Here is a 144,179-nt window from a genome sequence, read left to right as displayed (position 1 = left end):
GCTTGAACGAAACCATTTGATCTAAACATTTATGAAATCTGCTAGGATGATTAAACTTTTTGCTGGTTTTTGTTGGATACCGGTTTTAATGCTTCAGTAACCAGTGGGTCAGAGAAGAGCACAGGGGAGAGCCAACACCAGCCACACCATGTCATAAAGCAGAACCGAAGCAACACTTACCTTCTGGCCATTTCTTCATCTGACACATCAAGCTCGATGGTTTCATCTTCTTCTTCCTCTTCTGCTTTGTTCTTAGCATTCATCTGAAGCATTAATTTCTGAAAAACACACCAATGCCAGCCATCAGGGTTAGAGAAGGCTTCCTGAAAAGAGCTGGTGTCAAACCTATTTAAAGGCAAAAAGCTTGTCAGAATTTCTCAGGGATTCCCTGTAATATATATATATATATATACTTTACTTTTATTTTTTAAAATTTATTTATTATTATTTTTTTTGCCAGTCCTGGGCCTTGGACTCAGGGGCCTGAGCACTGTCCCTGACTTCTTTTTGCTCAAGGCTAGCACTCTGCCACTTGAGCCACAGCGCCACTTCTGGCCGTTTTCTGTATATGTATGCTGGGGAATCGAACCCAGGGCTTCATGTATAGGAGGCAGGCACTCTTGCCACTAGGCCATATTCCCAGCCCTCTCTGTAATATTTTACATCACAGTGCTAACAGGGCTCAGCTCTGAATCAGAATAGGACAAAGCCCCAGTACACTTAGTTAACTGGTTCTCCAGAGGCTTCCTGGAGAAGTGGTTCCCTGCCAGGGATGGCTTTGCCCACTGGAGGATTATTTAGCAATGCTCAGAGACATTTTTGGTTGCTACAGCCATGAAGGGACTGTGTGCACAACTGGCTTTAGTGGGCCAAGGCCAGAGACCAGGGCTGCTGCTGACGAGCCTGACCATTTATTTGCTCAGGGCAACCAGTCTCAAAGAATGGCTAGCTCCAATGGCTGTACTACCAAGGGCAAGAAACCCTAGCACAAGTGAAGTCCATCTACAATGCCAATTCACCTGCTAATTACTCTGTGACATATGTCCCAGAGGTGTTAACTGCTTTCCTGTAAACCCAAGGCAAGGAATTCAGAGTTCAGTCACAAGGTGAATATTCATTTTCCAAACAGACTTTCAAAAAGGACTCACTTAAAAATCTATTTACAACCTTGGATAAAAGCCTGTTCATTTAAAAGTCAAATTATACAATTTTTAAGTAACGTTTTTCCATTAGAAAAGATACATTTATAAATTCCAGAAAAGAACTTTTCATAACAGCATCATGTGATTAAAATCTTGACATTCCTATAAAAGGCACAAGTTGCAATTCTAACTCAGTGGCACCGTCAGGGATTGTATGCTGCTATATTAAATTACCTACTCAATTCTTCTGTAAAACTAGACTGCAATGCCTGCAATTTCTTTAAATAGCTATGGCAATATTTCAAGACTTGTTATTTTCTGTATAATGAGGAGCAATGGTACCTGGTAGGGAGAAACTTAAGCTCAATTACTGGCTGAAAAAAAATCCAATTGGAAAATTTTTACATTTGAAGCATTTATATTCAATACCTCAACTTCAGGATTAAATCCTCTGAATGACATTCTTCCATAGAGAAGATCTTCACATGATGAGAAACTCTGCTCTTCTATTATGAAACTCCTAAGCAAGATAATAAACCTGTGTTAATAGCATGTCTACTTACCACAAAGCACAGTAAGTGAAAGTCCAGACTTTGAATGGAAAAATCAATCTGATGGCTGTCAGTAGAATCCAGTAAAAAAGAAAAAAATACAGGGCTTCGAATTCAGGGTTAGAAATAAAACATGATTAATTTGGCCAGCAAAGGGATCAAGAGACAAGAGCTAGAGGCCAGAGGGGCTGTCTCTTCTGAATACTATGCATTACGAATTCAGACCCTAAAAGGTTCCCTTGAAGCAATTTTTCTTTAATGTCTTTCACTTGCCACGGAATTTTTATTAACCATCCCTCCCCTAAAAAAAATCCTAAATATCCAGGGAGGCAGAGGGAGGCCGGAGGCCTGGGCGGCTTTCACATGTACTGTCAGGACTCTTAGCTATGAAACCGGTAGCTTACGCAGAGAAGGAGTTTGCTGTGAGAACACGGGGAAACTTGGGTGAGCAGAGCTGGAAAATGGGCAGACAGTGGATGGAGAGGCCACGAGACCCAAACCCAAACTGCTCTCCAGAGCCACGCTTGTGAAACACTGCTGCTAACAGTTCACATCCCCTCGATGGAAGACTGGATCGAGGAAATGTGGCAAACACACACAACGGAAATTGAGCCATTGGGAAGAACGTTTATTACACCATCTGCAACAAAATGGATAGACCTGGAAAAAATAACTCTCTCTCTCTCTCTAAACATAGTTCAACAGATACAAATGGCTAAACCTAATGTCAGCAAAACCAAGGGAAGTCACGCGACCATCTCAAGAAATACAGAAAAAAGCCTTTGGCAAATCCAACATTCCTTCATGATAAAATAGAAAGTTCATGCTTTTTTACTGAACACAATTTAACATATGCTAATAAAGTTTCTGAAGGACAAAAAACCAAGTAGAGAGATAGGTCGTGACAAGAGTCTTAAGCTGAGCTCTTTGTGTTCTTAGACAGCTATTACTTTTAATACGATTGATCCAGCAAGCACCTATCGAGTCTATAGTGTGTCCCAGGCTAAGCACTTCACATCTCTTAGTTAATGAAGCCTCATCGCCGTCCCAAGAGCTGCCCACGATCATGCTGCCCATTTTTGCACTTAAGGAACTGCATCTGGAGAGAAAGCAGTATGTGCAGTGCCACCCAGCTGATTAATGCCGAAGTCAAGATAAAGCACTCAGTTTCCCTTCTACCTCCCAGCTCGCTGGTACTTGAGAAGTGGTTCTGAAGAGAGTGATGAAATTCATATTGTCCATTTATCTAAGTCCTTCTGGAAGCTATTTGTCTGTTTTTCCTGATGTTTTCTTAGCGTAGTGAGCTCTATGATACATGATTTTACTTAAACTCTTGTCACGATTGTGTTTTTCTTTGTAGACAGGTCTTGTTATATATTGGAAGCTAACTTAGGACCTACTGTGTAGTGCAGGCTGGCCTCAAACTTGTGATCCTCTAGCCTCAGCCTCCTGAGTGGACAGGATTATATAGGTTTGCACTATTATGCCTGGCAGAATTGCTAAGCATGCCAAAAAAGTGAGGCCTAAGGTACACACTAATCTTCAGTCCATGTAGAATGTTTACTGGTTTAAGAGTTCTTAGAAAACTATTTGCAAGCCTAAACCAAGAAACTAATCAGAGACGTTTTTATGTTACTAGAGTGGTGGGTCTAATGATTTCCCTATCATTATCTTTTTTTTTTTTTTTTTCCAGTCCTGGGACTTGAACTCGGGGTCTGGGCACTGTCACTGAGCTTCTTTTGTTAAGGCTAGCACTCTACCACCTGAGCCACAGCACCACTTCTGGCCTTTTCTGTTTATGTGGTACTGAGGAATTGAACCCAGGGCTTCATGCATGGTAGACAAGCACTCTACCACTAAGCCACATTCCCGGCCCTCATTATCAATATTAATTCTACTAAACCTACTCTTTCTCTTTAAGCTCTGGCAAATCCAAATACCAGTGTTCTTCACTAATGATCTTCTTTTCTTCCTCTTCTAGTTGTTTCTTGGTTTCTGAGTCCAATCCCCTTTGCATGAACTGTCAAAACAAAACCAGTGTCAGCACTCTTGTTCAGCCTGCGTTATTGTTACCTAGGCTGCACCTGGTTCATAAGGAGAGTTTTTAAAAGAATGCTCTTCTGAACGCAAATGAATCTAGGCTCATTTTATCTTTCTGTATTCTTTCTTGGATGGTTCTAAATGCAGAGGCTTTGTCTCATCACTCATATACCTGGTGGGATTTGTTAGCCTGGGCTGGCTTCAGGAAATACAATCCTCAAATCCTCATCTCAGATTCCTGAGTAGCTAGGATTACAGGTGTCACTGGCACCTGGCAAAGGACTAGTTCTTATGGCCTATAAATACTCATATGGATCTATGTAATACAGTAAGGATAAAAAAAACCCGTTTGGATACGAATTATCACATTATCCCTAGTTACACTGTAGCTTAACTCCATCTGAATCTTGCACATGAAATGTCTAGTCTCTCATCTTCAAAAAACTTGACTTTTACTTTCTTTCCTTGGGAAATTCTGCCACTGTCCAAATGTGAGAGTTACAACTCCCTGTAAATACAGATGGGCCTCGACTTAAAATGGCTTAACTTTTGACCAATTTTCAATCTTATGGTGGTGAGAAGGCAATGTACCCTCACTGGAGATAGTTCAGCTGCACAGCTCCCAGACCGCCACACAACTCTACAGTGTGCATGCTCCTGCGTGTTTGGCGGGTGAGGTGTGTCAAAGGCACTTGCTCGTATTTCCAGTGGGTTTATGGGACGTAATCGTGGGTTAAGTCAAGAGCCAGCGGCTGTGCTCAGTGCCGGGCAGCAAGGGCTCAGGAGCCTGAGGGCCAGTCCTTACTCGCTGGGTAACTTCAGGAGCCACTTGTTTCAGTGGCAGCGTTATCACGTGAACTACAGGAGTTTTAAGGGGGCCCCCGGGGGGGGGGGGGCACGGCGGTAACGCCGGCCTCACGGCGGGCGGGAGATCTGAAGATCGCGGTTCACAGCCAGCCCCAGCCCCGGGCAGGCAAGCTCCCGGGACTCCCGCTCAACTGCACCGAAACCGGCAGAAAGGCTGGCAGGGAGGAAGGGCTGAGGGGGCGAGGCCCCGGGCTCACCAGTTCAAGCCCCGGGACAGGCACCCCAAAGAACGAGCCAGGCCGGGGATCCCCCGTCCCGCGAGCCCACTGGCCGTCCGCCTGCCAGGTTTCTCGGGAGCGGCCAGGCTCGCTCCTCCCCCCCCCCCCCCGCCGGAACACGGAGGAAGCCGTCGGGCCGCCCGGGCCCTCACCGCCGGCCTCCACGCACGGCGCGGTCCGCGGCCCCACCGGATGAGGAATGAATGGACGAGCGGGCGAGCGGGCGAGCGAGAGGGCGCCTTCCGCGGCTCCTCGGCCGCGGCCCCGCACAGGTCGGGGGCGCCGGGGCTCGGCCGCCCCGCCCAGCTCCCCGGAAGCCCCGCACCTTCATGCGCAGCAGGTTTTTGGACAACTTGGTCTTGCGCTCAGACGCCATGCTGGCTGTAGATCCGGCCACGAAACCCCCGGCGCGCAGGCGTGCGTGTGCGTGCGCGTGCGCGTGCGCCGGGCATGCGTCCTACGTCACGCGCGTCGCCCCGCCCCTCTCCGCGCCCCGCCCCTCCCCGCGCCCCGCCCCGCTCCCTGCGCTCGAGCGGCTCTAGGGGAGGGTGTTCTCCTCCCCTGGCTTCGACGGGCGCCGCCGACCCCGGTGAGGGCCGTGAACGAGGTGTGGACTCCGTTCCGAGTCGCTTTCCCTGGAACAGACGGTGAGGCCGGCTGTCATTAGTGTCGGCGGTCCTCTTCAGACGCAGCGCGAGCAGGGCCTGGACGCGCGGCCTGGGGCCTCAGCAGGGCCTGGGCCGGCCGGGCGCGGCCTGGGGCCTCAGCAGGGCCTGGATGCACGGCCTGGGGCCTCAGCAGGGCCTGGGCCGGCCGGGCGAGGCCTGGGGCCTCAGCAGGGCCTGGACTCTGGTGCGCTAAGCGCGGCCTCAGGCCTGGTCAGGGCCGGGACTCTGGTGCTATGAGCGCGGCCTCGGTCTTCAGCTATGGCTTGGACCCTGGGCCCTGGACTCGGCCTGGGGCCCCCAGCAGGGCCCGCTGTGCTTGGAACCTTCCCGAGGTTCTCGCCCTGTGGAACGAGAATGTCCCGAGCAGGTAAAGGCTGCCAGCCCGAAGAGCACCAGAAGACCTTGTGTTAACCTAGACTTGAGAGAGCACCGGAACGAGAGCAGCTTTAGATCTTCACTGTTCAGTGCTCGCCTTAACCACCTAAACACGTTTTTTGTTTGTTTTTCCCCTTTGTGCCGGCAGTTGGACTTGAACTCATGGCCTGAGTGCTGCCTCTGCAGCGTTTTTTGCCCAATGCTAGGACGTTTGCTCATTCGCAAATCTCGTGAATTCACCTGAGCCATGGCTCCACTTTTGGTTTTTGGGTGGTTTATTGGAGATAAATTCCACGGATTTTTCCTGCCCTGGCTGGCTTCAAACTGTGATCTTCAGAGCTCAGCCTCCTGAGGAGCTAGGATTGTGCCCTGCACATTTTTTTTTTTTTAAATACCATTTGCTTCCCCACATTTTGGAAAGCACCCAACCTAATGCATTTCAGGTCTTAGCACTCGCTGCTTGTCAGTTTTGACCTAAGGTTTCTTAGTCTTCCAGACTCCTGGTGCTGGTGGCTCACACCATAATCCCAGCTACTCAGAAGGCTGAGATTTGAGTTGAGGATCATGGTTGGAAGCCATCCCGGACAGGGAAGTCCACCGAGACTTTTCAATAAACAACGAAAAATAAAGCGAAAAGTAGAGCTGTGGATCAAGTGGTAAAGTGCTGCTAGCCTTGAGCAAAAGAAACTTATTAGGGACAAGGCCAAGACTCTGAGTTCAAGCCCAGACCAGCACAAAGCAAATATAACCACAACAAAAACCCCCACACAAACAAGTGAACAGTATTGCTGTCTAATACTAGGAATCCTGAGATCCAGAGGAGGAAAAGAATCTGCTGAATTTTGTGTTAATTTTCAAATTTTTGGCTGTTAAAAATTGTTGATTATCTCAGTGGAGTAAATAAAGACGATGTTCTAAGTGGTTAAAGAAGTTCATTCAGAATCAACTATGTGACACAATAGAATAAAACATGCATAAAAACATCACCACCCATTCTGATGTCCAATATATCACAACAAAAAACCCTGAAAAACCGAAACCCAAATAACTGGTGAGTGCCATGTAAGAAAGAAAGAGGTGTGATAGAGTGACCTTTAGAGTTACATTAAATATGAGGCCGGCTTGCAGGTTGAGAAGAATCCTAATCTATGAAGTTAGTTGAAAGTTTCTGAAATGAGAATAAGACAGAGTCCTTGTATGAAGCTCATGAATGGTAGTGCAGCAAGGTTACAAGCCACCCTGGCCTGGAAATGAGTCTCCTTGAATGGTGTGACATTGAAGCTGAGGTCTGAAGTAAATGGAGTCAAGCCTAGAGAAAGTCCTCCCAGTCTTTCTCAACTGCTGTGCCACCAACACAGCCAGTGACCCACTGCACTGTTCCTCTTACAGAACTGATACAGTAACTTTGAGCCCTTGAAACCACTATTCTCCCGTCTCTGAATTTATATTACTTGGGACTTTTAAAGAAGTACTGTGAGAGGGGAGGTGAAGCATATTCAGTCTGCATCCAGGAAACTAGAAACTCAATGAATTAGATCTTGAAGGATCTAAATCTTGTTAATTTATTTAGGAAGAGGAAAACAGTATTTGTGGAGGAAATAAGGGCCTATGTGTTTTCCTGAATGACTGCTGTTAACATGTCACTCTTTTTACTCTCCAGTTCACAATTGCTGTTATTGTTTGAGACATAAAGGCCAAATTCTTCAGCCTGTCACTCAAAATTTGGTATTTTTACTAAACAGTGAAAATTCTTGCAGTGAACCCCCTGAGTTTCTTTCTTCCTCTGTAATAAGTGAAAAGTGATTTAAGAAGTGTTAATAACTTTGGACTTAAAAGTTCCTTGACAGGTAGGATAAACTTAATTTTTTGATGCTTACTGAATTATAGGATACAAAATAGTTGTCATGCTTAATGCATTAGCCTGTCCTAGTTACAAAGCCAAGGAAACATTGTTTTTGAGGAAGGAATACTTTGAATACATCTTCATACAATGCTAATTTATTTCACAATAGAACTTACTAGAAATGTGAGAGCCTCCACTTCCTGTCAACTGCTGGATCCATCAAACATAAGTCTCCAACTCTACTCTTGTGGCAGCACACTGTGGTTGATGCTGGTCATAGGAAGCTGCTGAGCACATGAAATTTGACTAGTTCAGCTAAGAAAATGCCTATTTTAGTTTTGACCAAGTGAACATTTAAAAGTAAGCTTTTCTGTATTCACAGCTTTATTGTTTTGGAAGGACTACATTTCACTTTAATCTTTGAAAATTCAGCATCTGGATGTACTGTTCAGTGTCAAATGTGTACTATATCTCAAAGACTTAGTCCGAAAAAGCAGTGAAATAACTCCGCTTTTTCATATTGATTACATGTTGAAACAACATGAGTTTGGATATATTGGTTGAAATAAAACATTATGAAAATGTCATCTGTTCAGTTTTTTTTAATGTGTTTGCTAGAAAATTTTAAACGTGTTGCTTGCATTCCTTTCCTTTTCTTCCTAATATCACTGATTTAATAGCTGAAGTGGCTATGCCTGCGTTTGTAATACAGAAGCTAGAGTAGAAGAGTCTGGAGTGAGCAGAGGAATGAACACTTATGCATGAGACAGTGGTGCTGCTGTAATAGGCATCAGCTTTTGTTGACTTGTTTATTTGCAAGTACAGAGTGTTGAAATGACTTCCTAAACTATAGTAGAGGGAAGCTGGATAGTTTGTAGAATTGATGAGAAGGCTTGAGAATAAGGTTAAGTTAAAAAGACAAAAGCCAGGACAGCCCAGGGATCTAGGAAGCAGGAATGAACTTAATGCCATTGCCAGAATGGAGGAACACAAAGGTTTTCTCTGTTTTTAGGGCACTCGGGTTTTTAAAGTCAGGGGAGAGTATCTGTTTTACCTTAGAGCAAGACTTGTTTATAGTCCTAATATGTCTACGTAGTGGGGAAGTTAATTCTTTCAAGGGAAATCATGCTATTCCTCAAATAAGAGATGATCATTATAATAGACAATGCAGCCATACCAAGGACAGATAGACACAGAAGACAGGAAAGAAGCAAGTTGTGTTGAGGCAGTTCAAGGAGACTGAATTATTGGCATGTCATTTTGGAAACTCATCTAATATGAAATATTTTTTCTCCCTCTTCCTACTTCCCTGTTTTATTCATTAAGCATGTATTTAATACTTACTTGTACCTGGTCTACCCAAATTGTATTTCCAGCCTAAAACCTTAATACATCACTTTTGTTCCTAAGTTACTTAAGAAGTCTTGTCAATTACTTGTATATAGATCTCCTGGCTAAATCAGAGCATTGGTGCTAGAAATGACCTTATGTGTGAACTCAGAATTAAGGCTTGTTAACATTCCATTTAATTTCCTTTTTAATGTGTCCCAAATCATTTTTATTGTTTGTATCCCTGAATTTATGCCTAAATCGTTACTGTCTGCCAATTCCATCTTTTTTTCTGTCTTCTGACTTTTATTTTCTTTGCCAAATATATTTTAGTATTATATTCCTTGACTGTAGGTAAGTGTTGAGGAAACTACTCCCCGGAGTATATGCCATAGATAGGACTATAGCTCCTAAGAAGAGAGTTGTAGCAGGAAACCGAATCTATATTTTTAGAGCTTAGAGAGCTTTGCTTGAGGAAGTGACATGTAAGTGGAGACTTCAAGATGAGTTATGAGTTTGCCTGATAACAAAGAGAAGGAGCTGGAGGGAGTGAAGAATGTTTCAGATGCATGGAAAGGGGTTTCAATGATGCTTATTGTGTAAGTGACAAGTCTGGAGAGGCAAGGTAAGACCCTAGCCTAAAGGCAGTGAGTTAAGATTGCTAGGATTTTATTTGAAACTCACCGTGAAGCTATTGAGCTGTTGTAAACAGGAAAATGACAACATTTTAAAATTGTACAATTGAACTGTGTCATTTTAAAGATCACTGATTGAACGTAGAGTGGGAAAACAGAAGGAAAAACAACTGAAAGCAGGTATATTTTCTGACTCTCAAGCCATCTTAAGGATTGATATATTACTCTTCCCACTTTTTAAAATACTAACTTGTGTTTTAACTAGTCAGTCCTATCACCTATGAGATAAATTCCAAACCAAGGTCAAGGCTTGGTGGTCAAGGCTTTATTTCTCCCTTCTAGTCTTATCTTACAGTTTATAAGCCCTGTCTTCTATATCTTAATTTACTCTCCTCTAGCCAAACCAATCTACTCATTATTTCTCTAAGCATTCCAGATTTAACCTGTACATAAATATTCATACTTCTTTCTCTTTCTGGAATAATGCCTAGAGTAGTGTTTTCAATTCAGCTTTTCAAATCCTACCTACCTCTTAAGGTCCAATTCAAATTTCCTTCCTCTTACATCAACTGAAACTGATGATAGGGCTGTTCTTACAGTTTCAGTGTTTAATTGCACATCTATTGTTACCAACCATGATGGCAAGTGCAGGGGGCAATTTCAGAGTATGATACTTAATCTGAGTCAGAGCTTCAAACACCGTTCTGAATATTTATAATGAATGTGTGTTGAATAAGTGAAAAACTTACTTAAGATGGGTAGGAGTATGTTTTAGAATTATACACACCCTTTAATAACTTACAAGCCTCAATGACCCCAGCAGATTTGGTTCCAATTGGATTGACACTTTTTTTTTTCCTAAAGGAAAAAAGAAAAACCAAAGGGCCACTTTATTTTTCCTGCCCCAGTTCTGTTCAGAATGTTCTGTTCAGTCGAAAGAGATGTATCTTTGGATTTGTGAGTTTTTAAAGAAGCCAGTTGCTATAGAGATGATCAAGAATTAAAAAAAAAAATCACCAGTTCTTGCAAATGAAGCCACCAAGTGTAAACCTGGAAGACATTCGGGAGAGGAGCAAGTTCTTAGGAACAACACCTGGAAATGAAATGTTAAGGGGAGCATGTGGTGGTTGTAGAAATCAAGCCATAGCTGAGGTTGTTTGCTTTCTTCAAGAAGAAGGTATTTTTATGTTTACCAGTCCGAAGACTGGAGATACCAAACACTCCTCTTTTTATCTACTAGTTCTTGCTCACAGAAGAGGCCAGGGCAGGCTATTGAAGTCAAAGCCAGTGATCAAAAGGAGGGGGCAGAGGCTTTGTACCCAGTCAAGTGCAGTGGCCCTACCCACTTGTAGCCCTCCACTACTCCACAGGAATCTCACCACCTCAAAAACAAAAGTTCCATCTTTTACTTACAAGGACATTCATATATTTGAATTTATCATTTGTCGTTGGTTTTATACACATGCTTTAGCCTTTTGTAGATTCCCTCCCCCCCCGCCCCCCCCCCCCCGTGCTACAACTTTAAAATAGCTAGAAGCAAACCCCCACTCTCCCAGACTATATATATTACTCTCCTAGCTTAAACTCCTGGAGATCATACTATGCTGAGAATCTGAGGTGGGGGTGGGGTGGGGGGGAGGAAGGAAGGGAGGAAAGGAGAAAGGGAGAGGGAAAACACACAAAGGAGACAGCCAACTAGCCAGTAGGTATCTGCGAGAAAATCTAAGCCCAAGAGCCACGGAACCCTAGGAACCTCTAGGAAAATCAAATGAAATCACATGTGAAAACACTGTGTTAAATGTGTCAAGCTGTACAGATGTGGAACGTGGTTATTATAGCTGGAACTAGGTTGCTATTATAGCCACTTATTGGAATGGCTGATTCTTTTTTTTTTTTTTCCAAATTTTTATTATCAAACGGATGTACAGAAAGGTTACAGTTTCATACGTTAGGCACTGGATACATTTCTTGTACAGTTTGTTACCTTGTCCCTCATACCCCCTCCCTCCTCCCCCTTTCCCTCCCCCCCCCACGGAGGTGTTCAGTTCACTTACACCAAACATGAATGGCTGATTCTTAATGAGATAGCTTTGAATGAATTACCTACTACAAACTCAGCTCTATTACATATTTTCCTTTTCCTTAAATCCACTCAAACCCAAGTCTAAGACCTCATTGTATCTCTGGGCTAATAGAAACAAAATATGAACATTAGAGTTTTCCAATCCCAAACATTGTACAAAGGTTCAGGATCATGTGCCAAAGAATAGATGAAGATCCTTTTGGTCTTTGATGATTGGATCTCACAGGATAATACAGGGATATGTATTGTCCATCCATTCTGTTCCTTTTAGATCTTGCTCCTCTGCTACTTTCAGTCTGTTTGGATTCAGGAATTTCGAACGAGGGATTAGCATCTTGTATCTCTAGGTGTACCACTCATCCTCTCCTTTGCCTTTCAGATCTGTGTCTCACTGGACCTTCGTCTCTTCCATCTTTCTCTTACCTGAGGTAAGCAGGTTTTTTTTTTTTTTTTTTTTAACAACAACCAGGAAGAATTGTTGAAATCAGGCAGTTTTCCCTTAGTGCCCTAGACTCCTTCTCCACCCCAGTAGCAAGAGATATCAAAGGGATTGATCGCCTGCTTGCAACAGTTGAGGTATACATAGAACAAAACATAGAGACTCAAAAATGATTCCCAGTGACATAGCAAAGACTTTCTATTTGTTTAGGCATGGCATAGTTTTGGTCAGGGCTCTAGGTTATATGTGTCTATCTGGGTGAACAAAACACTCAACATTACCTTTATGATTTCTTGTATCCAGAATATTTTATTGCACTCTAAAGCAGGGATATGGGCATGGTTTTATTCATAGCTGCAGCTCCAGAAAATTCAGCAGTGACTGCCTAGTCAGAAATTCTGGTCAGCCCAAGAACCATCTATGAACTTGATAATACTTGTGAAGTCAATGACTGGATGCTCTCCCTTAGAAAGAAGGCTTGAGTTTAGCATAAAGAGAACTTGAGATGATTCTTAACTCTGGGCGAAGTTTGCATCCTTGCCATTCTTTAAAAAAACAAAACCTGGTAGAAAGAAGTACTCAATCTTGTAGCCAAAGTTAAAAACAACTTTAATAAACTTTTGTTCTATGATGACCTGTTAAAATTTCTTTCTACTTCCTTGGTGCACAGTATGTTTGTTGAATGAATACAGAACAAAAAAGATGTTCCTAGGTTACATTTTTATAGAGTACACTGCTTAAGAGGAGTAATACAAGAAGTTGTGTGATTAAAAAGGTTGGAAACAGGGAACTAACGATCCAAACAAGATCCCAATTCTAGCCAGGACTGAAACCCATGGTGAAATGTAGAGCCTCTGGGAACTGAAGTTGGGGGACTAGGACAACATTCTACCAGTTGAGCCACACCTCGATGCTTTGTGTGTTTGTATTTGTGTGTGTGTGTGTGTGTGTGTGTGTGTGTGTATGCATGCACGTGCCCGTGAGTGTGCATGTGCTGCCAAGCCTGTCCTTTATGATTATGATTTCTTGACCATACATAGACAAAGGAACTGCTAGACTGCTGTTTTCCAACAGCCACAATAATTCCAAATAGAAGGAGGAAACCATTTCTTCAGCAACTGAAAAGCAATAATTATAATAGTGTAGAATTTACACTTGTCAATAAACAGCTTGCATAACATTGGTGAACTTGTCTTCTGGGCTGGTTACTGTGTTTAGATTTTTAAGCATCATCTAAACTATAGGGAAGCTTAAGTTTTGTTTTTGTGTTTGTATTGCTTAGGGGAAAGGTGTCACAAATGATGTGTGTTGATGATTAAATTATTATCTAATCAGTCAGAAATTAATTGCTGTGATTTAGAGGTGTGATGGTATGGCATTCACTGGATACATTTTAAGAAGAGAAAAATGTTAATTTTTACTACAGAAAATTTGAAAGATAGCCAAAAGTAAATTGAAGAGAATAGTCTAATTAATCCCATTTTACTAATCAGGCAGCTTAATTATCAATCAGTGGCTAACCTTGTGTTATTTATGTCTCCTGGTTTCCTTTTCTCTGTCCCACTTCCTAGTTGAAGCTAATCCTTGGCAACATAGAATAGACCTGTAATATTTCTGAAAGGTTGTAACTGAAAAACATAATCACAATGCCATCATCGCACTTAGCAGCTCAATAGTGATAAAAGCATTTAATGTTCTCATTTGCTTTAGCTAATGCTTACCCCTTTATCAGTTAACATTTAATATTATATAAAAAGCATGATATATGTGTGTCTATATATATATGCTAACAGACCCTAAAGATATAAAGAATGTGTTAAATGGAAGAGCAACTAATAGAATAATTTTTATAAGGTTTAATTTTTATTTTAAAAATTCTTAATAACTACATCTCTGTTTAAAAGGGTTTAACAGGGTTAAAAGGGTTAACAGCATATACTTCAAACTAAAAACAGTGGTTACTTTAAAGCTAGGGATGATTATAATTGGTATTGGGAGGAGGCATGCCCTCACATACTTAGCCTGTTATTCAGTATTTTTTGTTTAAAAAATAATTAATTTTGGAGCTAACTTGTCTTCAAAGAGAATTCATGAAAGTAATACCGTAAATAAATTATATTACCATGTGGAATGAGACACATTCTCAGGTCAGCCAGGTGCTGTCCCAGGTGGGTGATCTTTCTGGGTTAATAAGTTCACCAGTTGGTACTCACCAAGTGTTGCTGTGTGCCAGGTGCTCTGATAAGTACTAGCAATGTGTTGATTTCTCACTGTGACTCCTTGAGGGGGTCGTTGTCATCATTCCCATTCAACGTATTAAGAAACTTGAACTAACATAGTTAAGTAGGTAGAAGTTTGAGAAGCGGATCCTGGCTTGGTCCTGATCTGGAGGACATCCCTGCTCAAGCTCCTCACCCTACTCACTAGTCATTCTCCCCATTGAGTTCCGAAGGTCTTTTTCAGTACAGAATGATTTCCATTGGTTCAGGCTTGTATGAGTCCTTGGTTGCTGGATTTCCATTTTGCTTTGGTTTGGTTTTAATATAAACTTAGTAGCTCAGGCAAGACAGAGTAATAATTCCTCCTATATTTCCCCCCTGCTCTAGAATATGACTGCTGTGAAGGAATAAAAGGAGAAATAACCTCAAAAGAATATGACTTTTCTGAATTAGGAAGCATTTAAATGACAGGCAGATGGTCCTTGTCATCAGTGGCTTTCTGTATTGTTCTCCAGATACTTAACCTTTTTTCTTGGTGGAAAATGTGATAAAGTTCTCTGTAATTTATCTATCCAGAAATACAAGACAAAGAAAGTATATGGGAATAGAAGTGCCCAGGATTTTCATTTGAAAGAAACTTGATGTTGTATCTTTCAACAAGTTGTTATGGGTTAGTGCAAACTATAGCACACTTCTTTTCCACTGGACCTTAGCAGCCAAAATACTGTGAGCTTTTTGGTGACATTTCATTATTTAGGAATAACAAATTAACTTTATTAGGTTATATAAGAAATCAAATTAATCTGTAAGACAATACACCCATGGACACATACTATAGCACATGAATTATTTTAGTATTCACAATGCTATTATTTTCCTTATCTATTGGAAAAATAATTGAGGTATTGCTATGGGCCCCCAAATAAAACTGTCTATACAGCAAAGAAAATACATTCTTACCAGAAATGTGCAGAAAGTATCTTTGTGATTACTTAAGAAGATATTTCTATCTTTGCATGCCACTGCTCTATCCATCTCACTGGTGGTTGTTAGAGCTGGGTGGAGAAAACTTTGCTCCATCAAAACAAGAATTTCTAAGCTGGGTGCTGGTAGCTCATCCCTGCCATCTTAACGACTCAGATCTGAGGATCACAGTTTGAAGCCAGCCCAGGCAGGAAAATCAGTGAGATGTTTATCTCCAATAAACCACTCAGAAAAACGGGAAATGGCCCAGAGGCTCAGGTACAGTGTTAGCCTTGAGCAAAAAGAAGCTCAGGGACAGTGACCAGGCCCAGAGTTCAAGCCCCAGGACTGACAAAACAAAATAGGACAGAACAAAACAAAACAAAACAAAAATCCTAAGAATTTGTAGAACTTAGACCACTTGATGTCCCTCTTTACACACAGTGAAAAAGTGCAGGAGGATGTACTGGTCCACTGACCTCAGAAAGGTACTGTACAGCCAAGCCTCCAGATTTAACCCCTTTAGATTTACAGTTTGTTCTTGAAGACAAGTCCAATGGTAAGCTACTGTAGTGGGGAGTTAGTTCACAGTGTCCATATACCACATACTGTTAATTCTTCTGCAAATGTATGTATCTGCTTTGTGTTACTATGATTGGTGACATCAAAGAGGATATATTGAGAAATCTTTCATGTATTTATGTGAGCTAGCTTAAAAATAATTCAATTCTAGGTCCTCTAGAGTTAGGAGGCCCTGATGGAGGAGAATCTTTTCTTGGAAGGAGAAAGAAATTCTTGCTGCTTTAAGGCATCTAGTATTGTAGCATGCTTTGAAAGATCTTTCATTAATTCAGGGGCTAGAGGAAATTCAACTCTGCCTTCTAGATAGGCCTCCTACCAGTGTCTGGGGGCACCTGGTGAATTTAGGTGTGATAAAGTAACTTTATTCCTCCAAGGAGATACATTTTTCTTGTGACTTACATGCTGTCTTGGGAATATAGTTATTCTGTCTTCTGGATCCCCTTGAAGAAGTTACTAGAAAGTCTAGATATGGGGTTTAGTAGTGTGATAAAAGTATATGTAGTATAATATGACACATTTGGCAGAGGAGAATGTCTGTAAGTGTCACAGATATCATGACACTGTACATGTTTGGGGTGGAAATATTCTTCACTACCTTTACTTAATTATTTACTTAACTTGTTAGGAAACTGAGGTCTCAACAAATGTAAATTATTAGTGACAATTGCAGTGCTAGAAGCAGTGTTGCATAATGGTTGAGTGCTTTGTTACAGTGTTTGAATCCTGCCCCTGCCACTTATTAACTGGATGACCTTGTAGAAGTTTTTTAACCTCTTTATGCTCCAGTTTCCAACTGAAAAAGGGGATAAACATAGTGTATAATTTACAGTTTACAGGTTTATTGTGAAGATTTAATAAATGAATTCTAGTGAGCCAGAATCCTGGTATATTGTGAATATTTACCAGATGTTACTGGAATTTATCTCCTATCTTTTAGTTATAGTTGTATCATAGTGACTTTCCTGACATCCCATAAACAGGGAGATGTTTCAGTGGCATTATTTCTCATTAGAATTGATTATATATTTTAGAAAAGAATGCACATTTACCCAATATAATATTAGCCATTATTTTATGTGGGAGATAGTCATGTAACAAAGTCACACCAAAGCTATCAGCTCAACCAAATTCATTGCAGCATTGTTTACCATAGCTAGGATATGGATAAAGAAAATGTGGTATATATACACAATGGAATTCTATGCTTCTATCAGAAAGAGTGATATTGCACCATTTGTAAGACTTGGAAAAATTATATTACGTGATGTAAGCCAGATCAAAGAAAATAAGTGGCATATTTTCTCTTATTTGTGGTAACTAGAATGTGCCTATAAATCTACAAGTAAATACACTGGATGGTAAAAGACAAAAGTTGGAAAAGACAATAGTTGCAAACGATAAATTATACAGGACTCTAAACGTTCACACAGTGAGACCAAAGTGGGGGGGGATATTTTTAGGAGAGGATCACAGATGCTCAATAGTTATGATCAAATAGTTATGCATATGATCAAATAAAATGATGCTTATTGAAATGGACTCCAATAAACTGAAATGAAGTTTTTTGCTACTTTGCCTTTTGTTTTCTCCTTTATCACTATTTTTGATTTCTGTACATTTTGTTTTGCATGTAAGTTTTTCTGTTTTGAGGAGGCTCAGGGGGAGCACAGAAATGCTGGGACGAAGAGTAAACAAACACAGCAGTGATACTCACTAGACACTAGGTTGGAAATGAAGTATACACTTTGTGGGGAAGGGGAGTCGGGAGGGAAAAACTGGGAGAAAGGATGGAAGAGGCGATACTGTTCATATAGATAGGAGTGCATTTATATATAAATGTATATATACACACAAATACATATACTGTGTATGTATGCACAGTATGTACATAAATATGTGCAATATATATGAAATGTACTCATTACTTAACTTATGTAACTGTAACCCCTCTGTATATTACCTTTACAATAACAACAAAAATATACTGAAAAAATAAATGAAGAATTACAGTGAGATGAAAAATGAAACCATTCATATGAATAGATGAAAAAGTAATATAGTATCTTAGCTAATACATTGCTTTTTAACATAGGCATGATTCTATTCCTAATTTTCATAAGCAGTGGACCATTTAAATAGCTTATTAGGTAAGTTTGTCCCAATTAACCAAATATAAACTATGACAAATGTACAACTGGAATGTGAAACTGTTCCTGGAAACCCAATGGAACTCAATTTTCCAGTAAAGAGAACCCTTGATTTTTCAATAAAACAGGAAATATCTATTCTGGGTCCATGTAGGTGATATGGATTTAATAATGATTTGTGCTTCAATTATAATCATGCACTACCTCTTAGAGAGAGATTCACAGCCTTTTGGGTCTCTATGAAGACACATTGCGATGTCAGCCGTGGCTAATGGCACTGCCCACCTGTTAAGCTGTTAGTGTCCGCTCTATGGATTGAGTCATGATCTAATGAGTTAAGCTTTATTTCTATTCTTATTAGGCATACATGGCAGACTCTTAAGTCTGCTTATTCCACCGGCACTCTCACCCATCTGGCTAGAATGTTAAATTTCTCAAATATTGGTCAGTTATATGTTTTAGGGGAAATAGGTATTTCCTTCAGTCTCAAATGTTAGCGAATACTGAATTGTCTAAGTCATGCATTCCAGATCTATAACCTTTCTAGTGATTGATTTAGACATGGGTTTGTGAGACAGTTTTTTTTGCCAGTCCTGGGGCTTGGACTCAGGGCCTGAGCACTGTCCCTGGCTTCTTTTTGCTCAAGGCTAGCACTCTACCACTTGAGCCACAGCGCCACTTCTGGCCATTTTCTGTATATGTGGTGCTGGGGAATCGAACCCAGGACCTCATGTATATGAGGCAGGCACTCTTGCCACTAGGCCATATCCCCAGCCCTGTGAGACAGTTTTGACCAAAGAGGTCATTAGTAGTGATGGGGAACATGGATGGGGAAAGGTTCTTTCATGTTAAGTTTACATCAGTAGGAAACACTTCTGCCATCTTTGTCATCTTCATGTGGTGCCTGGAATTGTAGAGTCTGTCTTTGGATGATGAAAAGAACTAGCTTCATACACGGGGATGAAACCTGAGATTCTGTTGTTTCTGGTGAATTATGAAGTAAGCTCACCCCTGGATCCACTGCATCTCTAGGCTTCCTGTTTGTGACATAACAAAAGTCATTGCTTAAGCTAATTTGAGTTGGTCTTTTCCTGTTCTTAACAGAAAACATGCTGATACGATCCAAAATCATTTAATCATGATTATTTCTTTGTTTTCCTAAAATCATAGTTGCTGGAATGAGCTGGTCTGAAAATCTCAGCTCTTTTACCACTCTCTTGAGATTTATAAGGATTTAAATTTGTATTAACCAGTTACAAATTCTTATTCTTGAGTTAACGTTTTGGGTACACTCTTGTACATATCAAATTATAAGATCTATAGTCCCGTAGGGTCCCTTTTCATTGCAGTAGCTTTTCCCAATCTTAAGCTCTTTGGTACTGTCACTATGGGGCAAAGGAGGTCAGCCCAAAGGAGGTCAACTCAAACAGGAGATTGCATCTGTCAGTGAAGGGACTGACCCTCACCATCTCCTCTGAGTTGGTGTTTTCCTAACAAATGTCAATTTTCTTTAATTTAGATGTCTTAAAATTAACTTTCCATTCTTTTTGAAGTCTTGAGCCTAGACTCATGCAATAGCAGCTGTAGATTAAGAAGACTGAACATATGTGCATGGAGATTGTTGTGTTAAATGAAACAAAAATTAATTTGACATATATTTAACATATGTTATATCTTTCTGCTGGATAATTATTAGACATAGATGTTAATTGATTTGTGTGAATCACCAGGGTAACAGTTTACAAGAGCTTTTAAATGTAAATGCAGTTGCATAATTATCGGATGTATAGGGAAGTCTTGCAGCCCTTAGAAAATGTTCTTCAGTTATTTTCATTCCTGATTAAGTCACTATGGCCACCATCCTTCACATGTCCTTGTCATATATGGTTAATAACAGAATAGTATCACTTTTTACTATGTAATTTTTCTTTACATGCTGTGATGTTAGGAAATGATTCATCCTCAGGCCTTAAGCTGGGTTGAGGTTTCACGTAAGGGTGACATGATGCAGTCCTGAATTTTTGTCAGGCAAAGCAAACAGGAGGTGAACTGAACAAATGAGGCCTGTTAAGAAAGACCTTTGGGGATCACAAGCAAGACCATACCATAAAGACCATAAAGCAACCAGCTACCACATTCATTGCTGCACTATTTACCATAGCTAAAATATGGAATCAACCCAGATGCCCCTCAGTAGATTAATGGAAATTGTGGTATATATACACAATGGAATTCTATACTTCTATCAGAAAGGAAATGGGAAGACTTGGAAAAAAATCATACTAAGTGAAGTAAGCCCGACCCAAAGAAGCATAGACTCTGGTTTTCCTCATTGGTAATAATTAGTAAATGCTTAGGAGAGCCCTAACAGATGATCACAATAGTTCAATAGCTGTGTACATATGATCACATAAGATGATGCTAAGCGAAATGAACTCCAAGTTATGGAAGTAACTGGTTCATCAGTGTTGTTATTTTCCATGTACTGTGTGAAATTATGCCTTTTTCTTTTGTTTTTCTTCCCTCAAGTTTAGCTCCTGTTGTTACTATATTTGATTTTGCTACCTTGGGTATTATATATACGTTTATCTGAATTAAGGAAGGGAAGGGGAACATCAAACTGGTGAGACAAAGGGTAAAAGGCGAACCAATACAACAGCAATGCTTACAAGACAATATGCTGAAAACCAACTGTACAACTTGGGGGGGGGTGGGGGAAGAGGGGAGGTGGGAGAAAAATGAAGGAAGAGGTAACAAGTTTCACAAGAAATGTACTCACGGGGCTGGGGATATAGCCTAGTGGCAAGAGTGCCTGCCTCGGATACACGAGGCCCTAGGTTCGATTCCCCAGTACCACATATACAGAAAACGGCCAGAAGCGGCGCTGTGGCTCAAGTGGCAGAGTGCTAGCCTTGAGCGGGAAGAAGCCAGGGACAGTGCTCAGGCCCTGAGTCCAAGGCCCAGGACTGGCCAAAAAAAAAAAAAAAGAAATGTACTCACTACCTAATGTATGTAACTGTAACCCCTCTGTAAATCACCTTGACAAAAAAAAAAAAAAAAGACTTTTGGGAAGTCCCCAGGTTGTGATTTTTTTTTTTTTCTGCCTCCTCCTTTTCCTCCTCTTCCTTCTCCTTATAGATTAGTAGAATGTGATTGTTGTTCTTTTTTTGGCCAGTCCTGGGCCTTGGACTCAGGGCCTGAGCACTGTCCCTGGCTTCTTCCCGCTCAAGGCTAGCACTCTGCCACTTGAGTCACAGCGCCGCTTCTGGCCGTTTTCTGTATATGTGGTGCTGGGGAATCGAACCTAGGGCCTCGTGTATCTGAGGCAGGCACTCTTGCCACTAGGCTATATTCCCAGCCCCGATTGTTGTTCTTTTTGTTGTTGTTGACTGTGGGCTTGAACTCAGGGCCTCGCACTGTGCCTGAGCTCTTTTGCTCAAGGCTAGAGCTCTACAACTTTGAGTCACTGCACCACTTTAAGGTTTCTGGTGGTTAATTGGAGATAAGTATCTCATGGACTTTCTTGCCCAGGCTGGCTTTGAACTGTGATCCTCAGATCTCAGCCTCCTGGTAGCTAGGATTACAGGTATGAGTCAGCGGCACCTGGCTCATAATTGTTGTTCTTAATCTAGGTACAAAACTATGCTCTTTCATGGTGGATACCCTGCTATATTTCTACATTGAGAAAGGAAACAGGAAATACTGACATACCACTGTCTGTGGATATGTATGGTGCACCTGTTTGTAAGATTACCTGCTTAAAGTGTGCTCATTTAGAATGCCTTCTTGCTAGCATTTTAAAATTTATTTATTTATTTATTTGCCAGTCCTGGGGCTTGGACTCAGGGCCTGAGCACTGTCCCTGGCTTCTTTTTGCTCAAGGCTAGCACTCTACCACTTGAGCCACAGCACCACTTCTAGATTTTTCTGTGTATATGTGGTGCTGAGTAATCGAACCCAGGGCTTCATGCACGCAAGGCAAGCACTCTACCACTAAGCCACATTCCCAGCCCTAGCATTTTTTTTTAAATAGAAGAGACTGGGGAGAAAGTAAGTTGCTTTCCTGTCTTGTGTAAGGTGCGACTGCATGTTACTATGTGTTTTCAGTTTCTGCCCATAGAAATATAAAACCTTCCTCTGGACTACTTACTGGGGAATCCTTCTCTAACTAGTTCTGAGTAGGAACTTACCATTAGAAAATTCCCTCCTCTCTCTGTTTTACTCTCTAACTGAGCAATACTAGCTTTGGATGACTAAAATTCCCTGCCTTCTGGCAGAATATTTGAAGCAGCATGAATAAAATTAGGCTGTTGTTTAGCATTGCATTTGATAAATAAGAAGCATGCCAGTCCTTTTATGGGTACTTTTTGACATACTGAAATTTCTCCATCATGATATAAGGAAGGAATTAGAATTTATGCTGTAGAGGAGAGGTATTTTGGAAAATCCTAGAACAGGTGGTAACATTCTGTCTTTACTGGTATCCATGAAGCCACAGCCTGAGATTTGAATTACTAGCACCTTTGGGAGATAAGAATAATGAATATTCACAGGAGAACGGTTAGTTATCATTATTGAGCTCCATAAGCTTATTTGCTCCTGTATATTTTGCAGAGGTAAAGTCTTTTTGAAAATTTGTCTACCGTATTTGTGTTAAGGAGGACCATGAAAATTGTGTAAATTGTGTGTGTGTGTGAGAGAGAGAAATGGAAGGGCTGTGCTCAATTGGTCAGTCCTCCATATTAATCTCTTTAAAAAATTATTATAGCAAAACCGCCAGAGACAGGCTAAGTTTGTAAAGCAAAAGGCCTTCATTCAAATTCTAGTTCTGTTGATTCAAAGGTATAGATGTAGCACAAGATCTGTTCTGGCAAGGATCCCATGGTGAATGATGTCACAGGGGTAGGAACATTGCTGGGAAGAAGAGGTCACATTGCCAGACAGGAATCCCGAGCAATGCTGAGGTTTGACTTACGCTCTTAAGAACCTACTGTCAGGAGCTCAGAGAGCTACTCTGAGCCCTTTGGTAGGGAGGCGGGATAGGCCCCCAATGACCTAAGAGCTTCTCACTAGGCTCTGTATCGTACAGGGTCCACCACCTGTCAACATCACTACAGTAGGGGTCACTATCTGAACCCCTAGGGGACACACTCAACCCCTAGCCTCCTCTATCTTCTCAGAGAAGCCCTTCCATTGTGAGACACATTCCAATTTTGCTTCATTCTATTAAGAGGTATAATTCCAATGTAGTGACACATACGGCCCCATCTAATTATATAACACACCACATCAGAGTATTCTTTAAATATGTTTCAAGTGTTTTTGTCTAGATTCTTCCACAACTTGTAACCTCGTTGAGCTAACAGATCTATATTCTAATTCTTTTAGTATCTTGCACATGACATACACTGCAAACTCCCAGAATTCTATAAATTCTGGCAAGTACCCAGTTTTAACTAGTAGATATGACAGTTTTTTTTTTTAAAGGCTAAAAGAACCAAGAGTAGGCATAGTCTGAGGCTGTTTCATTAAGGAAGGATACATCAACATTTTAGTTGTGTTGGTAGTATTCTTCCTATGATTTCACTCAAAGAATGTTACCCTAGACATGATCTAAGCACTTTAGCTTCTATAAATCCAATCTGTTAAGTACATAATCCTATACATACTTTCTTTTTGTACATTCCTTGTGAGCCACAGGCACTGCTTCCTGTTTTGCTTTTCAGCTTTTTTTCTTTTCCATTTTTAGTTCATCTGCAAGTTTCCTGCTCAAGTAAAGTGCAAAGCATAGGAGGGAGGTAGAGTCTTTGGGTGTCAAGACTTCTCCTTCTCATGGGCTCCTGCTCTTTGCATATCTCTTTGTCTTCTTTCTCTAGAGTGCACACCTGTTTCCAGAGAGCACTTCATGGCAGCTTTGAGCTCCATGGTGTCAGAGTTATGCAAGGACTCAAGGCTGTAGCTGGAGGGAGAAACAAAAGAGCCCAAATAGATAGTTCTGCCTTAGTTAATGAAGATCACAGATGGAAATACAGTTTTTTCCCTCTCCCTGTGGACATGCTGGGATTTTAGAACTGATGCTATTAATCAATCTGTCCTGAAACAGAAACAGTTGCAAATATGTTATGTAGAGTATCAGTGGAACAGAAAACAAACCTTTAACTAAGTCTGATTTTTTTTTTGAAGTTGGAAATGTTACCAGCCTGTTTTTGATGTAATTGAAAATGTTTAGAAGCTTTCCTGAAGAGTTGATTAATATATCAAAATCAAAAAAGGCAATTTTGAGTCTAATTTTGTTTGTTTACTGTGTAATACATGATTCTTGGCTTTGAAATTCTGCCCTGCAGGGTGAAAAATGACTGTCAGTGTGAAACAAAGTAGTCTATTGAAAAGAACATTGAGCCTAATAGGAAACAGATGATACCAGCCCAATGCATGATACTAGAATTACAATATCTTAATCATTCGGATTGCTTCTTTGTGAGTAGTGGACGGAGTCCAGATTTGGCCAAGGGGTAGTCTTTCTCCCACCTACCTCTGTATATGGAAACTTTGAAGTGGAAGAGGTGGGGAGCACTCGGGGTCCGTGCAGGAGGAAGTGGATAGTTTGGGATACCAGTGGGATGTGTAGGGTAGAGCAAGGTCCTAGGTGCACATGGAAGCTGTGCCACGGAGCTAGTGTGAGGTGGAGAGGTTTGCGTAGCTCCTGCAGGGGGAAGGGACATGGAGTTCTTGATTAGGCCCCAAGACATATTCAAGTTACTTTTTGATTTTCTAAATCCAACTAAATTGAAATTGGTAATTATATCTCAGCACTCAGGTTTTAAAAAATATAATTTATTGTTATTATTAAGGTAGCACTTAGCTTTTTGAGGAAAAAAATGAAGAAAAATTGACATGTAAGAAAAACAAGTGAGTAAACGCGTATCAAAGTTTCCACCCACTTGGTTGAAAGATGAGAACTCAAAGGGATAGTTGCTTTCCCTAAAGTGATTTTATATCATCCTTTTTTTTAAAATAGGAAAGTCCAACTTCCTATATTTTCTTGACTTTTTCAGTTGTTGACTTTTTTGGAGCTATAATGTTATGGTAGTTTCATCTACTAGCCTTTCAAACTCAGACACAACACACAGGTTTTTTTTTTTTTTTTTTTTAATAAAGTCATATTACAAGACTTTCATAGATGCTCCACAAAAGAATTTTATAGTACTACAAACCACGTCTTGGGTTAGTTCAGTCAATAAGATCTCTCTATATAGAGGGGAGATTGGACTGAAAAAAAAACATCAAGTTAACCGAATTTCCTTCTTCTTTGTTAGTCACTGAAACATTGGGACCAGGTGATTGTCATGTTGTCTTGGATTGTATGTCTTCTGGATGAATTAGTAGTTTCTACCTTGGAAGATAGCTAGTACTTAGTGAGCTTTGTATATTTATGTGTTTTTTTTTTTTTTTTTTTGGCCAGTCCTGGGGCTTGGACTCAGGGCCTGAGCACTGTCCCTGGCTTCTTTTTGCTCAAGGCTAGCACTCTGCCACTTGAGCCACAGCGCCCCCTCTGGCCATTTTCTGTATATGTGGTGCTGGGGAATCGAACCCAGGGCCTCATGTATAGGAGGCAGGCACTCTTGCCACTAGGCCATATCCCCAGCCCCGAGCTTTGTATATTTAGGTAAACCTGCTTCGCATAGCCTCCTTCATTAGGAGAAAACCTCTTCTTGTTTTATGGTGGTGATCATTCAGATGTGAAGATGAATATTTGAGTTTTTTTCTCTGTCAGGCCAACGGTCAACAGTCCTTTTAAGTATATTGTTCATAACAGGCTTTCCACCATTCTAGATGTTCTAATTTGACTTTGGTTTTCTTGGTCTAGCGTCTGCAGAGTAAAACTAGAACTTCCTTTGCTTTGAAGTGTCTTTGACAGTGCAGTGAAAGATTATTTTAGTTTATTTGAGAGATGCTTCTTATTGTTAGTACAGATTGACCTTATGGTCAATTGGTGCCTCTTGGTCTATTTCAAATAAATGACTGTTTCCTTCTGCCACATACCTGTGCATTTGCTTCTTAAAATTGCTATGTTGGACTTTACCTTTATACCTAATATATGTATTTTCTGAATTTTGGCCTGTCATTCAAATCTGTCAAACTCTTATAAAAGCTTGTTTATTTCATCTAATGCACTAGATTTGTCAACTGTAAAGTTAAATAGGTTTTCTATATTTTTGTAATGGTTATTGTAGTCTTATAAAGAAAAAAGGATGTATACTCTTGGGTTTTAATCTGAGCTTTATTGTGTATTTGCTGACATACTGGGCATCTCCTTTAAATTCTGTGAGCTTTGTTTGCTGATCTATAAATGAAGATAATGATAATTTCTATCTCTTAGATTTCTTGTGTTTGTAACAACAAAAGAGCCTATTACAGTACTTATCACATAGCAGGTAATAATAACTTTTAGGTAATGATGATGATAACAATAACTCTCTTTTGACAGGACTCACTTAAATCAGATTATGTATGTATGTATGTATGTATTTAGTATCAATACTGAGTCTTGAACTCAGAGCTTGGCACTACTCCTTAGCTTTTTCGATCAAGGCTCGCATTCTACAACCTGTGTCACACCTCTACTTCTGGCTTGGTGAGTTAGAGATAAGAGTCTTGCAGACTTCCCTGCTTAGGTTGGCTTGAACCTCAATTCTCAGATCTTAGTCTCTGTGTAGTCAGGATCACAGGCATGAGCCAGTGGCACCTGGCAGACTTTTTATTTCTTATCTGGGTCAGTTAATACTTTGGATAGAACCAATGACAGGTCTAGGTAGCCAGTAGGCAGCATTCTTTAGATCAGCATCCGTTAACTTAGATAAATATGATTGAGCAATAAATATGTAGTCAGCATCCTTTGTTCTGGCACTCTTCTAGTGAATAGAGACATACGATAAGACAGCAAGGCCTTGTCTCCACGGAGCTGCCATTGCAAAGGGCAGGACTGCCGTATGACATAGGAACATTGATCACAGAATTTGTTGACTTTGCAAGAACAGGAGATGGACATTGTTTCTATAACACATGCACACATCTGTTGCATATTACAATGTTTTTGTGTAGATGTGTGTATGTGTACATGTGATATTAGGCATAATTTTATAGGTACTACAATGTCAAATAGTGCGAAGAGTTAGAGTAGACATTGTCAGGTAATGGCAAGAACTATGCAGGAGAAAAAAAATAAGGGTTAAGAGTGTTATGGGAGCTACACCTTATGGTTAAAGATCTCTCTAAGGAGGCAATAGTGGGCTGCATCCTTCTGGAGAGAGGATAGGGACTCATAAATTCAAGTTTTTGTGTGTGTGTTTGTTTTACAAATGGTGGGTCAGAGGGTTAGAGGCATGGCTAGCTAGTCAGCAGAAGGATCAAGTATGGAGGTCAATTCCTGGTCTTGAACCAAAATAAAAGGTCAATCAGGTATTTATTTTCTTACCACTATTGTCATACTCATGAGATACATCCTAAGAACATTACGGGGCTTTATGAATTATGCTTTCCGTCATTATTTAAGCTGCGGATGGCTTTGAGCTTGTCTGGGGGATCTGAGGAAGCCTAGGCGTGGCAGTCCCTCATCCCCGTAAAGGTCTTTCTTTCTGTGAGCTAGTGTGCTGTTTCATGGAGCTTAACATCGACAAGAGGACTCCTAATCCATCCAGGTCACTTGATTCCACCCTGATGACGCGTCGGGTAACGGGAGCACTCCGGGCTGCGCTCACATCCTGCCCGTGCGTGCTAGCTTCGCTTGCACCACCGGGAATCTTTGCTCTTCTCCCCAGGGAATCGGTCACCACGTCCTTTCCAAGCACTCACGTGCCTAAAATGCTCATTTAAAAACAGTACCAGGTTTCAAAATCAAGCTTGCAGAGAGCTGAAGGTTATAGGATACGTTTCTCCCCACCCCCCGCTCATGTTGGAGAGTGAGATGCTATTTTTCTAGCTCCATTGCCCCAGCACCTTCTATGTTTTCTATGATTCCTTGAAGATAACTGACAGTCACTCTTAGATTACATCTGTAAAGTCTCTCAGCACTTTGGGATGTAATTTGTTTAGGCCTGGAGACTTGAACTAATTTAAAACAGCAAGATGGTCTCCTGCTATCACCTTACCTATCTCATTCTTCATTTTCTTCTAAACTATATTTTTTCAATTCTCCTGAGCTTAGAGATCTTTCTCCTTGATAAAGAAGATGGAAATACAACAGGAGTTGAGATAGATGACTTTCTCTTTGTTGTTTGTTAATGTTATATCATCGCCCCAAGCGTGAATCTATGTTTTCTCAGTTTATCTTTTTACTTTGATTGTAGCTCCTAAGGTGTATGTATGTATGTATGTGTGTGCATGTGTATATATGTATATGTGTAGGTGTATGTATCTGTGTGTATGTGTGTATGCATGTATGTGTGTGTATTTCTGAATTTATGAAGGTTTAAGCATATTTCACATCAACTTATGGGGGGGGATTAGTTCTCCTGTCATGCTTGCTCGATACTCTTATGGACATTTTCCTTTGTTTTAGAGTGTGGCTTATTGAATGAGGATCTGGAACACCACCAGCCAGGATCAAGTCCTAGCTGTCTGACTTCCTATGGTAGTGATGGCCATAGGCAAATTAGTTAACCCCTCTGAACATATGTGTGTGTGTGTGTGTGTGTGTGTGTGTGTGTGTGTGTACGATGGACATTAATACTTATTTTCTAGAACTTGAGAGTAAATAGTTTAATACTCATAGGGGCCTTACAGTAGTGTGTAGCACACAGTAGGTACTCATCGCTACTTCCAGCATCATTATTTCTAATATTTTACTCTTTTGTGTGTGTGTACGTGCTGGTCCTGGAGCTTTCACTTAGGGCCTGGGCACTGTCCCTGAGCTTTTTTTGCTCAAGGGCAGTGCTCTATCACTTGAACGACAGTTCCGCCTCCAGCTTTATGGCGGCTGGTTGGAGGTGAGAGTCTCATCGGCTTTCCTGCTCACCTGGCTTTGAATCATAATCCTCAGATCTCAGCCTCCTGAAGAGCTAGGATGACAGGCCTGAGCCACTGGCCTCATGCATTATCTATCTTTCATGTATATTTTAAACTGTCTGACTTTTGTCTTATGGTTGGGGTCTATTGAGTCCTATTATAATTATAATAATTATTATTGTTATTTTGCAGTGCTGGGAATTGAACCCAGGACACTGGGCCCGGGGTTTACAGGTTAAGCAAGAACTCTATTACATGAGCCATGCTCCACAGTCCTAGTCCACTCTGCTGTGTCTTTTCTTTGTGTATCTAGCCATAAGAAGAATTGATAGGAAAGATGATGGCCATAATCACCAAAAAAAGGGCAAAATTACATATAGTGTGCTCATGATAGCGGCTCAGCTGAGTCTGTTTTACGTGGACATAGGAAATGACTGTGTTTTAAATGTGAGAATCAAAGTTGTCAATATTTTTTTTTATATCTAAGCCTTCTGGTTTAGTTTGAACGTCAAGGGGAAAAACTTACTTTGGTTCTAGATCAGGGCAAACAAATTCATAATACCGCATGGGAATTCTTGAACTTGAAATTACTAAGGGAACCCTGAGCCTGTCAAGTCTTTGGACGTGTTAAAGATGTCTGTGGAACCTTCCACAGAATTTGATTCTGCTGTGTGTAGATTCCATCCTCTGCATTTCTGTTTCCACAATGCGTTTCCTGTGGCATGACCTTCATCACATCCTTGGCCTTCTCTGATTGGAAAAAGAAATAAACTTGAACTCAGGCCTTCTTCCTTTTCTCGGAGCTCTCCCATTTTTCTGTTGGAAACTTGTAGAAGCAGGGATACCTGGGTGAGGAGCCCAAAGTAATGAACTATTGATTCATTGATGGCTGTATGTCTATGGCTGTGCTTGATATTGGACATAGAATGGTAAGACAACATCACTTACCTGCTGCCCCACCCCCTGGGATTATAATCCAGTAGAAGGTTGATTAAATTCACAAGAAAAAGCAAGTGCTAAAGTGGTATGAGATTCTGTATGGCCCATATAGGCTGCACCTTACCCATGAAAATATTTCTCGATGATGTTATGCATAGTTTGAGATTTGAAGGACAAACTGGAGTTCGGCAAGCAAGGAATGAGGAAGACCAACCCAGGCAAAGTGAATAGAATATGAAAGGCCTAGTGGGCAGGTGGAAAAGATCTCAGAGTTAGGAATTCACAAGCCTGTAAGTAGGTCAACACCACATGCCAGGTACTTTTTTTACAGGAAGTGGTAATTTCCTGAAGATAGAATCTATTTTAAAAAAAAGAAGAAAAGAAGAGAAAAATGGTCTTGGTTAAGGTCTCCAGGCAGGAGTTTGGTGTTTGTTGTATGGAATGCAAAGGTTGGCACAGTAAAAATGGTATTCATGGTGGGTCCCCAGAACTCTAATGGAGAGCCTAGGGGACTTGCTAATCAAGGAGGTCAGCAGGATAGTGTGGGTAGGTTTTGTGAAATTGAATTTTGGGGCACTGGGCAGAAGGACAACTGTGCTGCTAAGTCCACAAGAAAGAATAATACCACATAGGAAAGTGAGTAAAATTTGTGCCACAGCCAGGGAAAAAAGACAGTTTAGTTTTATATGTTACATTTTAATAATAGTCATTTGTAACTGCATAATGAAATTTGTGAACAAAAGTTCATTTCCAGAAGAATAATCTCTAACTGATATGCAATGCCTCAGTAGGATTTGGCCAGGTTTTAATTTCAGTTTGAATAAATAATGTAAGATACTAGGCTGGGTAAGATAAAAGGAAATCTCTGTACTTTCATCTCTTCATGATGGAAATAATAACTACTTTATTTCAAAACAAGTTTCCAATTAGTTTCTGTGAAATATTATTATCCACCATTCCCAGATACTGTAGCTCATTTTGAAACTTAATTTTGATAATATATAAACATTTCTGAAACTTATGCTATAGGAGTGACAGTTACATTTGGAGAGAGAAATGCTGCTGGGCTGTAACTATATTATTTGGGACTGTTCTAACTAATAGTAAAAGTAATGAAAGAGAATCGATCAAAATGTCATCTCATTTACTCTTTGTGACCTTGTGTGGACTCATCTCCACCCAAGAGCACAAATCAATGCTACTTTCTGTTTTTTTCTTTAAAGGTGACTTGCACTTCACATACCATCTTGAGTCTGTGTAAGGAATTAATATTATTTAAAGAATTTATTATTTTTTCAGTACAGTTACTGAGAATCAACTGTGTTCTGGACACTGGGCCTGGGGTTTACAGGTGAATTACTCAGAGATGATCTCTTCTTTTGAGAGATTTTCAGTCAAGAAGGGGAGGGCAGACATTAAAAAACATTCTCTCTTTCTGTCTCTGTCTCTCTGTCTCTCTGTCTCTCTGTCTCTCTCTGTCTCTGTCTCTGTCTCTGTCTCTCTCTCTCTCTCTCTCTCTCTCTCTCTCTCTCTCTCTCTCTCTCTCTCTCCCAGTCGGCCTACATTCCAATCGAAATACAAGGCCTGCAGTGATTCTAGATCACATATAATAGGAATATAAGGATTGGCTTACATTGGACAGGGGAAGACTTGTGATAAGAAGCTGTTTGATGCTAAAGATTCAGGCGCAGATACACGATCTAGCTGTTTGGGAGCTCACAGCACACTTCAAGTAAGGTAGAAGATAATCTGGACTTCAGTAGGAATGTAGACAATGTAGTGAAGGAACTTGGACAAAGCATGTGGCAAGGGCTCCTCTCCCCAATTACCTTCCTAGGTCCTACAGAATTAAAGAACACATCTTTTAATTTGTATTTTAAATTAAATTAAACGGCCTGACCCTTATCTGTGAGTTATTGCAGATGGGTAAACTGAGGTACAGAGGACTCAGTCTCAAACCACTAGCAATGGAGAGGTGAGGTGCGTGGAAAGCCGGTCCCCCGAGGCTCTTCCCACTCGCTTCCCTCATAAGCTCACACGTCTACAATGGTGGTGTACAGTTCTCTCAGTTTTCCTCCCTCAGTGCAGAAAGGTAGACTGGTGATTTCTGTTTTTCAGATGAAGAAAACAGGGCAGGGGGAGTTTACCCAAGGCCACTTATCACTTTTACGGAGGCGCGCTCCTACTCTTCGGGTTTCTAGCCCGTTGCCTAGCTACCAAACCTCCACCGTACAGCTACTGAACAGGCACTTAATAATCATAATTGATGGTTCTGGTCAGAACGGAAAGCTCAGAGTGATTCTGGGGACTTTGTTTTCACATACCAGTGAATTTTATTCTTCCCATGGTCAATAACCTATACCTATTTGTTTTGGATAGCATCACTATTTTAGTTCACAATGAGGGTTTCTTATCTGTACTGACAATTTCTCTTTTTTCTTTTCTCTCAACTGTTCTTTCTGGAGGAATCTAGTTGCTGTTTACAGATATTACACATTTTAAAAAAAGACAGTGTTTGTCCTTTGACAGCCTTTCTTCCAACAGAAGTGTCTCACTACAGTAATCTTAGAAATAGTGAGATTCAGTGAGAATTAAATTCCTCCAGGAAGTAATATATCTACTTCTTAAAGTATTAGCTTCACTCATTAAATGATTAATTGTGTTAAACATATTTGAGTACTTATATCTCCCAGCTACTAGTAGGAATAAGATAAGAAGATAATTTTGTTTATGCTTTCAATGATGATTTATTGAATGCCTTTGTATGTGCCAGTGCTGGAGATTCTATGGTTTCCCTAGTGTTGCCTAGTGTATTCTAGTAGGCCTCAGAAACCACTACGATCACACAAAAAGTCAACTCAGAATTCAGATGTGTCTCAAAGGAAAAACACATATAGCTCAGAGGGCCTGTTGTGGGTGTATTTGACACCAGAAAGCCTTCCCAGGGGAAGTGAAGCTTGAGTTGAAGTCTGATGAATGAACAGAGGGATCTAGATGAAAACGGACAGAAACATGGTTCTAGGCAGAGGAAATAACATGTTCAAACATCCATGGTAGGTAGTAATATTGGGTTTTTATTTCCCCAGTCCTGGGGCTTGGACTCAGGGCCTGAGCAGTGTCCCTGGCTTTTTTGCTCAAGGCTAGCACTCTACCACTTGAGCCACAGCGCCATTTCCAGCCTTTTCTGTTTATGTGGTGCTGAGGAATCGAACCCAGGGCTTCATGCATGCAAGACGAGCACTCTACCTCTAAGCTATATTCCCAGTCCCCGGTAGTAATATTGGTAACATGCAGAATCTAGGATGTTTAAGATTATCATGGGTGAAGTAAAGTTAGTGAATGAGAAGATGTTGAAGAGGTAGGTAGAGGCCAGACCATGCATTTATCAGGTAACTGTGTTGTACCACATCACTCTCTAATTCCAGCCCAGGCAATGGTGACCAGTGAATCACACCAGCTCCCGCTGATTTCATCACAGGTATGTCTAGGATGTCTCCAGGGCTCAGACCTGGAGCACCAGCAGAAGATCATGCATAGTGATATGGGAGGAAACTGTGCTGTAAGTACCCAGAGAGTCAGTGTCCATGGGAGCAGCTCTCCACCTCTGGTGGATGAAAGTCAGTGGGTAAATGTGTCTCTCCTTTGCCCGTGGTTTTCTCAGTTATAACGCCCAGGTTCTCTAAGAAGTTCCTCACAGGATAACTTACAGTTACTCACAGTGGTGGCCACCTTGCTCATTCATTCCCTCCTTCTCTGCTTTACTCACTTTACTCAGCCCTGACCCAGGCCCCCTGGGGTCACATGTTAAATAAAAACCACCACAGGCAAGTGTTTGTGTCATGTTGTTTGGAGGGAAATCAGGAAAGAGACATGATAGGAAGGGATTTTGTTGGAGTCTTAAAAGCAATGGGAAATGCTTATTTTCAATGACATGGTGAAATCAATACTTTGGCATTTCAAAGACATCATTTTAGTCACAATGTGGCTAGATTGGAGGAGGACAGTGACAAATCAGGATAGAATAGTGAGCTTTCCTAGTTCAGACAAATATTATGAGAGCTGAGATAGAGTGGACCAAAAAAGATGGAGACTAATAGATTTGGGAAATATTTAGTGTATCTAACTGGCACAACCTGGTGACAGATATGGAAGGCAAAGCAGAAGGCCCTTCAAGTGAGTCCTAAGCATCCAACTTTGTAGCTGGATTGATGGTGAGTTGAAGGTCTCGGAGACCAGGTATAGGTCAGCTAAAGTTGTATAATCCAAGATAGGCAACGTGGCACAAACTGTAATAAGAAGAGAATTAGTGGGCTAATGTAACTTAAATATAGGCGAATTGCCTTTAGGTATGGCATAACTTATCTAGGGATCAAACACCATGGCAAAGATCAATCAGCTCTGCCTCCCTTGGGAACCTTCAGCCACATTGGGATGCAAGATACCCACTATACACTTACACCACCAAGTACATAGGAAAGGCCAGCACTTTTCTCTCAAGGAGATACCACTGTGATTCATTTGCTTTTGTTCATTTATAGGGCTCAGTCCAAGCATCTCTGTGGCAAGAGTTGTAGATGAGGGTAGGAGAAACTTCCTGGAGACCAGTGGCATCCAAGAATGGAGAGACGAAGGAACTGACACAGGAAGAAATAAGGAAATGGATGGCAGGAAGGACCATGCTAAATTACTATTAATTTTTCCCTTCAAGTTTTGGACTGCATTCGTTTTTGTGGCTACAGTTAAAATCATTCATGTTAGTTCAGTATTTGGAATGATAAATAAACTCAACTCAGAATCCTGATCACATTTAGTTTTCTGCTTGTCCCTCCAGTTCTACCAAAGAAAAGGCAAAACAAACAAATTGAAAGCACTTACTACAAAACAATCTGTTTCATTGTTATGCTCCATACAAGATATGTTACGAAAATTTCTCTATATTAGAGAGAGAGAGAGAGAGAAAGAGAGAGAGAGAGAGAGAGAAGGCAGGTGGGAGGGAGGGAGGGAGAAAGAACAAGAATGTTGCAATTGCTTTTTATGTACTACCTAAATTTTTCATGAGTTTTATCTAAGGTGATATAGGATCTCTCCTGGGGGCCAAACAATACCATGAATTATTGGTTCGAGTTTAGTGGAGACAATTCAAGAAAAAGACATTTTTGAGTGAATAAAAAGTAAATTTGTCATGTTCACATGAGCCAAGGACAGACATCTATCTTGACTTGAGCATTCATTTTTCACCACAAGTGGATGTACTCAGATATCTTCCTATATCATCTGATGAGAGCCTATGATGTTTTTGAGCTCATTTTCCATAAGAGGATGTGAACTTCCTACCCTGGAAATCTATCATTTATGAAATCTATGAAAGTTATTGAAATAACTTTCCATCTATCTCAAATACAATCTATGCCATAGGAAGAATGAATTTAGCTTTACCTTTTGACCACAGGACTCTGAGGGCTCCCAAGTAGAGGTGGAGCTATGCTTCTCTAGTTCTTCCTACATAGACTCAGGTGTAAGCAGAAACTTTTGGTTTGAATTTGGAAAAGTGAAGACATTGGCGTTCTGTTGGACAGTAGGAGAAAATGAATCAGAAACCCACAGGGTCTTCTCAATATTGGAAACAGACTCAAAGGTCCATCTCAAAGTCTAGAGTCAACAGTCATAGATGATGGATCATATTTAGAACCCTAGAGCTTTTTGAACATTAAGTAGTCTTAGCAATTATCTGGTCCAACTCATTTTGGTAAAGTAACTTGTATAACCTTGAAAAATTATTACTGGACAAGTAGATTTTTAAAATTTGTGTTTGTGAGAGCTCTTTGAATTTCTCTTTGCCGACTTTAGAAAACCTGACTTTAAAGTTAAGTACATGTATATAAATTTATCTGAGATATGTGGCAGTGAAAGGGAATCACAGAAACAGCAGGACAAAGGATGAACTAATGCAACAATGATACTCAATAGACGCTATGAACTTTATGGAATGAACTTTACAACTTTGGGGGGAGGGAGGGAGTTGGGAGGGGAAAGCGAGAGAAAACAGGGGAGGGGAGGTAAGAGGGTTCAAAAAGAAATGTACTCATCACCTTACTAATGTAACTGTAACCCCCTGTCAACACCTTTACAATAAAATAAATTTAAAAATAAAGTTAAGTGCAACTGTGACAATCACAGATTGTCATCAAATTTTGCTTTACCCATCTGAAAAAAGTGCAAGCATATGGAACTAGGTGGTAGTGGATGAAATGTATGTGCGATTCCCCTTTGAACAAAAAAGCACATGCAGAAGTTAATAGAACTGGGTCTGATCGAATCCACTGACATCTCCAGGAAACTTCATAGTAGATCAAATCATTCTTTTTCCTCCAAACTTTGTGGGTGGCCTCAAATCCCATTAATATCTTGCACAATAAGGCATTGTGATTTGGACAGTCACAGTAGAATAAAATCATCCTTAAGGGCTCAGGTGTAGACTGTCTGAAAGGACTCTGAAATTTGGAAGTTGCCATCAGAACCATGTAGGTTTCCCTTAGCATTTTCTTTGTACCACTGGTGCTACCAAAAATAGCTAATAAATTTCACTAATGTGCATAGGGGTGTTCACCAGGGATCTTCAGAAGAAGTAATTTTCACATTTAGAAGTATTTTCTCATAATGGGTAATGGAATGATGAAATGAAAAATGATCTTGGCTACTTATGAGTCTAAAAAGCCTTCAGACTGAATAATCTATGGAGAATTAGACATAATGGTGGCAAGGAAATAACTCATTTACTGCAAGGTCCACTTAGTTATTTAATCACTTTTACTTTCATACAAATACATGTTCCTATGCAAAGTGGTAAAAAGTTAGTAATGGCATAAATTGTAATGTGTAATGACAGCCTATTGAATACTGTAATGGGAGAACTTTGTTCCAGACAATTCAGTGATTGAGCCAGTACTCCAGCTGGAACATCGAACAAGAGTGGTGAATGTTTCACTTGGTCACTAGGTTATTGGGCACTACGGAACAGGGATATGGGAAACTGGCAAGTCAGACTTGGATCCTGATTGAACTTAAATGAGACCATTGAAGTGAACATACTTTGGGAGAACACTGGTAGGATTCAAGTGACCATGCTGTAATTTAAAATTTTACATAATGTAGGCAAAAAAAATGGAATAGACATTGATAGCCAGGTATGCTAAACACATCTAATGCTAGAAAAGAAGTCATGGAGATAAGGCAGGGGTGTATTCAAATGTCCCATTTGGATTCTGATGTCAATTAAAATAATTAGCAAAGAGCACACTTGCCAAATCATGTTGTCAGTACCAAGAGCCACAGGGACATAAAGCATGTGACTCTCAGTAAGGGTTAGAACAATTAGAAGGAGCTTTAGGAAAACGTTGAAATGGGAGGAATGTAGATAGGGGAAGTAGGAATGCAACTGTAGGCCCGTTTGTGTTCTGACAAATGTGTGGAAGACAGAGTTAGAAATGTAAGGTTCTAAAAGGTGTATTGGTGCTAATGTTGAATACTTACCCTTCTGAGCCCTTAAGAAGTGTTGAAAAATGAATCAATTTGGGATCTTGCTCTAAGGTAAGTGTGTGCATATATGTATGGTCTTGTCAAAGAAGATTCCAGTATTGGCTGATAAAACTTTTCTCCTCTCTGTCTCACTAAACTGGGGAGTAAATATTCTCTCCATTAAGGGAGCTGAAGACATTACCATCACCCTTTGAACTGGCTCTATTTTCTTTGTTTTCATATATTTTTTATTGTCACTTGAGCCGTGCCCCAAGTCTTTTTGTTTGTGTTTTGTGTTAGAGATAGGGTCTTGCTAATGTTAGCCCCAGGAACTTCTTGCCACTGCCTCCCAACTAGCTGGGTTACAGGCATGCAACACCATGCCGGGCTCAGTTCTAATCGTTACCAAGAGCTAAGGCAGCAGGCTAGACATCTGTGAGACCAGAAATCTGACGTAAGCCACCAACACAACAAAAGTTGTGAAAAAAGCCATATGAAAAAAGCAAAAAAAAAAAAACATTTGAGCATGTTTTGCTTGACAAAATATATGTAATCAATGTAAAATTATTAATACAGTACTTTACATTCTCTTTTGTATCTATCATACTCTTAGAAATCAGATGTCAATTTAAACTTTTTAGCCTATCTCGACTTGGACTATTTGTATTTTAAAAGCTTTGTAGCCATAGTGGCTTACAACTACTGTATTGGACCCCACATAAGTTTCTTTCCTAACAACACTGCCTAAGCTTGAGTCTGTATTTGTGAAGATTTAGTCCCAAAGTGTTCAGGCAGGGTAGGGGGCTTCTGCCCATTCCTAATGACCCATCCAATATAAATTCCTTATTATCTAAAGAAATTAAAATAGTTACCAGAAAAACTTTAATGGGTCATGGTTTTCTGAGTTTTGGAAAGAAAATAACAGAAAGGAAAAATGTTGTTAGATTTATTGTTACAAAATCTAACACTTTTGGATGATGAAAAAAGCCCAAATTTTCATTAAAAGGCACTCAGCAGATTGGGGGAAATACTTGCCTCCATTCATAAGTTTCAATGAATAATTATACTATATTAAAATGTATTCAAATACAAGGATTAAAATTCACACCTTATTTGATTTATGAGATATTTAACAATTTATATAAAAGGAAAGCAAATAACTAAGATAACATTCTTTCTAGGTACTCTTTAAAGACATTAAAATTGAACTATCATTAAAGCAAGGTATTTTAAACATTAATGGAGCCAAGGTGATAATACTGGTAATATTGTGCCAAAAGAGAAGATTAGCGAAATTGTTTGGAAGAGCAAACAATGCAATAGCATGGGAGCCTCCAAACGCTTCTTGTTTTCTCACCTCCTCCTAGGTGCGTATCCTAAGGCTATAACCTATTAGAAGAGAAAGTAAATGTGAAAATATTTATTCCACTTGCCTGGAATAGTGAAAAATTGTGAAGTTGTTAGGCAGTTGATACTAGATCACCTTAATGTACAATTATGCTATCAGAGTGGCAATTATGAGAATTACATGCAAAAATGTTTATGGTGTGTTAAATGGAAAGGAAAAATGCAAACTTTTATGTTCATATTGATTACAACCATAAGAATCTATGTATCTGGGGAAAAGCCAGAAAAGGATTATATAAAATAAAAAAAAAATCGAAAGGTAGAGGGATTGTGGATGAGTTGGTTTCTTTGTTTTTGCAAAATCCAAAACACCAGATAAAAATGTTAGGAAGAGAGCATAGGCTCCCATCTTCCTTCTCATCTAAAAATCTCATAAATATAAGAAGTTATATGAGAAGCGAAATCTATAACTATACTGGTAACATGAATGCGTGCAATCAGGGATGCCTTAAAAAATGCAGATGTTCTTATGGAAGAACATAGAGCCCATAGGTAAGGAATTGGACAGAGGAGGTATCATCCCTGGAGAGCCTCTAACCCTAGAAGCAGTGCACCCAAGAAGCCCGAGGAGCAGCAGGGCATTTATTTGGTCTTACGGGAAGCAGCAGTGATATATGTGAATGTGGAGACCAGATGGGGCAGATAACTACTGATTCTTAGGGGCTAAAGAGCTCTGATAGGAACTTTCTGAAGATGAGTTACCCATATACTCTGTTCCTCTCATTATTATCAAATATGGTAGGCTATAGGGGATAAAAGAAATGTTTCACTTCCTATTGGTTTAAACCAATGTCCACCTATCCCCTTGCCCTAACAATGGGGATGAATTGAGTCATAGATTCTTCGTTCAGTGCTGGCCACCAAGAGCCAAGCTCAAGACCTTTGCTTACCTCTTGAGGAGAAAAGCTTCTGCTCTCTGTTTAGGAGTAAAGGTAAAAGACCGCGCAGTTACAGTGTGTCCATGAAATAATTCTTTAAGTTTTTGAAATTCATGGAGAAATAGAACCCAATCCAGCGTAGGCATGGTAACCTAAGATTCCATTGTTTTGGTGTTGAGGGTAGGTGTGGAGAGGGTGCCTTCCTATCGAAAGCCTGCCTATGGGCCAGCCTCAGTCTCCTTTCTGTTGTTCTCTTTCTTACATAGAAGTATCTAAGGAAAAGCAAGGAGCACTGTTCCTTTGAATACAGCCTGAGCAGGCCAGAGAAAAAGCCAATAAGAAAGACCTGATGGAAACATTGACTCCATGAAGTGACTGGATACAAGATTCGTAATCACAGACTACTCAACCTGTAGAAATAGAGGCAGATTGTTAGGGATAAAGTATAGTCCACGCTGCGTGTGCTATACATTCTGTTAAGTTATAATATTTCAAACGAATGCAAATCACTCATAGCTGATTGCCCATGCAGAGGATATAGCGTGGAGTTGTTGCTAAATTAGATTAAGTGAAACATAAAAGAACAAAAATAATTAATTAATTATTTGCTAACACATATTAAAGAGCAGCTACCATGATCACTCTCTGGAGATAGAGCGAACAAGCTCTTTGAAACACGCCCTCTAGTGGTGTGGCGATGACACTGAAAAGAGTGCAGGAGAGAAATACCAGGTATCAGAGCAGTCGAGAAAGATTCTCAAAGGCAGAACGAAGATCGACAATACTGGTACCACCTGGGAACTTGCTGGAGACTCTTCCCCAAACCCACTGGGTCAGAAATTCTTGAGGGTGAGCACAGGAATCTGGTTACATTTGGTGGTACTGGAGTTTGAATTCAGAGCCTTATGCTTGGTAGTCAAGTATTCTATCACCTGAGCCATGCCTCCAGCCTATTTTGTTTTAGTTCATCTTTCAGGTATTTTCTCACTATGTTTGCCTGGGCTGACCTTAGACTGTCATCCTTTTACTTATTCCTCCCTCACGTAGCTGGGGTTATAGATGTGAACCATTACACCAGCTTATTTGTTGAGAGAGGATCTGGTTAACTTTTTGTCGGGGCTGGCCTGGAACCTAATTTTTGCCTTGAGAGTAGTTGAGATTAAAGGTATGAGCCATCATGCCCAGCTTTGAATCTGCATTTAGTAAGTTCTCCAGGTGGTTATGATACCTGTGCAAGGATAGAACCATTGCACAATGAGTGCATCCAAGTAAAATTGCCACATCTAATTCAGAGTGCTCCAAAATTTCATTTGGACTGAGCATGAAGGGAAGGCTTCTATGAAGAGATAACTTTTAAATCAATAGTGAATATTAAGAAAATCCTTTCATGGTTCCCCCACAGACGGAGCAAGGAGGAGAGCTGGGAATAGATCCTAAGTTGGGTTGAGCATGCGTAGTGGAAGACCTGAAAGTTGGAGTCTGGAGCATAGTCATCAAAGTCGTTGGAGGGCGTTTTAAGTGGTGGTCAGAGATGTAGGCAGGACATGAAACACTTAGAGATTTTGTTAAAATGCAGTTTTGAATACAGCTGATCAAGCAGAGGGGGTGAGAGTAGGCATTTTTTTTTTTTTTTTTTTTTGGCCAGTCCTGGGTCTTGGACTCCGGGCCTGAGCACTGTCCCTGGCTTCTTCCCGCTCAAGGCTAGTACTCCACCACTTGAGCCACAGCGCCGCTTCTGGCCGTTTTCTGTATATGTGGTGGTGGGGAATCGAACCTAGGGCCTCGTGTATCCGAGGCAGGCACTCTTGCCACTAGGCTATATCCCCAGCCCCAGAGTAGGCATTTTTAACACTTTCTCAGTAATGATGCTGCCCCAGCCCTGCGATCTGCAATTTTAGCTGTCAGAGTGCAGACTCTGCCCTCCTAAGACACAATCCAAATCTCTCTGGATGTGTTATGTGTGGTTTGAGTTTGTTTCCAACTCCTGGCCCTGACTTACTGAGCTTTGATCTCACCAGAACCTTGTTCAGCGAGGGGTCATTGATTGAATGATGTAGCCATTGGGATAGTTGAAAGTCATCTGCAATTACTGAGATTTGAAAGGGAAGCATGTATTTAGTACTGAGGGGCAATATCTGGCTGGGTATGGCTTGTCTGGGCCTAGTAACGTTAAAGAGAGAGACTTGATTATTTCAAAGCATAGCTCTTTCACTTGGGTCCTGTGCTCTTGGGACTCCTGAGCTGACCAGAGAACCTACTCTTGTTGCTGTCTTTTGTTCAGGATTTCTCTTCTTGTTGAACTCCTGTCTTAGTGACATTTCATATTTAGTCCTGTCTAAAGTCCTAAGCTTCCTGTTAGTGACACTCGTGTGTGTGTGTGTGGGGGGGGGTTGGGTTTACTCTTCACCCATATTTTCCCTGTAATAGTAAGACCTTGGGGTGAGTTGAGGAACATTCCATGCTGCGGACTTTTAGATGGGGCTCTGTCCCACAAACCACAATTTGAACGGGTTCAAAATAATTGGAACTTTTGTTTCTTAGTGTCCTCATTCATTTCTACCAGGTTCAGTGCCTCCTTGTCATCTTATAACCGTGTGCCCTGACTTTTGGTATCATTGAGTTTGTCCTTCCCACCTGTTGTATAGTCTTTTCCATTCATCATCTCAGGAAAACCCCATTCTTAGAAGCTGGTCCTCCTGCTGAAGTTTCTGCTCGTGACCTCTCTGCTGCCCTCAGCTGGGCTTCTGGAGCCTAAGCTCTTTGTCCTGTTTTATAGTGGACTTCCTCAGCAAGCACTCGCCAAGGTGTGCTCTTCTTCCCATCTTCCTTCTTTCTTTTTTTTCCCCCATTCATCAGACACCTGTTGACAATGGTGCATGTGCTAAGAACTGCACAGTGCTCTTGGGGACAGAGGCGAGTGAACTTAGTCCCCACCTCATTGTCTAAGGGAAACTTAAAACCTATTAAGACAGGGATTGGACAGCACCCTGTGAGAGGAAAGCAGAAGATGGATGGCCATTGGGGAAAAAAGAAAGGCTACCATTGCTAGTAAGAGGGAAAAACAAAGGCTTCAATTGAGTTTTGGCATTTGAACTTTTTAAGGGTAGCCAAAGAGAGAAAGCAAATTGCTGGAGTCAGGTTTATATGCAAGGGAGTATGGGAAGAATACCAGAAATTACACTGTGGTTGACTTATTAATGAGTTATCCAGTGTGAGAGAAGACAGTATTATAGAACATTTAAATTCATCTCATCTTTGCCTTGAGGCTTAAACACTGGGGTCTTTTAAAATAATCGTGCTGATATGTATTTAAAAATAAAAATAGCCAAGAAAAATAAGCACGGATATTTTTCTGTTTAAAATCAAGCCAGGACACTAAAAGAAAGATTCATAAGCATCTCTGTATTTTTTTTTGAAATCTGATAGATTATATATTCTGCCTCTCTGAAAAGCTGAGGAATTTTGTATTTTCATTCTGGCATTATTTGGAATTTATGTACAATATACCAAATAATAAGAGTAAATACATTATTTTCAGAAAGATGTTTTGTTCCCATTGCTGGTAAGAAAAATGAACTCACTAACACTTCACCCTCAATTATGCTGTTTTTTCCCCCACCAGAATGATGCTCATCAAGTCAAATGACAGCTTTGATTGTTATGTGTAAAAAAAAAAAAGTTGACATCCAGACTGGGCATCCTGCCTGCAGAATGGCACAAACTGAGGATGAATGGTAAGTTAATGAGCCCTTCTACCTCTCCCAACCCCCAGCATGAGGTAAACAGCATCTGGTTCAGTAATAGAAGGAGAATGAAGTCATCACATTCCTACCTGGTTAAAAAAAATTAAGATGGAGAATTCTCAGCTTATCTGTCAAAGCAGCAGATGTCTCCTCAGACAGCCTGATCTCCTCGTGGCCACAGCCCTTGTCTTATCCCTGTTAATGTGTTTGGTTCCTCTCATACAATCTGGCCTGCAGTAGGTGCTTCCAAAAACGTTAGTGTAATTGAGTAGAGTTTTATCTTCCTTTGGATGAAAGCATGATCTTTATGTCTTCCTAGCTGCTGGGATTCCGAAGAAAGAACTTGCTTAGCTAAGAATTCTATGGCGCATGCATAGATAGATCTGTCACAAGAATGTCAGAGAGGCTCTGCTGCGTTCTCTTCACTCCTTTCATTCCTTTCCTAGACACCAGGCTGCTCAGCTTGACAGTTTTTTCCAGAATGATTTAGTCAGTCCTTTCTTTAGCATTCATCTCCTTCCAGAACGAGTTCATTGGTAACTGAGATGTGACATCAAAGATGAGATGGATAGAAATGTCATGAATATCATAGTGAACTGTTGACTTCTCTTGAGGTCTGAATCCCATTGTAGTAAACATGGTGACAATGAAGACAGGATTCCTACTATGTCTCAACTAAGCTATGTCTCAACTGGCATGGTGAGTAGGTAGCTTGAGGGTTCAAGTTTCTGCTCAGTGAGCTTCGCAGAGTTCTACAACCAGGGAGCATGATACACTCAGGGTTGTAGGAATGATATACTCAAAACTTGTGCTTTTATGCATGGCATAAATGTCCAGCCACAAGAGCACACACATGCGCATAACGGCTTACTTTTCTTATTTAAAGAAATCTGTTTATTTGAAAGCAGTGGCTCAATAATGTCAAGATTTACTGTTCCTTCAGTTTTTCCCTCTTTCTTACTGCTTTTGCCTCTAGGTCACCATCCCTCTGCTAAGGCTCCAACAGCCTTTCTGTATTACAGATTGTTTCACTGGTGCAAGAAGGCTGCTAGAACATTCGAACATGGCCATGTTCAAAGGAGGAGAGTAGAGGTTTAGGATGTACTTGTCTCTTCTAGGAAAGCAGATTCCCCCCCCCCCCACATTCTCCCAGATAATTCCTGTTTACATCTCTTACTGGGTTCACTACCTCTAGACACAGAGGAGCACATAGGGTAGGAGATCCATTGCTGCCATGGAAACATCAGCAGGCTGTTAGCAAAGAAGAAAGAGGACAGGCATTGGCAGGAAATGAGCATGTTCACTATAAATGGCAAAGCCTACCTGCTTTCATCCCTGGGGGACAAAATATTTTTGGTAATATCTAAATGTTCATATGATGTAAATGAGAAAGTGCTAGAATATTAGGTTAATTACTCTGCCCGCTACCTTAGCAGAGTATAAAACCGAAGTGGATTGTCTAGTTTTTTTTTTTTCCAGTCCTGGGCCTTGAACTCAGGGCCTGAGCACTGTCCCTGGCTTCTTCTTGCTCAAGGCTAGCACTCTGCCACTTGAGCCACAGCGCCACCTCTGGCCATTTTCTATATATGTGGTGCTGGGGAATCGAACCCAGGGCTTCATGTATATGAGTCAAGCACTCTTGCCCCTAGGCCATATTCCCAGCCCCGGATCGTCTAGTTTTGACTATTCTGGGCAACGGTAGTTGGTGGTTATGCCAATGGGATCGATTTGCATTTTATATATGATAATTATAATACCTAGTAGTACATTCTTAGTATCCATCTTGAAACTTTCAAAAGTCTCTGATTCATCAGCACCACTTCAGTGATCAGCTAACTTGCATCAAGGTACAAGTATTGGGTTATTCACCCCTCCAGAATGACTGATTTTCCATACACCCACTTACAAGGACTCAAATTAGTGCCTTGGTAAAACTACAAATTGCTGTAAGTCAGAGTCCTCCAGGCCTTTTTACAAACCATCAGAATCATGAATGTTAAGCTTGAAACGGAAAAATGCCTACTGTGCATTATTCAAAGTGCTTTTTTGTTGCCAGCAAAATATTGAAGCACAATGACAGTAAAGGTTTTCCATGCTTAGAGGAGGTAACAAGTTGGATAAGAAATGTACTCACTGCCTTACGTATGAAACTGTAACCCCACTGTACATCACTTTGACAATAATGAAATAAATTAAAAAAATAAAAAAAGAAAGTATTGAAGTGATTGCATAGTTTCAAGCATTGTCTTCAGATATTGTCCCACTTGGGAGATGACCAGGTTGACGGCTGAGCTTCCTTTGCCTTCAGGATGTGAATCATCCGTGTATAGAACCGAAGTCCAACTGAGCGTAAATGACCCTTGGGTTCTTACAGAAAGGTAGATAAGGGATAAAAGAGAAGCAGAGTAAGGCGGTCAATCTGCTTCTGAAGGAAGGGAGGTACTCAACCTTAGGGGAAAGGGTAAAATTGGGCCTGGGACCTTCCATTATCCTCATTTTCTTTACTATCCAATTGTCCTCACTGTGATTTTCTCACTTATTTGTTTCATTTTTAAGAACAATACCCTTTATCATGCATTCTAGAAAAAGGAGTATGCTAAGTGCTTAAACACATCTATCTATGTCCATACCCACACCTGTACTTAACATCATTTTTCTATCTATGGATATCTGTTTGTTCTAGACAGACAAACTGCCAGTATATTTGTGACTAGGAAAATAAGGTTTATCTTTTTATGACAGACTAATCAGGTTTTGTGATGATAGATTTTATTATTTGATGTGAAGATTCCACAACTATAAAAGTGGAAGATCATCCACTAATTGGACCATTTTTTGGTTTTGTACATAAAGTTAGTGCAAGAGTCAAACACCAAACGTTAACAAGATTACATGTGGATCCTGTTGCTAGAGAGATGAAAAACATCTAATATTCCTAATTACACCTTGCATTTTAGGCATCCTCCTTTATGATATATACATTTCACACAGGTTCTTTCACTTTGTTGTTTTTTTCCCCCCCTTAATAACTGAGCACAAGGTTGACCAGCTTGAAGTCAATGAGCATCTGATTGAGGCTAATGACTTATCACTTTCCAACAGGCCTAATGATTTCTATCTTTGTCTCAATTGTATTGAGTTAATGAGATCTATGCTTCTTAGCATAGGTATCAGCACATTTGTTATTTTTCTCCACTCAGTTTTGCAGCTTGAGTAAAACTCAATGAAATATTCATATATTTGCATGAATATTACTTTGCCTTCAAGGATGGAGATGCTACAGAAATAATGTTTGGCCAGCAATGCTACTGTGCAGTAGACAACCATCTACAGCTGTGAAACAGCTTTTACAGAGTCTTTAAAGTTTTCAGCTTATACAGTATCAATGTGTGGCTTGCTTGGAAGTTGAGTGCATGGAGCTGACATGTCCCACATCAGACACAGTTGTGTAGTTGGTCCTCAATTATAAACGGTGTCCAAAAAAACTGGGACCAAGAGCCAGAACTACTAACTCCAAACTAATGCCTATCAATTCTCTCTGCAAATATTTAAAGCCTTTACACTGATGTATTAGGTATTATTCTGGATGTGAGTGCCCAGTTTCATTTGGTCCTGGGCTCCATCCTTTAGTGACAACCCCTATGACTGATTCCAACATAAATTTCATCTTTATAACTCTCCTGTTAGCTCCTTGGCTTCATGCTTGGTAGTTTCTGTTAGGGAGGCTATGTTTGGAAGAGACTTTCTTGTTTTAATATCTGCCCACTTGGGTTCCTCTTTTATCTGAGAATAGAAGCCTACATTATCCTGAAATGTGGACAAGAGCCTTGCAAGAATTTCTAGTGAGGGATATTGATTAATACATATAGATCTTGTATCTAAGCAATAGATTTTAACTCTCTTAAGGGAAAGCCAATGGTGAAGAATTTGTTTTCTATTACTCCTGCTGTATTGCCACCGAGTAGGTAGAAAAAAGAAAGTGACATGAAAAATTTGCTCTGTAAGGCGAGTCACAGGCTGAGGTCTTTGAGTTAGGCACTAAGGCAGAGTTTTATAAGCAGGATGTTTATTAGATATTGGGCAGGGGGCATGGTTCAATGCTATTATGCCAGCTAGCTCCAGACCCAAGTTCAAACCTAGTATCACCAAAAGTAGAGGGGGAGTTGCTTAAGTGACTTAAGCTTGTAATCCTAATTACTTGGGAGGTGAATATGGAAGGATGGAGGTTGGAGGGCAGTCCTTGAATAAAAACTTGCAAGAGTCCATTTCAACAAATGGCTGGGCATGTGTCATAATGAGTGAGCGGCATGGGGAAGTACAAGTAGGAAGATTGCAGCTGAGGCTGGCCCAGGCATAAAGTGAGACCCCCTGCTCCCAAAGTAACCAATGAAGCAAGGGGCTGGAGTCATGATTCAAGTAGTAGAGTTGCCTATCTAGCAAGTGCTAGGCCTTCAGTTCAAGTACTGCAGTCACCAACAAAATGAAGAAAAACAACAACAACACAGTCCCTGGTAATGAGAAGGAAGAAGAACAGGGTTGGGGGCTGGATAGAAGGAAAACTTGAATTGTGATGTAGGGCCTGGCAAAACCTGCGGCCAAGGCTGACTCTGTGGAAAGCTCTGAACACACAGCCCAGTTAAGTTGATCTGATTGGGTGAAATGACTGTGGCTTTTCAAAATCCTATCAAAATCTCAGCAAGCTATTTTGTAGTTGTTGAGAAGCTGTTTCTGAAGTTTATAGAAAAACGCAAAAGATCCAGAATAGCCAACCAAGATTGAAGAAGAGGAAAGGCAGAAGACTGACATTACTCAACTTCAAAGGAAAACAAGAGGATACCATGACACATCTGTCTATTTCAGTGGCAAACAAACAATAGCAACAAAAACACTAAGCATCACTGCCAAACAAGTTAGCGGTACTAAGGGCTCAAAAACAGCTACGGAATAACAGAAACCTTTCTTTAAGCAGAGTGTGATGGGGCAGCCCTGTAATCCCAGATGCCTTAGGAGGCAGAGGCAGGAAGATCACAAACTTGAGAAGAGACAGGGGAGAGGTAGCGGTTAGTCTCTGTGTCAAAAACAAGGTCATGGGGGGGGGGTGTCTGAGAAGTGGATAATGGGATGCCAGTCTCTTCTGCTTTTCCTTTGCTCCTGGTCATGAGATCAGAAGTTTTTCTTTGCCTCACACTCCTGCTTTAATGTGTTCCCTCACCCAAACATGGCCTGGAACTTCTAAAACGTTGAGTTGAAAAAACCTTTTTCTCTTGATAAGTTGGATTACCTCAGGTATTAGTTATCGTGATGGGAATCTTATTAGCAGGCACAGACGTAGATGTTTATAGATACAAGTGTGTAATGGTGCCAACTTGCCCATACTTACTAGTTTAACACATATGTCTCCTTGCTTGGTCAGTGCCGTGAGCCTGGTAGCAACCCGGCCTAAGAACTAATAGGCACGTTTGGTATCCAGATCATGGTTTTAATGCCATTCTCCACTATAGGAAATAAGATTTTGGAATCCAAGACATGAGGTAGGAAGTATAGTAGGTCAGCCTGGAGCATCTTGTGTGCCAGAATGTAAGGAAAAACAACAACAACAACAAAACCAACAGCAATATACTACCTCACTCCCTCATAAAACAAAACATTCCTTCCCAACTCCACAATGATGGGACTATGTCATAGGGATGGGAGCCAACTGAAAGCAGTCTCAATGGCACACTGTAGGACAATTTGATCAATAAAATAAAGTAATATTGGATTACAACCCTTGCATAAAATCAATACGAGCACATTTCTACTGATGCACATAAGTGATTAAACAAGTACAGGATACAATACACAAGTATTCTATGCAGGATAAATACAAATAGTTCACATGGATATTAGGCTCCTCAAGGAGGTGGAACATAGTTCCTCTTCCTCTCAGAATCCAGCAGGGAAACTGAGCGGAGGAGGGTGGCTTTCAGTGAGAAAGTTGGCAAACGGCCTTTACCCTTGATAGGATGTGATGGGAACGACACTTTCTCTCAGGGATGTTCCTCTTTAAAACCCGGGTCCGTTCATGAGAAAAATGTGGGATAGCCTACAAAATACCTGACCAGTACTGTACTTCCAAACTGCCCAGGTCATCAGAAACAAGGGTAGTGAAGAAACTGTGGTTGTCAAGAGGCGCCCAAGGAGACGTGATGATGAAATATAATAAGATGTCCTGGATGGGATCCTGGAAAAGCAAAAGGAAATGAGGCAAAAACTAAGGTAATCTGAATAAAGTATGGACTTTCATGAATAATAATGCATGGATATTGGTGCATTAATTGTGACAAATGTGCTATGCTAATGGAAGACATTAATATAAGGGAAGTGGGCACAAGGTTTATTGCTATACTATCTTTGCAATTTTTCCATAAATCTAGAACTTTTATGAAGAATGAAGTTTATTTTCAATTTAAAAAAAAATGCAGGCTGCATGCCAGTGACTCGTTCTTGTAATCTCAGCGACTTGGGAGGTGGCGATCTGGGGGATCATATTTGCTTAGGGAGAAAGTCTGTGAGACCCTTCACAGGTGGTTTGCACCGGTGAGCCTAGCTAGCTGGAAGTGGAAATAGACCTGTCAGGTGGAAATAGACCTGTCTTGCCCAGAAAGCAAGACTCTATTTTAAAAATAGCCAGAGCAAAAAGGCACTGTGTTAGGCACTGGGCAGGGTAAGGCATGATTCTGTCTTCAAAGAGCTGACGTTTGTGAGTCTGCAAGGCGTATGGACGGTATCCAAGCCAGCCGTGGGCAAAGGGCTTCGGAAGCCTAGGATTTAAGATAAATTGTCTGAAGACTTCTATCCTACGTCTTGTAAAGCAGTCCGTGTTCTTCCGTCAATTTCTGTGAAAACGACTGGAGAGGTAATTCCCTCCTTCCTTCCAGGGCTGGGTTTCTGTTCTTCTTGAGCTCTTATGCATTGCGTCCCCTGCCCGCCCATCTCTCCGGTTGTGGCTGTGTCAAGTGCAGTCATGGTGCTTGTCCTGTTTCTTTCTCTTTTTGCCCACACACATGTGTTGTCACACTTTATTAGAGAATGAGGATATGGACAATGCTTGCATATCGTAAATACAAAAAAAAACAAACCCAAAACAACCACAAAACAACCCTTAAAATGGTAGATTTGACATCCAGTTCTTAAAATTTTCTTGATCAGTTCACTACCAAAAAATGTCTCCCTGGCTCCCTGACGTGCGCCATGCAGGCTCCCATCTTCTGTCGTGGTTCCTTCCTCCCCTCTCACTTCCCTTTGCCCGTCTCCGATATATTCCAGTTCATTTCTCCCGCAGCACTTCGTATGAGGCAGGTTTGAGGCCTCACATTCTTCACACGCCTAGCAAAGTATGGATCAGAACATAGAAAAATTGTTCTGGTGCGGGGGGGAAGGACCTGGGGAGGAGGGAAGATGGGAGGAAAACGAAGGACAAGGTAACAAGTTTGATAAGAAATGTACTCAATGCCTTATGTATGAAATTGTAACCCCTCTGTACATCACTTTGACAATTAAAAAATAAAGAAAAATTGTTCTTAAAAATGGATTAAAAAGCCTCTCAAGTGTTAACTGTGAAACCAGCAATTGCTTTTTTCTAGGAGCTCACGTTTGAAAAGTAAATGATTAAGCAGATGCATTGGTATGTTGTCTGTCTCTACTGCAGGACGCAGAGGAGAATGGTTATAACTGGGCACCGGGGAGAGGACACTGGGGATCACTTTTATCTTCCCTCTTCTTCATAATGAAGAGAGAATAAGGAGAGAGAAGAGGAACTTCAGTGCTCTCTTCTGGTAGTTTTTGGACAACTGACCTGCTTTCAATGGACTCATCACAACACTACAAAATGTCAGCCTTGTACCTCAATTCTGCCTGATGCATCAGATTAGCTCTTCCTTGTTTGTCCACTTCAGTCAAGTTGTGAATAGGACGGGTCAGCTTTGCCGTGGCGGATACTAGGATTACCCCCAAAACATTAGCTGTTGTGGTTGTGACATTTTATTGTTCAAGATAGCTTCCCTTAAGGAGCCATAGTTAGACTCTAAATGATTATGTAAGGATCTAGGATTTTGTCTATTCTTCTTCTGTTCCAACTCCCCTTTTATCCTGCTATGATTAATAGGGGGCCAATGTTCCTTCTCATGTTTATCCTACTTGGAAGGAAAGTCAAGGAGTGGCGTTAGTCAGGACTTCTTTCTCACTGAAACTTGGGAGCATGAGATCTGGATCAACTGGCTATGAGAATACCTTCAAGGATCAGTGGACGCTGCCTGTGGGCTCTCAAGCCTCAGCCCGACCTGAGATCTCAGCAGGCGTGAGTGTGGTAGGCAGTGCACTTGGGCCTTTATCCATGGAAGCCTCTTCCATCGGCTTCTCACTCTGAACTGGCTAGAATTTCGCAGCCAGCTACGGTTGGTCGTCCTGCCACTCTGGCTCCATAAGTCTAAAAGGAAGCCTAAAAAAGCCTTTTATTTCTCTCATGCCCAAGAGGTTGGAAGTCCCACTTCCTGGGGGTGATTCCTGGTTCTGAATAAGCAAGTGGCTGAAGTGGTAGTAGAGGAGAGTCTTTTTTTCCTTTCTTCTTATTAATGGTTGCAATGGATTATAAAATGGAACCCAGCAGGTGTGGAAGGGCTTGTGTCGATTTCAAAAGCACCAGCACGTTCAGAGGCCAAAGACAGTCTTTTCCGAGTTACCATAATGAGTGTTGTCAGTGGTTTTTGTAGCTGCAGATCCTAGCAGGGATTCCGGACCAAACTGATGCTATTTCATTTCCAGTTCTAATCACAGCCTAGCAGAGTCAAGTCAGAGTCCAGCTGGGCCCCTTCAGTAGGTTCAGGAGAAGCCACACAGAACTTATTTAGAAGTCATTTGTGAAGGCTTCCCGTGTGCAGGTCTGGGCAAGGGGGGCAGGCTGCAGATCCCTGCCTTCAGGGAGCTCGCAGTCTACACCACACAAGTCCGTAAATCACACTCAAGCATGACTGAAGAGTGATAGGCACTGAGAATGGAGGGAGGCGGAGGACAATGCCTCGGTTGGGTAGAGAGAGACATTTTCTTTGACCAGGTAAGGCAGGAGGTGGGGAGGGGAATAGAAGGAGGAAGAATCATAATATTGTTGCTGGGGTATATTCATGACCTCCTTGGGAGTCCACAGAGAACTATAAGAGGCTTTTTGCCAGATCTGAGGGTACTTTAGTGATTTGATAATATTTCCCGAGAAAGCAATGAAACAACTCAAGATTGGTTTAAATGAGGGTGTTTTGAAAGCGCTGTATACAAATTAAATCACATTTTTTTTCTTTTCAGCATATTTCCCACTAACATCCAGGTTTAGACTTCCCTTTCTACATAAGAGTCCCCCTTCAGTTAAGAGATTAGATGATTGTCAGAAGGGAGAAGCATGTCCAGTAAAATCCTTGTTCCTGGCTAGGAAAGATTGACAAGTTGTGGGTCATTGTCATGAGGGGTTGGTACTATGAATTAGACTCAAATGTCCTTACGAACTAGAGACATGTTGGCAAAGTAGTAAGTGATTTATAACAATCATGTGAAACAAATTACCTGTGAATTTTGTTAGAGATTCTCTTCCAGCTGGTCTAGGGTGGGGGGGGGGGTGTCTAATAGTCTGCATTTTTTAGAAACTCTCAACTGATTCTGATGCTGCTAGAACCTGGCTAACAGTTTGAAGAGTGTTAAAGAGAAACGGAGCTGAATACTTGCTAAAATCTCAAGGCGGACTTTACCGAAGACTTGTAACAAGAATCAACTAGCGCAATAGAGGGGGGGGGGGGGGAGATTGAACTCAATTTGTAAAAAGTTAGTGACAACTAATTAGGCAGGATATGACATTATTAAGGTGAACCTGGCTCCATATCAGCTCGAGGAAGAAGAAAGTCATAGAATATCAAGGGTGAGGGATACTTGCTGAACTGACTTCAAAGGAATCTTGCCGAGACCAGCCTCAGCAGACGAAGCGTGAGGCTTAGTCAAGAAGAGGGCTCTGAGGAGCCTAGGGACCAAACTGGAGTTTGGTCAGGGAGATTGGGCTTGTCTGCAGCAAGGGACTAGATGGAAGAGTAACTTGCATCAATCCCTTGTTTTGTTTGCTTCCAAAATAAATTTCTGCACGTATAGGTTTCTACATATGTATGTGTGTACATATGCATGTAGATATTTATTTTCAAATGGTAGCTCGCTTACGCATCTCTAACTATAGCACGATTATTCCATATTAGTGTAGCTTATTGCACATTATTATTGCGTGTTAGCTACGATTTATTTAACCTTTCTTCTAATGATAGACATTAAGTTTACTTCTAATAATGGGCTATTTAAAATTCAACCTCAATTTGACCATCTTGTACATCTGTGTATCTGTGAAAATACATCTGTATCACGAAGTCTTACAAGTGTAAGGCTGCACACAAACATTTGCATTTTAGTAGAAATTACCAAATTGTCCCCCAGAGAAATGTCAACAATGTACATGTGTACTAATAGAGTGTTTCTGCATACCCTTACCAATACTGCACATTGATCTGTATTAGTTTGAATTTATGACACTGTCTTATCCTTAGTTTCATTTTGTGTTGCTGTAGTTTTGTGTGAGCTTACGTATCTATCTCTCACAGGAGAATCACAAAGCTGTGGCTTGCTTGCACACACGCTCTCTTTCCTTTTGAAAGAGCTCGTATTAAGAAGGCTAGCTCAGATTGGCTTGGCTCCCCTGGGCTCATCCAGCTTCCCTTCCAGCTTCCTGGTGTCCCCCTTCTCTCTAATCTGTCTGCCTCTATGCTGTTCTCAGCACACAGAAGCCCCAAGCTATGCATCCATACCCGTGAACCCATCTATTTGCCCTCATGAGGGAGAGCGGAATGCATAGTTCTGTATTATTTATGGCCTTTGCTCCCTAGGTACATGAAATAGTGTATTCCTCTTCACTAAATCTCCGGGCACTAAATTTCATAGCGTAACAAAGAGGGATGTGAAGGCTTGCAGCTGTCTGTCTGAATACCTAGTGGGACACCGTGGGGGCGTATGTGTATGTGTTTGAGTGTGTTGATCCCATGAACCATCCAAGTATGTAGGCAACTCCTAGGAATTTGAAGACAGGTGTTTTCTTGTCTCGACCATGAATTGTCATTGTTCAAAGCCAGTCTGGGTAGAAAAGCCCATATGACTCCATCATCTAATTAACTAGCAAAAAGCTGGATTGGAAGCATGGTACCAGGAGAAGAGCGCCAGCCATTAGCAAGAACGCTTAGTGAGAGCATTTCCCTACTTTTCTTGATGCTTGCTAACAAGAGCAGAATGAGAACAGGAAGAAAGGGTTTACAGAGGGATACTTGTTTCACTGTTTTGATTGCTGTTGGAAAGGAGTTAAGATACAATAAGAGAAATAATCCATTTTTGAGGGGGCCTTGCAGTCCTTATGGCACATTAAAGCAAAAGCACTGCTCAGATAGGAGGCTGATAAAACTGATTTACACACGAGCCGATAATGCTGTGTGGGGTAAGGCCCGGAGCTGATGATGCAGGTTTCCTTGCCTAATTGTCTGGGTGCTAATACCAATACTTTGTCCAGGCATTCGTCTTTCTAGTGTGTTTTTCTATGAAGTGTTTCTTAGGTTTGAATTTACACCTGGAAAGGTGAGATTAATCAGAAGCTCTCAGAAGATCCACTTATCTTCACCCACTACATATTAATAGAAGTGTTCCTGGGGCCTTTGTCACTGGACACCCAACCCGGAGTGGGAGAATGACGCCATCACTGAAGTCAACTTCTAGCTCACCTGTGTGACCAGGGCTTTCTGTCCTCTGCTCCCAGCATGATGAATGGCTGAGCTTTCACTACCAGAGCACCGCACCTTTAGCTTAATTCAAGGTCTGCACACATTCTTCACTGAAGCCCGATAGTAAGGCCATGTAGGCCAGGCAACTTCCTTTGTAATGCTTCAACTCTGTGTGGCTGCAGAGACAGCCACAGATGCAGAAGCGAATGGGCATGGCTGTGTGCCACTACAGTTTTCTTTACGGACGCTGAAATTTGAATTTCATACAATTTTCACACATCATAAAATATGATCTTTCCTTTTATTTTCTTCTAGCCATTAAGAAATGTAAAAAAAAAATCATTCTTAGCTTGTGGGTCATACAAAAACAGATGGTAGACTAGCCATGGTTTACTTACTCCTGACTCCAATTTAGTTGAAATACAAATGTCTCCATGTAGAATCAGGCTTTATTACATGTCATTAGAATCCACTTGTGAAGGAAACAGCTGTGTGCTTTGATAGAAAGCAGGAGTAAGACCAAGTGTGGGAGTATACGTCTGTAATCCTAGCACTTGGAAAATAGGTGAAGGAGTATGTATAGTTTCAGGCCAGCCTGTACTGCAAACCAATAAGCGAATTGACAGATAGACAAAGGGCATAGTACTAAGTTAACATCGTAAGTATTGTTGCCACTGGGGTGCAAAAATCCTAAGAGAAGATTGAGGCTCAGTAGAGTTTGGGCCTTGTAGTAAAAAGACCCCAACTCAGTCACTTTCTAGCTATGTTTCCTCTCCTTTAACACAAGCGGGCTGTGAAGACTGGATTAGATTAAGCACCTAATCAGGGCTTAATATAATATTGTTTCCCTATAGCTTAAGGTTGATGATAACCTTGATTTGTCTTTGCCTAAAGAAATGTGCTCTAGAGGTAGAAAGGAAGCTGGAGATACTGAGGCCTCCAAGGGGAATTCTAAGGCCTCTATCAAGCAAGTGAGCCTGTCTCTGATGCCCAGGCCCAGCTGCAAAGGCAGGGGAACGTTTGGGGAAAGGATCTTTGCCAGGCCAGGTCACTGGAGGGACAGATCTGGGAGCGGGGAGAGTGCAAAGCAGGAGCCAGGGCAGCCGCTGGAGGGGTAGAGACAGGTGGAGGGCAGGATGGGGATAGGAGGCCTTGGTGGAAATGGGGGACTTGGAGCAGAATGCAGGACCTGCAGCATCCCCTGTAGTCTTGGTCCACAGGGGCGGCATGCACAGCTGATCCTGGTTTGTGCCACTTAAGGCTCTGACCAGGGGCTCCTGCTTAGCTTCGTCAGTGGTATGGATTCACACCAACCCATCTTTAGATGCAGAAGGTGCTTTCTATATCAACACAAATGTGATGATAGTGTGGGGTTCCATCCGCTACAAGAAGCAGGCTTCTATGTTGCTCCTATAATTCAGCTAAGTAGGCCAGTGCTGTTGGATGGAATTCTGTGGTGATGGAAACATTTCTACTTACGCTCCCCAATATGGTATTGCTAAGCCACACACACACACCACTGCTGAGCCCTTGAAATGTGGCTAGTATGACTGAATTTTAAACGGGAATTAGTGTAGATTTCAAAGAACATTTGAACAAAAACTCTTTTTTTTTTTTTTTTTTTGCCAGTCCTGGGCCTTGGACTCAGGGCCTGAGCACTGTCCCTGGCTTCTTCCCGCTCAAGGCTAGCACTCTGCCACTTGAGCCACAGCGCCACTTCTGGCCGTTTTCTGTATATGTGGTGCTGGGGAATCGAACCTAGGGCCTCGTGTATCCGAGGCAGGCACTCTTGCCACTAGGCTATATCCCCAGCCCCTGAACAAAAACTCTTTGTGTTCTGTCCACCCACGGAGTGGAGGCTTCCTCCTGCATGTCTTATTTCCAACTCCTGAGACAGACGGAGGGGATCCGACTGGTCCCCTTCATCTTCACAGGCCTTCTGGCGAAGCCACTTTTGGGTCAGGTTCTCCAAAGCATTGCTAGCTAGAGCCAAGAGCAGAGACTCTCAGGACAAGCCAGCAGGATTGTGGGAGAACAGACCCCCTCAGAAGGGGTGATATCTTCATGGAGGCCCTGTAGAGTCCTCAGTCAAGAATTCTTCACCCCATTTTATTAGGCACTCACAAAATGTATTTGACTACACAGTCCGTCCCTCTCCACCCAAGCTCTTCTTCACATCTGGCAGAAACAGGGTGACGTGCAACACATGTTGAAAAACCATAATCAGGACATTTTGGTTGTGTCCGATGTAAAGAGATTGTATTGGGGACATGTCTTGCTACCTAATCATATTCGTTCTGGGCCTTAAAATAAATGTGTATCTTCCTGCCTGAACATTTCTTGGCACTCCTAGGGCCAGATTTATCAGCCGACACCATTGGAAAAGTCCTTGATTTCTACTTGGAGCGCCACCCCTGAGGGTTCTTGTACAGCCTGAATGGATATCACCTTATTCTGTCAATTTCCCAGGGGTAGAAGGCAAAAGAGCTTAGTTCCTCTTCCCAGTTGTCCAGGTGTTTGGAAATTTCCTTTTCTCCAAGCCTTGAAGGCCTTTACTAAATGAGTGCCTTCCCCCCAAGAAACCTTGGAGACATTGGCTGCCCTGCCCATTCTTTTTGTTCTCAGATCCTGTTTTCTAGTGGATGCATTTTGTCCACGTAACTGAGCACTGGACTTCTGAGTCAGGCTCAGCGTTTACCACGAACCAGGTAATGGCTGACTGTAGACAAGGAACGTCACTGCTCTTAGCCTCCGTTTTCTCATCTGTAACATAGAACGTGTTATCCAGTGTGCAAGGCCCTTGGAGGCTGAAATATTGTAAGTATTTTATTAAAAAATTACTAGAGCCAGGCCCTGATGGCTCACGCCTATAATCCTAGCTACTCAGGTGGCTGAGCTCTGAGGATCATAATTTGAAGCCACCTCAGGCCAGGGAAGTCAGTGAGACTCTTATCTCCAGTTATCTACCAAAAAGCAGGAAGTGGTGATGTGGCTCAAGTGATAGAGCACTAGCTTTGAGCAAAAAAAGCTCGGGGATAGTACCCAGCCTCTGAGTTAAAGTCCTAGGACCAGGACAACCAGATCAACAAAATACCAGCATCTTCTAGCTGTATGAGGAGATGTTTCCTTGTTATATTTCATACATGCATACAAAATATCCTGATCAAACTCATCTCTCCCATCATTCCTCTTTATCTCTCTTCTTTCTGCATAAAACAGTTCCCACAAGTGTCATCATTCAATTTTTCTCCGTGTGTATGAAGTGTTTTGACCATACTCATCCTCATTCACTCTCTCCCTTGCCTCTCCCGAGTATCCAGGATTACAGGTGTGAGCTACTGACACCCAGCCTTTATTGACATAAAACTTTATATAATTTATCTGCTTAAATGATGTGTTATTCATTGGCTTTCCATATATTCGCCACAATCAATTTTAGAACGGTTTTGTTACCTGAATAAGAATCCTCTTACCATTTTCAATAACTCCTCCATGTGACAGACTGCATGCTGGTGCTCCTCTGAAGTTCAGATGTTGAAACTCTAGCCCCATATGGGCTGATGCTAGAAAGCGCGGCCTTTGCGTGTAATTAGGTTTCCATAGTATCATAAGGGTAGAGCCCCATAATGAGATTAATGCCGTTATAACAAGAGAAAGACTACAGCTTGCTGTCTGTGCACATTTATAAGGAGTGAGGGCCAAGAAGAGAGCCCTCACTAAGAACCCAACCACACTAGTGAGGTGCCAGACTTTGAAGTCAGGCCCCACCACGTGAACCCCATTTTAGAATCGAACCCTGAGCCAATCAGATTTGTACCTGTGTTCTAATCTTGCTTGCACAGCTGATTGTTGTAACCTTGTTCTTTGCCTTTATAAGCCCTGTGTAATCACAGCTCGGGGCTTCCTCCTAACCTCCGCTGTGTCGGTGGGTAGGACGAGGCCCGAGTTGGCAGCTCGTTAAATAAACCCTTGCCTTGCTTTTGCATTTCGGAGTGTCTGAATCTCGGTGGTCTTCTTGGGGGTGGATTTGTACCTGTGTTCTAATCTTGCTTGCACAGCTGATTGTTGTAACCTTGTTCTTTGCCTTTATAAGCCCTGTGTAATCACAGCTCGGGACTTCCTCCTAACCTCCGCTGTGTTGGTGGGTAGGACGAGGCCCGAGTTGGCAGCTCGTTAAATAAAGCCTTGCCTTGCTTTTGCATTTCGGAGTGTCTAAATCTCGGTGGTCTTCTTGGGGGTGGTCTTGCAACTTGGCACAACATTTGGGGTTTCGTCCGGGATAGCCCCAGAGACCCCGAGATCCCAGACTCCAAAGGTAAGAAAACAGCACTGCTCATTTGTCTTGTCCTGTAATTTGTCTGTTTTGCTTTTGCTTGTAGGGCGCGAGTCAGTTTGGTTTTTGGCCGGAACTGACCAGGAGGACCTCCTAAACGAGACTCAACCCGCCCACCTTGTACTTGGGTCTGCTCCTTCTGCTTATCTGGCAGGAGGTTGTGGGCCAACTTGGGTCCACTCCTCCCGTACCCTGGCAGGAGGTTGTGGGCCAACTTGGGAGATCTCCAACTCGTAACTCGGGTCCACTCCTTCTGCACCCTTGCAGGCGGTTGTGGGCCAACTCGGGTCCACTCCTTCTTACAGGAGGTTGTGGGCCAACTCGGGTCCATTCCTTCTGCACCCTTGTAGGAGGTTGTGGGCCAGCTTGGGAGATCTCCAACTCGTAACTTTTCTTAGGCCTGTGTGTTTTCCTCCTTTTGTATTAATTGTTTTGTTTTTGTAGCCTTTTGGAAGAAATTTGGAAGTAAAATTGTCCTAAATAATTATTGCAAAGTGAGAAAAGGAGAATTATGGCTACCAAAATGTTTAATTGCCATTCCAGCTTCTTTGTAGGTTTTTTTGTAACAGTTTCCAGCAGGCCCACAGAGAAGCACAGGTGATTCCTACAAGTTTGTCAAGATCTAATACTGACCCTTAATAAGTTCCAGGTAAGAGAGCATGCTTAAAAACTACTTCTGTGTGGACCACCTTGTTGCTTATAATTGGAGTAAAGTGGCCCCTTATAAGACTCATTGATCTGAATCTGCGGTTCGAAGCCAGCCCGGGCAAAGAAAGGTCCCTGTGAGAGACTTGTCTGTAATCAGCCAGCAGAGTGCTGGGAACGGAGTGGTGTGGAGCTCAAAAGTGGTAGGGTGCTAGTCTTGAGCTGGAGAGCTGAGGGACAGCACTCAGGCCCTGAGTCCAAGTCGAAAGTCACTCCTCCTGGGACAAAAGTGATGGAGCATCCAGAGGCAGTAAGCCGCTGCTTGGATGGCAGAGATGGTGTCAGATCCTAGAGTCACTACTGTTGGCCTTTCAAAAGTTAAAGCCGGGAAGTCCTAGAAGAATAGTTCATAAGCATGCCTTTCCAATGCCCATGTCTGTCTACTGGGCAGGAATTTGCCAGTCATCTGTGATAATGGTTAGTAAGGGTAAGTTTGTCAAATGAGAGGATAGCACTGGGGACAGATTGGAAATTGCATTGTGCTTATAGACCCCAGAGTTCAGGACAGGTAAAGAATGAATCGGACTCTAAAAGAGACCTTAACTAAACTGGCCTTAGAGACTGGCGCAGACTGGGTGTCACTCCTTCCTTTTGCTCTGCTTAGAGTAAGAAATTCTCCCTATCAGCTTGGCTTTACTCCTTTTGAAATAATGTACGGGTACCCCCCCACCCATTATCCCTAGCCTTCAGACTGAATTGCTTGCTGATTTGGATAATGCTGAATTTTTGTGTAAACTCGATTATTTGCAGCTCGTGTACAAGAATGTGACCCCAACTTAAGGCATTATATAATTCTGCTTCTGTCCCTACCCCCCATTTATTCAGACCAGGGGACTGAAATCCTAAGAACCACGGTGGAAGGGACCCTAGACGGCATCGCCACTTGGGTTCATTGCTTCCACGCCAGGCCAGCTGACCGCTTTGCACTGGATGACAACTACCGTGATGGAACATGGGAGGTCTCCAAGCACCCAACTCAGCCGCTTTGCCTTCGTCTCAAGACTGAGACTAAGGTTATAGGTTCCTGGCTAGGTAAGGTCTACGCCCCTGAGTCAGCCTGAAGAAGTTACAGAAGATGGATGATCTTCACCCATCAGCCCCCCTTTAAAATCAAGGGACCAGAGTTGTTTTGGGGAAGATGAGGCAGGATAAACTAGAGGCATGCAAAACAGAAGTACAGAGACTATTCTTGTAAGAAATGGTGACAGGCCCTTTGGTTACTACATTGGGCCCTACTGGCCCATGCCTTACCTCTATATCATCCCCTAGACATGCAAGCCATTGAAATGGACAGAATGGAGCCATGATTGGCTCCCAAGGTACCAAAAAGAAAAAGGGGGAAATGAGGTGCCAGACTTTGAAGTCAGGCCCCACCACGTGAACCCCATTTTAGAATCGAACCCTGAGCCAATCAGATTTGTACCTGTGTTCTAATCTTGCTTGCACAGCTGATTGTTGTAACCTTGTTCTTTGCCTTTATAAGCCCTGTGTAATCACAGCTCGGGGCTTCCTCCTAACCTCCGCTGTGTCGGTGGGTAGGACGAGGCCCGAGTTGGCAGCTCGTTAAATAAAGCCTTGCCTTGCTTTTGCATTTCGGAGTGTCTGAATCTTGGTGGTCTTCTTGGGGGTGGTCTTGCAACTTGGCACAACACTAGTACTCTGATCCTAGACCTCAGCCTCCAGAACTATGAGCAATAAATGCACTCCATGCCATTCACTCTATGGTATTTTTATAGCGACCTGACTGACTGAGAAAGTTCATTCCCTCTCAACCTCTTTACCTTCATTTCTCCCAGCCCCTGGGAACCATTAATGTGCTCTTGCCTCTATGATTTACATATGCTGGCTATTTCATAAAAATGTAATCATACAGTATGTGGACTTTGTGAATGGCCTATTTCACTGTGTCTTTTCCAGTGTAATAATATCTGTTTTAACATGTGTCAACACCTGTTCCTTTTTATGGCTGAATAATGTTGTAATGACTGGATATATGATGTTTTATTTATCTTTTCATTGCTGATAGATATAATTATTGTTGATGGAACTTTTGGCCATTTTAAGTAATACTGCTATGAATATGAACACTCAAGAATTTGTTGGAACACCTGTTTCTAATTCTTTTGGCGATATACTGAGCAAAGTGCTGGGTTGCATGGCAGCTCTAGGTTTAACATTTCGAGAAACTGCCAGTCAGTTTTCCACAGTGGATGTACTGTTTTGCAGTTCTACCAGCAGTGCCCTGTTGTTTTTTGATTTTTCCATTACTTCCACCAACCAGCTTACTTGTAAATAGATTAATAGATCTCATGGTCTATTATTGATATACGTTTATTTAGAAACAAAAGGCAAGTGAATCCTCAGAAGTATTCCTTTGAACAAGTAAAGGGGCACATATTCAGGTAAAATTCAGGTAAAAAACATCACAAAAGGATTTCATGAGGAGGCAGAAAATGTTAGAAAATTCTTATTTTTACAAGACTTACCTTTTGCAGCCAAAGAGTTTAAGTCTGGTTTACCTAGATTTTTTTTTTCATAGAACTTAGCAAAAGGCTCATTCTCCTGCCTACTTGCTTATCGCCTTATATAGGTATATGTCCACTTAGTGGTGTGCAATTAGGAAAAGAGAAAAATGGTTTACATTTGATCTTAGCCAAAGGGCTGAGAAGTGATTAAAAAAGAGAGAGAGAGAAAACTAATTTAAATGCTACCCAGGCCCGTCGTCCCATCAGTGAAAATGGTCCACAGGCAATAGACGTACTTGCCTGAAACAGTGAATTAAAGCCAGTGGCTCACGCCTGTAATCCTAGCTATTCAAGAAACTGAGATATGATGGTTGTGGTTCCAAGCCAGTCCCCTGAGGAAAGTCCATGAGACTCTGTCTCCAATTAACCACCAGAAAACCAGAAGTGGAGCTGTGGTAGAGCACTAGCCTTGAGTGAAAATGCTCAGAGATAGTACCCAGGCCCTGAGTTGAAGCCCCAGGACTGGTGAAAAAAGTGAATGTAGGCCTGACACCCATGGAGATTATTTATGAATACTTTTAAGGGCTTGCCACTCTTTGATGAAGAAGGGAGATGTGTGACTTAGGTAAGCCAGCTGTGTAAGTGGGCAGTACACTCAGCAAAGAAATGGAGGAATTTACTGAGGACAAAGTAGTATTTTGGGCAAGAGGCTTTGAGAGGAACGGATAGGCTTGTCCTCAGAAAACATTGTGGGAGACTTAGAAGAATTTAAAGAGCAAATATGCCTCTTTGTCATTTTTGCCCTTAATCTGTTGACAGGTACCATTCAGAGAGTTCTGGGACCTTGCTCAGGTTTAGTAGTGAAGGTAACAAAGTCAACAGCAATGGAAACACCACGCAATAAAAGGCAGAGGTAAGAGTGTGAGTGGGATTGGGTAGCATGGAGCCGAGAGTTCCCGTTCAGCTCCTGAAGGCAAAGTCGAGTGTGTGAGTCTCCCAAGGCTATTGTGACAATTTGCTATTAACCCAGTGGCTTAGAACATTAGCTAATTCCCTACAGTTCAAGCGTCCAGAATCTGACACGAAGGTGTCAGCAGGGCCATGCTCTATCCCAGGATGCAGAGAAAGATCGTTCCTTTCCTTCCTAGCACTGGTTGCTTATGGCTTCTTCGCTCCAATCTTATGTCCCCTTTCTTCCTTCTTCCCATGTCTCAGAGTCTCTCTCTTCTTCCCCCTTTCTCTTTGGTTCTGGGAATTGAACACAAGATCCACAGATTGCTAGGGAATGCTGTACTATTTGAGTTACAACCCCAGCATCCCATCCTCTTTTGAGACAAGGTCTCACTTTCTTTGCCTGAACTGTCCTCCAACTAGTCACCATCTTGTTCTAGTAGCTGGGATCTTCCATGTCTGAGAAGCTGGGATTTCTTCCACAACAAGTGATGAACTATACCTGTCATTGGATTTTTAGTTCTATTCGGATAATCCAGAATGATCTCATCTTGAGATCTCTAACTTAATTAAATTCTTTTTCCGAGTAAAGTCACATCTCTGTAATCTCTAAGGGATTAGAATGATTTTTGAGTGGGGAGGTGGGAGGGGGAGGGAAGGGAGGCCCTACCATTTACTACATTAGGGAAGGCTCCTTAGATGCAATATGAATAGTTGAGTTAAAAACCACAGGAACTAGCTAGGTGAAAGGTAGAGAAAATTGTTCCAGAACGAGGAGTCAGCATGTACAAAGGCCTTATTAGAAGTGACTCTTATAGTCTTTCAGGTGGGCAGGGAAAGTCCTGCAGTGTAGCATGTCTGAGTGTGTTTGAGTGCGGGCCTGTGTGTGGGAAGAAAGGGAATGGTCTGGGGCTAGACCCAGATCCTAGATGAGCTGGGATGACAGAAAAGGCACAGAAAGAAGAATCTACTGCAGAATTTGAAACAGGGAGGCCGCTGAGTGCATTGGTATCTTGGGAAGATCATTTGAGGTGCCTGTCGAGAGTGGGATGCAGCCATAGCTGATGGTCGAGAAGCTAGTTAGCAAAACTGTGCAGCGACTTGAGTCTGCCCTCTTCTTAGTTCACAGATTGGATTTTCCTACATGAGTTTGTAATTTTTGCTGGGCTGTTAAAAGCAATTTAACATGCCAAACCAATCTATTTACTTGTAACGCTCATCACTAATAGGAAACAAGATGCTGGCCTCGTAAGGGACAGCCTGCTCAGTTGACAAAGTCCCTTGCACTGATGATGAAAGATTGTAAATGCATTGAGCGGGCTGATGGTGTCAGTTCCAATTTGTTGAGCCACCGAATCGTGTTGTCCACAATTAGCATCTACAAAATATGAACACACACATATCACCCTTTCGATAAAAGACTGAGGAAGACTGGCTATTGCTCTAGGTCCGGCACAAACTTCTCCTATATCACTTGGTTGGTAGTTGCTGATGAAATTAAGACTTGAATAATGTAGTCAAGGGTATGGGAGGTTTAACAGAGAACCAGAGAGCCTGCACCTTCAGAGAGCTCACCATCTAGAAAGGAATAGAGGAGATAAGGATAAGGTGATGGGGATGTAGGCACTTCCATGCTAGAAGAGAGAGAGGTGCTCTCTCCCGCTAAATGTACCATGACAAGGTCAAAGAGGGCAAATTATGGAGGCTCTCTCATACTACAATGCCTGACAGACTCAAAGTTGTGCAGTGCAGTGGTCGGCAGAATCCTGTCCAGATGGATTCCATAGCTGCCCTTCCTGGCTCAGCCCAGCCCTCTGTCTTTCTTCTGGAGAATAGCTTTCTCATTGTTTGCTTTCTGAAATTCTCTCTTTCTCAGCACTGGGTTTTGAACTAGAGTTCTGTTCAAACCCTTGTGCTTACTAGGCAGTCACTCTAACACTCTTAACACTTGAACCACTCACACCCCAGACCTTTTTGCTTGCGTTATTTGGCACATAGGTTCTTGTGCTTTTTGCCTAGGCCAACCTTGAACCATGATCCTCCTATCTAGACCATCCACATAGCTGGGATTAGAAGCATATACAAGCACACCGGACTTGTTCTTTGAGATACAGTCTTGCTAACTTTTTTGTTGTTGTTTAGACTGGCCTCACACCACAGTTGTCTACTTTCCACATAGCTGAGATTGAAGGCATAAGTCACCGCTCTCAGCTCCCAGGAATCTCTTTTAGAGTAGAAGTGCGTTTCTCAAGGTCAATGTAGCCATCTATATACACTCCGCACTCACCCTGGCCTCTGACTGCTCCCGATGTCCTGTTCACGCTAGCGTATTAACACAGCTGCAGATTAGATCCGAGTCTTGCGGTTATGATGCTGATGTTCAGTTAACCTCCCAAAGCAAGAGCAGTGTGGGGCACAAGCAGGATGTGTTGCTGTCAGGTGTCTGAGTTGTAGACTCTGGCCCCTCCTAGCCCTGAGACCGGCGCAGAGGCCTGCATTACCAGCTAGCCCTCACTTTCCTCCTCTGTGAAATGGGACACATATGGTTCTGCTTTCTGGAGTCTCATCACGGGGATTCTTCCACAGACACGCAATGCTGTGAGTAAGTCCTCAGTGAGTCCCAGTGCTGTGCCAGCAGCCAGTCCTGGGGGAGGTGGGGGCTTTCCTGACAGGTGGCTGGGAAGACTCCCGGGACCCCATCTTCGGGAAGGGAGAGCTTGGGCAACCATTCCTCTGAGCTAAACTCAGTTGTAAACAAGGTAGAAAGGTGGGTCAGTTTCAAGTCCAAAACCCTGTTGTAGGTTCTTTGTTCTTCTCTGGCTCTGGGCTGAATTTCCTACCTGTTAGGAAAACATGGCCTAGAATATCTCTAGCCCAGCAGTCTAGAGCCCATGGGAACTGTCAAAACCAGGATTGGAACATAAATATGACATGTCAGACAGCTTCATGTGCTGTTATTAAACTTCACAGCTAGAATTTTTAAAAGCAAATTATCATGTAAAAATATTCTTGTTATGTTAAACTGGAAATGAAAATGACTTATTTATTTGCTTAGATCAGATCGTAGGAAGCAAAGTGAGGCTGTATTTTCCCCCCCTGCCAAATGCTTTGATGTATTCCTTTAACCAAACAGTCTAAATACGAATGGTAGTTAAGATGCATCGGCCCTCTGGGGTGGCTGGGTCTCCTGAGGGTCGTATCCTTTCATATGGGTGGATGGATACAGACTTGAAAATAGGGTTAGGGGATCTAATGTTTTCTTTGAATTCAATGAGAGGAATAATTTATTGATGACAGTATGGGTATGCTGTAGGCGCTTGATAAATGGATTTATTTATGGGAAAGTAGGCACTCCTGGTACATGTCTTCAGAGGCACCTGTAGTTGTTATCAGGGCTTGGGCCTCGTCACCATGGCCACCAGGTGTCACTATTGAGTCACAGAAGTACAGCCCAAGGGGCTGAGCTTCCTTCCTGCAGAGGACATTTAGGAAAACTTTACCTGGCCAAACAGCTCATTCTTTATTTTAAATGTCTGCCAAGCTCAGGATCCCAGGGCAAGCTTAATTGAAGTCAAGAGAGTACTTTAGAGAATGGGAGAAAATTAGAACAGTAGGGGAAAAAAAATGCAGCATTTGCTCTTTCTGTCTTCTGGAGGTTCTCCTTGTTACCCAGTCTCCTTGTCACTCCTGCTCACCTGGCCTCCCGCGTTCCCGCCCCAGAGCTAGGCTGTAAGTGCACCGAACCGGTTAGACACTTGGGGAGTTGCAGAACAATGGAGCGGAGCAAGAAGGATTCGTAGGGTCATGTAGGACAAGTGTATACACTCAAATGTAGGCAGGCCAAGCGGAGAATGAATGGCAGTTAGCTTCAGGCCTAGCCTCTCATCCGGTTATTAAATACAGGTATAGGACAGGCATTTTCAAAGTGCGGTCCCCAGACACGCAGCATTTGTACCACCTGGGAACTTGTTAGAAAAGCAAATTCTTAGCTTCAACCTTATACCTACTGTATAGAAAGGCTGATTGGGGCTTAGCAACCTTTGTTTTAACAAGCCCTCCAGAGGATTCTGATTTGACCCAAGTAAAAGATCTACTGATATCAGGCATAGCAGGGCTTTAGTTCCTACTTCCTCATGTATAAGTGCGTCTCTAGACTCTGAGCTCTGCGGAGTATGGTCAGCTCAGAGCTTCTCATCAGAGCCTGGCTTCATCTACACATTTCTCCTTTCAGACATGTGGATTTGGGCTGAGGCAGAAAGACATAAACGCTCCTCCTTTTTCTGAGGGTACTTTCTGTTTGTTTCATTTTTGCTGGGCACTCCTAGTCTCGTTCCCTCTTTTGGCTCCTCTGTTCTCTTCGCCCCCCCCCCAAGCTTCTTTCCTGTTGTCTCTCACCTTTTCAGTATAGGAGAAAGAATTTTGTGTTGTCAAGTCTCTTTGCTTCCACCAATTTCTGAAATTCTCACCACAGACGTTGAGAAGAGAATTTGACTACCATTACACTTCGCTTTTTTGTTTTTGTTTGTTTGGTTTTTATTTTCTTTTACAAGCTAGGAAGTGCCCAAGGTCACACCAGAGAGGACTTGTGTTCTTGGGGAGATTTTCAACCATCCTGCATCAAGTTAATGGGCTGCACTTCCTTCAGGCTTGCTGCATTTTAAATGGGCCATCAAGCCCCAAGAGAAAATCAAGTAAGAGTCTCCTATTTTTCTACTTGAATAGGAGGATGGTGACTTCTAAGGAATACAGCAGTAGAAGAAAACTCCCATAATTCCTGCATGTTGCCTCCCAACGGACAGCCCATCTTCTGTATTTGGGAAGTGATTCGATACTGAGTCTTGCCTTGCATGGGAAGAACTATTCCTTCGCATTGGCCACCATTTCATGGTGCCATTTCTCAGGCATGTTCAAGATTTCCTGTTCCTCTTCACTTTGTTTTCTTTAAGAGTTTAAACTCAAGTTAGATGAATCAAATATGTTCTCTCTTTACATGAGATTAGACCGGCTTCTTGTCAATTTCTAGTGTTTTCCTCTTTCTTCCTGTTCGTGTAGAGGCAAAAATAATACCTGTTTACCTTACATTCCTACTTTAATTTGTGGGAAAATCCTGGTCCAAATCATGCTTTGGTGCACAATAGGAAAATACTACTTAATCCTTTTATTTTTCTGTACCAGTAGTGGAGCCAGGGCCAGGCAGGCAGGGTGCTCTCCCTCCACACTTTCACAGAAGGCCGCTGCTCCACCATTTGAGCCACATTTTTACTTCTGGCTTTTTGCTGGTGCACTGGAGATAAAGAGTCTTGTGGTAGGTTTGAACTGTCATCCTCAGAACTCAGCCTTTTGAATAGCTGGGATTGCAGGGGTGGGCCACCGATGCCTGGCTCCTTGCCTTTTCAATTGCTACTTTTCCTTTTCTAACAGAAATTGATACAGAGTGGTTGCATTGAAGCTGCCACAAAGCTAAAGGTAAGTGCACATTAATAACTTCCAGCAACTCTGTCATTAGCTTTTCATCCCTAGCAGTTGTATCTTGAGAGTTTTAGAACATTTATATTCCATCTCATGTTTAGTCTTTCCTCTTCCTTTCAGGCTCTTTCGTTGTGATATGAGGCTTAATTTTGTTCTTTTGTTCTTAAGTGAGAATTTCATTTCCCTTTATGTTTAGGCATTTTCTTAGTTTGACTTATCAGTGTGCTTTATGCTGCTAAGAAACACCAAGTGTTCATGAGAATGATATTCTTTCCGCCCCCCCCCCCCGTTCTTATTTGTCAAGTGTAGACTTTGGAGTTGGGTTCTTGTGGTTTCACTCTCAGTCTTGCTTCTTGTTGGGTTGTATGGACTTTGGTGGGTACCTTTAACCTCCATGAGTCCCAACCAGAGTGAGCCGTGGTCAGAATGTTGGGATCCCAGATACTAGTGGTGCCCAGCATCACTGCGGGGCTTTGTTGTGAGTGACACAAGGGCGGGCTCAGACCTTCCCCAGGAAGCTGGCATCTCAGAGGTGGAGGGTGCTTTGCCCTCAGGTGTGTTACTACAAGTGATGGTGGCCAAGGGCAGAAACACTGCTTTCTCTGTATAAGGTTCTTCCAGTCTTTTCTTCCTCTCTGGTTTTGCATGGTGGCTTTCATTAAGTTCCCAACCTTCCTTGCCCTTCTTTGTACTTTTCTCTTCTTTGCCTGGATGTGGGATTCTAAAGACTAGAGAAGTCACTGGTCAGGCTTGAGATACTTTGAGTGTTGTATTGTGTTACTCTTTCTGAATGCCTTCAAATGACATTGTGGCAAAAATCAATCAGGAAAGACAATATATGAATACCCTTTTATTTCAAGACCCTCTCATTTGGAAAGCATTGCTAGCTAAAATTCAGGGGTGGGTCTTCTGAGTTATCTGTGACTTTAAAACGGAGTTAGGGGTTATAGGATGCTTATCTCTCTATTCCCTAGTCTGTTCACAGTGCTAATGATGGAGAGATGAAGTTGCTACATGCAAAGTTCTAGTCTCGGGCAAGTCACTTAATATCTCTGAGTCTTGTTTTTCCATCTGCCAAAGGTTGGTGATTTTTCCTGAGCACTCTCCAGAAGCAACCTCTGATGTGTGGCTGCAGATCTGAGCATAAGTAAGGGAAGGGGTAGAAACAAACCAAGAATGTGGTCCTAGGCACAGCTTCTAGATCCATCCCTCAGGGGAGCTCTGGAGGGTTAGTTGTGCCTGGTTTGTTCTGATCTGAGGCAAGAGGCCCCACCCTTTGTATTATAGCATGTCTGTCATTGGTTAGGACTGGAGATGGCTGAGGGCATGTAAATTTTAGGATGCTTTCAGCTCTTCACTCAATTGGGCAGAATAAGCTGTAATAGTCCAAGAGAAGTCCTCCAAAATAGAGCTGCAATTTGGGAATGGAAGCACACACAAAGCCTCAGTGTATGAGAGAGAGAGAGAGAGAGAGAGAGAGAGAGAGAGAGAGAGAGGGCAGGGCCCCAACATTATATACGGCATTCTATCTCATCTACATTTTTGAGGAGTTATTGGTTTTCTAATGAGAAATACTTGAAAATTGTAATGTTCTATTCTAAAGTAAATGGTAGTGTTTATATTCAATAAATTATTTAAGAAATTGGGCATCTAGAAAGGCGCCTACAAAGAATGTTCACAAAGAATGTTCTTAAAGAGTCATCCTTAGATAACATTTTATATCCTTTGAGAACTGGTAATCCAATACCAGTTTTCAAAGAATTGTAATTTAAATTAACACTGCAACTACAGGCAAGACAATTTAATCTCTGGTTGATGCTTCAGAAGGCTTTTCCCAATCTTGTAGGGCCTTGGGGTCGTGATTATTATTGCATAGCTGACACACAGAACTGCAGTTAACAGGCTGGGTTAGACTGGGAAAATAGCATTGCCTCTCCATTTTATTATGGGAGAGGTGCTGGCTGTTGCTGTATTTACAAATGGCTAAACACTGGAGTGTTGACAATTTTTCAGGCTCAAAGCTTTGATTTTTCTTTAATTATCTGGCTGAGACAGACAAAGATGGGGACTCTTACCTGACTTAATTAGATCTTCTCAACTATAAAGACAAGGACCTTGTGACATGGTTAAATACAATTTCCTTGGCAGTTTCTCATAATGTCCTTATCAAAAGCCTGGGGTAGGCCTATCCTAACTCACACACTGCCTCCTCCATCAGGGCAGTGACTGTGTTTGAACTGACATTTTAGCTGTCAGTTTACATCATGTAGGGAACAGTGTGCCCTGGCACGAGGATGGTTATGGTGAGGGGTCTCCTGAAACGAACCTAGTGCTAACTCCAGCCATGGCTTTTCAAATGCCTTCTTTTCTTTCACCACTGTTTCCTTTGAGATCACGCAAATGGCGAATTTTGTGATCCTGCTACATCAACTACATTGCATAGATGTCTAGGCATGGATGACCATGTAAGAAATATGTAAGAACCCTAAATCTAGGGGAAATGTGGAGGACAGAAAAGAATTATTCACTGTGTGAAAAGGCAGAGAAGTGACAAGAATAGGGAAGACCTAAACTTGGAACCAACCCAGAGGCCCCTCAGTAGACGAATGGATCAGGAAAATGTGGTACATATACACAATGGAATTTTATGCCTCTATCAGAAAGAATGACATTGCCCCATTTGTAAGGAAATGGAAGGACTTGGAAACAATTATACTAAGTGGGCTGGGAATATGGCCTAGTGGCAAGAGAGCTCGCCTTGTATACATGAGGCCCTGGGTTTGATTCCCCAGCACCACATATATAGAAAATGGCCAGAAGTGGTGCTGTGGCTCAAGTTGGCAGAGTGCTAGCCTTGAGCAAAAAGAAGCCAAGGATGGTGCTCAGGCCCTGAGTCCAAGCCCAGGACTGGCAAACAAAACAAAACAAAACAAAAATTATATGAAGTGAAGTGAGCCAGACCCAAAGAAACATGGACTCTATGGTTTCCCTCATAGGGAATAATTAGTTCATGTTTAGGTTAGTCACAGCAGAGGATCACAAGAGCCAAGTAGCTCTGCCCTTATGAAAACATAAGATGATGCTGAGTGACATGAACTCCACATTATGGAAACAAGTGGTATATCACTGTTGTAATTATTTCCAACATGTCATGTGAAACACTACCCCATTTTTTCATTATTTCCCCCCTCATATTCTTCCCTTCCCGTAGTTTTACCCCTGCGATCACTGCATCTGATCTTAGTACCCCGGACACTGTATATACATGTATTGGAACTAGGGAAGGGAAAGGGAATACCAAAATGGAGCGACAGAGGATACAAAGACAAGCGATTCCAAAAACAATACTTATAAAACCATTTGGTGTAAACAACTGTACAACTCATGGCGGGGAGAGGGAAAAGGTGAGGGGGGAGGTGGGGGAAAAGTAAGGGAGGAGGTCACAAGTTGGATAAAAAATGTACTCACTGCCTTGCATATGAAACTGTGACCCCCTCTGTGCTTCGCTTTGACAGTAAAGAAAACAAAGATTTCTTGAGGGTTTGTAATCACCTCCTGCTTGTTGCTTTGGACTAGTTGCCTTCCCTGGCATGAGTCCTGACAGGAAACACCAACTCATTCCGTTGTTTACGTGGCACTTCTCACACGCTTTCTGTGGGCCAGGTGCCGTTCAGCTCTCTGTGGTAACAGAGACAGGCATGACGTCGCCTCTGAGGCAGAATTGAGAGGGGAGGGGGGTACGTCCTCACCCAAGGCTGAGGCCTTCCCTACCAGGGCAAGAGTGCGGGGCTCTGAGGACGCTGGGGAGGGCCGAGACCCCAGCCGAGGGAAGTGGGGAGCCACCGAGAGGGAAATTCAGAGCCAGGTAATTAACACCATCTGGAAATGTCCCAAGTATGGAGATACAGGTCTGGCCATTGCCCACGAAAGAACGGGTGCACTTAGAGAAAAACCCTGGTGAGGCGATTTATTAAAGCGTTAGAACCATCCTAGTGGGTGTCTGAATAGACCAGCAGGCTATGGCAGTGGTCAGACTGTATGCCAAGGAAAACGCCACAGCAAATGGCCCCAACAACCCAGGACTTGATCAGAGACAGCCAGCTTTCCTCATTTGGCCCTCATTTTAAACTTTAGGCCCAATAGAGAAAGCCACGTGTGCTCTTCTATTCAGTTTCATAGATGTCCCACTTCTGTTAGCCTGCCCGTGCTTCCTCATGCCAGAGACTTCCAATCCAGGCACCCTGAAGTCATCCCTTTTTCTTCTCCCTTGCTTGCCTCTGAGTCCCTGCCCAGTGCAAGTGCTAATGCCCTGCTGTAGTGAGCGCTACCCGAGGAGCCTGAATAACCTCTGCTTGTTCTCCCTGAGGAGCTCTTCCCTTATTTTATTCTTGATAAAGGATATATTGAAGACTATAGACAAATACTGGCATCCACTAGCCATTCAGTCAATATTATTCTTTCCTGCTAAAGCACCTACTAAGTCCCAGCTACGTGTCTGTGGAGTGGCCTCCTCTGCTCCAGGTTATTTCCCTGGCTAGAAGTAGACTTGACTTTTTACAAAATCTGTCATACTCATTCTAGCGAAGAGCCTTTGCAGCCCTGATTGTCCACAGGGTTTGAGAGACTTCAGAGACAGGGCTGAACAAGGCCCTGGTCCCAAGCCAAGCAGCTCAGTGACACCTCTGAGGACTGCGCAGCGAACAAGGGGAGAAAATGGGTTTCTTTCAGAGGTGGAAATCTGGTTCCAAGTCAACTGTGTTTCCACCCCCTACCAAGCACGCTTGGTGATAATGAAGTTCCTGATAAGCTGTGTACACAGCACACTTCTGTACATCCTGCGTCCCCATCATTTACACGCTCCTTAAGTGCTGATTTATCATCATTTCTTCCCCTGGCAACCATCCTTACGACTTGCCTTTTAGTTCTAGCCTCCCTGGCAGATAATTAATGAGCTCTTAATACAGCTTATGGGCACCAGTGGGAACACACTATTTAAAAATGTCTTTTAGGGGATTTTTTTTTTGGGTAAAGAATCCCTTTGTCATGCAAAAAAATCACATATTTGGCAAATGGTGCCCTTTTGAACTTGTGGACTATTTAAAAGTAGATAAGGAAATTTGCTTGGATCAGTATGTGTTGGTCTAAAGGTTTAGATATCTACAGTTTCCTGAAAGTACTTGCGGTAGAAAACAGAGTATAGGTTCTTCTTATAACTTTGATTAGTTAGTTGGTATTTGTTGTTTGCTCACTTGTTCTGCCAATGCTTTCTGAACATGTATGTGCTATAGGATACATGCGAATCCTGTGGGGACACAGTGTGAGCAAGACGGACCAGGTCATTGTCCTCGTGGTGTTCACAGTCAGCTGGTGGAGACAGATGATGAGCACATAATTAGGCAGATAATGAGTTCACTACACATTTGATCAATGCTACCAAGAGACCAATGAGGGAGGCTAATGAGGTCTGAGCTGGTTTCGGGGCGGGGGGAGGGGAGGGAAGTAATAGGTAAGCTGAGCTTCAATGACAAGTTGGAATCAACCAGAGAAAGGACACTCCAGGTAAGGAACATTACGTGCAAAAGCCTGGAGAAGAGAAAGAGCCCAGCCCTTTGTGAACTAAGGGCGATGGTGGCGTACAGTAATGAAGTTGGGGCCTGTGAGAAGGTGAACCAGTGAGTTGGAAGGCTGAGCACCTTAGCGAATCCCGATGGCCTTGGTTCACATGGTACTAAGAACAATGAACACATTGCCAACGTGCTTGAACATTTAGCAATTACCCCAGTTGATCTGGCAGGTTGAAGACCTTCATCCTAGAGGTTTCAAGGGCAGCTCTGGCCTTGCTCCAGGTCTTAGAATCTCCACAGGTGTATAGTATTGGGGAAGAGTCCCACACAGGCAATCCCCTTTGATGGAGATCGTGTTTGAGGTTCTTTGGGCTAAGAATCCTGCTAGACACTGAGTGGCGTCTGATGTGTCTGCTTCCTTTGCAGCTAGGCCAAGAGAATAGGCCATGCTAACACTAGCTTCAGCAAACCTGAGAAGTGAGAAGTTTCAAACCCTTCCGGGTTTACCAACTTCTGCTATGGGTTTCTTGGAAATAAGGGGAAAAATCACCCCCCGCCCTTTAATGATGGTACTGGGTTTGTACTCATTACTCAAGCCTGGCACTTGCTAGGCAGGTGCTTGGCTAGGTGAGCCCCACCCTCATCTTTGTTTTTTTTTTTTTTTCATTAAAAAACACAGTATCTGCCTTGGGTTGATTGTGTTGTACCTTGATTCTCCAACTTGTTCTTCTGGAGTAGCTGGGATTACACATGTGCTCCCCAACACCTCCCATCGATTGGAAAGAGGGCCAAGGTGCCCCTGGTGTAGAGCTGCATATACATCTGCACCCTGCTTCTCAGATTCATCTTGTGTTCGTCAGTCTTTTGTCACTGTGACATCTCAGAGGAAGAAGATCAAAGGAGGAACGTTTCAGTGCAGAATTGGCTTGTGTCATTGCTATGGGCCTGTGGTCAGGCGGAACCTCATGATGGAGAGGCAGTGGAGCCGAGCTGCTGACTACAAGACAGCTGGGCAGCTGAGAAAGAGAGGAGGAAGGAGTGAGGGGCAAGACAGAACCTTCAAAGGCATGCTCTCAGTGACCTATGTTCCCCAGCTAGGTCCTACCGCCTCAAGCTTCCAACTGCCTTCTAAAATAGCGTGGCCATCTAAGGATCAAGACTTCAACACATGATCCTATGTGGGACATTTCATATTTGAACTGTAAGCAACTTCCATGCTCAAAGAGGGCCCCAGAGGCGTGCAGGAAAACTCCAGGGAACTAAGAAGTTCCTAGAGTGCAAGTGGGCTTCTTGAATTCATCTCTGTGTCGGTGGCTGTTTTTAAAACAAAAACAAACCCAAGAAAAACATAAAATGTTTACAGCAAGGTCTGCTGACCCACCAGCCCAGGATCCCTGTGGGGGGCTGGGGAGCTGGTATCGATACCCCTCTGGAGTGGCCTGTGCCTGCTTTAAGGGCCTGTGAGCCGTGCCTCCCAGCTGACTTGTGGTGTCGGGAGGAATGGAGGTGGTCTTGGATACCTGGAGCTGGGGGTTTCAAAGAGGCAGGTGCTATTCGGGCTCAGGGATGGGAAAAAAAAAAAAAAAGCTTTAGTAGGGCAGGGCTTGGAGTGAAAGATTTTTGTCTCAAGCCAGAACTCGCCTTGTTCAATCACTCTATGGTCTGTGATCCTAACACAGCTACAGAGCCATAGGCAGTCCTTTCCTGGGAGAAGAGAACTGTGGTCACAGATTGGCACAAGTATCCAGCAAGACCCGTGGGTGCCAATGGCTTTGTTTTGAGAAGGCCTTTGCCTTTAGCTCTTCTCATCAAGTTCCTGTAACCTGTGATTTGGCTGCTTACTGGGACCTATTAAGCAAACTAGGGTCAGTGCTGGGTGGGGAACCTGGAATCTACAGGATTCTTAGGGCTAAGAAGTTGCAGCTGCCGGTCACAGTGGGGATTTTTGCCTGTTCCAAAGGAGGCAGGGCATTGTTAGCAGTTCAGGGGTACTGTCCCCAGGCGGGTGGGGAGCTGTAGAGTGGCTCTAGCAGGAAGTGAAGTGGCAAATGCTTGCTGGTCCCAGTGATGTCCTCTGAGCTCAATTGTGGCACAAATCTGGGAATAACGTGTGGGCCGCAAGAGACGGCTTTGGTAGGAATGGGGGAGTTGGAGGGCGGCAGAGGGTGGGGACCATATGGCAATGGCATTTGAGGTGTTGTCAGAGGTGAATTCATCTTTGCTTTTTGCTTGCTGCAGTAGTGAGGTAGATAGTGACAGCTGGTTCATTGTTCTGCTTTACTGCGGAGATGGGTTGAATTTTGGGTTCAGACCTCGTTGTCGCCTGAACGGGTTTAGAACTAGGTTGTAGATTCAGGAATCTTGAATCTTTTCTCCCTCTGGGTTTGATGGTTTTCTGGGTCCCTGATGTTGGATTAGTTCAGCCAAATGTCTTTACTCATTAAAATAATTGCTGGGTACCATGTACTTAGCACTGTTCTTGGAGTGTTCATCTGCGATCAAACAGACAAGAACCTGTGTTCATTAGAAACATGTGCTTGTAAATTAATCAGACAAACAATGGGCATGATGTGAGAGAATAGGATAGTGGGTTAGATTGTCCTGGAGCCAAGTTATGTGTGATGTGTGATTGGGGTAGGTCTTCTTGAGAGGTTGGGACCAGAGCTCTGAAGGTGAGAAGAAGCTGGGCCTGGAAAGTTTGGGGGAAGCACATCCCGAAGGTCCTCAGGTAAGCACGGGCTTCGTGTACTTGGGCAAGCAAAGAGAGCAGGTATGGCTGGGATAAACCACCCTGGGCAGCAAAGATGCCCTGAGTGCACTGGAGAGATGAACGGATCGTGTGGAGCCTGGGTAACACTGAGTAAGGGGTTTGGATTTCATTCACATGTATTATGATGGTACACAGGAGGATTCTCCTTAGGAAAAGGACATGATCTTATTTACATGCTTAAAACATCACTTGGGCCTCTGTCTTAGCTTCCTAGGGTTGACATAAAAAAAGACACAAGTCCACACATTGACTGGGCAGCTTAAAACAACAGGAATTTATCTTCTTAGTTTTGGAGTCTAGGAGTCCAAAATGTCAGCAAGGTTAGTATCTTTTTGGAGATTCCAAGGGGGAAACTGATGCTGCTTTTCTAGTTTTTGGCAGTAGTTGTAAGTCTTTGGTGGTTGTTGGCTTATAGCCATGTCACTAAGCTCTACCTCTGTCTTCATATGGCCTCTTTGTGTATCTTGTGCATGGTCTTGGAAGCATACTTATTGGATTTGGGCCTCATCTGAGTTGAGGATAGCACCTTAAGGTTCTTAGGCACGGTTTCCAGATAGGATCACACCCACCAGTGTGAGGTGGACACGCATGTTTGGAGATCACCATTCACTCCATTGTAGCTGCTGTGTAAAGAAATGGATTTGGGGTAAGACGAAAATAAGCAAGAGAGCACAGAAGCTGGGACTAGGATGTTGCTGGAGCAGGCGAGCCTCTGAATCATGAGGTGATTCAGGCTCCAGGGGGCTCCCTCTTGATTCCTTCTTTGGAGAAATAAGAATAACAATAGCTTCTACCACGTAGGATGCCACCAAAGGATTAAATAAAGTCATGCATAAAGAGTGCTTAGCATGTCCCTGGGCTAGAGTTTTGTCTTAGTAACATAGAACCAGCTTTGTCATTGCTAATGATAACAGGGGTAGTCAGTGTGGTAAATTTCCCCCATGAGGTAAGCTTTGTGTTGGTTTTTGTGTGAATGGAGAGAATGGTTGAGTTTGGTGTGAATTGGAGGCAGTCATTTGAGGTTTTAGCCCGTGTGGGTCTGGCCTGCTGGCTACAATGGTCAGTGACGGTCAGCAGTGGTTCCTGGGGTGCCCAGGCAAGAGAGCTGGTTCTGTCAGGACACTAGTAGAGAGCTGTACTGGCGGGGTGTGAAGATGGGCATGGCATTGGGCTCACTGACTGTGATCACCGGGAAAGGCTACCAGACTGTGTTCTCATGCTGGAACCTCAAGTTGGAAAGTTTCTTCATCTCTTGGGAAACCTCAGTTTTGCTCTCGAACCCTTTCCACCAACGGAGTGAAGTCTACCCACATGATGGACAATCCCCTCTTTTAATTAAAGTCAGGTGATTGCAGACACTAGCCACATCTACGGAACACCTCCACAGCCGCATCTCGACCGTCGCTTAAGTAAATAACTGGGTCTTGTAGGCCTGGCAACATCAACACACAGAACCATCAGAAGGGGTGACCCAGTAGGGAGGTCCACATCGTGAGGTAAGGCTGATCCTTTGAGAGAAAGTAGGCATGGAGAAAGCACCTGCATGAGTAGGGTGGCGAGGGAGCAGCCTGGGCAGACCCAGGTGTTTCAGAAAGACTTTCCTGTCAGAGGGCAACAGCCCATGGGATAGCCCACAAGGTAAGATGAAGTCTGCCATCGGGCTCGGTGGTAGGGCAGGCCCTGAAGATACGAGTGTTTGGTGTGTTCTTCTAATTCCTAGGAGACCCATCCTAGAGAAGATGGTGTAGCCTGGCTGGAGCTTAGGCCTGGCACCGTGCCTTGAGGTGCCCTTGATGAAATCTGGGCCCAAAGGATGGAGAGAAGAGAGGCTGGGAAGCAGGCAAGCATTGGCAATAGCGTCTCAGAATCTTCTCGTTATTCATAATTTCGAAGCTAGGCTATTGTTGGTATAGCTTTCTTATTGTGTATGGATGCAAATAATTGACCCCTCAAGGTAGAATAATGATAGGGTGGCCTTATATTTGTGTGTAGCGCTCTCTGAGAAGCTCCGATGGAAAGAGGACGTATCGGAAGTTTTTAAAAAAAGGTAAAGGATTGGAAAAACAAAACAAACTTACCCATCCTGCAACTCAAAAGAATGGCCCTGAATTGAAAGTCCCATGCTGGTGGCTGGACATTGGGGACCTGCCGTGTATCAGTAGCTGCTTAGCCGTCAACTTACAATTTTCTCATTTGCTATTCACACCAGTCCTCTGACATGGACATGGATTCCTCCCATTTCTGGAAAGGGCAATTGAAGTTAGGAGAGTTAAGAAACTTGCCCAAGGTCATGCAGTTCCCAGGGAGCAGATCTGGGACACAAACCCATGTAGCCCTGGCTCCAGAGCCTATACTCCTAACCATCTCATTCCATTTGAGCCCCCAAAGAGCCAACACTGTGTAAAGCATACTGAAGACATCTAAAAAGGGATTTGCATTTACATTCGGTGTGAAAATGGATGAACAAAGAAGAACTGCTTGGGGGAGATTTTAACAGATGAGAGAAAGCAGAACCACTCAGGAGCTGTTTGAATTCTGACTTGTCTAGCAGGAAGAATGGTCCTACTATGAGAAAAAGTAGAATAAAAGGGAAGGAAATCAAGGTCAAGCATAGGCGTGAAGGCAGGAATGAACTCTGGTCTCAAGGTTTAGATGAAATTCATCTTATGACTCTGCCAAGCATACTGTCTACAATGCTGGTTGCTCCTGGGACAGACAGATTACTTTGAATACCCTCCCCCACCCCCAAGTCCCAGCTTTTATCTGCTCCATCTCAAGATATTTACGACAATCTTTTCCATATCTATTCCATGAACAGCCTTTGGCATAAGAAGCATCTGTCAAACATGAAGTGTGTATCACATATGTGGTAAATTTCTTAATAAGCTTGGCACTGAGATGCCCTTTTTTTTTTCCTCTTTGACCTTCTTCTATTCCAGCATAACTGCCAAAAGAATGGTGCTAGCAAAAATCATTCTGTGTAACAAGCCGACTGGTCACGTGTCTCCAGTGTGCCAGGGCAGGCCTGTGGCTGTGTGGACTGTGTCTTAGTCACCTAGAGACTTCGGCTCATTCATACCTCTGGGGTGGGGGCAGGCACAGAGGCATTGCCAGTGTTGTTGGGCTTAAGAAGAAAGACAGGATGACGGTGGTTTTTTAAAGGTTCCCCATCCCGAATCACGGGCCCAGGCAGGTTCTTGTGGCAATGACAGAGGCTCAGGAGCATAGCAGAAATGGCAGGACTGCAAGCGTCCTCTCAGAACCTGCACTGCTGCTACATCCTGGAGGCCAACGCAAGCCATCCATCCATCTGAGACTCAAGATCTGTCGGGACGTATATTCTATTTCTTTGTTAAGAGAAACAGAAAAGAAACATGGTAAAACAAAGGCCACCGATGTAGTTGACTTCTGCCAGTACCTGCTATTGGTCAAGCACTGCTTTGGGAGTAGGAGGGTATCTCCCTGAATCTGAGGCATTTCTTTCTACTTCAGTGGGGACAGTATCCCTCATTCTAGACTGTTTGCTGGGCTGGAATATGAACTTTGGCTATTGAGTAAATTTCTGGTTTCTTTCCCCTATCCCCTCCCCATCTTTGATAAACTAGTGTTCAAATCCAGGGCCTTACACATGCTAGGTACAAGCTTTATCTCCAGCCCCTTCCAGTGTGTTATTGATCCACATTGGACACATCCTTTTCACTACCTGCTGCCCATTTATAGCTCTGTGGTTGACTTGGATGACTGTAGCCAACAGTATTCTAAAGTGGAAAGCAAAAAAAAATCTCTGATATCTGATAACCTTACAACTCAGCATTTGCTGATCAGTGGCTTATTGTTTTTCTTAGAGCTGTAAGAAGAGAGAGACATTCTTTGATGTGTATGGGGAGGGGGGACGGGAGACAGGGAGACTACCAGGAAGATGCATCCATTCATTGACTTAGCACTCCTATTTCCCCCTGAGATAGACCTGGTGAATCATACCACTGATTCTCCCATATTATGTTTGCTTGATTGAAATACAATTGTCAGCAATCTTCATTTGAACTTCACAAGAATAACAATCCCATCTGCTTACTTCTCTTTATATGCCAAATTCCTCACATCCAGCTATATTATAGGCATGCTTTAAATATTTGCTGAATAGGAAAAAGAAAGGTGACTGAAGACTGACTACAGACAGACTTTGAAGTTTTCAAAGGAGGAAGACGTTTGTTTTAGAAGCTACCAGCCAGTGAATTTAACAAGAGCGAATAATACAATCCCAGATAGAAGGATCAGACAGATAGATGCCTACTAAGGCTGTGGAAAAGCAAGTGGGGATCTCTGGGAATCCGAAAGGGTTCATCAAGAACTGCTCATTTGAACTGGCTCTGAACTCTTTTTGTTATTGGACTATTGTACTTTTGTAACAGCCTAGAGGCATGATGGACATGGGCGTCTGACAAGATATTTTATACAACTTGCATAGTCAAGAGGAAGAAATATGGGCTGGATGGGTTAAAGGTTGATTTTTAACTAGGCATCTAGTAATATATAATATATTATAAATTAAAATATATAATATATGTAAATGTATAATATATGCATTATAATATGCAATATCATATATACATTATTTATGCTTCTATTGTATATATTTATGTATATTTGCATATATTGATCATATCTATATATAAAGATCTTCTAGTAATGTCTGTTTTGGGATAGGAGAAGGGTGGTTTCTTTACAAGGAGCCTTTTCTCTTTTCTCTCCTTTGTACTGTCAGTGGCTAGGATACACTTATGTTAGGCAAGCCTGTTAACATTTCCAAATGATTCAAAGCGGCATGGACGGAACTCACATGTTGGATATTAGAGTCAGGACTCCACATCATGTTGACAGATAAAGTCGATAGGCTGAAACTAAAAGATGGGCTTGAATATGAATACTTTGCAGCTGGGAATGGACATTGAAGAGTCATTTGCAGAGGCATGGATAGCAGAGCACCAGCCGAACAGCACACAGTCAATTAGAGCCAGTTCTGTGACAAGGTGGATAAAAAGCTACATGCCTAAGCTGAATTAATAGGAGCATAGTGTTAAGATCAAGGGAGATTATACTCCCCCCTGTCTCCTGAGTTTATCAGACCACAACCATTCAATAAAACATTTACTAGGTACCTCTCTCTATCAAAGTCTTAAATAAATTGGTGTGAGTTACAAGGCATTTCTCCCTTCTGGTGCTATGATAAAGGATCAGAAAGGCTCTGGCTTAGAGGTGAATGTCAGGACCACAGCAGTATCCATTCCCTAGCTTATAGCCTGCGGAATCAACCTGACTTTAATTCTTGCCTCCTAATCCTGAACCTATAGGTGCATGTGAATGGACTAATTTGTCTTGAACTTCTTCTTTTGGTCAGCATTCTTTAAACGGCTCACTTGCTAGGCTCTGTGTTTATTTTTATTTATCCTTTCATCTCTTTGGTTGTTTATGTCATGCTCTTTACACTCCCATATTTCCACCGAAAGTGACCAGAGACAGCTTTAAATTATGTTGTCCTTATGATGTGTAGCCTTAGACAGAGGCCTTCCTTCTTTGGGTGCTTCTTTGTCTGTGGAACCTCATCAGCCTGCCTTATGTCATGCAGACATCCTTGGCCTGGCCACAGGTTGAAGTACCCTCTGCTGTGTGGTGCTGCCGTGTGTCTGTGGGCTGGGGGAGTGTGTCTGAAGAGGAGGGTTAGCCCATGTGAACTGAACAGGCGTTTCCAAGCAAGCTGGAGAAACAAGTAAAAGGTATTTACAAACTATAGATTTCCTGAAGAAAAGACTAAATAGGTGTGGAAAGAAAGAGAAGAAAGGTGTCTGCACTTCTCTTCAGCTGTACTAAGTAATAGCTCCGGAATTAAGACAGCTATGCTTTCTCCTGGTTAGTTATCATTGTAAGACTAAAGCAAAGGGTCACTTTGGTTCCGAGCTGAGATTTGCTTTTGTCTCTTCTCTCCTTTCCATGTGAGTGTGGGGTTTGTCAGGGAAGGAGGCTGTGAAGGAAGGAAGGTCCTGGGGAACCTGGGAGTTCCCAGGTGAACAGCTTCGCCCCCGTGGTGTGGGAAGTAGCTCTGTATCAGCGCTGTAGAAGGGCCAGACTGCAGTGGGGAGAAACACGCTCATTTTCAGCGAGGCTCAGGTTTTGTCTCTGCCGGCCCAGGCTGATCATTTTGAAGGCTCCCTCAGAGCTGTGAAACCGACTTCCAGCTTTCCTTCTGCCATAGGTTTTACACTCTCCCTGTAAATGGAGGGGGAGGCTGAATTCCTCGCTCTAGAGACTCTCATGCTCAGACTAATTTGCACTCGGATCCCAGAGGTCCCTCCAAACCATCACATCCTCGCCTCTTGATTACCTGTGCTGACAAGGGAATGCTGGCTTGGGCGCCCAACTAAGTCATTAATCTTGTGTCACCTGTTTGGCCACGGACTTCACTCTAGGGCGGAAAGTTGCCTTTTCAGATATTTTCAATCTTAATGATGTTTCCTTTGACTGATATTAGGATGGGTGAGTTCTGTGAATGCCACCAAGCCAGCTGGCCTACGGTTGCGAGTTATTTGGTATCAGAAAATTGGCCTTCAATGAAAAGGTCACCACAGATTAGACACAAAATAAGTGAGCCACTGGAGGCTTGGAGTGCGTATTTGTACTCAAGCTTAGGTCCACAAATGCCATCTTTTAATTTATTTTCCTGCCTCCTTGAAAAGCTGTACATCATTTGCCTTTCCATTTATCTATGAAATGTTAGGAGTAGAAATAGACTGCAGTCTACTATAAATCCTGAGAACTCATCAAGCCCCACTGCCCCAAAGCTGTGAAGAAAGGTAGAGGGGCAGTTTTTAATCTACTTTACCTTTGTATTGATTGTATAGAGATGTATAATATTCATAAATTTTTATAAATGCACAAATATATTCAGTGGCTATATTGCTGTATGTAGCATTCACAATATATTTCATTTACGCAATATATTTTCACATATAGAATATATTTGATTTCTTTGCAATCTTTTGAGATGGATATTATCCTTATTTCCATAGATGCAGAAACAGAGGATATTAAGCAATTTTTTGCAAGGCCACCAGCTCAGTCAGGACTCTCAAATGAAAATAATAGGAAGCAACCCTGATTAATTTAAGCAGAAAAATCAATATATCAAAGTGCTGTTGGGCAGTGCACAGGATTTGGGGAGCTGGGATACAGATCTAGGTGCTGTTCAGCTGCAATTAATAGCATCAAAGACCACCCTGCTGCCACACCCGGTCCAAAGCCTGAGACACGTCCTGCTCACAGTCAACCAGACTGCAGAGTCTGAGTCATCGCGGCCTAGAAAATGCTAGGGGAAGCAGAGGCTTGGCCACTTGGGCTGCCAGGCTTCTACGGCTTCCCAAGGAGGGCAGGATGTGGTAGGAGGAGTCTTGGTCATGGGCCAGCACCTTCACCACAAGATAGGCTGACAAAGCCTCCTTCCTACCTACTCCTGTGCCAGGAAGTCCTCAACACTGGGCCATCCACGTGAATGTCAGATGCCTTGAGCATCACTTGCTGGACATATGGAATCAGGCTTTGCTGCCTGTTCCCTTTAGCCATCAAACAACTTACCCTTACTCAGGTTCCTGGGAGATCCCAGCAACCAGCGGGGCATTTATCGCTGAGGCATTTCAAGGCTCCTGATGATTGGAGTCAGGATCAAGACACGAGGGGAAAAATGAGAGAGGAGGTAACAAGTCAAACGAGAAATGTACTCACTGCCTTACATAGGCATCTGTAACCCTCTGTACTTCACTTTGACAATAAAGGAAAAAAAACTTAAACAACAACAACAACAACAAAAATGAGTCAAACTTGGGGAAAGGTGAAGGTCATCATGTAGTGAATTGATACAACTGGCCTTAATGTTTTTGTGAGAAATAGGAGTTTGGGGCTTTTGAGAAAGGACGCAGGATGTCTTAAAGATAATAGATCCACAAAGTAATCATATATCTACTTTTAACTTTTCAACCACACAGGTAATGTGAGCAAATGGTTTTGCAAAGATTAAATAATAACTCTCAAGTCATGGTGACCATCTCCAACAGTCTCGAAGTTCGTATACGAAGCTGTTACTCTTAGGAGTTTGGTATAAGATCTTTAAACTGAAAAATCTATTTTTTTCACTATGGATGTATATCATAGAAAGTGCATGCTATTATTTAACGTTAGTGTTATTTAGCACGAACTCTCAGGAACTTTCCACGTTGGGACATATCCATCGACCTCACTGATCAGGAACTGCACAGTGCTTTGTTGTATGACCACAGGGGACAACTTGCTCGGATAGTCTTTCTACTGGTACCCATCTGGACGCGCCCGTGAGCATCTTGAATATGTCTGTGTACTGGAAGGGTTTCTCCAGGGTAGCTGTGAAGAAGTGGAATTGCTGTCAGGAGGGATGCCCATCTACATGCTAATGGTAGTGGCTAATTGCCCTCGGCAGTACCTTTCCCAAATTATATTCCCACTTGCAGTTTTGAGAATAAGCACTTCCCCACATCAGTGTTACCGCATCTTCATTTTGCCCAGGTGAAGTGCTTTACATTTAAATATCTTTGATCACTGGCGATGATGAGCACCTTTATTTGTGTGCTTTAGTTGGCCATCTGCATTCCTCTTTTTTTGCACGCTTTCTTCCGATCCTCCCTCGTCAGCTTCCCCGTGCATTTCACAGTTAGACTCCCGAGAGTGGAGAGGTGGTCTTGTTCTTGGGCAGTACCCCTTGTGTCCAGCATCCTGGAGGTCAAATATTGCACAAACATTTGTGAAAACCATGCCCTTAGCATCTGTCACCTAAGCATAACATTGTCCCAGCTTCATTCTTTTAACCAAGACAGCCTGAGATCTCCTTCCTGAGAGTGAGTTTTGATGCAGACTTTTAGGCCCTTTCTAGAAGAATCAGACCCCAATCATGTTTGCTAAGAGAATGTGAGGTTCAAGACCTGCTGGCACTTTAGCGTTCTCCCAAGCTGTCATGTGGGGTTTGGTTGGCCCTCAAGGAGGACTATTTTGACCCTGCCCTTTGTCTGATGTAAAACAGGTATTATTCAGCAAAACACAGGCTTCTTTTGATAGGATCATTACTAACATTTCAGAAACAAATGATTTCAAATAAATAAATGTCCCGGTTCCTGACTTCCTTGACAAATCGTAGACTCAACGTATGCACATACTCAACGTGGGCATACATTTTAGGAGTGGCAAGTGTTCTTTCTGATTCTGATCAGCGGTGTTCGGATCCAGTGATCATGACCTCTGATGACTTGGCTCCTGGAGACACTTGAGTTTGTGTTTGTACCCTCTGGTTGATGATATCGTTGGAGATAAACATGAATGTACTTAAGAAAAGGAAAGGATGGCCTCCAAAGCAGAGCGGAGTGAGATGATAAGCCGAGCGGTGGATGCCACTGACTGCAGAAGAATTCGGAGGAAGGGAAGGGAGAGGCTAGTGCGGTCACATTGGCTGGGTCTCACCTCGTGGCAAGCATTGCCCGAGGGCGGGCGAGTCGGAGGCGCGAGAAGGTGGAGGTTCAGGTGATAGAACACTCCCCACCGACAGTCTGTAAAGCTGAGCAGAAATGTTCATACGTCTCCTCCCTGGAAACAGATCACAGGTAGCCCTGAGGAGCGGGGCAGGGAGCGAAGCATCTGCTGGTTCATCACAACTGAAATCTGGTAACTGAAGAAAAGTGACATTGATTCTTTGAGACATGAACACTAGGAAGTGTCAAAATCACCGTGGGTGGAGACAGGCGTCGCCCTGCTCTTAGCAGTATCTGCTGCCCCAAAGAGATACTGAAGAGCCGAGTGTGGTCCTCAAATGCCCCCATCCTGTTCTGAAGAAGCAATTTCTATCGGGCTGCTAGGGGGGGAGGGGTGCTCCAGACACCTGAGTTTGTTATCTGGCTGTCTACCAAGCTATGTGCTATTGAAGTGCAAAATTAGATTTCCGAATAAGTTTAAATTGTTTTTCCCTCTGGTATCTGTTGCCTGTTTCATAGAAATAAAGCCTTCTGAGATGAACTTGGTTTCTATTTCTGTGTGTGTGGCTTGATTAAGCTGTTATCTTTCATTTGTACCTCTGTGGACCTGTCTGTTAGTTCTCTTGCCCTTTGAGTTCTCAATGGGTTTGGCCAACAGGAGGCACTAGGCAGGAGACTGGAGGGAAGCAAGAAATGGAGTTGAGCACGCTTGAATTCCTGGTTCGCTTTCTTACAGTGCACAAGTTGTAGTGGTTGTGTTTTTCTGTGTATCTCCCACAAGGTGACCCTTTCTCAGGGCTTGTAGATCTTAGGCAAGACTGGTACCCTCCCTCAATATATCCCCTTCAACTTCCCCCTTTCGCAATCCCTGGTTTGCCCCATCTCTTCTTGGTTCTCCTCAGCTTGCCTCTGTCATTCTAAGGAATCCTTACCCTTCAGCATGCCGTCTGTTTCCTGCCATAACCCTGACTAGCACAGCCACCCAATAGCTCCCGCCTGATGGCAGACAGATATAAGATGACAGGGTGAGGCAAGAGTCCCAGAGCCAGAACTGAACACAGGTCAGAGTGACGTGGGGCTGTGAGCCAAGGGATGCAGGCAGGCGGTTTCTCGAGTTGTAAAAAGCAAGGGATGGGTGGTTCCCTAGAGCTTACACGATGAATGCAGCCCCCATAAATCTAGCCCTCAGAATTGTGAGATAATGGATTTACACTATTCACGTAGTAATTTATTCTAGCAGTGACAGGAAACTCAATATAGTTGGGTTCTCTGGAAGTACAGCCTGTGATAGCAGTTGGGGCATACATGGCTGGTAGAAGGTCTGCTCTCAGGAAAATAATGTAGCAGTGAAGAGGAGAGGATGAGACGGTCGCTCTTAAGGACAAGGTTATCAGCCTTAGCCTGACTCATGGATCGTGGTGTTCCGGATGTAAGTCCTAGTGCACTTCTCCTCTCTGAGGCAAGGGGGCTGGCCTTTACTCCAGGTTTGAGAAGTTACTGGCTTCCCTTGTAACTTCGGGGGGGGGGGGAGGGGAGGAAGCCATCCCTAGCTGTCCTTGCACCGAGCACAGGTCTCTGTGAGTTGGTAGCAGCCAACAATCCCAGCGGCTGGATGACAGTCCAGTCAAGGAGATCTAATCCAGCACCCTCACTCACCTGGAATGAGAGTTTGCGCACCCCTAAAGAGACCATCCTGATGTGCCAAACCAGAGAAAGAAGAAATATTTGAGCACTAGGAGCTTTTCTACCCCCTTCTGTTGGCCTCTAAGGGAAGGCTCATTCTCATGCATAAAAGCAACTAGGTAAGTCAGCAGCGGATAACCAGTTAGTAGTTTCATACAATTCTGATGCTCAATGAATTCTTCCAGTTTCCATTTTAGTTTGTCCAAGCCTCCTTGGTTGGCCCTAGTTGGCTGGTGATCTTGTAGTTAGTTAGCATCAGACACCGGCATGATTGCTTTTGAGAAGCCCCTGGGACTTGCCAACTTGCCTGGGGATTATGGGCTATTCTGGTACCTCCGTGTGGGGTACGGGCAGCACTAGTCTTTGAATAGTAATCCTCTGTGTGCTGCCCAACCTGATCAACATGGGAAATGAGACAGAAGCAGTCACCAATAGAGACAGGATTTCAGCCATAATTATTTCACCTCTTGATGTCACAACGAATACATCCAAAGTGATGGAAAATGGGATTCTTCACTGAGCCACATCCTGCCCCAGATCTGTAATTTGATACAAAAGCTTCACACAAATTGAAATTAAAATGCATTTTAGATGCTTCCTCTCATAAAAGCAGTTTGCACCAGCAGGCTTCTCTCTTTCACAAGTTTGCTATAGAAATTGGGGGAACCATGTAGCTTTGCTGTTGGTGGCTATGGAGGTAACACAATCTCCCTGCTTGCCAACTGCACGCAGGAAAATGAAATAAAATGAAAACCAATTGGAGGTCTAATTATCCTTTTCCAGATGATTTCATCCTGTAGAGTGGCCCAGTGAATCAGTAAAAGCCACCTTTCCTTCCTTTCCTTTCCTTTCCTTTCCTTTCCTTTCCTTTCCTTTCCTTTCCTTTCCTTTCCTTTCCTTTCCTCTCCTCTCCTCTCCTCTCCTCTCCTCTCCTCTCCTCTCCTCTCCTCTCCTCTCATCTCCTCTCCTCTCTTCTCCTTTCCTTTTCTTCTTTCTCCTCTCATTGGGTATTGGGCCATGTTAACAGGGTGATTACAATGGGTTTTTGGAAATGGCATATATATATACACACATATATATTAATATATGTATATATACACATTAATTAGCACTTCTCTTAAATTACTAAAATCCCAGAAGTTACTCCAACTTACATTTTCCTCCAAAGTGGATCAAGGGAGCTAATTCCTTTACATATTTCATATATTGTTTATCAGCAAACTAAAAGTTAAAAATTCCTGCATGAGAACTGAAACTGATATTTCATTTTTGCTTTTTTTTTTAATTGTGAGGATAGGCAAGTTTTTCTTCATTGCATATGGGCTATGTTTTCTTTTGAGCTGCCTACTCCTAAATCCTCTGACCTGACTTTTGTTTTTTTCCTTTTCAATCTATTTCTTTATCTTTTTTTTTGTATGGGTATTTCCTTCATTTTGCAGCCTTGGAGGGCTACAATTCTTTAGTTTATGGCTGTCCTTGCACTCTGGTCTGGAAAGATTTTGGTTGAACTAATGTTCTTTCTTCCTTTCCATTGTGTTTTTTCCCCTTAGTCTTTATTTTCAAGTACAGGGGCCATGCACCCTGTGGACACAGTAAACACGTGCTGATTGACTGGTTTATTTATCTGATTTTTATGGCTTCTTTCCTCTGAAGAGTTCCACAGACTTTATAGTCATTAACTCAATAACCCTCAAGCACTCTAGTGTGGCAGCTGTAATTATGGTCGGGTTTTTGAGATGGTGAAACAGAAGAGCCAAGATGCTCCAGAATTATTCTTTGAGGGCTTCAGGAGGAAAGACTAGGGGAACTCTGGCCCTTTATAAGCTCTGGACCAAAGAGGGTTTAGAAGGGTCTTAGAATGGCAACAGGATGATTTCTCTAATTCAGTTAAGAGTGAATAGACGTTACACACAGCAGTCTATATCCTAATTCTTCTTAGGAACAATTATATGATGACAGGCACTGATAATAGCTAATATTTGCTGGACTCTGAGGATGGACCACTTACCAATTGTTTCTCATATATGATCTTCGCTTTCAGAATAATCCTATGACATACCAAAAGGTTAGGTATCCAGTCCAAGATGGCAGGGAGCTGAGCATTGGTGTGTGTTGTGGGCTGGATGGTGACTCTCAAAAGCCTTGTCCATGGCTCCATCAGCAGAACCTATGAATGTGACCTTGTTTGGAACAAGAGACTTTACAGATGTGCTTTCCATAGTAGCTTCAATGCTACAGGTCTTATATTAAGGTTCGATCCATTCTGAATTGATTTTTGAACAGTAGATGAGAGAGGCATCTAGTATTAATCTTCTACATGTGGATGTTTACTTTTCTCAGCACCATTTGTTGTAAGAGGTTATCTTTCTTCGAATTGTGTGTGTGTGTGTGTGTGTGTGTATGCATGCATCCATGCAAGTATTTACAGAACACAATCCTCTGAAACATTTAACCAGTCCATAGAAAATAGTTATTACGTATCAAAAGGTAGTTATCTAGTTCCACCACAATGCCATGTACATCTTGACAATTTAGAAGTCTTCAGAGATCAATACTCGATCACGACAGCTTTGTTTCTAAGTACATACATGCTTTTGTGGATCTATATTTTCCTCACCAAGTTTGTCAAGAGTCAGATAGATTAGCTTCATGAAGGTATTTCTGGTTTTCTATTCTGTTGATCTGTGTCTCTCTGGTGACCATGCCCTGCCATGGCTCTGAAGTACAGTTTGAAGTCAGATACTATGCTACTTATCGTATTGCAGTTTGTTTGCATGATTGCTTTGGGTATTTAGGGTCTTTTGTGTTTCCATATAAATTTTTGAATTGACTTTTCTATCCCTATTAATATAACATTGGAATTTTGGTGGACAGTGTATTGAATTTGTAGATCTCTTGTGGTAATATGGTGTTTTAAAAGTTATGCTGATCCATGAACATGGCAGGTATTTCCTTCTTCTTGAGTCATCTTCAGTTTTTTTCTTCAGTGCTTTATGGTTTTCATTGCAAAGATTTTTATATATCTAGTTAAATTTATGCCTAGGTATTTTATTATTATTTTTTGGTTATTGTGAGTGGAATTGCTTTCCTAACTTCTTTTTCAGCGAGTCTATTATTGATGTATAGACAAGATTTTTATATGTTGATTTTGTATCCTGCTACTTTATTGAAATCTTAAAGGGGTCAGTCTGGTTGTGGTTTTGTTTTGCGGTTACTTATGATTTCGACGTTTGTCCTGTGTATCTCCCTTAGTTTTATTTTTCAGAACAAATCTTTCTTATGCTCCTTATTAACATATATTTATGGTTATTGGCTTGGCTTTGAGTTAATCATAGTTTTAAGTCCATCAGACAACCTCCAGGTTTGGTGATGCATGCAGATGTCTCACAATATTTAGGATGTCATTCAGACTCAATGTCAGATTTCTTACAATGAAAAGAAAAATTTCCATAGCAAAAAGACATTTAGGGCAAAGTCTGGGGGAACCAGGCTCAGGCCTCCCAGAGTCCTCCGCCAGCACCGGAGAAGTCTGACAAATTGCAACAATGTACATGAAATGCATGTGAAAAGGTACTAACCAGGGAAGCTCAGGAGAGTCCAGTGTCCACCAAGGGTTTTACGCTGGGTTGGTCACGTAGGCACCCTCTGCCTAGCATGTACCAAAGTTCCAGACTTTCACATGGAAAGCAAATACTCACTATAAACTATATTGTTTGTACAAGCCGTTTATGGGTAGCCCCCATAATCAGTCAGGGAAGGCAGAATCCTTTGGAAAGCTAAATGTTAGTCAAGGACGGACCTTGCAAGGAGGCCTTCCTAAGGATAGCAGTGTTTTCTTTTCTTCATTAAGTGCACTGAAAGGCAATCATTTCCAGCCCTTATTTTATCTAACAATTGCAAGGTGAATAGTATTATAATTCACAACTCAGAGATGAAGGAGCTGAGGCTCAGGAAGTTTAAATACTCTCATATGATCATCAGTGGTAGATTTCAATCCAGACTTACTGTCTGTAATCTCTGTGCAACTAAAGCCTTTGTAGGATATTGAGCATGATGGGAGAAGACAGAAGGAATTCTTGAACATGGCCTTGACAACAGCATGTAGGCCAGGTTACGCTGTAGCAATCTCTGTAATACTAGTCACCTAAAACAACTCATTTTCTTGTCCACTTAAGCTTCCGTCTATACAGATTAGTGAAGGTGTGTTCGCTGTTGTTGTCTTCATCCTGTGATTCTGATCCTGGAGCATCTCTTGCCCAACACCAAGGCAGGATCAGGCTTTCTCTCTGAAGTGTACTGTGCATCACTTTTATTGGTCAAAGCAAGTCACATGCCTTTGCCTAGTTTCAGGAGGACTGGGAAGTAGAATCCTACTGGAACTCATGGAACAAGACCATTGCCTACACAGTAGTCAGACAGGCTTGCCTCCTGGTTGTTGCAACTTCTCTCAGGATCCTTCAAAAGATGCTCTGCTTCCCCCGTGGCCCCAGTGGCCTACAGCGTGTCAAAGGATTCTGGATGGTAGCGCCACATTCTTTCTGCCCTGCCCTGGCTTTATAGAGATTAGTATCTTAGGGTCTGCCCTTTGCTATCCCTCTGACTCCCTCTTCCTTCTTCCTGTAGCCAAAGTCCTGTGAACACTGGTGCTGGAGAGAAACCTCCTGGCATGGCTGGGCTGGCAAATACTGCCTAGACATCTGAAGCCTTGAGTTCCTTAAAAAAGAATTCCAGGGGTATATTTATTAACAAGCATGGATTTCGACAGATTTTCATGTTCCTCTTTCTTGGCAGGGTATGTAGGAATCTCCTGCCAGTTTCTGACAGCCCTGTCGCTAGGTGTTAAGTGAAAAACATCATCAGCCTGGTCTATTGATAGGTTCGAGTGACAGAGTATGTTGCCAATCTCAGCCAAGAATCACTTCTGACAATTTTCCTCTCCATCACTGTGCCTGGGCGGGCACAGCTCTCTGCCTCCTTTCCTTGGGAGTTTAAGAAGCCTTAATCATATAAAGGTTGAATATGCCTACATGGCTGCAAGCAGTAGGTTTGTGGAAGGATTAAGCGGGGCATATGGCTTCCGGCAGGCTGCTTATGTTACAGAGGCCTTGCCAGCCCCACCCCAAGGCAGGCTGTTGAAGCCGTCATGCTGGGTTCTTGTGAGGAGAAAGGTTCCAGCCAAACTTGTTGATTAGTGCTAGCTGATGCAGCCCAAATCCCCCGCCTGCTTGGCAAGGCTGGTTCCTCCGGTAGAGTCCATGGGACTGACGGACCTCACCTGCCCCTTCCCATTGCTGGTCCTTTAGTTCTTAGCCTGCAGGTCATCTGTCACCTTCCCTATCTGCACACACAGGCCCACGCGAGGCCCTCTCGCCCCCTCCATCATTGTTTTCTGTTGGACGACACAGTTAGCAAACTCCAAGCCCGATCCTGTCAACTTCAGAAGCTCCACAGAAGTTCCCCTGTGGAGTCCAGACTTGTCCACCTTCATCACTCTCTGAAGCACCTTGTGGATGAAATTCACTCATTGTCCTCAAAAGGCTTATCCTTGTTAGTTGTGGCGCTAAGTTGTGTATACTGTTTTGTAGTTTGGCTTGGAGTTTTAGGAGCAAGGATCTTTGTCTGCTAATCTCTCAGTCTCTGATGCAAAGCACTGGTCTTAGTACGTGGAAGACTCTAAAGAAGTATGTTAATCTGCTATTAAGACAATTCCTTCATTGTTAAGTACTGTGAATTTTTTGTCAGGTTTTCTTTATCAGATTTTATATGTAGCCCTAGCAATCTCTTCGAATTGCCTGGGGGAATTACAAACGTATTTTAAACACGTTTTAAGGTTTTACACAGAAGATCTGAATCAGGGCCTGGGAGTTGGGCTAAGTAATCTGCATTCGAAACACATTCCCCAGTGGTTTTTATGTTCTTTGGTTGGAGACACACTGTGGCCTCTTCCAAAGCTGAGAGACCGTGGTGATGATTTCTCATTTTGTCCATATAGAACAGTAAAAGAAGTCACGGAAAAAGTAGTTCTGGGAATACATCCCACCAGCATCTGATTTCCGGGATTCTATTTTCAGCTGTATTGTTTTTGTTTAAGTTTCCTCAAATCCTTTGTGGGAAGAGCCAAGCTAGATAAATCAATATGAATTAATAAAATTAAACTATACTGTTTCCCTAAGTAACCAGACAATAGAATCCGCAATAACGTAGCTGCCCTCGTGGCTACTCAAACTTTGACCTTGTATTGACCAGAAGGCATTTATTTCTAGCAGAGGCAAGATGGTACTGCAGAGCCTGAGTGTTCTAAAGTATCCGAGGGTCAAGCCATGTAAAGTGAATTACTTCCCCAATCTGGGTTCTCTTCCTGGAATGGTCAGATATGGGCCTGGCATAATGGACAAAGCCCTCACTCAGAAGCAGACAGACCTGATTGTGTATTTATTGCACCATCGCTGCTCAGACAATGTAGGTTCCTTGTCTGAGCTCCTTTCCACCTTGGAGAAATGGTTGAAAAAGACCTCTGAGATTTGTAAGGATTGGAAACAATGACTACTTAAGGTCCTAGCCGTTTGGCCTGTAGTTGGTAGTTGTAAGATAGGTATTTCTCTTGCCCCATTCACTGTTATTTAAAAATTATGAACATCATGATTCTGATTATTTCTACTCTTTCCCTACCACAAGGAGGAATCAAATAATGGAATCTCTGCTTCCAGTACTTGTAGAGCCTATGAGCCAACATGATGAGAAATGAAATTTTGCATTAGCCCTAAGAATGAACAGCCCATCTCCTTGAAGTTCTCCTCAAAGGATTTGTAATGAAATAGTGACTATTTTCCACATAGCATGTATTTTTAGCCATAAAATTTGAAATACCTATGTATACAGAAACATATAGTAGTCTGCACAAATTTCCATGATGCACTTTGCAATTCTTTATAATGCAATGTGACAATTTCTTCCATAAGATGTGCCATCTCCTTTCCCATGGCAAATCCGGGGTGGTCTGTGACTTGCTTCAGCCATTTTGATGTGCTGGGAATGATGGGGTGTTATTCCTGAGTTAGGTCTGTATTCTGGGAGCCTTTTCACTGTCATGGGTAGCCCGATGGATGATAGAAGACCTGTAACTCTGCTACACCTGAGATCCCAGTGACAGCTAGTTAGGATGGTCTAGAGGCCATTCTAGACCTAGTTACTATTCTTCCTGCTCACAGACACGTGAGGGTCACTGTCATGACCGTGCTAAGCGCCATCAGGCCCGATTCAGGCCGTAGAGCCACCAAGATGCTCCAGAACTTCATAAATAATGATAAAGCATACAGATTTCAATATCAGGTTTTGGAGTAGTTGGCATAGAGTCCACTGATTTGTTTTACATCTAGCATCAGTTCAACTCATTTGGCACTGTAGTTAACAATCAACAAATAGTTGTGTGCTGACCAGTGCTTGACCCTAGGAATGTAGCTAGTGGTAACCCCGGAAGATGGCTGATTGCCAAGGAGCTTACACTCTGGAGCTAGAGCGACAGGCACAGAAACAGAAATGGGTCTGTGACTTCCCTGAATACTGCCAGGACTGGAAGCAGGGTGCAAGGCCCCTTGATCACGATACCAGGCTGCTTTTCACTTTTGACATGAAAGAGCACCCTAAGTTCCCAGGAGGTATGTTTCAAAGCACCTTCCTTTCCGGCACACTCCCCACCCCGGGCCCATGATGACCCTGGGTGTCGTCCTGCACCCCTGAGCCCTTGGCCAGGATATTCCCAACGGCCACAGGCTGGCTAGCTGTAGCATCTTTGCCAATTCATTTCTAGGCTGAGGACAAGTTAAAACAGTTGGTGCAGAAATGCCATCTCATAAAAAGAGAAGCCTATTGGCCCATTTTCTGAAAATGGCGAGACAACAGCTGTGGTGGTAGCATTTTGCAGTCATCACCACCTGTTCCATAGGGTCCTGGTTTTCAAATTCAAATGTGAAGTCTCACTCTCTGCTCCCTTGCAATAAATGTCTCTGAGGGCCTGGAAAGGGTTCCTGGAGGTAGTGCTGAATGCTGGGTGGGTGGACACTTTCTAGATATGGTGGATTGGAGACTGGGAGTTTTCTCAAGCTGAGTAGCAGAAATCCTTAAGTGTGCCCAGGTTTTGGTCAGCTGATGTACAGTAGGGATGCCCACAAGTAAACTAAATTCATTTGGTTTCAGAGAACCTAACTGTATGAGGTGAAGGCGAAGATGAACATTGCAGCCCTCACTGGCGGAACTACAGACTAATGTCGCTATGTGCTACAAAGGATTAAACTTGCTTAAAGAAGTATTTGGCCTTTGTCTAGGTCCTCCGAGGGCCCTTTAAGCCATTGGTATACCCTCCCTGGTAAGAGTCACTGTCTGCTCAAAACCCTGCAGCATTTTACAATAAAATATAACCCCTTTCCCTTGCTTATGAGATTCTCCATGAGCTGAGCTCCACCTTCCCTTTGATTCCGTTTTCTCAGTTTCCCCTTTTCTCCTGTGCTATAATTTCACGACATTTGTATTCATCGTGTAACTTGTCTTTGCACTCCCACTCCCTGTCTTAGGGGCTTTCTCTCTCTGACTTTATCCTGGCATGCCCCCAAATTTCATTCAGGTCCTAGCTAACATGCTATCTCTTTAGAGACTCTTTCCTGAAAGAACTCCATCTAAAAGAGATCCTGCATTCTCAGCACAGTTCCTCCTGTCAACCCTTTTATTCCCCACAGTTGTCATTGCCATCTGAAATCTTATTACCTTCCCTTTTGTTCCTTGTGCATCACCGGCTCCCTCGCTGGACCATGGGCTTCCTGAGAGCTGGGGCTGCTTAAGGCCATGAGCAAGCCTTCAGATTGTTAGGCTGGGATAAGTTAAGTAAACCCCAACAAAACTATAGGGATGTATAAAGATTTATTCACAGAGTGATGGGAGAATTTATTAGATGAAAGTCAAGCCTATGCTGGATCTTTAAGGAAACATGTACATTTGCTTATATGAAAGCTATATATTGAGCCCTTTCTTCACACTAGACAAAAGAGAAGCTAGCTTAGCTACTTTGGATTGGATGAAAGTTGTGTGCCATGCTCTCTGCTGAGTAGTTAAAAAAATAATAGCAGGATAGATGTGATGGAGTTGGGGTTGGGTGTGGTATAGAAGGCAGAGCAGGCAGAAGGAACGCCATGAGTGTATTTATTTTCCAGGGCTGCTATAATAAACTCCTACAAATGTGTAATAGAAATGTATTCTCTCATAGTACTGAAGGCCAGAAATCTGAAATCAAGTTTCCAATGGGGCCATCCCTCCTGATTCCCCAGGAGAAGTCTTCCTTGCCTATTCTTGCTTCTGATAATCTTGGTGTTCCTTGGTTTGTAGGTATGTTACTCCAACCTTGCCTTAGCCGTTTCCCTGAAGCACTCCTCTATATGTCTCAAATATCCCCGTGAAGACACTAGATTTAGGGTTTTTCTACATCCAAGATGATCTCATTTAGAAATTCTTAACTAATCTATACTGATGGTATTTCCAAGTAATCCCACATTCAAAGGGACTAGAGGTTGGCACCTAGAAGTGATGTTTTTTGGAAATAGTATTCGACCCACCACAGTGAGTTGAGGAAGAATATCATGAGATTGTCCCAATCCCATAGGATACTGTGCTCAGTCGTCTGGGAAGGCCCTGGGTTTTTCTGGGTTGACTGGGGCTTCCTGAGGAAGCTTATAAACCTGGAGGAAATCAGTTACATGGACTGTGTGTGGGACCTGCATTGTGTTAATGGTGTGCTGTCTCTCGAAATTCTTGATATATTGTCTCTGAATCTATGTTCTGCAAACAAAGTCTGATGAGACAGTGGAGCATGAGCACAAGCAGAGGAATACGCCCAACACACTGATACTTGCCGCCCTTTTTTTGCATAGCATTTTCAATGTTCTCCCCCCTCTTTCAGTGGGCCCACGACATGTGGGAATTCAGCAAGACTCCAGCCAGACAAACACAAAGTAAGTGTATGCGTCTACAACTGTAAGCAATGGTGCAGACAGGCCTTCAATCCGTGGCTGCAGTTCAGAATGTGCTCTGAGTGCAGAAGGAAGACCATAGCATTCTAAGAAACAAGTGACCAACGGGCACCATCGGGTCCTCCCTTACATTATTTTGCTGAGTTAGGCAGCCAGTGCTGCTGGTAATGGGAGGAAAGGGAAAGACAAGGTGACCACCGGTTCTTTTGCTTTCAGTCCTTCCCTCCACCAGTGAGGGGAAGGTAGAGAGAGGTGGTAGAATGGTGCGCAGCAAAAAGCGAGACAGCCTTCTTCTCTCTGCGCAGGTCGGATGGAAGTACACCTGTCGGTGTCAGCTATAAAATAGGAATCGCGTAATTTCTGTGATACTGTGTATTAGTGTTATGCTTCTATATTTGCCATTAAGTCTGACATTACAGAATATGAACACGAATGGTTAGAATTTATACTGGTATTTTAAGTTGTTCGTTTTTCTTAGAATGATGGTAAAGAGCAAATAAAGAGCATCGAGACAAATTGAGAGAAAACTGCGAAGGGAAAGACAAAGCTGTACATTTTAGTACAGCTTTTAGTACAGTACTTTAACAGCATGCTTTCCTGCATTTTAAATCTCCTAGTTAATGTGTATTTTATGTGTACTGGGTCCTGTTCATAATGTGGGGGTCCCTGCAAAGATGGCTACCGGACAGGACCCCGTGAGCTCCCCAAGCCCGTCGCCTCCGGAGCCTTTACCCCATTCAGCTGGGACAGTTGTCTTGTGAGCCTGGCTTCTATGGCAAGCAGAACTTCTTTGTGTGTTTACTTCCGGCTCAGGTTATTGTTTTTCTGATGATTTCAAAGACCATTCTGCTCTCTCTTCCTCCTGTCCTCTCTACTCCCCCGTTGTTTCCCCAACACTTCTGGCATTTTAAGGATACAAACAAATCCATCAAGAGAGTGGCCGCCAGCACACTGGCCCCAGGTCACCTGCTGTGAGTGTTACCACTGTGGCACCACGGGCCTGGCTGCCAGGACTCAGCGGGGAACCTTTTCTGCTACGTGTGAGGAGAAGTGGCCCCAAGAGCTCTTTGTCTGGGCAGCCTCTTCCTTTGTGGAGCAGCATGGGGGCCTGCCTCGTGGCTGGCAAGCTCAATCTTGCTTTCTGAAAAGAGGACTGCCTCTTTCAGCCACGCGGATTGTTTGATGAATGCCCCACCAGAGTTCTGGACGATCTATTTCTGTAGCTGTCCTTCCTCCCTCTGCGGGACAGGCTCTACCCCTGTCAATACAGAGAATAGAGGACGGGAATTTCAACGTGACTGGGAAAGTGTGAGAGGCGAGTTGCTCTTGTGTGGCAGGAGATGGCAGGTAGAGAGGCGGGCCTCGGTGTGTCTCTGGAGGACAGCTTTGTGAGGCCAGTCGTTCCTGTTGGGCAGCGAGAGGGAAACAAACCCTTGCCGTATGTGTCTGCCATCCGGGCCCCATCGACCTCGTAGGGACACGGTGTTTGAAACACTGCTCAGGATTGTGAAACAGAGGCATTTTCTGGGCTTTTCTTCTTGCTCACGTTGACTGCCAGTTTGGGTCCTAGCCATACCCAGACGGAGAACCAAGCTACAAATGTTGTAGCAGCAAACATGGCTTTTGCTAACTAAATAGCATGAGAGGAGGGATAGCGTTGGATGGGTGCAACTCTTTCCCAACTCCAGGGCCTCGTGAGAGCCCTGTGGCTATTGAGTGGATGGAGGACTGCCTGCCTGCACCTGGGCCCTGCTCCACGGAGGCTCATTGCGTTCTCAACACGCAGTCTTGTGGTATGGACACTGGGACCTCTGTTTGATGGTTGCAAACTGAAGCTTACCGAGAGAAGACAATGAATGCAAGCTTGCAATAAGAAGAGGTAGAGCTGAAATTTCTATTCAGGTACTACTCTTCAGAAAGCACAACTTCTTAATTCTACAGTGTCAGATCCCAAATGACTAATCATTTTTTTTCTTCTTCTTGCCTTCTTTTCCTTTAAATCCCCCCACCCCCATTTACAATACACTCATTTATCTTTCCTTTTTCATGTGCCCTGCTAAAAGAGTTTAAAGTACTGATTTCTCATTTGAGAATTTAATGATCTGCAGAATTATCCTTTGCGTTGAGACCTTTGTCATACATCTAGACTAAGGTTCTCACCATTTCTCTGGATACAACACATATTTTACTGCTTCTATAACTTCTCCCCACCAGATTCTTTCTTAGCCACATTTGTCTGCTATTCTAGGCCACAAAAACCTATAGTATAGACCTTCCTAGATGACCTGGCAGAGCACATAGGCACCTGTGAGCTGGTGGCAGTCAACACCTGTGCTATCTGTCATAACTGGGAGTTAGCATGTACTGAACATTTATCTTGTGCAAGTCACCGCTATGTGCACATCACCTGTTTGTGCCTAAAGCACCCTGTGACAAGGTTGCCCAATTGTCACGCATGTGTTGTTGGATGAGGGAACGGAGCTCTGGGGTGTTGGTGGAGAGTTACATTACCCATGGCACGTGAGGAATGATGCGGTTGTGTTACTTCTTATTGATCATGTCACTGTTCCTCTATTGCTTTTGAGTGCTGTGGGGTAGGAACCTTTCTCATGCATCCGTCTTCTTTTCCCAAGAAGATGCTCTGTAGGCGGAAGGTAGAATTTGTACCTTGCAAGTCTTTAAGTATTTCTTAGAGCTGAAAAGTTGTGTTTACTGAGTGTGCAGTTCTCTCTCACGCGGTATCAATTGAGCCAGAGGTGCGTGTACCTCAGTGAGCTGGTAGGAAGCACCTTCTGGATGCAGCAAGCGGGCAGTTAGGAGCCATAGAGATGGGGAGCTAGAAGAGAAATTTTAGTGAAAATAAAAAAAAAAATAGTTCAAGTGCACTAGTGAAGGTAGAGTTGGCTTCTGTAACATTACTTTAAAGTATATGTGCCCAAAGTACAGCTACTGTTTAGCTCTTGCCTTGTCAATAAGCCTTCCTGGCTGGCGGATAGCTCCTCAGTAAGCTGTGATGCAGAGATTCAGGATTCTGTATTTTCAACATGAGGCCTCCAGGACTGTGGTGTGCATGCATTTGTGGAGGGGGGAGAAGACTATGGGCGTCCTCTCATGGAAAGGGTGGCTAGGCTAATCGGAACCAACCACTTATCACTGTGGTAGCGCTGACTCCATCTTGACTGGGGAGACATGGTAGGAAATGTTGGGGGGAGTAGAGCTGACTCCATCTTGATTATTAGGCCAACCTGACCCCCACATTCTGCTTCTGTAAATGGCTTGCTTAACGTGTTTGTCATTTGCTCTACCCCCTGTGTCAACCTCCTACATCTGTGCTGCACTTTGACCTTGATAAACTCCAGCTCCAGGACTGTTCGGGGGTCACAGTTCAGCTCCCGAGTCTATGCTGTGTCCCTGGCCTGTCAGTTCGGTTTTTGCTTCCCCAAATAAATCCATCTTTTTGCTGGAGACTGTCTCTGAGCGGTGGACTCTTGGAGGGACGGGGACTCCCCTCCCTTGAACTCTGTAACAATCACTTCCACGTACATCCTAGCTTCTAGAACTCGGTTTCAGGAGCATAGAAATGGAAAGGAAAGGCAGGAATATATATGCTGTGTATCCACAGAGGGGAGGAGGTAGGTTCGGTGGTCTAACAACCTTTCCCAGGTCAGTGGGCTTGGACTTCCAACTTTAGTGGACTAGGGGTGACTGTCTGAAGAGTGTACAAGCATTTTGAGGCCATCTTTGGAAAGAATGGGCATGAGAGTTCATCTCTTTAGTTTGCCTGAGTTGAGGGATAGGGAGTGACACACATGCCACCGTATTCTGTCCCTGATTCTAGTCCAAGTTCAGGATTATACCTTTATTCCTTGCACACTCATGGGACCACTGCTAGGTGTTGGAGTCACAGAGATGAGACTGTGCAAGTCACGTCTCTACTTGCCTGGAGATCGAGTAGCTCAGGAGACAGGATGGATGATGGACTGCATTCTCTGCGACAAGGAAACCAGGACCCAGTCTTGTGGGGAGACATAGAAAGGAGCTACAGAGGAGAAGACAGGCTTGAATGCACGTCGCTCCACACATGGCTGAAAGCAGGCCCCGATGAAGGGGCAGCTCACGCGTGGACCTGCTCATGGATAGACACTATGACTGTGATGGAACCCCAGGGGTCAGCTGCCCCTCAGGACTGTGGACGAGAAGACACCCCAAGCTCACTGTAGAATTCCTCAGGGAGGAAGTGTCAAATACACAGTTTCTAGTGTGCTTGCTGAGGAGGTTCAGTCTGTCTCTACTCAGCCAACATAAGAACATTCCTAAGGGCCCATGACACACATCACCCATTGACTCTAAAATCAGGTACTGAATGTAGTTACCGTGGCCAAGTACTGTCCTGGGTCCTAGGTGTAAATCGGTGAACAAAATGGACACCTTCTGCCTTTGTCAGATGTGGAGTCTGCTTACTCTGGAGTCTAGAGTAAGTGATAAAGTGGGAAACCGTATCTTCCAAGAAGGGTAGGCCTTGCGTAGGATGGGGTGAGGTGGCAAATGAAACCTAAAATGAGATGGCTGAAAAGGCTTCACTGCAGAGAGGATTCTTGAGCAGAAATCCAGAGGTTTGCAAGACTTGAAGTCCCCAGAAACTCCCAGCATGGGTAGCAGGATCCCCTTTTGCAGATAAGGACGGGCTGGTGGTGGTAGTGGAGTCTGCTCACGTGACCACTGGGATTGGAGCCAGGCATCTCGACTTCAAGAACGGTGACTGAGAAAGAAGCAGGAAAGAAACGGGGTGAACTTATACTTGGTCTGGCCTGTAGCCTGGATCAGGCAGTAGATTTTGCTGGTCTTTCTGCCTTCCTATCCTTAATCACACTTAGTTCCTGTGCGGTTTCTTTACTCTTGCACACCATTTTTCTAGATGCAATGAATAATATTTGGAGCTGCAAACCAGAGAGCATTTAGTGGTCATGAAGGCTTGATAAAATGTGTACATGGTTTTAAATATTCCATTGTAATGCATGGTAAGACTTGGTTAAAAATGAGAGCACGTAAAAGCCTGCCGGATTTGATGGATGACACACCATCAATATTGATGGCTGAGAGCACATTGGGAAGTTGGGAGGCTGTATTTCTGCTGTGTCCTGCTAGCATCCGAGTCTGCAGGGATGATATATTGTGTGAGAGCCTGGGTATCACACTGCCGTTACACTGACATTAAGTAATGATAATGGGGCTCAGCCTTAGTTTGAAGCAAAATCAGTTTTGAGTGAAGCATGGGCTAACGGTGCGCGGGGAGGGGAGATGCCGTTCTCAGGGCTGTTTGCTCTGGGACCATCAATGGCCACACCCATGCACTAGTTGCTCCTTCATCCGGGTCTACTCAGAGGCAGGAGAACAGGGGAAGTACTGCCCCATCCCACAACGTATCGCTCTACGATGATGCCCAAACTGGAATGATGTACATCAAAGCCAAGGGATTTCAAGGATGCCCCATAGAAACAGAAGCTGTGAGAGGGCAGGAAATGATACTAGAGGCTGGAAGAAGGACAGAAGGATCCTCAGTTAGAACCCTCAGTGGGATTATGGTTCTTTGGCACCTTAATTTTGGACTTCTAGCACGCAGACTTGGTGAGAAAATCAAAGCACCCAGTTTGTGGGAACTTGGTTATAGCAGCCAAAGGAAACGGAGGGAAACACTGTTGAGCTGTGTGACCTTGGCCAAGTCACTTAACTTTTCTATGCATGTTTCTTCATCCACAAATTGGATTGACAACAGTTCCTCCTCTTCTTTGTGGCAAGAATGAAAATTAAATCAAGAAAGCCACACAGAACACATAGATGTTTGCTATGTTTAATAAGTGCTTACTAGGTTTTGTTATTGTTCCTGCTGTTTTCATTCCCATCTTCATCCATATTATTTACTGGTTAGGCTTGTTCCGTGCATCAGTATTTTTTTCTGTTTCAAAAGTGCCCTCAGAGAGTTATCCCTGTTCTTAGATGAATGGCGGCTCAGAGAGGTCAAGTTACTTTCCAGGGACATGCAGCTGATTTGTGCGCGAGCCAGACTCCGAGTGCTCTCACTTTGGACTTCTTTCCAAATGATAGTCGTGTGCCAAAGCACTCTGCTAAGATTGAACATTCTTTCTTCCTAAATTTGTCCAATAATTGTATAAAGTCAATATTATAAAGATCTCATTTTATAGATGGGGAGCAGGGGGATTTGCTAACTTTCCTGGGTCACACAGATAATGAGGGTACAGTCAGGTACAGCCCCGTAGATATCTGAGAATGAACCCCTGAAACGTAGAAATGTTACCTCTGTGGAAAGAAGGGGAACTTTGTGCATGTGGTTGAGGATATTCTGAACAAGAGATTCCCCCAGGCTTTCTGGGTGAGCCCATTCCGTGTATTTGCTAGTGTCATGGCAATTACAAAGCGTGATATGATGGCAGGAGAGACAAAGAGAGACTCGGGGTTGCTACTGGCTAAGGTTATAAGCAGTCAAAACTTTGGCTTCAGCCAGTTAACACCACCTCAGATCTGGAGGAAAACAACTGTGCATTTTTAAACTACATCTTAATTATTGATAAGCAGTTGTACAAAGGACTTACCATTCAATAAATCAGTTTGTGAGTACAATGCATCTTGATCCATGCATTCGTGTGTGTGTGTGTGTGTGTGTGTGTGTGCGTGCGTGCATGTGTGCATGCGTGCTAGTCCTGGGGCTTGGACTCAGGGCCTGGGCAGTCCTTGATCTTTTTCACTCAGTATGCGTGCTCTACCACTTGAGCCACAGCTGTACTTCCAGCTTTCTGGTGGTCAATTGGAGATGAGAGTGTTAGGGACTTCCCTGTCCTGGCTGGCTTTGAACCCCAGCCCTCGTACTTCAGTCCTCTGAGTAGCTAGGATTGCAGGCAGGAGCCACTGGCAACTTTACATTCCCTGAAGCCACTGCGTTAGAGCAACGCTATGAAACAAGTATGTTCACCCAGCTTTCTGAGTCCAGGTGCGTGTGTCAGTCCTACTTCTTCTTCGAGTGCAGTGCTCAGGGTGCTTGCAGATTGTAGGCAGGAGCCAATCAGCCCTGTTCCTTGAACATCATCCTAAGCAACCGTCTGAAAGGTCATAGGACGAGCCTACAGAGGAGTCTGGGTTCGGCACTCACCATTAGCACGGCAGATGGGGCCCCCAGTCCCAAATTCCTTCTCTCCTCCTCCAGGAGGCCCAATTCTCGTTAGCAGCCTCATTCCTTACCCAGGCAAATACTGTAACTCGGAGTAGGGTTGAAGCAGTTCAGGGTTAGAGTTTGGACCCAGACGGAACGCAGCGCTGTTTGCTGACCCTTTCCTTAGTTTGTGGGAAAGAAGTATGACGAAGTAGGAACTGGACTTCAGAATCAGGCCACGGCAGCGTCTTGACCTCTAGGTGCCCTCTTGGTTTTCCTTCATCTGCCACAGGAAGAGAATCAGCCTGTCATCTAAGGGACCAGAGGCTTCGGCGCAGGCTTGATGGACGATTTGCCCCTTCCATTCCTCTTCACTGACGTTGTCTCCACCTACGGAACCTTGGGCCCGTCTTCAGTCTTCAGGGCTACAGTTCTTTTGGTGGGTTTTTCTTGGCGCACTATCTTGCCTTTCCTGGTCTGGAACTCAAATTCAGGGCAAAACCCAGTGCCCCCTGCCCAGCTGCTGTCATCAGAGGCGCGGGGTGCTTTGTCTTCTCCGCCTTTCGTCGATGTTCACCTTCCCTCTGGCGTCTCTCTTGCCCGTCTGAAGAGCCTGTCCTGTAGATGAACTGGAATTTCTTTTTTTTTTTCACAACAAAAAACAAAAGCTCCAACTCAGCTTAAACAGTACAGTGTATTCTTAGGTCTCATAAGCAGAAGTCCTGAAGTGGATGAAAATCCAGTTTTTTCTTATTGTTTTACTCTGTCTTTGCCTGGGCTCTTATCTTTTAGCCTTGCTCTTTCCTTGCTCATAAGATGGTCCTGATAACCTCATCTAAAGGACGAATGTCAACCAGGTAAGAAGTGTTTTACCCTTCTTTCCCTCTCTTCCTCTTTTTTCCCTTCCTTTCTTCAATCCCCACATCCTTTCTTTAATCCTCTCTCTCTCTCTCTCTCTGCAAGACTACCCCCACCCCCAGCCCAAGAGCTCATGGTATCTCAAGCCCAATGGTAGGGCAATTGGGTCTCTGTGATTGATTTGAACCAAACATAATTTACCTCCTAGGGAAAGACTAGACTTGACTTCCCGTAAGGCACATGACTCTAGAAAGAGGAAGTGGATGGCTAGCTGAGAAGAACTGGAACTTTTCTGGAAGGAAGGAATGGTTGTGGGGAAGGAAGCAATGTCTGCTCAAGGGACTCTCTTAGCATGCTCTCAGATTACCTGCTGTGCATTGGAAGTTGTGCTTAATCTCGAATTCAAAGACAGGAAGCAGAGTGTTCCTCATGCGTGGTAACTTGAGTTGACTGCGTAGGACTACCTGGAATAAGACATTCAGGGTTCCGGCCACATCTGGGCTCAGCAGGAATGACGTTTGTGATTGATTAGCAATAACTACCAAGAGTATGTGTGTTAGAGTGGGAAGTTAGTAGGAAAACTTTCTCCCTTCATTATGAAAAAAATGTTTTGAAAGCGGTAGACTGTTCCACGTTCCCAAGGACTACTTACAATCCCGTAAGTTTTAGAAACTGTATTTATGTATCACATGGTCAGATATGTTACATAAAATTAACCATCTGTCTCTCTGATTTCTGCTAGTCTTCCTCACAGACTCTGGCTTCCATTTGATTGACTTCGGACAGTGTTCAGTGGCAAACTGGACATCCAAGGAACGAACGCTCCCGGCACCCTTGGTGCCATCGATGTAAAGTTGTGGGTCCAGAGGTGAAAGATACATTTAGACCAGCTCAGCGGTAGTTTTTTGCTCTACTTCAAAAGAAGCATCTGGAGCTGAGCCTTCCTGCCCAGAGAGTTCCCAGTAAAGGAAAATGGCTCTGCACTTGTCATTCTGCAATTCTGGGTCAGCCACATGAGCAGTATGTTAATTGTAACACCTTAGCCAGTTATGGAGAGGGCGGCTTTCTTCCAGGTCCGGCTGTGTATCAGCCTTTCCTTCCCTCCTCCCGCTTTTCTTTGGGGACCAGCCGCGCCCTGCTGCTGCTACAGAGGTGCCACCTCCCTAGAAACTCAGAAACGGGGATGCTTTTCTTGTGGAGAATTTTTTTTTAAAGATTATTCTTTGAGTTTTTGTCTGTCTGTTATATGCCCAACAAGCTTCTATTTATTTTAAAAACAAAGGGTAAGTCTAGGAATGTGGGACTGCACCGATGCACTTGTGTCGTTTCTCAATTCCTCTTCCCTTTCTTGCCTTGCAGTAAATGAAAAGTAGGGTGTTTTTTTGTTTGTTTGAGATTGTGTTTGACAAATCTCTGGACACAGTCAAATAATTTTGCATTTTTAGACTCAGTGAACCACATGACAAAAGTTAATTAAACTGGCAGGGATAGGAGTATCTGCTGGTAGATCAGGAACACTGTCACATTTCTTAGAGTAATCACAACACAGACACCTCAGATGTTCCTCATTGTTTCATAAATATACAATGCAGTACTTTGCTTTGAGATAACCACAAGCCACCATGCTTTTGAAATTATAATCTAAGGTATTAAATTATTCTGTGTGTTCAATGATTCATTTTCTTTGCTTTCCAAAAGCCAGTTAAAAAAATTTCCAGTATACCTAGTCCATATATTTACAGTAAGATTCACAATCTTCACAGATTTGTCATGTCTTAATTCATCTAGGCTCTGACTTTGCACTTATTGTATAGCCAGGGATATAGAACCATGTAGATTGATACAAAATCATGTTCTGCATCAATCAGCATACGGTGTGCTGCATCAACAAATAATCGCATCTCACTGACTTAACACAAGAGTCATTTCTTGGGTTGGTTGAGGATATTACATTTCCTGTCTTCAACACCTGTGCTGATAGAACATTATCTATCGCCATTTCAGGGAGAAATAAACATAGTGATTCACACCTAGGTTTTCAAAACTTTCTTCTGAAAATGGCACAGTGTACTTCCACTATTCTAGGCTATGATAATGGTATCTCGTGGGGGTACAGAGATCCGTAGCTGACACATGTGGCTCAGGTACATCTTAAAGACTCTATTCCGAAAGATAAGTTCAAGGCCAGTGGGTAGGATATTATCTTGCTGTTGTCCAGGTGAACACACGATCTAGGGAGTTGAATGGAGTGTGTTGTGGCACCAAGTAGGGACTCTGGCCCTTGTAGGCCAGGGGAGGAATGGTGGCATGCTCATTTGGGGTAGGTATCCAACCAGGGGATTCTGAGTGGAGCTCGAGGAGGTGCCATTTCCACCTGTTAGATACGCAGTGATGTCCCTGCGAAAAACCGGAAGATGAAAGACATACTGAGGAATGTGTATTGATAAAACCTTTAATCCGCTTAGAAACATGGAAATGCTCTTGATTTTTTTTTTTTGCTTTTCCACAATCAATTCCAGTAGCAGAAAAATAGAAAAATGGACAAATTCGCATCTTCTCTGGTACTGGCACTTGTAATGATCTGAATCCTGAGTAAGAAGAAGCAATTAGTCAACTGTTGCAGGCCTAGAGTGCCTGAAGTCATGATTTTTAGTGCTTTCCCATGCACTGAAGAATCTTACTTGACATGCAGGATCCTGGCATTGATTCCAACGATCCTGAGACGGTTGAGTTGTGGTGTGGGCATGCCCTTGACGAGTCCCCAGGTGATGCTGTGGTTATCTGTGGGATGACCTTTAGGAAAACTTGATAGAGGCCACGGAGACCAGGAGGGAGGCAGTCGCCAGCAGTCTATCCCAGCAGGTGAGCAGCTTTGAGGTTTCTCGTCTCCAGACTTGGAAACTTATTTCTCTGGCCATCGGCTGGCCCTGACAAAGGTGAAATCATGGTTATTTGAATCCTGCCTGGCACAAATGTTCACCCGTCAATAGTCACCAGTTATGCTTTGACTAAGATTCTTTTTTTCCTGAAATTTCAAAGCATGGACCAGACAAGAATATCAATGATCACCATTATTCAGTCTAGCACTTGGTTATAGATTAGGAAATGAAGTTCCAGAGAACAGACCTGGCCGTGTTGCACAGAAATTCTGGGTTGGGAATGGAGGGTCTGGACAGTCCACAGCAATTGAAGAATTGCTTTGCTGCCATATTTATGGAAGGCAGGAAGGAAGGCTGCTTGATGTGAGCTTGCCCCACCTGTCCACAGAAGGCCCGTGAAAATGGGCTCAATTTCTAGCAGAAGTTCTAGCAGTATCAAGGTAACGTTGATGCCCAGCAGGGCCACCCTGGGCAAGCAGGTAATTGTAGCTTTCTCTGCCTTCTTGCCAATCAACACAATGATAGTATCCAATGAGCTAACATGTGGGACATACTTAGAAAAGTGTCTGGCACATAGCTTTCGCTGATTAAATCTCACTGGTATGAACACTGTAGTTTTTATTCCAACAACTTTTCCAATGTCATATGATCTTCGGGAGCAATAAGGAATAAAGATACCTCACAATCTTTGCCCGCACACAACTTTAAGAATCAGACCAGCATTTGTTTTGATTGATTAAGTTTTTCATCATATGTGGACTGAGGGGTTTGGTGTAATTGAACTTCAGCACTTTTTATTTTTCCATCATTTTTTAAAAAAAAGAAACCCCAATGCAGCCATGAAAACTGCCTGATGCTCAGGAAAAAAACCCTCAGACACGTTTTTCTAGCATCCCCCATCGACCCAAGGTGACCTCCCTGATGGGCACATCAATGATAGAGGGACAGAGGTTAAGCCAAATAGATTTGAGAACTGAAATTGGACCCTTGGAACAAGCTCTCTGCATCCACGTCTTTGACAGCCCTGAGGGGAGGTACGTGTTCAGAAAGAGCAGCTGCGGCCCTGTGTGTTTGTGCTCAGAGCCGGGCACCGGGTGGCATTCGCAAATAGAAGGCACCCAGGGTCACCTCACGGAGGAGATGGACAGAGTCAGATGGTTAGCCCGACGAGACGCCCACCCCTCCTGAGCGCAGCAGCGCGTTCGGTGAAGAAGGCATCCCCCAGGGTAGGCAGCGCTGCCCGGCCCGGCTCATCTCACATGCTAAAGCTCCCGTCTTCCGCATATCTCTGAGCTGTTTTTCTAGGAGTTAGGAGATAGGTGATACGAAATGTTTTGTCCCAGATTAGTAGAGAAGCATTCATAAAAGTGGGAAGAAATAATCGTCCAAAACAAGTAGGTCTAGCCTAATAACGGACGATGACTCCGAGTGGAAATCATCGTAATCCCGTTGAGGAAAGCTTTCTACCATGAACAAAGTTGCCGGTAGGGAATGCCTATCTACTGAGAGCTTTGTGTCACACGAAGCTTTCCTTAGGATCAAAGAGAGGGAAGCAGATGTAGATCTTGTTGGTCCGTGGGTGCGACTTGGGGACAGTAGTGTCCTAACTTCACATCCTTACTGAGGATTTCTGTATTGATTCACTTGTTGCTCATCTCAAGTTGGTAGCTAACACCCTCATTTTCCCAAAGAGACAACAGGACACAGAAATGCTAAATAGAGCCTTCCTTCTTATAACTAGGAGGATGGGGAGAATGAATTGGACTCTTTGCCACTAAGAAGCTAAGTGTTGCTATGCACAAACTCAGTCACGGGTAACAAGGAGGCACCTGCGCAGCAGTAGATGAGGGTGTCAGTTGTGAACAGCGGAAACTCTAGTTGGGAACGGAGATAGATGGTTTTATGCAGGTCCAGAGCTGAGAGTGTAGCTGAGCTTTAGGCCAACTGGGCCTGCCTTTCTCTGGCCTTCTTGGATCAGATCTGAGATCATGGATCTTCCGGTCGCTTTGCTATGTCTGCTAGATTCTCCCCATAGGGCATTCACAAGTCTTTTTAGTCTGTCCCCGGCACCACTGGCTTGCAGTGCTGTCCACTGTCATCCTGCTTCTAAAGACTTCTTAGCCCCAGACCTTGTACTCATTGAATTTTCAGTCCAGGGGGAAAATCTGATTGGTCCACTTAGCCTATCCATTGTCTTCTCTTTCTGTGTAATCAGTAAGAGCTAGAGGTTGCAAAGCAGAGATCTGAAAATGGAGATTCTTTTTGATATTCAGAAAACCCCATTGGGAGTCTAATAGAGCCTATGGGTCTTCTCTCAGAATATCATTTTTCAAGCATATAACAGTATATGCTGCATGATGAAGTCAGCAAACGCAACTAAATTGCACTTATCAGAATACTAATAAGACAAAAAATGATAATATTTGTGATTTACATAGGTGACAAATTCCACAGGCATTGCTAATACAACTGTAGTTTCTGACCAGTGCTAATTGTTGAAAACTGTCAAATTTCATTTAGAAGATATTGAAAGTAAGGCTGTAAAAAAATTTTCTCCACCTACATTGACAGACCTATAAATTTCTACCCACGGATTCCCTGACTCTGTTGCAATATTCCTCAAAGCACTGGCCCTCTGAATGGGAAAGAATTGGGGGATGGCAGGTGAAGATTTCGTTTTGAAAATGCAGGGATTTTTTTTTGTGCTATCCTAGCTATCCTAGATCTGTTGACATCAGACCCGAGGGGAAGGAACTCGAAACTGAAACAGAAACTTCATTTATGCTCTTGACACAAATCTTACATACACAGAATTTCTTTGAGGTACATCAGTGTAAAGTAGGTCACTCAGAATACCCAGCATCACTCCCTTTAACTGTAAGCAGGGGCAAGGGTGTTAGACTACCCTGGCATAAGAAAGGAAAATATAGTTCACACATAAGCATCACTTTTGAAATGTTTAGGGATAAACTAGTGATGGTAAATGCAGGCAATTTCAAGCTCTTTCTTGAAGCATTCCATTTTGTCTTCTTTAAGAGGAGACCTTCAGAGTGTCTCTGCACCAAGTAAAGGCTAATTGAATTGAGTTGACTGGGGAGCAAAAGCTCGACTGAGACTATCCTGAAGTCCAGTGTGCACTGGAGTAAAGACTGGTACTGATCTGAACGACAGTTTGGAGGCCCGAGCAAAAGCTGATGCCTTAGTCAGGGCCAGAGCGGGACAGGACTACGCAGTGTGAGTCCCACATAGCCGCAAAGAAGAGATCAAGCGTCATTTCTAATCTGTGGGGGAGCAAAACCTTTAGGCTTTGGAAGCAAAGAGCCAGGATGAACTAATAGCGAAAAGATAGAGAAGGTGCAGAGAAAATCAGGGGTACCAGCAAAGAACTAGGGTAGATCAAGCATTTGGGGGCGGCAGGGGGTGGGGGGTGGGGGCAGAGAACCCATCCTGGGGTTCTCGCACAAGGAGATGGTTTTTATTTTTGAGATTTGGAAGCTGATGGAATAGCTTGCTTAGGACTTGGGTTGCTTCAGTAAGGGCTGGGATGTAGAATCCCTGTTCTGACCAAAGAAGATTTTATACTCAACATCAGGGCAAGGATCACCTTGGGAGAAGTAGAAGCTTCATTGTTTTTCTTTATGATAGAAGCAGCATAGCATGGTGGGTAGCAGCGTGGGTGAGCTCTAGGGCCACAGATGGAATCCTAGCGTTGTCACATGTTAATTGGGTGACCTTGGACAGAAGCTAACCATTCGGTGTCATATCTGCCCATATAATGACAGAACCTCCTTATGGGTCTACTGTGAAATTGAAGCCAATTAACACATGTAAAAGACTCCAGATTGCTGCCTGGCCAGTAAGTAGTAAGCTTCCCGTCTCTGTTGCTCTCAGTCTGTCTGTCTGTCTTCCTTTCTCTCACTCTTTCTCAACACACAGACACACATACACAGACACAAATAAACCATCCCGTGGTATCTATTGGGTATTGGTTGTAAGACCAACTGCAGACACCAAAATTTGTGCATGTTCAAATGCCTTCTATGACATGGTATAATATTTATAGATAACCTAGACACGTGTTTCCATATATTTCAATCATATCTAGATTACTTTAACATCTAATATAATATAAATACTCCATAAATAGTTGTTACATTGCAATTTTTAGGAAATGATGACAAGAAAAAAAACTCATATATATTCAGTACAGACAAGATTTTGGGGGCAATATTTGCCATTGCAGTGATTGAATCTATGGATGTAAACCCCACAGACACAGGAACTATTGATACACACCCCAAATATGTATCTATAGTTAATGTTACATATTTAACATTATGTTCTAAGTAAAGAAATGCCGTCATTATTTAATGATCTCACTAACTCACTTGGTAGACTACTCCTCTGGTAGCATGTGCAGTCTTCAACAAAGCCCTGGACTCAGATGGACCTGGGTCATGAGGTCCCAGCTTTGCTTTGTTCCACTATGTAGACTTTAGTTTGATTTTGGCTTTCCTGCCTGTGTATCTGTGATGCTGCCTTAGGAGTTCTTTGACCTTGGACAGACCTGTAGTCTTCCCTCAGATGACTTTCTTCAGTCTTAAATGGGACTAGAATAACTTGCTTCCAGAGTAACAATGTTTGATACATCGTATTCCTACAGCTTCCAAAGTCCCTCCAGTGGCTTGGCCATGTCAGAGCTCACTCTTTCTTACCCTACATTTCAGAGTCAATTCTATCTTGGCTAGAGCAACATGTCTGTTACAAAGAATGAAAAGAGCCCATTCTTTCCTCAAGGGAGTTAAAATTCTTCATAATTTGCCAAGTGCTGTAAAAAAGCTATCTATAATAATCTGTAGGAAGCAGAGTTGCTGCTCATGTTTGGCACAAAGCTTCTGAAAGCTGTACTTGAGAATCAAGAGATCAGATTTTGTGCTGGGAAGGTGACTTAGTGGTAGAGTGCTTGCCTAGCATGCATGAAGCCCTGGGTTTGATTCCTCAGCACCACATAAACAGAAAAAAGCTGGAAGTGGTGCTGTGGCTCAAGTGGTAGAGTGCTTGCCTTGAGCAAAAAGAGCTGTTGAAGCCCTGATTTCAAACCCCAGGACTAGGGGAAAAAAGAGATCAAATTTCTATCATGCTCTCAAGATGGTGTTGCTTCTGGTCTAGGAACTGTACTTAGAATGGTAGTGAGGACTCAGTTTAGGAGATCAACAAGCCCACAGGAAGCCTAAGTGTTCTTCCAGACCCCTGTCTACTAATTTTCTTGAAAGGCTAGGTTACCCTGGGCACTTTGAGCTGAGCTGCTCATTGAAATGCCTTCCTAACTACGTCAAGTCAAGATTTCAGTAGGCCCGTCTTGTAGGTCAAGGCTAATTTGGATAGTGTGGGTGACTGATAGAGAAATTGACCAAATTTCCTTTCCATGGAAGAGGCCTCTGATGTCCATGCTCTTAGATTATGCTTCAAGGCCACAGAGTCCATTGGAGAGACAAAAGGGACAATTGTAACTTCTTCTGATCCAGCTCTGACCTAAGGGAAACTGGATTCCTTGAGAGGAATTAGAGCTTAGTTACAAACTCACCTTTGAATTCACTCCTTCGAAACTAAAGTAAAATCAGTTCTCTAAGGAATAATGTTTGATTTGGTTTCCAAACGATTTTTTTTAAACTTTTGCACATTTGCAAAGGCTGTATTTGGGGAAGAAAATTACCAAGCAACAGAGAAACAGAAAGATTAGGAGAAGAGTGACATGAGAAGAGGCTATTCGACTTGCATTTTTAAAAAAAGGATTTCTAGTCCTTTAGACTCAGGGCAGTGACAGCAGCAATAGCAGCTTCTATTGTATGAACACTTACTCTATCAAGCCTGTCATGAGCTTTACATATTGTACCAGTTTAAATATGAGGCAGGAGGTATTTTTATTTTAAAGATGAGTTGCAGAAGCAAAACCATATTAAATGGTTTGCCCAAGGTTGTATAGGGGAAAGCATGAATAAAATTTGAACTCAAGCAGGTTAGGTTCCAGAACATTTCCTCCAAAACTTCATTCTTTTGTCTCTTGCTAGTTTACATCCCTTATCTGCAGAGACTTTCATCTAGTGTCTTCTCCATTTATCACTCCAAGAAAAAATAGTATTAACTTTCATTCTGGACACAGTTTTGGCCAAAATGTTTTAGTTTTAGCACTGGCTCTGCCTTAAAAAGTAAAGTGAAACGGCCATATAATTCTTTCCTAGCAATATCTACAAGAAAGCCATATACACAATATACACATATAAAAGTTGTATTTGCATGAAAACTTATACATAAATATTAATAGCAATGCTATTCATAATAGCAGACAAGGAGAAACAACCTAAATGTCTTATCATCTGATGAATAGAGATCAAATCTAACCATACAATAAAATAATATTTAGCTATAAAAATAAACACTACTGATACATACTACAGTATTGATGAATCTTAGGAACATTATGCTAAATAAAAGAAGATATTAATAAAAGAACCCCACTGATTACATGATTCTATTGACATGAAATGTCCAAGATAGGCAGATCTATAAACACAAAAACATTGATTAGAGGTTTTCCTGGGCTGTGAAGGAGGAGGAATAAACTGCTGATGGGTATGAGGTTCCTGTCTAGAGTCATCAAAATGCTCTGGAATTAGATAATTGTGATTATTATTACAACTTTGTCAATATAATAAAAGCCACTGAATTATAATGGTAAGTTTTATGATAAATTTTATAGTTCAGTACAAAATAATTTAGATAAAAGAATTGCTTATTCCAAACTTTAAGCAAAGGATTAAACCAAACAGAATTATATGTATTTAAAGCTGGCTGCCTTGTTGTTATTGTAGATTCTCTTCTTCAAGATATCCGACGCTGTCTTTCTCATGATAGGAAATTTACTTGTGATCTAAACTGACTTCTTTCTTCCCCCGGTGTCCCATGTTAATAACAGTGCTATTCTTAGGGTAGCCTCCCATCTCCAACCAAAATGATGCGTCAGTTGCAGATTTATCAGGTTAATGTTGACAGAAATCTCGCCCTCCCTGAAGTCATGATATGTTTACCTTAATGATTGGCATTTGTAGTCTGGACATTTTTAGTTCTGAGTTTATTGTAGTCTTTGATTTATTATTATTTTTCCCAAGAAGCACAAAAACATAGACTTCATTACTTTCCTTGAAAAGTTAATTGGAATTGAAGTGAAAAAAATCTAAAAATGATACAATTATAGAAATAGTCCCAATTCTCAGCTCTTCTATGATGTATACACTTGTTGATTTGATTTTGAAGCTTGCTGATATGACTTTGGACTTTCCCTCCGTCAAGAGAGTAAGTCTATATCTGTTGAATCTAAGCTGGTCTTGTGGCTTGTTTGTCCAATACAAGTGGCAGATGTGACAATGTGCCAATTTCGTGCAGAAGCTTAAAAAAAAAATCCTCCTGCTGTGGCTAATTATGCTGCCTAGTTGGCATGGGAACAGATTCAAGCCTGCCGGCAGCAGGATGAAACACAGGTCACCCAGGTACTCACGCTGTGCCAGCTGAGAGTCAGCCAGCTCAGAAGCACATCTTCAAGCTGACCAGGGCTTCGGTACAGATGCGTGAGCCACTTCAACTGAGATCAGAAAAACGACACAGTTGCACCCAGGCCAAATTGTCAGCCCATGGAAATGTGAGATAAACAAGTGATCTTTTCCTCCACTCTCTGACTGGTTTCAGGGATTATCAACTATGAAAAAAACAAACCCTAAAAGGCGTTCCACTTCTGTCTTGGATACATATGTTGTCAAAAACCTCCACCCTTGTGACCTAACCACAAGTCACCAAGTAAATATAAACAACAAAATCTTTTCTTTGAAACCAATGGTTTTTATTTTTTATTTTTATTATGAACACAAAGAAACCTTTCAGAAGGTTCTAACTGTAATGGAAGAAACTGTCCCTAGACAACATGTTTAGCAGACAATGAAAGTTAGAAAACTTGAAAAAATACAAAAAAAAAGTGAGCTAATTGACAACTCAGCTATTATAATATTCAGACAGGAACTTTAGAGCAAAAATGTTTAAAAATCTATAGAAATAAATGATTTAATGAGTAAACAGATGGAGAATTTCAGACGGGATCTGGGAGACTAAAACCAACCAACCAACCAACAAATAAATACCAGGTGCATTTTCATTTCTATTCCTAGAAAAGAAAAATGCAATGTTTATAACAAAGCTTCACTGCACAGGTTTACAGTAGATTGGGCACCATAGGAGAAAGGAGCATCGAACTTGGAAACTTGCCAGTCCTGGGTCTTGAACTAGGACCTGAGCCCTATCCCTGGCTTCTTTTTGCTCAAGGCTAGCAGTCTGTCACTTGAGCCACAGCGTCACTTCTGACTTTTCTGTATCTGTGGTGCTGAGGAATCGAACCCAGGGCTTCATGTATACCAGGCAAGCACTCTACCACTAGGCCATATTTCCAGCCTGAAAACAAATCTTTAGGAATCATGAAAATTGAAGCAAAAAGAAGGAAGAGGAGATGAAAGAAAGAAAAAGGAGGAGGAAAATTTAATAGATTTGGAATGATCTATGAGGCAGAATCAAATAGGGCAACAAGCCAGTTTTCAAACTGTTAAAAAGGAAAAGTCACGATAGGTAAATATGTCAGAAAATATAGGTTGAATATTTTAAAATCCATACCTGTAAGCCCAGGTACCGAGGAGGCGAAGACATAATGATTACACTTTCAGATGGGTTTATGCAGTTAGCACAAGATCCTCCTACCAGCCTGAGCAAAATTAGCTGCAGCCCCCACCTGAAAAACAAACTCAAAGCAAAAAGGACTGAGAGCGTGGCTTAAGTCAGCGTGAGGTCCTGAGTTCAATCCCCAGCACAGAATGAAAATAACACACAGGCAACTGACCATTATTAGAAATGTTCAGAGAGCCCTAAGTATGACTGAGGAAAGAAAGAAACAACAAGAAAAATAATTTATGTTTTTGTCAAGCAGACAAAAATAAAAGCTAAAGGAAAACAGGAAGTTGACCTGATAAACATAAATGATAGTGGGATACAAAGGAACCATATAAGAATCACACCAGACTTCTCAGCTGAATAAATGAGGACTAGAGACACAGTTGTGGCATCTTTAAAGTCCCCACACCAACCCCCCAAACTGTATGTGGCATGAATATACTTAAAAAAGAGATGAAACTAAAGGTATTTTAAAAGGAGACCTCAATTTGCTGCTAGAGATTTGTGCTGCAGAAAATGATGAAGGAAGTTTTTCAAGACGGGACACAGTGGGAATTTAGCACTATGAAGACCGAAGGGGGTGACAGTGTAACTATGTACGCCGCGATCCTCCTGCCTCGGCCTCCTGAGTCCTGGGGTTAGGGCTGTGCTCCACAGAGCCCAACTAGAGATCATTTCTCTGCATTACAGGTATGAGGTGAGAAGACTCTGGGTGTTTAAAGCAAGAACAAACTCTTCCCTGAAAGTGGAAGGCAAGATTTCTCGAAGTTGCCTGAGGGTCACGTGGAGTTGCGCTGTTGGAGGAGCTCCGCGGTGTTGTTGTGAGGTGAGTTTACGCGGTGCTCGCGTAGTAGCTGGTGGCCATGGGTGGCTGCCGATTGAAATGTGGCTACTGAAACTGAGGAATTAAATTTATAGTTTGCACTAAGTAGACTTTAAGTACAAAACGGAAGCAGATTAGCCATTGTTCATCGAAACACAATCTGATTGCTCTGGTAGGGTTACTATTTACTTTAATTATTGTAATGCGCTATGTGTGTAAAATTCACATCAAATCTCAAAGACCTGGCACGTGTATAATTTTAGAATGTAAAATATCTCATTAGCATTTTTATATTGTTACATTTTAAAGTTGATAGTATTTTGGGGGGATGTTGGGTTAAATAAAATATATTACTAAGTTAACATCACTTGTTTCTTTGAATTTTGATAATATAAGTAGAGAATTGGGATACTCTGTAAATATACATATGTAGCTCACATTATACTTTTATTAGAACTGATCTGGAAAGAAATTTGAAATGCAGCACAAAACAACAAACTAAAAAGTCAAACAGAGACGATAAATGGAGTGTTCAAGATAACCATTTAATTCACAATAATCTGGAAAGAAGGACCAAAGAAGCAGATTAGGTAAATGGAGTAAATGAAAACAAGTACCAAAACCATAACCTTACAATAAGTGCATTAAATGTAAGAGAACACAGTGCCTCTTTTTAAAAATTAGATTGAAAAGTGAGCTTTGCCGGTAAGAGGGGCAGAAGATATGATCGACTCAGAGTGTTATGAAGAGAGCTAGCATGGCCACCCAGGAGTTGATAAAACAGACCTCCAGATGGAGAAGCGTTTCCAGTCAGTTTGTCAGGAAAATGCAATCATCTAACAACTGTGCATTCTTCAAACTACATAAACAAAAAATGACCCAGCAAATAAATAAACTTTATAAGTGTGTTAATAAAAGTGATACAGTAGATACCAGGTCGGTGAAACAAAAAACTTCTTTTCCAATGGTATTTCCACAGGTTTGGGTCAGTGACCTCACATTATGCACCTAAAACCAAACAACTACTAAACATAAAAAGGTCTAGAATAGACCTATCAGTGGATCACAATAGCTCAACAGCTATGTACATATAATCATATAAGACAAGGATAAGCAAAAACAACTCCAAGAGGACACAGGAGGATTCTATTGTTGACATTACATTTAAAATTCTAGGTGAATTTCCTTTGGTGTATGCTATGTGGTTACTGTATATGATTTTGGTACACTGGGTATTGTATATATGCCTACCTGATCTAGGGAAGGGAAAGAAAAATGAGGGTGTAAGATATCACAAGAAATGTACTCACTGCCTTACTATGTAACTGTACCCCTTTTGCACAACACCTTGTCAACAAAATTTAATAAAAAAAAGAAGTAGACAGTTATAAACTGGAAAACCATCAGGTAAATTTCATTATTGATAAACTTACTAAAGCTCTAAATGAGTGAAGACCAGAAGTGCCAAGCTTGTTTTCCATACTAATTTAACAGCATTGTTAAATATTTATGTTATCAAAGGAGAAAACTCCAGTCTGGTTCTGCTGGTACTCTTCACTCAAAATCAATTCCTTCTGCACACAGCAGGCAGAAGTGCAACTTTTAATTTTATTTTTAATAAAACTAAACAACAGTGAAATATCTCCTCACAATCTGTTATATATACTCTGTACACTGCATCTCTTTCTGTTTAGTTGTGACAGTTCTCGCTGGCTGGTGACTGTAAAACAGAGGCCAAGACCAGGGCTCAAGAAAATGGCAGTGAAAGAGACCTTGATAATCCTTCACCAAGCCTATTTACCTGAGTCCTTTGCAGGTACAGGTACCACACACATCCATTTCTACCATCTTGTGGATGTTTGGTGACCATGGAAGTAACATTTCCAAAGGTAATGAAGCCATGAGAAAAATATCAATCCCTAAATTATTGATTGACAGAAAACTGCCCATTTATCAAGAGCAAATACTTAGAATTAGTGTGCAAGAGATAAATATTAAGTTTGAGATTTTGTAGTTTGGGTGATATGTTGGCAACCAAAGATAAAGTCACCTCAATTGAGTAAGTAGAAATGAAAATAATGTACTCACTGCCTTATGTATGAGACTGTAACCCACTGCGCATAACTTTGACAATAAAGAAATTAAAAAAAAAGAGAAAGAAAAAAAATTAAAGTGATACAGGTTAAAGGAGGGCTGGAATTTGCAAGTTTGAATATTCACAAAGGTCATGGGCCACTATCATTAAAAAATTCCAAGAATTTAAGTTGTCTCAGCTTTTTTATGATAATAATGTATTAATCTTACAATTAATTATTAGCAAATGCTTCTCACTTTTCCTCCTTCTTTGCTCTGTCAAGCTACATGGGCCCCAGTTGAATTGGAGGGAAACCATTTGAAGAGAATCATCTTGTCATTTCTATTAGCAGTTTGGATCATTTTTTTTCACGATTATTGTCCATATTTAACTGCAGGTATTTGGAAACAATTTATGAATATAGTTTCTCAATATACTTTAACATTTTTCTAGACTGTTTTTTTTTTTTTTTTTTTTTTGGCCAGTCTTGGGCCTTGGACTCAGGGCCTGAGCACTGTCCCTGGCTTCTTCCCGCTCAAGGCTAGCACTCTGCCACTTGAGCCACAGCGCCGCTTCTGGCCGTTTTCTGTATATGTGGTGCTGGGGAATCGAACCTAGGGCCTCGTGTATCTGAGGCAGGCACTCTTGCCACTAGGCTATATCCCCAGCCCTCTAGACTGTTTTAAGATCTTCTGTTGTTAATATATAAAAATTTGTCTTTTTTTTTTAGCATTTCATAGAATTCCTAGTATGGTTTTTCATAATTTACCTAGTAATCGGACCATTAGGTTATTTCTAGATCATCATCATAATGAACAATGTTGCAATGAAAATATGTTTCCCATATTTTCTTGTAGTTATGTACAGTTTCTCCGAGGGTCAGCCCCAGAAAAATAGAAGGGTATATACAGTGTAAAGTCTTTCATATACAGCCAGATTGGTTTTTACACAAAAGTGCTTTGACAGTTTGTCCTCCCGTTAATAGACTCCAAGAATAACGTCAACATTTTCCTAATCATATAGTGAAATCTGGCATTTTTTTCATGTATTTTTAGGACATCTGAATGCCCGTTTCAGTAAATTACTTGACATATCTTTTGTTCACTTTTATATTAGACTGTTTGCCATCTTCGTACTAATGAGAAAAATGAATGAACCTTAATATCATATAGATTTAGATAGAAAATCTGTATGTATGCGTAGCAGGTATTTCCTTCGTGCCTGTCTGTTATTCTCATTTATTAGGCACTTCTTGCTAGTGGCGGCATCATTGTCTTGGATGCCATCAGCTTTGTCTTTCCACAGCTGTGCCCAGATGTTTCGTATCTACTACGCACAGGGTTCTCTGGGCACCCCTTGCTTCTTCGGACCATGTGTCTGAGGCGAGTGTTGGCTGAGATGAGCTGGTGTTTCCGCAGACGGTAATATTTTCACCAGAGCAACTGGCTCGAGTCCATCCTGCTGACGTCTGCTGGCTCTGGTTGGTGGGTGACATTTGCCGTGGAGAGCAATGGCGGCTCTCCTCTCCCCTGCGCCAGGGCTGGGCGGGCAGTGTCCACAGCCTCGTGTGGCAGCCTCCAGCCCCGGCAGACGCTGGCTCCACGGCCTCCACTGGCCGCCTTACCAGCATGCTCTCGCCCAGATGGGTGAACAGAAAGCAACTGTTAGGGCCTGGAACCCTATGCTGTCACTTTTGCCTTCCGGCAGAGGCCTCCGAGTGGTGAGGGGCAGCGACCAGGCAGGTTTCCTATAGAGATGTTTAAACTGGGGCCAACTGGACGCTGCAGATGTACACAGAGCAACTATGAGTTCAAACAGAGAGCTGGGAACCAACACAGAGTCTCAGCCAGGCCTCCACTCGGCTTCCTGAACTCGTGATAAACAAGAAATCCATGACCACAGTCTCATGGTAAAGGCAAAACGAATGTAGAACTGGAGAGGTTTTGCCTCCATCAGCCCTGTGCCTGAGAAAGAGCTCCAGATGCCATCATAGGCCAGAGTTGAATGACCTCGGAGATCGGTGCTCCTCGAACAGTGCTCACCTTGTGCTTCGTGTTCTGTGGTTTCATCTTCTCTCCTGTGCGTTCGGCCTTGCCATTGGAATATGGGTTCAGGGAGGGGGTAGGCCGGTCCTGAGGGTGATGGGCTGTGGTGGGCCAGGGTGGAGAAAAGCAGGGCGCAGTGAGGCTCAAGGGATGTTCAGCAGAGGAAGGACACAGAGGACATCTTGGAGCAACCAACATCCAAGATAGCTCCCTGTCATGTGTAGGAAGCTGTGTGTTAGGCTCCATTCTGGACCCAAGTCCCAGGACATGGGAATGTTGTCTTGTATGGCAAGAGCGACTAGGCTAAGGAACTGGAGATGGGGAAATTATCCTGTTTACCTGAACAGACCCTAAATGTAACAATAAATATCTTTATAAGAAGGGAAAGTGAGCCAGGCGTCTGTGGCTCAAGCCTGTAATCCTAGCTCCTCAGGAGGCCGAGACCTGGGGATGGTGGCTCGAAGCCAGCCCAGGCAGGAAAGTCCGTGAGACTCTTATCTCCAGTGAATCACCAGAAAACTGGAAGTGGGGCTGTAGCTCAAGTGGTAGAGCGCTAGCCTTGAATTGAAGAGTTCAGGGACAGCATCCAGGCCTAGAGTTCAAGTCCCATGACAGACAAAAAAAAAAAAAAAAAGAAGGGAGGCGGAGGGGGATTTGAAATAGGAGAAGGACATGTAGCCCCTGAAGCATAGTTCTGTGCTGATGGAGAAGGGACCAGGAGCCGTGGAACGCAAACACTCTTGCTCTGGAGTCTTAAGAAGTCAAGAAGCTGGATTCTCTCCTAGAGCCTCCAGAGGTCACCGGGACCTGTGAACACCTTAGATTAAGCCCAGTGAGGTCATTTCTAAAATGGTAAGAGAGTAGACTGGTGTGTTTCATTCCACCAAATGGGTGGTCACTTAGCGTAGCAAATGGAAGCTGACGGTAGCTGAGTGGAGACACGTTCTGGGGAAGAGAGGGCAGTTGTAACCTCGTGTGAGCGTACAATCTGATCTTTAAGAAATGCCGAGCCAAGTGAACGGAGAAAGCAGAGAGCACGGAGCCCGCCAGGCATTCCCAGGAAGCTGGCCTAGGAAGCCAGCGGTTTTTGAACAAGAACAACGTTTACTATTGAAGTTACCACCAAGCCCTCCTCCTTGCTCTTCGGCAGCCCTACTCCTGTAGTCTCAGTACAGATGCAGGAGGACTGTTTGAGTCCAGGAGTTCAAGGCCAGCCTGGGACAGTGAGACCTTGTCTAAAAGAAAAGAGTTTGGCTTCCTGGCTGTTGTGGAGGCTCGGGCTTCCTGCCTTTTGATCCTCTCCAAATTAAGTGTTCTTTCCTCTCATCCAAAGCCAAGTTCTCTCTCTGTCCTCAAAGGAACCTAGCTCTCCTCAGGTTCACCTCGGCAGCAGAGCACAGGCAGCTTAGTTCTTCCTGGGATTCCAGGGGACTGTTTGAGTGGCAGCCAAAGGAGGGGGCTTACGTGAGCAGCCTGTGGCCCCGACAGGGCTAGAAGGAAGACATGGAGTTGAAAGCTCTTTAGTTCGTCTAATCCAGACCCATGATATCCCCAGGCCAGCTGCTGATGGAGGACAAGGGGGCAGAGAGACAAGTCCCGATTCCCGGGGCCCAGAGGGTGGCAATCTATCACTGTGCTCAGACTCCTTTTCAAGGCCAGGGTCATTAATAGAAAAGCACTTCAGGTATCACTGTTCTGTAAGGATTGCGGTTTCTGCCCCCCAGCAAATTTCTAAATCTCCGAAATGATTAAAGTAGACAGTCGCCAAATCACTCAGTAGGGGAGAAAATCAAGGTAGCCTTCAGGGTTAGGTAAAGGAACAAAAATACAGCTGAGCAGGAGGCCTGTCAAGGAGACAGGAGATTTTCTCTTCTCACTTTAGCCGCGGCTGTGGACTGGCAGAGACAGGACAGCAGGAGAAGGGAGAGTTTCTATTATGGCGGCTGCTCTCTTGGGAGGAGGCAGGAGTTGACGTAAGCTAGGTGACGTGAGGAGCCCACGGTCTTCCCCTCTGACTTCTCCCTTCCGCTTTGCCCGGGATCCCCACATCCCTGGGAGAAGTGATGAAGACAGGGCTGAGCAGACACGAAGAGGCCAGGCCCACGCCACAGAGCAGTCGCCCACGCAGTTGTTCTTGCAGTGGACACAGGCACTCTGTCCATGTGTCCACCCATCTCCTCTGGCTTTTCTTGAGGCAGGGGGCGATCCTTTCCTGCCTTCTGTGTGCGCATGCTTCCTATGGTGGAGCTGGGAATGAAGCTGCACCCATCTCGCAGGCTTTGAGATTTGCTCAAGCATTGACAAGTGATTTGACCTGATCCAAACAGGACCCCCCCCTCAACTTCTGCTGGAGGGATTGGAAAATAAGCTCATGTCTTCGGTTGGGGTTACTGAAAGGATAAGATATGAATTTGAGGTAGCCAGGGGCCATCTTCCTCAACAAGGACAGAACTTGGCTGAGAATATAACCAAGGTCCAAGAGAGATGAATCAAGAAGTGAAGATCCAGAGTCTACATGAATCGGATTCCCTGGATCTAGCTGTACCTGAAGCTTGCTTGCACTCCCAATAGTCCCTGTTTTGTTTAATCCAATTCGAGTTGAGTTTCTGTCCGAGCAATTGGAGGAGATGAGTTCAACATTTATCACTACACTGATTATAATTGGGCATTATCATTGATTGGGTAGTTACTATGCCACAGTCTGCATTAAGCATTTTTTTAAAAAAAAAGAATAACAAGGATTTGGACGGACCGTAGTTCCATTTAGCTCAGCTGTTCTTACTCCAGGCTCATGAACCCCCCTCCCCCCGGCCCCCGCCAAGGTGGTTCATAATTCTTATCAAATGGCTTGAGGACTTAGATTTATTTTTCCAGGGCTGGGAATGGAACCCGGAGCCTCGTGCCTGTCACGCCAGCACTCCACCACTAAGTCACATCCTCAGCCATTTGTTTTGTTTTGTTTTTGGCCAGTCTGGAGGGGCTTGGAACTCAGGGCCTGAGCACTGTCCCTTTTGCTCAAGGCTAGCACTCTACCTCTTGAGCCACAGCACCACTTCCGGCTTTTTCTGTGTATGAGGAATCGAACCCAGGGTTTCATGCATGCTAGGCAAGCACTGTACCGCTGAGCTACATTCCCAGCCCCTCAGCCATTTATTTATTCATTTGTTTGTTTGTTTTTGAGTACTCTTGCTACGTAGCCCAGATTGGCCTTGAGCCCTTGATCAGTCGGCCTCCGCCTCCCCCTCCCAAGTGCTGGGATTATATGCATGCGTCGCCACACCCAACTTGGATTTCCATTTTTTTTTTTTTTTTTTTTTGGCCAGTCCTGGGCCTTGGACTCAGGGCCTGAGCACTGTCCCTGGCTTCTTCCCGCTCAAGGCTAGCACTCTGCCACTTGAGCCACAGCGCCACTTCTGGCCGTTTTCTGTATATGTGGTGCTGGGGAATCGAACCTAGGGCCTCGTGTATCCGAGGCAGGCACTCTTGCCACTAGGCTATATCCCCAGCCCTGGATTTCCATTTTTATGCCCCACTTAATCTTTCCTCCCTTATTAGAAGATGTTCCTCAGAGTGTGCTTGCGGTATTTACTGACTGCTTCTTAAATTGAACCGAGAGTGTGATTCTCACAAAGCTTTTCAGACGTGGAAGCAGGGATGCCTTGGTGGTGGCTCCCACCCCAACTTTTTGAGCCTCTGTTTTCTCTCCACTGAAAAGGGGGTGATTTAAAATGATTGCCCTGCGTGTGTTGCGGGGTGGTCAGCAAGATGAGCGGACGGCACACGGACTTGCTCCCGAGTGTCTCCTGGCGTCTCGGCCCCTCCGCTGCCCGGCCCCTTGCTAGCAAGTGCTAGCTGCTCCTGGGCTACTCCCTGATTCCGTGCCTCGGTGCTGCCCCCAGCCTCAGTGATGCCCCTGACTGCCTTGTGGACACCACGGCGTGTTCATTAAGTTGCCTTATGGGGTTCTTAACGAGCGCATCAAGGAGACATTCCGAATGTCACTTGCAGAGCGAACGAACAAAAATGGATAAGCCACCTGATGGGGAAGGATCTCTTAGCTGGTGGGTTTTGCTTCTCTCGCCGTGAGGCGGAGGCTTCTGGAATGCGTGTGCTTATTCTTACATTTACTCAGTCATGGGCGTGAATGAATATTGAGGAGCTACTTTGTATTCAGTACTGACACGAGTACCGCTAGGAAGGGAGGTGGGAGCGCCCAGGGCGTATTCTTCAAGGTGCTCACCTTCCGCCATGGAGAGGACACTTGGATGGTATCTGAGTGCCACACGGGTGTCAGGAAAGTGTGGCAGGTAGACAGAAGTGAGAGATGTCTACCGTGTAGGGGCAGAGGCATCTAGGGAGGCTTCTGGGAGGAGGTGGTATTTGACCAAAGCTTTGAAGCGTGATGAAGAAGGGGGGAAGGGAGGAGAATGTACCAAGGGAGCGACTTTCAGGTGACCTGTGGAACTGTGGAGGAAGCTCGGCTTCGCCAGGCCGGGGGCTTGGGAGGCCCCAGCGGTCGGCACAGTGGGAGTTGGGAGCTGGCCGACTGTCGTGCGGCTGCGCAGGAGTGATTCCCGCAGCTGCCGGGCCCGTGGGAGCTGATCATACGCGCAGGCAAGTGACAGCGTAATGGACTCGAGGACGGAAAGGGGGGTATTGGATGTAGAGGTAAAAAAGAATGATGGGTGGACCCCAGCAGGTCCACGAAGCAGCAGATGTCAATAGAACCACCCCGGGGGTCTTTCAAAACGCTCCGTGTGGTGGGCCACGGTTTCAGGGGAGTCCATCTCCCTGAGGGATTTTGATGCGCAGGCGGGTTGAGGGCCGCCGCGTGGACTTCTTGGACCCAAGGGCTTTACGGAAGACAGATCGTAGCGCACTACGGGCCGGAGACCGTCACTGAATCAACTGGGGGTGTTTAGAAAATCAACCTGACATTTCAGACTAGTTCTCAGTTTGCAGCAACACTGCAAAGGTGGTACAGTGTGCACCTGCCCCTCCCCCTCGTCCCTCCGTGGCTAGCATCTATTATTACAGTACGCTGGCACATTTTTCACAATTAATGAGCCAGTATTGACATGTTATCATTAACTAATTTCCAGACTTTATTCAGGTGGCCTTTTTTTTTTTTTAACTTGCTCTCATTTTTCTTCCTTTAAGATGCTCTAGGGTATGTCTCCTTGTCTCCGTCGTTTCCCCTTGGCTTCATCTGTTGTCACCCATTCTAAATTCTGATGACCTTTGACGGTTTGAAGCGTGCTACCTAGCTTCCACAATGGAGGTATGTCTGGTGTTTTTCTCATGATTTGGCGGGGATTATAGGCTTTGAGAGGGAGACCACAGAGGTAAAGTGGTCTCATCACATTCTGTCAAGAACACTGTTGACTGTTTTACTTTGTAAAACTTGAAGTGTGTGTGTGTGTGTGTGTGTGTGTGTGTGTGTGTGTATGTGTGAGGGGGAAGGGTAGCGATATTGAAGCTTGATCTCAGAGGCTTTTGCTGGCTAGGCATGAGATTTATCATTTGAACCATGCCCCTAGCCTTTTTTAGTGTTAGTTATTTTTTCACATTTTTGTCCGGGCTTATCCTTGAACCACAATCCTCCTGCCCATGCTCACCATGTAGATGGGATTACAGGTGTATACAACCATTCCTTGTTGGTTGGGGCAAGGATGTCACTGACACTTTCCCTTGGGCTGGCCTGGAACTACGATCCTCCCAAATACTATCTCCCTAGTAGCTGGAGTTACAAGCATGCGTGATGTTTAGCTCAAAACGTAATGCTTATATAAATTTAACTGAGGTAGTCTTTACATGTGTTGTACCCATCACGGAAAATGTGCTCATTTTCCATGTACATTCTGATGCATTTTGAAACGTTTATAATCCCATGTTGCCACCATCACAAACCAAATTATGAAACTTTGGACATTCTAGTCACTTCTCAATACTGTCCCACCCTTCAATACCCAAGAAACACTAATATGCCTTACGTTGCTCTATGTTAATTTAGTCTTTCCTAGAGTTTCACGAAGTATAAATGTACAAAATATGCTGTTATGTCTTAAGATTACTATCTGTCCTATGTATCAGTACTTTATTTTTTTCATTTCCAAATAATGTCGTTGTGTGAATACACCACAGTTTGTTTATCCATTCACTTGTGGGGTTGTTTCCAGTCTCTGAGTACTGAGAAGATGTAGGACTTCACTTGACCTACTGTTTCCAGGGATTCTGATACAAATGGTCTGAAACGCCCCACTGAGAGTGCTTTCCTTGCTATGTCAGAGGAAAATGTCTTCTGGTAGTCCCCCTTTTTATCACTCTGGAGTCACTGTTCGGTTGTTTGTCCTTACCTCCTGATCATGCATTGAGAAGGCACGGCTTTTGTCTTCTCTTAGCCTGTCCGTGACTGAGAAAGTTGCATCTGATCTCTCCTTCAGTCTGGCAAGTTTCTCCAGCTTTGAACCTGGCCTCCTGTCTCCATGTTCCCGAGATCTCTTTCTTTCAGTGTGCCGGAGTCTCTGCCTCTTCATTCTCTAACCAACTTCAGAGTTCCCTCTGAATTTTCCCTTTATATTTTAACTCTTCTGTAAAAGCAGACATGTCAAACTAGAATTATGTTTTTATTTTTCTAAAACAGTGGGTCCATAATTCCCTCTCGTGGCTCATGTTTTATTACCGAGCTCAGGGAAAACAAACCATATTTGCTTCTTCATGTGGGAGAACACAAGCTTAAAGGAAACCGGAATTGGATGGAGCTTTCATGCTGCGCATCGTTCATCTGATTTTCTCACCCAGCTTCCATTGCCTGACACAATGTCGTACCCCGTCCACCCATTGACACTGTGCAATCTATGTAAGATGCAATCCGCAAATTTCAAAGTGGATTGATTGCCCTTGTCGCTTCTCAGTGCGTCTGTCCTGGTCGAGCAGCTTTCCTTCCAAGTGGCAATGTGAAGGCAAAGGTTTCCTCTGTCTTGCAGTTCTGTGCTTCTCTACCACGGTTGATCCTCAGGCTGCCACCCAGGTGCTCTCCATTCAAGCCAGCCAAAAAGGGACAAGATCAAGGAAGGTCCCAAGAAGGATGTTGTTTTGTTTTCAGTAGCACTGGGGTTTGAGTTCAGGGCCTCTCACTTGCCAAAGAATTGCTCTACCACCTGGGCCACATGCTCTGCCCATTTTACTTTAACTCCTTTCTGTATAAGATCTCATGCTTTGGACCTCCTATCTATGCTATGCTTCATATCTAGCTGGGATTACAGACATGAGTTACCATACCTACCTTGTTGGTTGAGATGAGGTCTTGCTAACTGCTTGCTCAGATTGGTCTTGAACCACAAACCTTCAGACTTCAACCCCCTACCCCCACCCCAAGTAGATAGAATTACTGGCATGGGTTACCGTGTATCCCAAGCAGAACGTTTTTGAGCCATCCAGATCCTTTCTGTTTATATCTAGAGATCTAGAACCCAGTCCTGTGGCTACTCCCAGGTTCACGGAAGGCTGTGTGTGCAGGAGGTAAAGGAAACACGGCCCTAGTCACAGTAATGTGTCTACCCTTGGGTTTCACTAAACACTCTTACAGCACTGGTTGGGGAACTGAGCATATTCTTGAGTCTTTTGTCAGCTCTCAGAGTCAGTCGTTGCCTCTAGGTTCCTTTGGGTAAGATGATGAGAAAGAGTCCTTGAAATGTAAGTTTCCCAGGAGTAAAAACGCCCATTTCTTTTATTCTCTGTCACGTCTCTAATAGGTAACAGCATTTCTGGCATTACATGGTTCCTCAGTTGTTGAATGGATTTGTTATTGTTCTTATTGTTGGTGGTGGTGATGGGGCTTGAACTAAGGGCTTGGGCACTGTTCCTGAGCTCTTTGCTCAAAAGTGCTCTACCAATTTGTGCCACAGCTCCACTTTCAGTCTTCTGGTGGTTTATTGAAGATAAGTAAGAGTCTCACAGACTTTCCTGCTAGGGCTGGCTTTGAGCTGGGCTTCTCAGATCTCAGCCTCCCGAGTTGCTAGGATGACAGGCGTGAGCCACCGGCACCTGGCTTGAATGGATTTTTATAAAATAAATACATAGAATCACAGTTTTGTTCGGGCTGGGTCTCCAGGAGCATGCTCGGGCTACCAGCAGGTGGCAGTGTGGTTTGAGGTGTGCATCTGGGACCGGGAGGAGGAAGTGGCCGTTGGAGCAGCAGCTGGGCTGTGAGGGCCAGGTCTAAGGTGGATACAATTCAGAGGCAGCAGGACAGCATCCACCCCTGAGCACAGGCCTCCTGGAGCCAGGTGAGGAACTGGGGTGCTGTGACCTAGCGAATTCCCCCAGTGGCAGGGAAGTTGGAGGGAGTGCTGTCCCCGTTTTGCACATGAGGGCCTGATACACAGAATGGCTAAGGAACTTGCCTAAGGTCACCAAAGTGGGTACTAGGAAAGGGCAAAGTGGAGATCTGAGCCCAGGAAGTCTGCCCTGTGCTCGCACTCGTGATGCCGTGCCACGGTACCAGGAAGGTTTCCAGGCGAGGGAGCAGGAGAACGCCCGCCTGAGGAAGTACCTACCTGCTCGTTATAAAGAGCGGGGCATCCCGAGCCCTCTGATTGGGTCAGTAGGAAGCCTCTGGGGGCATCAAGGAAGCCAAGCAGGAGGCCTGGGAACCCAGGACTGGGGATGTGGCCACTCCGGAGGAGGGGTGAGAGAGTTGTGGGGGGGGGGGAGTCAGGAGACAGAGCTCCAAGGAGGGCAGCAGAGGTCAGAAAAGGGCTCCTGAGGCTCATTCTTCAGCGTCTGAAGTGGAGACGGACTGGATGTCATTCAGACATCAAGACAGTGTGGTCCACGGGCTGTCTGAGGATCCCTTAGGCTGGGTTGGGATACAGCCCAAGTGTGCAGCTCCTCATCCTGCTGCTGCTGCTCTTTCCCATCTCATACCCCTCACCTGTCACGAGCAGACGAAGTAGCCGCGACCAGCCCCGCCACAGGGAAACGTGTGCAGCAAGTAGGTCGGAAACCCTTGCGCTTGTCGCCCTTGTCCTGTGCAATCTTTCTTGTTTCTGTTCTGGCCTGGGCTTCCCACCAGCCTGGTTCGAGAGCATGTCCATCTCATTATCTGGAAGAAATGGTCTGAGCAGCAGCCTGCTGAGAGTGGGGAGGGAAAGGAAAAATAGTAACACTGATTTATTTAGGACAGGAAGGTCTGCAGACTGCAGAGAGAAGGCGAGCGTGATCATAAAGCCGGTCCTGTTGTTCGACCGGCTGGAGGCAGAGACCATCATCGTGTATGAGAGCAAAGGTGGACGGGAGGGACACAGGGAGCACCTGTCCCCTCCCTCATCACAGAGCAATAAAGCTGGACATCGAGGATGAGCTAGGAGGGCTCGGGGCCTCGGGGGCCCTGGCGGCTGGCCGGCTCCTGCGTGCCTCCTGAAAGGCCGACTGCGGGGGTTGGGTGTGATTGCCGGATAGCCGTGCTTGCGGGAGCTGTTGGATCATGTTGGCTCCGAATGGAAGACAGGCTTGTCCTTCCACGTCAGCCCCACGCCTGGGCTGGCAGCTCGGCCTCAACCGACAGGCTCATGGCACTTATTTCTCCTGTAGGAGCACCAGGGCCTCAAGGGTGGGCGGTTGCCAGCCAGGTGACTGCTGGGTGACAGCTGTCTCCAGTCATTTCAGGACAGCTCGGAGACCTCACCGCTCTATAAAGTATGGTCTTAGAGAGCAAATGAAGGAGACTCCTCGTCACCGGGCCCATTTGGGGATTCAGGGACCCCATTACCGGTGTCTTTGCATACCAAGTCCTGCAAGTTTCTAAAATTGAAGATGGAGAGACACTTTTTATTTCTTTAAGACTTAGTGAGTTCTTTCCTGTCCACACGGAAGCATCTCCCTGGGCTTTCTCAAAGGCTGAGGGACAAGGTAGACCTGTAAGAGCATTGCCTTCACCACGATCCTGGAGGATCCTGGCAGGCCTCCAGGCAGCAAAGAAGCCACCCGAAAAGCCTGAAGTATTTTCCACCGCAAACCTCTTTCCTGGTGGTTTGTATGGGGGCCATCAGTTGACCACAGGGTTGATTTCCGGTGAGCAGCACGGCCGGAATTCAGTTGAAGGGTGTGGAGAGCCCGGTCATGCGGCCCAGTCTCAGTCTGGATTGCCTTTTTTTTTTTTCCCAGCCCCTAGCTCTGAGGGACGCGTGTCGCCTTTTCTGGAGCCCAGTGGCCATTTTCTGCCCTGAATGGAATGTAGGGACACACTTGCTGCCCCGGGCAGTTGTGACGGCCTGCCGGAATCCTTGCGCCCTAGCATCGCTGTGACTTTCCAGATGTACGACCGTGACCATTTCTGACTTCGGTTTCCTTATCTCTCAAGAGTAAATGATAACAATACTACACTGGATGTTTTCCACTTAGCACATTCATTCTTTTAAAGTATAATTTTATTGTCATTTTTAAAGGTGCACACAATTTCACAATTCATGTACTACGTTTCTCTTCCGGACAGCGTCGCCCCTTCCTTTGCTTCAGATGAATTCTTCACGCAACTTCCTCTGTGCCCAGGAGGCTGACTTGTCCGGGCAGCACCATCCTCTTGCCCTGAACACTTGTCTGATGGGAATTGTCAGCAACACAGTAGACAGAGGAGAGAGCGAGGTCAGGGCGTTCCCCTTCATCCCTTCCTTGCCTATCACTAGGAGCTGGCGCCATCCCTCTCCCTTGCTTTGGGTACTTTCCCTAGGTGCCAGTACCCATCCTTCCATTTGCAAGCTCCTTCAGACTCAAGGGAGCAATGGCTTCTGGCCTCCCTAACCTTGACGTTCATGCTTGTAGGTTCTGGGGTCGTTGCCCACAATTTTGTAAAGGGTTTTACATTTTTACATTATGTATTTTTTTATTAGGGTATATTAACTGTGCCAAATAATGGGGTTTGGGGATGTTATTCCCTAAGTGGCGTATTAAGCGCTCAACACTTGCCTCATTTGAATGAGGCATCTGTATCCTGCCAGGACCCTGACGTTATACATACCTCTTACAATGGTGTCTGTTTCAGAAAGTGGATATGATGAGTAAATAAATTCATACCTATACAAAGCTTAAAACAGTGCCTGACATCGAGGTGGGCTTGTTAAATGCTATGCATTGCCCAACCCGGTCATTCTCAAGTTATCACGCTGCCTCAGAGGAAAGGATGGCGGAGACTCTGGAGTCCGGCCACCACGTGGCTGCTCCATCCTGTTTCTGACAACTACATGTTCCTTTCTCTCTGGAGTTTGGGTTGATGATGGCGGGTCAAGCACATCCTGTTTCTGAGCGTCCCCCACCTGCTCTTCCCACCATGCCTCACTCTGGCTTCTTCCCACGCTTCTTTCGAGCCCTTGACATGGCTTGACCCGCTTCCAAGGCCTAAACACAGGGACGTGGATTATAACCTGCACTTGTGGTGACGTGTACTGGTACGCAGAAGACTGAAGGGTATGACTGGGCAAACATCCTCACCACCTGAGTCTAGAACATTTGCGTCACTTTGCATAGAGATCCCTTGTGCCTGTTTGCAGCTCCTCGGCCCGTGGCTATCAGCGGTCAACTTTCTGTATGTATAGATATCCGCCTGGGCATTAAATTTAACTAGAACCATATACTTTGTGTTCTTTTCCACTTCATCATATTTTTAAGATTTTCTCATGTTGTCTATGCATTAGTATTTTGTTCCTTTTGATTGCTAAATACTGTTCTAGTGTATGGGTATACCACATTTTATTATCTGATAAACATTTGGATTGTTTCCATTATTTCACTGTTATAAATAATGCTGCTATGAACATTTGCACAACCATACAGGTTATTTGCTTGACTCATCTAATTAAAATGTAAGCATAGGGCTGGGAATATGGCCTAGTGGCAAGCGAACTTGCCTCGTATGCATGAAGCCCTGGGTTCAATTCCCCAGCATCACATATATAGAAAACGGCCAGAAGTGGTGCTGTGGCTCAAGTGGCAGAGTGCTAGCCTTGAGCAAAAAGAAGCCAGGGACAGTGCTCAGGCCCTGTGTCCAAGCCCCAGGACTGGCAAAAAACAACAACAAACAAACCAAAAAACACAAAACAACCCCCCCCCCAAATGTAAGCATATGCACATGTGTAGGTATATACACATACACACATGTGCCTATAGACTCTAAATTGTGTTTAGCTTTGATAGGTTCTTTTTTTGGGGGGGGGGGATTGAACCCAGGGCCTCATGTATATTAGGCAAGCACTCTTGCCACTAGGCCATATCCCCAGCCCCTTGATAGGTTCTTTTTTTTTTTTGGCCAGTCCTGGGCCTTGGACTCAGGGCCTGAGCACTGTCCCTGGCTTCTTTTTGCTCAAGGCTAGCACTCTGCCATGTGAGCCACAGTGCCACTTCTGGCCATTTTCTGTACATGTGGTGCTGGGGAATTGAACCCAGGGCCTCATGTATATTAGGCAAGCACTCTTGCCACTAGGCCATATCCCCAGCCCCTTGATAGGTTCTTGATAAGCGCTTTTCAAATGGAAGAATACATGAGCAGTGTCAAAGGAATAAAAAAATCAGGTTGGCTCAAAATCATCTTAGGAGTCTGGCTTAGAAATCCAGGCTGGTAGAGAATCATCTTCCACGGGTTCTGGGACTGCTGCTATGGTGTCCTGAAGGCCAGGCCAGAGAATCTGCATTTTAACAACCTTTCCAGGGGATGCTGAGCACACTGGAGTTGTAGAAGCCCTGAGATTTTGGACAAGTGGACAAGTCTATTATAGGTAGTGAAGTAAAAGAAAGTCACTGCTTTGTCCCTGCCCAAGCCTTTAACCTTACAATGTTGTTCATGGCCGCAACACACTTGCTTTCCTCTTTCAGTGATATCCCAGGTGGAGCACCGCTATCTAGGTCAGGTTAGGGACAAAGAATTTTCCAGATGAAGCCCCAGCTTATTTCTTTGCCCTGTGTGCTGCCTTTTCCACAATTCACGGGTGAGGCGTAGGTTTTCTTTTGTTGTAGGGGATGTTGGACTATTGAGAAGGCGCAAGAACAATTGCAAGGGGAAGGCTGAGCACCTTGGAGGGTAAGCAGTGCGTTTGGTGTGTAAGGGCCAGGAGTCTGCTGAGCAGGAATTGGCTAACTGGTGCCCCACAGAGATGCTGAAAGACACCACATCTGTATTTCAACATCTAGGCAAGCTCGTAACTCTCCCTTGTGTTGTATTGAACCAGACACACAGCAAGCTTGCGTCTCAGCTGTGCAGAGAGGTTCATCTCTGACTATTCTACAAGAAGTGCTGCCGGTTTTTAGCAGGAAGTTTTGTTCTTTACTTTGATCTGACATCTAAAAGGATAAGGCGTTTTCTTTTCATAGGGAGGAAGACTTTTAAGAACTTTTGGTATATAAGATCGGAGTGTTTCCTTAGCATGTAAAAGCAATATTAGTGTCAGTCTTGTATAACAGATGAGAAATTAATATAATAAACGGCAAAAATACCCTGGAAAAGCTCCAGAGCTAGGTGAGAATGTATATTTGTATTAAATTGCCTTTTGCCGCTTGCATTTTATTTGATAATGAGCATTAGCTACACAAGTGCACTGGTAGTCTCTGTGGGACAAGTAAGGCATATTTCTACCTGATAGCACATGTTCATTCAGGATAGTACTTAGCTCCTTCTTGCCTTCAGTAGCCTGAAATAGAATGAGGAACACTGGCATATATCCAAAAACCTACCTGTTTTGTGTAATCACGAAGTAGAATATATTGGCCTTTCCCTGTACTTCATAGATTGTGTGCCCATTTCTATTCATACTTATATTGCAGTGTAAAAACTTACTTTACATTCTTATACCATTTTAATGGTATTTTACCCCATCCCGGGCAGAACATTTCCTATAAAACATTTCACGTGACCCTCTCCACGGTGCTAGGAAGCTGGTGCCATAGTTATTCTTTAAAAAAATTATCGTGGTTATAAAGATGATGTATGGGGGGGGGGTTTACAATTATACAAGTCATTTAAGGAGTATATTTCTTTTTGGGCAATGTTACCCCTTCCCTTGCTCTTTTGCAGGTTTTCTTTCCCATCCTCACCCGTAAGTTGTGTGGTTCATTTCCAGCATAGATTCCAGTAAGAACCATTGCTGCATTTGTTCACCCTTTGTCCCTCTGTTTCTATGCCTTCCCTTAACCCTCCCAAAACACATCAATGAACCAACAGTACAAGGAAAGAAAATAAAAACAGCAGAAGAGCAATAAAAACCCTGTTTTAATATCTCATAGTGATGTCTATTGTAGAGATGAGGAAAATGAGGTCCAGAGAGATTATGAAATTTGCCCCTTATCAAGCCACGGTATGTGGCAGAATTTTGATGCCTGACTCCAGAGCTATCTCTCTTTTCTCCTCACTTGATTCAAGAAGAGCTAAAGCTTTGCTCTACAGATACCTTTGAAGGGCTTTCCTGAGGCCCTCTTAGAGAGGTCCTTGGAGCCAACATCTTAGTAATATCAATTCGCTGTTTGTCATTTCTACCATGTTGATATCTGTACTGGTGGTGTAAAAGCAGTGGTGATGAAAGCTGATACACTTTCACCTAGATCAAAGCAAAGGTACCAAACCACACAGTGGCTTCTTTCCTACCATGCTGCTCATCCGACCAGTACTTACTAAATGACCACTTCAGGAAGTAGCAAAATCATACCTGGGCAAGGGACCTCTAGATCAAAGCAAAGGTACCAAGTACACAGTGGCTTCTTTCCTACCATGCTGCTCATCTGACCAGTACTTACTAAACGACCACTTCAGGAAGTAGCAAAATCATATGTGGGCAAAGGGCATCTAGGGGTTTATCGTGATTGTTCTTTTAAAAGGAATAAAAATGTAAAAGTTTCTGAGTTTTTATATCTAAAATGGTAAATATTGATAGACACAACCTATACAAACAAAAGCTGTTTGGGACTGCTAATATTTTTTAATATTGGGAAATAATATTGTCAAATATTATCGTATAAATAAAGTTGTCAAAATGTTTGACAGGCACTAATGCAGGCCACTGGGAATCAGCTATGATGGACTCTTGAGTAAAGAAGTTACAATGGTCATATTTCTTGGAGGAACTTAATTTTGTGTCCTTTTCCATCATGAGAAGTGTCTCTGATCACCTCTGTTATTGACATTTTCATTGACATATGCTAAGTCACTGAATGGAATTCGAATCCATCCAGTCAAAATGACCTAGGCCGAAACTCTGGGTTTGTGAGAACTGTCTATGGGAACCACCAGCCGTTCTGTATACAGCATGACTTGCCTTCCCAACAGCGGCAGTGTCTGAACATCTGGTTCCCAGATTGGCACCAGTCAGATAAAGTCGTTGCTTCGGTGTGGCTTCTCTGGAGGTGTGCAGTTCTCATCTTTCCAGCTGATGAAGGATTAGACACATGAGCGGGTTCCCATGGGAGAGGTTCATAGTGGGGCTAATTCCAAATTCAGGGAAAGGACAGGGCCATGCAAGTCAGTTACTTGCTTGAGATGGAAAAGAAAACACTTCCCACTGAACTCCTAGATAATATAAGAAGAACCTGAGGGGTTGGACTTGCCCAGGGATATATATCAGAGACTAGTTTCTACTACCAAGGGCTCATTTTATGCTTGATATTGTGCTTAGCCATTTGCAGGCATTGTCTCATTTTATTTCCTCCATGATTTTATGAGATGAATCTTATTTCCATTTTTGGATGAGAAAATTGAGTCCCAGAAAGGCAAGTGGCTTAGCCAGGCTTTGAGTGAAGGCTGGCCATCTCCAGAGTTTCCAGGTCTTTTACTCTTTCCTCGCCCTCTCCTTTTTAAGTCCCTTGGCTTGATGACATTTGGTGATGTAAGTTCTAAATATGGAAGAGAGCAGGCAAAACCACAGAGGCAAAAAGGAGGACACTGTGGAAGGCGGAATGTAGGGCAGGGAGTAGTAGCTGGGTGCATTTCGGCTGCTGTGTGCATGAGTGTTGAGTGGATAGGGAGACACGAACTGAAGCCAGTCCTGCAGATGGAAGGCCACGCTATAGAAACCAGAGGAGAGAAACGCACGAATTTTCATGTAGCCTGAACTTTGGTGGAAAATGACTCTGTGGTAGAGACCAGCCAAGGGGCTGAAAGATCGAGGCAGATGCTGACAAGAGTACCAGATATAACAGAAAGTCAGCAAAACATCCATGGAGAACCTCAGGCTCTGACAAGAACAGGCTGGGCTTGAGTCTTAGTCTGCCCCACTAGGCTGGCCTGATCCCGTGCCCTAGGACTGTTGTGAGAATGACAAGAGGGAGTTTAGATGTCACATTGCACAGTGATCAAACATACCATCTAACTAAATATTTTTTCCCATCCTTCCTGACAGTGCTAGGTGAGCAAATTCTGCATGACCGCTTGTCCATGGACTATCTTGCCTTTTCCGCATAAGATTCCCTCATAGTCTTTCGAAGGAGCCATTTACTGAGTACTTTGGGTATTTGGGGGGGAACTAGTTTACAAGAGTTCACCTATCAGGCTGGGAATATAGCCTAGTGGTAGAGTGCCTGCCTTGCATACATGAAGCCCTAGGTTCGATTCCTCAGCGCCACATACATAGAAAAAGCCACAAGAGGCATTGTGGTTCAAGTGGCAGAGTGCTAGCCTTGAGCAAAAAGAAGCCAGGGACAGGGCTCAGGCCCTGAGTTCAAGCCCCAGGACTGGCAAAAAAAAAAAAAAAAAAGAAAGAAAAGAAAAATTTGCAAGAGTTCAGCTATCCTTATAAGCAGCATGGTTTTGTGCTCTCCTTCATTTGAAAAGCAGTAGAAACAAGGGCATTTCCCCGTGAGGCTGCTATGAGGGTCAAAACGTGTGGTGGGTCGAGCACAAGGCCTGACTCACTGCATACCGTCAGACTTCTTTCCTTAGCACATGGTGGCTCGTTGACTATCATGCAACATGGTCCCCATGTGTTATGTGTTCAATAGTCACAGCAACTCCATGGGACTGATAGCATCCTCCCTCGCTGATGAGAAAACTAAGTTGAGGGAAAAGAGAATCATGGTACAAATGTAAATCTATTGGCCTTCTCCCCCCGCCCCTTCCACAGCACATTACACTTCCTCCTTTCACCCTGTGCTGTCTGTAACTTACTAATTGGATGTGGCCCAATCACATGACTTCAGAGTCTTTGCCAGGCTGCATTGCACAGAGATGAATAACCAACTTCTTAGCTTCCAAGATCCCACAAGATCATAGATGTTAAAAGACGAGGCCAAACTTGTAAGCATGCGACAAAATATTTGTTTTTTTTTTATTTATGTAGGTCCCATCATGTTTCAGAAAGAGATTTGAAGGAGCCTATTAGTTGTCATTAGAAGGATGATGATTAATGATTATAATAACAAGACAGACATAATTGGTTCAAATTGTGCCTTTTGAAATGGACTCATAGGAGGCCAAGTGGTGAGAGGGAGAAGGCCGCCTCTGTTGCAGGGAGCTAAAAAAGATGGGCCTAATTGGTTAAAAGCAGCTTTGCTAATTGCTTTGGCAAGGGCCTGAGAGAAAGCTCTGGTATGATTATACATGAACCAAGGTCCCTTGAAGCCCTGTGATTCAGGGCTAGATCTGTTCCTCAAAACACAAACAGGAAAGAGAACAGATGTTCAGCCACTTGACAGAGATTTAATAAGACACTTAGAAAAATTACCATGTTCGCTTTGCCCCTCCTGACCCTGGGCTGGAAACTGGAGGAAGGCTTCTTTCTGTGGTGGATGTTCTGAGCAGGAACCATAAAGGCACATGCTCGACTTTTCTGATCGAGATTTCTGGTCCCCACAGAAGGGCTTTCGGCAGTGAGAGGAGGAGATAAGGGAGCAGGAGAAGGCAGGCACCTGTAGCTATCGGACTTTGGGGAGTGACCCCTTGGGTTCAAAGTCGACTCAGCAATTCACTCCTTATGGGCTCCCGCAAGTCCTCAACTACCTTGAACCTTGCTCGTAAAGCTTGGGAAGTAACAATGCCTTCCTGCTTGTGGTTATTATGATAATTAAGTGGCCCCGTGCAAGTGTATTCATTTTCTCGGTGTGCTGTAACAAGTGGTCACAAACTAGGAATGAAGGCTAGCTCTCTCTAACCTGGAAAAATGTACATGGAACCTTCTAGACTGAGGCTCCCAGGCCCCTGCAGGAAATGCCCACAGAATTCCCAGCCAGGAGATGAAAGTTTTGGAGACTTCCTTCTCATCCTAACCGCGATGCTGTCAGGTTATTATGGATGCTTGTCATTGAAGCATCCCTGTCTGCAACCTTGACATGTACTGTTTCAGATTCATTTTTCAAAATTGCTTTGAAAGCCAGGGCCCATCCCATCCATTAGTGGAACTCCTCTGTGACAGGTGCTGGGGGCTGGAGGCAGCAGAGAACTCCTTGTGCCAGTGGGGGAGGGGGAGGGCACCGGTAAAAAAGACACCCCAAAACACAGGCTAGCTGGTATAAAGTCTCCATGAAAGCTGTGGGTGGTTTCCTCTTCCTCCTCTTCCTCCTCCTACTTCTATTGGGCCATAAGACCCATACATGAACAAACAGCTTCCTGGCTACTGAATTCTGTACACCTCCGTCCAGGCTACCCTCTGCAGATCTGATTGCCTCTCCTGTTCAAAATGTGCAGTCTTAGCCAAGCTTCTAATATGGCTATGTTTCTGTTTTGTCATCTGTGTGTGTGTGTGTGTGTGTGTGTGTGTGTGTGTGCATGTGTGTATATGTGTGTGTGTACATACAAATGAACAAATAAACAAACAAAAAAACCCCACCACTGTTGGGCACAGTAATCCTAGATACACAGGAGGCTGATACCTGAGGATGGTGATTTAAAGCCAGGTTGGGCAGGAAAGTTTATGAGACCTCATCTCCAACTAATCACCAGAAGCCATAAATGGAGGTGTGGTTCAAGTGGTAGAGTGTTAGCCTTGAGCAAAAATCCTCAGAGATAGTGCCCAGGCCCTGGGTTTAAGCCCCAGGACCAACACACACACACACACACACACACACACAGAACCACCACCACTTCCCAAACTACTATGTCATAAAAACTGTAGTAGCATCTTCAAAATTTCATCTGTGTAATAAGAAATTATATCCACTTCCCAACACCATCTATATAAAGGAAATACATGCTAACCATCTCATGATTGCATTTGCATTATAGAAATAATATTTTTTTCTCCCAATCGCGTTGGTAGATCAGAAATCATAGTACCCATCTCTTAATAAATATCACCAGAGTAATATGAATAATAATACCTTGCAATTTTGTGTGTTAGAAATAATATACAAAAAATTCTAGAAGTATGCAAATGAGTGATGTGTTTATTATAGAGTAGGCATAGGAATTCTTTGTTTTGTATAGGCCCAAGCTCAGTTATGTTTTTGAGACTACAAGTATATTTGAAAAAATAAAAGAACCCTCAAATTGTTACAAAACTTGTTACATTTTATATGCTTACTTTGGACAGATAAGTGTTTTTAACAAACATACTAGAAGGAATACTGCCTCTTTCAGTAGTGACCTGCAAAGCCCTAAAAACTTGGCTCTTGGAGAGATGGGATTGGCAAAAAAATGGGGAAGCAGAAGGGTAGCAGCAGAGATACGGAGAGGGGTGAAGTCAATCTGTCTGACGATCATTGTGTGCATGCATGGAAAAATCACAACAAAACCTCTATTACAAATGTATGTTAACTCAAATTTTTTTAAATGAGATTTAAAAAATAATGAACAAAAAGATGAAATGTGGACCAACGTGCCCTAAATTACAGGCCTTAAATAGTCCATAATAAATGCCAGTCATGAAGGCATGATATATCTATCCATTGAGATAGTAAACATTTCCTCTTCAGTTTTATTTGCCTATAAATCAATGGCGTCTTCCGACATTGAAACACCCTGTGACGGGCAGTGTGCTTGGTAGGGGGAGTGTGGAAGGAGCTAGCAACAGCTGTTGGCAGCTGCCATGTGTTGCGGAGTCCCTAGTGTGGCCTGCACACAGGCCTGTGCAGCTTTCCTACTGAACAATACCGGTGGACACACAGACCAGAATCACTTTGTGCTCTGGATGATTTTTCAGGGAGGCAATCCCTGCTAGCTGAAAAAATGCCCCAGGCTTTATGGGATCTGACTGCAGTGACGTTCGTTGGTTGTCTTGGCAGCAGGGCATCTCCCTCTGGACCTTGAGCAAGACTGCAAGTGGCGGTACAGTCAAAACAGCCTTTTCCTCCCCGGAACTGGTAATTCTGTGATTTGGCTGTCAGTGAATGTGAGCCTATGCATTGGAGAGATGGGATGTAGCTTTCTTGTGTTTTGCTGAGATGGGATACCCAGATATCCGAGTGCTAACCCTAGGGCAGACTCAACCCTTTAGAACAGCATAGAGCATAAATGTGCCGACTTCTTAAGCAATGACAGGAATCTACCCTAAACTTGTATGGGGGAAGGCAAGGCTTTCCAAGATACCTGGAATACCCTCTTTTCTATTTCCCAGAAAAAAAGGTGTAGTTTCCTTCCTCCCCCTGCCCCGCCCCGCCTGCCACCGCCCTGTTGTTATTGTTATTTATTTATTTATTGTGACACTAGTATTTGAACTCAGGGCCTCAGACTTGCTAGCTGGTACTCTTACCACCTTGGGCCATGACTCTAGCC

At 43.4% G+C, this 144,179-nt stretch overlaps 1 protein-coding gene across 1 annotated transcript in view; it reads right to left on the bottom strand.

The window, feature by feature from the left end:
- The window catches only part of Mphosph6 (M-phase phosphoprotein 6), a 5,913-nt gene extending 676 nt beyond the window's left edge, over positions 1-5,237 (bottom strand). Inside the window, exons 1-4 of the mRNA XM_048355206.1 lie at positions 5,144-5,237; positions 3,601-3,713; positions 1,572-1,662; positions 181-278 (exon numbers count right to left, since the gene is read on the bottom strand). Coding sequence (XP_048211163.1) covers positions 181-278; positions 1,572-1,662; positions 3,601-3,713; positions 5,144-5,194 — 353 coding nt within the window. The 5' untranslated portion in view covers positions 5,195-5,237. The remainder of the gene's footprint in view (positions 1-180; positions 279-1,571; positions 1,663-3,600; positions 3,714-5,143) is intronic.
- Positions 5,238-144,179: the final 138,942 nt, after the last annotated feature.

This window comes from Perognathus longimembris, chromosome 10 (genome assembly GCF_023159225.1).
Source record: "Perognathus longimembris pacificus isolate PPM17 chromosome 10, ASM2315922v1, whole genome shotgun sequence".
Lineage (NCBI taxonomy): Eukaryota > Metazoa > Chordata > Mammalia > Rodentia > Heteromyidae > Perognathus > Perognathus longimembris.
This window is presented reverse-complemented; position numbering and strand designations above follow the sequence as displayed.